Source organism: Azolla caroliniana, unplaced genomic scaffold (assembly GCF_043228905.1).
Source record: "Azolla caroliniana isolate FFs.n. ecotype wild unplaced genomic scaffold, voAzoCaro1.0.p SCAF_5, whole genome shotgun sequence".
Lineage (NCBI taxonomy): Eukaryota > Viridiplantae > Streptophyta > Polypodiopsida > Salviniales > Salviniaceae > Azolla > Azolla caroliniana.
In genome coordinates this window covers 3,692,136-3,825,694 of record NW_028230440.1, presented here as the reverse complement: position 1 = coordinate 3,825,694, position 133,559 = coordinate 3,692,136, and the positions used below count along the sequence as shown (strand labels likewise).

At 37.0% G+C, this 133,559-nt stretch overlaps 16 protein-coding genes and 1 long non-coding RNA gene across 22 annotated transcripts; 8 read left to right on the top strand and 9 right to left on the bottom strand.

The window, feature by feature from the left end:
* The first annotated feature begins 4,733 nt into the window (after positions 1 to 4,733).
* On the top strand, positions 4,734 to 6,866 carry LOC147863722 (putative inorganic phosphate transporter 1-4). The gene has a single exon (XM_087319575.1). It carries the CDS (start codon positions 5,322 to 5,324, stop codon positions 6,627 to 6,629), a length of 1,308 nt encoding a protein of 435 aa, XP_087175701.1. The 5' UTR covers positions 4,734 to 5,321; the 3' UTR covers positions 6,630 to 6,866.
* A 6,765-nt stretch (positions 6,867 to 13,631) lies between these two features.
* LYK3 (protein kinase family protein / peptidoglycan-binding LysM domain-containing protein) lies at positions 13,632 to 20,922 on the bottom strand. Its single transcript, XM_087319861.1, has 11 exons — positions 20,162 to 20,922; positions 19,092 to 19,154; positions 18,389 to 18,676; positions 18,140 to 18,285; positions 15,677 to 15,766; positions 15,465 to 15,570; positions 15,235 to 15,386; positions 14,963 to 15,060; positions 14,636 to 14,783; positions 14,381 to 14,488; positions 13,632 to 13,965 (listed from the first exon to the last, which is right to left on the bottom strand). Exons 1-11 carry the CDS (start codon positions 20,811 to 20,813, stop codon positions 13,801 to 13,803), a joined length of 2,016 nt encoding a protein of 671 aa, XP_087175987.1. The 5' UTR covers positions 20,814 to 20,922; the 3' UTR covers positions 13,632 to 13,800.
* A 5,369-nt stretch (positions 20,923 to 26,291) lies between these two features.
* LOC147863720 (putative dolichyl pyrophosphate Man9GlcNAc2 alpha-1,3-glucosyltransferase) lies at positions 26,292 to 30,967 on the bottom strand. Its single transcript, XM_087320234.1, has 7 exons — positions 30,812 to 30,967; positions 29,977 to 30,217; positions 28,191 to 28,365; positions 28,003 to 28,110; positions 27,759 to 27,920; positions 26,964 to 27,216; positions 26,292 to 26,869 (listed from the first exon to the last, which is right to left on the bottom strand). Exons 1-7 carry the CDS (start codon positions 30,915 to 30,917, stop codon positions 26,415 to 26,417), a joined length of 1,500 nt encoding a protein of 499 aa, XP_087176360.1. The 5' UTR covers positions 30,918 to 30,967; the 3' UTR covers positions 26,292 to 26,414.
* A 5,496-nt stretch (positions 30,968 to 36,463) lies between these two features.
* On the top strand, positions 36,464 to 44,886 carry EMB1345 (Transducin/WD40 repeat-like superfamily protein). The gene is made up of 10 exons (XM_087319620.1): positions 36,464 to 36,705; positions 37,765 to 37,911; positions 38,351 to 38,569; positions 42,011 to 42,075; positions 42,951 to 43,016; positions 43,140 to 43,205; positions 43,623 to 43,685; positions 43,767 to 43,836; positions 44,274 to 44,357; positions 44,671 to 44,886. Exons 1-10 carry the CDS (start codon positions 36,505 to 36,507, stop codon positions 44,746 to 44,748), a joined length of 1,059 nt encoding a protein of 352 aa, XP_087175746.1. The 5' UTR covers positions 36,464 to 36,504; the 3' UTR covers positions 44,749 to 44,886.
* On the bottom strand, positions 38,777 to 39,095 carry LOC147863719 (uncharacterized). Its single transcript, XR_015529793.1, has 2 exons — positions 38,996 to 39,095; positions 38,777 to 38,961 (listed from the first exon to the last, which is right to left on the bottom strand). It is a non-coding gene; the product is annotated as an uncharacterized LOC147863719 (long non-coding RNA).
* Positions 44,887 to 55,553: 10,667 nt separating the features above from the next.
* Positions 55,554 to 62,245, top strand: LOC147863717 (serine/threonine-protein kinase BSK1-like). Its single transcript, XM_087319434.1, has 10 exons — positions 55,554 to 55,892; positions 56,536 to 56,753; positions 57,173 to 57,308; positions 57,587 to 57,720; positions 57,822 to 57,927; positions 58,356 to 58,441; positions 58,528 to 58,716; positions 59,649 to 59,816; positions 61,054 to 61,167; positions 61,285 to 62,245. The coding sequence occupies exons 1-10, from the start codon at positions 55,796 to 55,798 to the stop codon at positions 61,528 to 61,530; spliced, it is 1,494 nt and encodes a 497-aa protein (XP_087175560.1). The 5' UTR covers positions 55,554 to 55,795; the 3' UTR covers positions 61,531 to 62,245.
* A 4,532-nt stretch (positions 62,246 to 66,777) lies between these two features.
* Positions 66,778 to 69,564, top strand: LOC147863716 (uncharacterized). Of its 2 annotated transcripts, none has more exons than XM_087319146.1 (6): positions 66,778 to 66,918; positions 67,117 to 67,277; positions 68,021 to 68,107; positions 68,583 to 68,678; positions 68,765 to 68,850; positions 69,262 to 69,564. In XM_087319146.1, the coding sequence occupies exons 1-6, from the start codon at positions 66,843 to 66,845 to the stop codon at positions 69,356 to 69,358; spliced, it is 603 nt and encodes a 200-aa protein (XP_087175272.1). In that variant the 5' UTR covers positions 66,778 to 66,842; the 3' UTR covers positions 69,359 to 69,564. The 2 variants fall into 2 exon arrangements, with proteins under 2 accessions (XP_087175272.1, XP_087175271.1); XM_087319145.1 differs by having other exon boundaries at positions 68,583 to 68,696.
* A 2,571-nt stretch (positions 69,565 to 72,135) lies between these two features.
* On the top strand, positions 72,136 to 76,808 carry LOC147863715 (uncharacterized). Of its 2 annotated transcripts, XR_015529829.1 has the most exons (8): positions 72,136 to 74,292; positions 74,362 to 74,503; positions 75,106 to 75,168; positions 75,257 to 75,301; positions 75,390 to 75,485; positions 75,880 to 76,137; positions 76,276 to 76,402; positions 76,495 to 76,535. XR_015529829.1 is itself a non-coding variant. In XM_087319954.1 (7 exons), exons 1-6 carry the CDS (start codon positions 72,680 to 72,682, stop codon positions 76,111 to 76,113), a joined length of 2,193 nt encoding a protein of 730 aa, XP_087176080.1. In that variant the 5' UTR covers positions 72,136 to 72,679; the 3' UTR covers positions 76,114 to 76,137; positions 76,276 to 76,808. The 2 variants fall into 2 exon arrangements, 1 of the variants encoding a protein (XP_087176080.1); XM_087319954.1 differs by having other exon boundaries at positions 76,276 to 76,808.
* A 1,131-nt stretch (positions 76,809 to 77,939) lies between these two features.
* LOC147863714 (OVARIAN TUMOR DOMAIN-containing deubiquitinating enzyme 3-like) lies at positions 77,940 to 80,831 on the bottom strand. The gene is made up of 8 exons (XM_087319431.1): positions 80,726 to 80,831; positions 80,231 to 80,375; positions 79,630 to 79,717; positions 79,478 to 79,541; positions 78,985 to 79,090; positions 78,751 to 78,805; positions 78,537 to 78,590; positions 77,940 to 78,450 (listed from the first exon to the last, which is right to left on the bottom strand). Exons 1-8 carry the CDS (start codon positions 80,769 to 80,771, stop codon positions 78,301 to 78,303), a joined length of 708 nt encoding a protein of 235 aa, XP_087175557.1. The 5' UTR covers positions 80,772 to 80,831; the 3' UTR covers positions 77,940 to 78,300.
* A 1,090-nt stretch (positions 80,832 to 81,921) lies between these two features.
* LOC147863713 (large ribosomal subunit protein eL34-like) lies at positions 81,922 to 83,502 on the top strand. Its single transcript, XM_087319433.1, has 4 exons — positions 81,922 to 82,089; positions 82,828 to 82,907; positions 82,986 to 83,095; positions 83,184 to 83,502. Exons 1-4 carry the CDS (start codon positions 82,011 to 82,013, stop codon positions 83,281 to 83,283), a joined length of 369 nt encoding a protein of 122 aa, XP_087175559.1. The 5' UTR covers positions 81,922 to 82,010; the 3' UTR covers positions 83,284 to 83,502.
* Positions 83,503 to 84,153: 651 nt separating this feature from the next.
* On the bottom strand, positions 84,154 to 89,756 carry ALF4 (aberrant root formation protein). Its single transcript, XM_087319428.1, has 13 exons — positions 89,559 to 89,756; positions 88,993 to 89,145; positions 88,449 to 88,518; positions 88,209 to 88,375; positions 87,657 to 87,716; positions 87,431 to 87,575; positions 87,284 to 87,340; positions 86,921 to 87,195; positions 86,228 to 86,299; positions 85,236 to 85,316; positions 84,725 to 84,916; positions 84,582 to 84,633; positions 84,154 to 84,504 (listed from the first exon to the last, which is right to left on the bottom strand). Exons 1-13 carry the CDS (start codon positions 89,700 to 89,702, stop codon positions 84,281 to 84,283), a joined length of 1,692 nt encoding a protein of 563 aa, XP_087175554.1. The 5' UTR covers positions 89,703 to 89,756; the 3' UTR covers positions 84,154 to 84,280.
* A 1,604-nt stretch (positions 89,757 to 91,360) lies between these two features.
* On the bottom strand, positions 91,361 to 98,398 carry ABCB26 (transporter associated with antigen processing protein 1). Of its 2 annotated transcripts, none has more exons than XM_087319566.1 (18): positions 97,582 to 98,398; positions 96,652 to 96,779; positions 96,496 to 96,538; positions 96,350 to 96,394; positions 96,156 to 96,278; positions 95,982 to 96,085; positions 95,859 to 95,913; positions 95,682 to 95,752; positions 95,253 to 95,355; positions 94,874 to 95,084; positions 93,183 to 93,256; positions 92,998 to 93,042; positions 92,807 to 92,881; positions 92,649 to 92,723; positions 91,961 to 92,242; positions 91,815 to 91,879; positions 91,670 to 91,730; positions 91,361 to 91,564 (listed from the first exon to the last, which is right to left on the bottom strand). In XM_087319566.1, exons 1-18 carry the CDS (start codon positions 98,293 to 98,295, stop codon positions 91,487 to 91,489), a joined length of 2,352 nt encoding a protein of 783 aa, XP_087175692.1. In that variant the 5' UTR covers positions 98,296 to 98,398; the 3' UTR covers positions 91,361 to 91,486. The 2 variants fall into 2 exon arrangements, with proteins under 2 accessions (XP_087175692.1, XP_087175691.1); XM_087319565.1 differs by having other exon boundaries at positions 92,986 to 93,042; positions 97,582 to 98,395.
* A 2,685-nt stretch (positions 98,399 to 101,083) lies between these two features.
* Positions 101,084 to 103,584, top strand: LOC147863710 (uncharacterized). The gene is made up of 5 exons (XM_087319432.1): positions 101,084 to 101,204; positions 101,508 to 101,702; positions 101,852 to 101,899; positions 102,005 to 102,144; positions 103,311 to 103,584. Exons 2-5 carry the CDS (start codon positions 101,513 to 101,515, stop codon positions 103,536 to 103,538), a joined length of 606 nt encoding a protein of 201 aa, XP_087175558.1. The 5' UTR covers positions 101,084 to 101,204; positions 101,508 to 101,512; the 3' UTR covers positions 103,539 to 103,584.
* Positions 103,585 to 104,333: 749 nt separating this feature from the next.
* On the bottom strand, positions 104,334 to 107,463 carry LOC147863709 (Holliday junction resolvase MOC1, chloroplastic-like). Of its 2 annotated transcripts, none has more exons than XM_087319430.1 (7): positions 107,293 to 107,463; positions 106,865 to 107,154; positions 106,185 to 106,290; positions 105,224 to 105,276; positions 105,018 to 105,140; positions 104,857 to 104,929; positions 104,334 to 104,753 (listed from the first exon to the last, which is right to left on the bottom strand). In XM_087319430.1, exons 1-7 carry the CDS (start codon positions 107,444 to 107,446, stop codon positions 104,638 to 104,640), a joined length of 915 nt encoding a protein of 304 aa, XP_087175556.1. In that variant the 5' UTR covers positions 107,447 to 107,463; the 3' UTR covers positions 104,334 to 104,637. The 2 variants fall into 2 exon arrangements, 1 of the variants encoding a protein (XP_087175556.1); XR_015529783.1 differs by having other exon boundaries at positions 104,685 to 104,753; positions 104,857 to 104,936.
* Positions 107,464 to 110,456: 2,993 nt separating this feature from the next.
* LOC147863708 (protein ROOT HAIR SPECIFIC 17-like) lies at positions 110,457 to 115,558 on the top strand. The gene is made up of 10 exons (XM_087319535.1): positions 110,457 to 110,847; positions 110,968 to 111,021; positions 111,987 to 112,074; positions 112,213 to 112,289; positions 112,462 to 112,550; positions 112,649 to 112,826; positions 113,923 to 114,104; positions 114,189 to 114,291; positions 114,386 to 114,717; positions 114,851 to 115,558. The coding sequence occupies exons 1-10, from the start codon at positions 110,620 to 110,622 to the stop codon at positions 115,314 to 115,316; spliced, it is 1,797 nt and encodes a 598-aa protein (XP_087175661.1). The 5' UTR covers positions 110,457 to 110,619; the 3' UTR covers positions 115,317 to 115,558.
* Positions 115,559 to 115,949: 391 nt separating this feature from the next.
* Positions 115,950 to 119,777, bottom strand: LOC147863707 (amino acid transporter AVT1I-like). Of its 2 annotated transcripts, none has more exons than XM_087319196.1 (12): positions 119,494 to 119,777; positions 118,539 to 118,921; positions 118,070 to 118,323; positions 117,943 to 117,966; positions 117,690 to 117,861; positions 117,389 to 117,608; positions 117,149 to 117,284; positions 117,051 to 117,070; positions 116,728 to 116,882; positions 116,595 to 116,638; positions 116,447 to 116,509; positions 115,950 to 116,368 (listed from the first exon to the last, which is right to left on the bottom strand). In XM_087319196.1, the coding sequence occupies exons 1-12, from the start codon at positions 119,673 to 119,675 to the stop codon at positions 116,276 to 116,278; spliced, it is 1,746 nt and encodes a 581-aa protein (XP_087175322.1). In that variant the 5' UTR covers positions 119,676 to 119,777; the 3' UTR covers positions 115,950 to 116,275. The 2 variants fall into 2 exon arrangements, with proteins under 2 accessions (XP_087175322.1, XP_087175323.1); XM_087319197.1 differs by having other exon boundaries at positions 116,250 to 116,348; positions 116,443 to 116,509.
* A 1,895-nt stretch (positions 119,778 to 121,672) lies between these two features.
* Positions 121,673 to 131,121, bottom strand: EMB1579 (ATP/GTP-binding protein family). Its single transcript, XM_087319427.1, is given in 23 exon segments — positions 121,673 to 121,968; positions 122,042 to 122,104; positions 122,181 to 122,222; positions 122,303 to 122,362; positions 122,429 to 122,491; positions 122,896 to 123,174; positions 123,314 to 123,388; positions 123,462 to 123,536; positions 123,697 to 124,139; positions 124,228 to 124,255; positions 124,396 to 124,566; positions 124,845 to 124,908; positions 125,014 to 125,225; positions 125,970 to 126,081; positions 126,329 to 126,384; positions 126,868 to 126,960; positions 127,047 to 127,092; positions 127,754 to 128,446; positions 128,521 to 128,600; positions 128,798 to 128,886; positions 128,889 to 129,054; positions 129,167 to 129,274; positions 130,998 to 131,121. Coding segments are annotated over 23 exon segments (3,144 nt in total). The 5' UTR covers positions 131,037 to 131,121; the 3' UTR covers positions 121,673 to 121,881.
* Positions 131,122 to 133,559: the final 2,438 nt, after the last annotated feature.

Below are 133,559 nucleotides of genomic sequence, written 5' to 3'. Positions count from 1 at the left end.
CTAAATGTGCATGGGCAGAATTAGATCGTGGGCCAGCACAGTCTATAGGTGCATGGATAACTTTTTTGTCTAAATCTATAGATCAACAAATGCTATTAATTAGTAATATAAGGGGTGGCAAGATAATGTATTCTGCGATCCAGAATGCCCTTGTTAATGTTCAAATGCAAATTGGATATACTACACACAAGTGGATGGGTTTATTTACTCCATTGGATGTTTTAATTGGAGTGAAAGCCTATATTGGGGAACAAGAATGCATGACTTTTGATGTACAGGATGATGGTAGGTTAATCTGTACATCTATGGAACATGATTTGTTTAGTTTTTGTTTACATAAAGAAGTGAGGGTGATTGCAAATGATGGATCAAATTGGGTATTAGACCCGGATCCTCAAAAGGTGAATTGTTTGTGGAGGATTTGGATTTTGGAAAGGAGATCAATATCTACACTAACTTGGGATCCTGGAGAACTGTATTGGAAGGTGAGGATGCAAGATAACATCAAATATGTGCCGTTTTTTCAGTATTCTGTGAGGATTGGTAGGAAAGTATTAGCTGCTAGATCATGGAAAGAACCAACTGCAAATATTGTTTGGAGACGAAATGAACTTTCTCCACAACATCTTAAACAATTTTGGAAATGGTTATGGGGTATAAAGATGAGTAGGAAAATTGTTGGTTTTCGATGGTTGTTGGTTCATAATGCTATACCAGTTAATGGGTGGCGAAAAGGAAATGTAGACAAGATGTGTCCTTTTTGTACAGATGTAATAGAGACTGCTAAACATTGTTTGTGGAGTTGTGGTTTTGCTATGGATATATGGAAACAAATTATAAAATTTTTAATTCCAATATATCCTAGAGCAGTGTACACATGGGGTGCAGTATTATGGGCAGCGGTACATGATAAACCGATGGAATATGAACATGAGGAGGTTGCGGATGCTATTATGGTGAGGCCTGGTATGATGGAAAAAATTTTGCTCCCTCCGAATCCACAAATACAAACTGATAAACCTCAAATATGGCAATTGGTAAGCAGTATTACAATTTGGTATATTTGGAAGGCTCGATGTTTGAAGGTATTTCAAAATATGACTGAAAGACCTGCTCAAATAATCTCCGGAATTTGGATAGAGATTGTACATAATCTTAGAGGGATTTTGGATGGTATAAAAGGTAATACGCATCAAGCGGAGCTTAGGCGGGTGGAGTTTCATGCCATTTGGGACATAGGTATATTTTATAGACGGTATTTTGGTAAGGTGGAGTGGTTCTACTCAACACCAAAGTGTTTATTCAAGCCAACGGTTAGACTTTAGAAAAATATAGGGGATCGGTATAGCTTGTATGTTTAGCCTTATGGCGGTTTTATAATACTAATGTAGTATCTTTTTTTGGGAAAAAGCAACTTTGTTTACCCATTCATCATAAATGGAAAGCATACGTTTAACTTAAAAAGTTTGGTAACATTTAGAAAGTGTGACATTGTTATGGTTAAATGAGAGGTCAAATAAGTCAATTTCATACAAATCTCTTTTATTCTTCAGAAGGGATGCTACGTTTATTTCTTAGAAGGAATGTGTCGTAGGGAGGGAGGTTTAAATTGTCAATCAATCTTGTGTGCACTTGATTGTAGTTGTTGAGATAGGTATTCTCACCCCACAAATTCATTAACAAGCCATGCTAGACCATGTCAACAATGACCACAATCTAGATCTTTGTATTTCCATTAGAGAGTCAATAATCATAATGTGCACCCATCCTAAAATCTAACTCAGACCACACCTTAACACAAATAATAAATCAATGACAATTCCAATCTAAGATATAACATAAGTTAAATAAATTGAAACTAGGACTTTACATGAATAATGACAGATAATGAATAAAGATGGACCATTTTACAGTGGCTACGAGTAATGAGGGTAGAAAGAGTGAGATTTTCAATGCCCATGGGCAACTAAAACACAATCTACGGGATGGGGTTGAGCCCATAGTTATAACTAAACTTTGATTCTTCTAATGATATTTCTAATGCCACAACATAAACCATGAAGTCAACACAGAGCGTGAGAAGTATTTTCAGGGCCTAAATTTGATCACTCTTTTAGTCAATATTCTATTGTTGCTTGGTTGCAAGGTATGTATGTCTATGATATTGACCATCCAGAAAGTTTCTAATCATATACAATTGTAGTATAAGTGGGTCATGTAAATATTGATATGAGTTGTGGATGTATGACATGCATTTAGCGCTCACACATAATACATGTGCACTCATAGACACTTGGCATGTTCTATCTCTCTATTTATACGCATACCTAGGTGAGGCTCCATGTTCCTGGCCCTTTGGAGGATGATAAAATATCATGCCCATCATATGTTTGTTGTCTCTATTTCCTCATTTTACGATGTAATAAGTCGTTTCAATAATAATAATAAGTAATTAATGAGGATACACTTCATCCACTCGACCTCTCATACATACTTGCTCACTCGGTTGATTTTTTTACTTCAACTCTTCAACTATGTGTGTCGAAGCAAGGGAGAAAGAGAGTGACTGAAAGAGAGCCGATGTGTTAGAGACAAATATGAATAAGACAAACAAAGAGAAACAACAATACAAAGACAAGATTTGATAGAACATGTGCAATTATTTATGATGTAATATTTACAGTCAATGGTTAAATCAGAAAGGGGAAGTGAATGAGTTAAAGAGACATTAGGACCGTTTGTTTGTGTGAATTTGCTTGTGCGTAAACTCTTAATTTGAAAGGAAATAAGAGAGAGGAAATGAGCCCTAGAATGACTATGAGTGTGTGCACATGCATTATATTCATATGGTGTATGTTTAAATAATCACTATACACCAACTTTTTTGTAGTATTGCATTTGATATGCATCAAGTACAGAAACTTTAAGTGTATTTGGTAGGAAGACTTGTGTGTGCTAAAAATGAACCATGTTATGAAAATATGCATGGAAAGGAAAATCAACCCAACTTAACATAAAAATGTCTACTAACTTTTGTTGCTATAGATGTTGGTGGGGTATAGGTTACATTACATGCTTAGTTGCAGTTTGGGAGGAAGACCATAAAAATCTTGGAGATATGGTGTACACAAATCAAATCGGCTATGATGTGAGCACAATGGAGTCGGTTGGTATACATACTCCTTTATCCAACACAACTTTTGTATTTCTTATGATTTTATAATACCAAGGCGTATCTCTTTAGAGGGAGAAAAAAAACCCAACTTAACATAATGAGGTGAGAATGGTTTACATCTTTAGTCAAAATTTGATGAGCCCCAATAACCTAGTTGCTTGTATAGAAGCATCTTCACTTTACATATAGATATATGTTGATGTAAACAACAAATATATCAAGATTCTAATTCTTTTAAAAAAGAGTTATGAAACTTTTAACTTTTGTCGACATGTATTATGTTGATCCTAAACGCTACCCCAACCATGTTCCACCATACTTTCATAGCTTTAATATTCCGAAACCTAGTAACACATTGATTTTTATTCTCGCAATTGACTTTTGAACCTCCTAAAACTTGGATTTTCCTAAACTATCAAAATTTCCAACTCAAATTTCCCTTCTCTTGAGCTGAAAATTAAAGCTCTTTTTTTTAAATGTAATATTCTATTTTATATCCTAATATTCTGGGATGCAAACATTGAAACTAAAATGCACACTATCATCTAAAATTTGTCATTGAATAGTAAAACACATTGAATAGTATTATTAAGACTTAGTAGAACATGAATGTAAATTGTCCCAAACATGAAGTATAAGGAATCCCTTGTTGGATATTATGCCAATCTTACTTGTCGTGTTGCTGTGAGGCAACAACCGCCCACTTTTAGTCATTTCTAAGAGTATATATTGCAACCAGATGCTTCATGGTAATTCAAGTATGCCTAATCGTGATGAGACCTATCATGCACACTGAAAATTATAGTATGAATGCTTGGAAGACATTTATGTTCAAAATAAAATATGAGGAAATCTATGATGTTGAATATACACTTAGGAAAATACATCATCTCATGTCAAAGACCATAACGACTAAGTCGCGAGTGCAAATATTTGCTACTTTGCTCAATGCAAAATATTATCCGAACTTGGGAGGGAATATTCCCTCATTGCCAACCCAAATGATAAAGGTGAACAATCCGAATACATGTTTCGTAGGCAAATGATTGATGACCATTTGTTCCATGTGAAGCAATAGGATTATTCGGCATTATTTTGTGTGACGTTGATTATTATAACTTATACCCAATCCTGGATACGAGTGACAATAAAAGTTTAATAGAAATGGTCAAAGAAATATGTTCTTTTGTTTTTCAAAGTTTTTGAAGTGTGAAATATGTATTGGCTTTAGGGTCACATAAGTCAAGTCTAGAGAAAGGGTGAAGAAAAAGGAAACAAAAAGTGATAAGGATGTCGGAGGGACAAAAGTCAAGCAAAGATATTGAATGAAGGGAGGGGAGGGGTTGAGGGAGGAAAGGCCCATCTGGCACTCAGTTGATAAAGATGCATACGGGTGAAGAAAAGTCCAGGACAGTCGGGAAACGGGCCAGAATATTTTAAGGCTACAAGTGTAGGTAAACATATACACATGCACACTTCTACATATATATATATATATATATATATATTCATACACATACACCTACTTACTTATATATACATCTCCTTATGAAAGTATCTTAGATCATCTTTCTATCTTGCATTCCTTGCTCACTCTCATCATACTAAAGTGGGGATAGCTTTATTTGTTCAACCTAAAGAACTTAAGAGACTCAACATCTTGTGTATGTATTTTCCTTATCCACCTCTACATGAGTTCTTAAGTTATCTCTACCATCTATTGCCATTTTCACACCATATAACATATATAGACACACTCTTGGAGCTCATTATTCTATAGAATTTTGTTGGTGAGCTCTTCTTAACTAGGGAGTGAACTCATCAACCAATGGCTAGAGAGGAGCTAGCGGTTCTAGCAGCCTTAGACAAGGCCAAGACACAATGGTACCATTTCACGGCGATCGTGATCGCGGGGATGGGCTTCTTTACTGACGCATATGACCTCTTCTGCATCTCGACCGTCACAAAGTTACTCGGCCGGATTTACTACTACAACCCGGGGGTTCCCAATAAACCGGGTGTTCTCCCCCCCGCGGTCTACTCGTCCGTGGTAGGGGTCGCACTATGCGGGACGTTGCTCGGGTAGCTCTTCTTCGGATGGCTAGGGGACAAGCTCGGTCGGAAGAAGGTGTACGGGATAACGCTCATGATCATGATCGTGAGCTCGATCGCATGCGGGCTCTCGTTCGGGAACACGGCCAAGTCGGTGATGACAACATTGTGCTTCTTCCGGTTTTGGCTCGGGTTCGGGATCGGGGGGGACTACCCGCTATCGGCCACAATAATGTCGGAGTACGCGAACAAGAAGACACGCGGGGCATTCATCGCCGCGGTGTTCGCGATGCAAGGGTTCGGGATCCTCGGGGGGGCTGCTGTGTCCATCATTGTGTCCGCTGCATTCAACAATGCGAATAGCACCCCGCCATTTAGCGAGGACCCCGTGGGATCCACCCCGCCCGAGGCCGACTTCGTGTGGAGGATCATATTTATGCTAGGGGCGGTTCCCGCAGCCCTCACCTACTATTGGCGCATGAAGATGCCGGAGACCGCGCGGTACACGGCCCTAGTGGAAGGCAATGCGAAACAAGCCGCGGCCGACATGACCAAAGTCATGGCTGTCCCGTTCCCGACCGACGAGCAAGACAAGGTCGACAAGATCGTGTCGTCCGAGTCCTACCCTCTCTTGTCCATGCTCTTCTTGAGAAGACATGGGCTACACTTGCTAGGGACAACCACCACATGGTTCCTTCTGGACGTCGCCTTCTATAGCCAAAACTTGTTCCAGAAAGACATCTTCACCGCGGTAGGCTGGTTGCCTAGCGGTACAAAGATGAGCGCGTTGGAAGAAGTGTACAAAATCTCGCGGGCCCAAGCACTTATCGCCCTCTGCTCGACCGTGCCCGGTTATTGGTTCACCGTGGCCACGATCGATTACCTCGGCCGTTTCTTCATCCAACTCATGGGCTTTATAATGATGACCGCCTTCATGTTCGGTCTCTCGATTCCATACTATGATCTCCGCGGAACGCCTTGTGACTCGGGCTACTGCAACGGACACCACATGACCTTCATTGTGTTATATGCTTTTACGTTCTTTTTCGCGAACTTCGGGCCAAATAGTACGACCTTCATCGTGCCCGCGGAGATCTTCCCCGCAAGGCTCCGGTCGACGTGTCACGGTATTTCGGCAGCCGCGGGAAAGCTTGGTGCAATCATTGGTACCTTTGGGTTTTTGTATGCTTCACAAAGTTCGGAAGAAGGGAAACAAGATGAAGGGTACCCCACTGGTATAGGTGTGCGAGGTAGTCTTATCATCTTGGCTTGTGCAAATGCATTAGGTGTAGTCTTCACTTTCCTTGTGCCAGAAACTAAGGGTATATCCCTTGAAGATTTGTCCGGTGAGAATGATGATCTAAGCAATAAACCAGTGAGCAGAATAGACCCCGAGCTTTAGTGACCATCAAAATATTATACTAGAGCATAAATTTATAACTTGGTGTAATACATTCATTATATGTCACATGGACCACACTAGGAGAGATCTGAGTCATTTCTAGACCCCAAATTTCAAAGGTATTTATTTATGTTTGTAGCATGTAAATAAATAAGAACCGTCAAACTTGTTTTTTACAACAAGTTAATGAATGTAACATGTACTCTTTTCTACTACAATTTGGTTGTATGTACACTAGACTAGTGACTATAATATCTTATGCTACAAAACTTTGGAAATTGGGTCACTCTTTCATCATTTGTATATGTATATCAAATATGAATCCTAATTGCATGCTAGAAATCCTCATAGAAATGCAAAAAACGTTAAACATACTCATTAGTGCCTCATATGAATGTCTCTAGGGGTTACCAAGTACACTTATTTTCATTAATAGAGCTTTTTTTTTTTCCCAAAAAAGATACTACATTAGTATTAGAAAACACCATAAGGCTAAACATACAAGATGTACCATCGATCCCCTATGTTTTTCTAAATTCTAACCGTCGGCTTAAATAAATACTTTGGTGTTGAGTAGAACCACTCCACCTTATCAAAAAGCCATCTATAGAATATGCTTATATCCCAAATGGCATGAAACTCCAAGCGCTTAAGCTCCGCTTGATGCGTATTACATTTTATACTATCCAAAAACCCTTTGAGATTATGCACAATCTCTATCCAATTTCCCGAAATTCTTTGGGCAAGTCTTTCAGTCACACTTTGAAATATCTTCAAACATCGACCCTTCCAAATATACCAAATTGCAATACTACTTACCAATTGCCATATTTGAGGTTTATCCGTTTGTATTTGTGGATTTAGAGTCATCAATTTTTTTCCCATCAAACCATGTTTCATCACAATAGCATCTCCAACCCATGTATACACTATTGTAGGATATACTGGAGTTAATAATTTTATGATTCGTTTCCATATGTCCAGAGCAAAACCACAACTTCACAAACAATGTTTAGCAGTCTCTATTACATCTATACAGAAAAGGCCACATCTTGTCTACATTTCCTTTTCGCCACCCATTAACTGGTATTAATTTATAGGGCAAATTGAGGCATATATGCAAGAACTTGACTTCTATTTGTAAGCTCACTCACAAAATATGAATGGTTGTATGGCCATAATGTGTGTGTGCCCACACTCTTGTTTGTATGTGTGATATATGTTTCATTATAAATATGACAAACACATTATATATGTATTGCTTACTGCAAGATGAGTCATTATGTGCAAGGGATAAGAATTTACCAACCTATGGCTTCTAATGACCATGTAAAGTTGTATAAAGGGTCACCATAGGTGCACTAATATATGTTTGTGAAATAATAGAAGCATTCCATAGGAAGTGCAGAAAAACTAAAATTTACGTGAACCACCTTAACAAAGAGCCTTTGAGTATAATTGTCAACAAGCTTCTCCATATCAAATTTATTTTTAGATTGTCAAGTACATACATCTACATGAAACAATTTTTTTAACAAGCAAAACAATCCTCAAACTTGCATTATGTAGTCAATTTCAAAGGATTGCAATCAATAGTACAATTACTCCTTTCCCTAAGGACCACACATTGTTTTCAATCCTAAACTAGTTGCTTGAAAACATTTCAATATTAAAAAAATCAATTTCAAAATGAACACTAAACACACAACATCTGCATTATTCATTTCTTCAATTAGGTCATCAATCTAACCTAGGCTCTATTATCTACATAATAAAATAAAAATCGTGCAATGGAACTAATTGTTAAAAAAATCAATTTCGAAGCGAACGCTAAACCCACAACATTTGCACTATTCATTTCATCAATTAGGTTATCAATCTAATCTAGGCTTTATTATCTACATAGTAAAATAAAAATCGTGCAATGGAGCTAATTGATATGGATTACCCTTTTGGTAAGCTCACAAAGAGTATTATCCTTACATTGAATATAACATATCATTTGTTTTTTCTTTTATTGGACTATCTCTAAAACCCACCCAAGTCCTGAAAATTTTTACTGGTGGCCAACTTTTAGTCAACCATAAAACCCCTTTTCTGGATTAACGTACTACTAGAAGCTAAAACATAATCTAGTTTTGTTGCTCCTTTCAGGAACATGGAGCCTTTAGGATATATCATTGTAAATAATTTACATATTGATCATAGAAGATATATTCATATGTGTCCCACTATTGGATATTGATGTGCATGAATACTACACTCAAGGAAACCTTTACTTCAATTGTCATTACTTCAATCTTGAGCTCAAGGGCAAAAACATCTTAAACCGTAAATCTACTTTTGTCAGTCCTTTTATGAACATGGAGCCTTGAGGGGATACCATTGTAAATAATTTGCAAATTGACCATAGAAGGTATATTCATATTTGTCTCACTATGGAATATTGAGGTGGAAGAGGACTACCTTTACTTTGGTTGTCATCACTTATATCTTGAACTCAAGGGCAAAAGCATCTTAAACCATAAAGACCCTTTTTTTGGATTAACATACTAATAGAAGTTAAAACATAATCTACTTCTGTTGGTTTTTATGAACATAGAGCCTTGAGGGGATTCCACTTTAAATCATTTACAAATTAACCATAGAAGATATATTTATGTGTCCCACTATGGAATATTGATGTTCAAGAATACTACACTCCAGAAAACCTTCAATTCAGTTGTCAATACTTCAATACTGCAATACTTCAAGAATTGGTTGAGAAGTAACTTGATTTTCAACATCTCAACCAATTCTTTTATTGCAAAGGTATTAGGTTTCCATAAATGTCAATGTCATATACCTTTAGATGCAATGTGATGACCTAACGAATAAGTACAAAGTTCGAATAATAAAGAATTTTGTTACAATTCTTAATGTACAAAGTTCACCACAGTTTAAAAACACTCGAACTCATTACTAATAAATAAAGCTACTGCTACCATGCAAATGAAGTGGTGTGGTTGCCAAGTAATCAAATCTGATTTGTTATTTGTTTAAATTAATTTATCTAATGGGACAAGAGCTTATACTATTTAATTTGTTATTGTCCTTTTGGCCTAAGCCCATTTTTTAAGTTCAAATTGGAGAGCAAGATAGTCGTTGTGATTGTCAAAATCAAGTGGATAAGAACCGACAACAAAAACATAGGGGGTACAACCACACTTCCTAGCTACACTCACTACTTTTTTAGGGGTGAACATGTGGTACGAGGAATAATTTGTGACCACCATCTATAACTATAATTGGTAAGTTGCATAGAAGGATGCCACATTTTGGTAGATGAATTAGGACGATACGAGAGTCCAAGGAGAATGGTTACGAAAACAAGAATGAGCACAAAGAGTGATGATGACATAGAACATAAATGCCTATCAAATGGTGATCATCATCATAAAAACAAGTAAGAATCAGACACGTACTTTTGGAGATATCATTATGAAATGTATAGCTAAGGCCCAAGGGCCTTGTTTTAAACCCAATGGCTAAAACAATTTCACTTACAATGTAAGGATTCTAGATAAAAGGGTTACCCCCATATTGGGCAAAAATGTTTAGATATATTGTAAAAATGAAGAGAAAAGGGGGTTTCCAACATGGCCATAAATGCTTATGAGAATTGTCCACAAGCAATTGTCTTAATGATGTGGACCATTTTAATCTATTAATGAATAGTGTGTATGAATTAATCTATGAATGAACAATATACAACACAATAGCAATCCCGACACTTCATGAAAGGGGCCACAATGCCAAGGAATCAATTTTTTTCATAGGATTGTAAGAGTATATCAATATTTTTTTTATTTTTTTTTTCCAAAAAAAACACTACTTCCCATTAGTTAGCAAAAGAATTACATCGAAGAACAGCCATAATCAAAACAGCATAATCCTCACCTAACTATTTACAACAAGAGTAACCCACTGCCTCTTTTCACATAGTGACCACCATGGTGACCACATATTCACAACGAAGCCAATGGCGGAAACAGCCATCTTGGTGCTTGGTAATTCCATTTAGGACCAGACGCTGAAAATGTAAGAGTATATCAATATTAGAGAAAATGTGTATAAATTGATAATCTAAGTACTTTTCTTATATGATATTATATCATGATTACATCATGTGCTAGATGATTTTTTTATAACCTTCATGTCATTTAAATCTAGACTCTAGAATTCTATAAGAAAGCAATGTAATTATTACTTGAGACATGGAGTCCAAAAGAATGCATCCACCAAAAAGGAAATACAAGAATTTCTCAATAAATATTGAGTGTCGAATGTGTGACATTTGGCATGTGCATTTCACTCCATTACTTGAGAGCATAGTACGTAAAATTCGTCTAGAATAACATTCATTTTCCTACGTTGGAAAACGAATGCGAATGTTATTCAAACATTCTTATGTTTTTTTCCCATTTTTTAAATGTTTTTTTATTGTTTTTTTCCATTTGTTAGGCTTATTTACCTCATAATAAATAGTTAATCCAGAAGTATGGTATTTATCATTCTTTGAGGGTGTTTTTCTTACACGAATGGTTCAATCATTTGCGGATGCGGATGCACGTATGGTACGTATGGTTCATACTATGCTTGAGAGAATAGTTTAGAAACATGTTTGTTGATATATGCTTCACATTTGTAGGTGAAGTAGTCCTCATTCTCTTGCTCTTGATTGGGGGAATAATGTGTCAATGCAGTATGCTTTGGCCAGGGTTGCTTTTTCCATGAATTGTACCTACATTCCATATCTAAAGTGTCATTCACCTAACTACAAGAAAAAGTAACACTAATACTGACAAACAACCAATGTTGAGATGGCAAGTTGCTATGTTATTTTAAAATACCTATTTGTCCACAAGCTCTCTTCCCATTCATTGCAATCCTAAGATATAAATCCACAATAAGAGAACTAACCATTATTCCCCTATATGCATAATTTATGGCTACCCCCAATATGTTAAGGTTTGATCCAATTTGTAGTACTATTGTCGAGATGTGACATATTGCAATGCAAAAATTAAGTATACCACACATCCAAGCACATGTTTCTTTCATCATCAATACTAAATAAAGGAAGCCATATATGAAACCGAACCATAACTTGTGATATTGCTTGGAAACCGACTACGATTACAATGGGCTGAGTTGGATAATGGTATAGCTACCACAGTAGCCTCTTGGGGAAATTATGTTTGTCATCTTAATAATTCTCATCTTGTCATCTTAATGCTACCAGGTGTAGGGGTTTTAGAGCTATGTTTGATGCAATTCAGTTATCTTTAGGGAATTTTCTCTCTAATTGGTCACCTTCTTTTGTGCATGTTTGGTTTGGATATTTTACTTTGGTTGGTGTTATGATAGGAGTAAAAGGAACAATGTCTCAAGGAGATTCTTACTATTTTGATGTATCTGAGGAAGGAAGATTATGCCAAACTGATGTGGAATCATCAATTTGGCAAACGACATTGCAACATCTGGTGAGAGTGATTGGTAAATTTGGTAAAAGGTGGATTTTAGATCCTTCTCCTTTGAATACTATGTTATTTTGCCAACTATGGGTATTTAAAAAAAAGTTGTTGTTGGACTTGCATTGGGATCCATCATATTGTCTTTGGAAACATACAAATCCTTTGTCTCATACTATATTTATTCAGTTTTTTCAATATTATGTAAAGTTGGAACGAAAGTTGCTCTTAAGTAGGAAATTACATCCGCCATCTGCTATGAAAGTGTGGTTGGCGAATGGGACCTCTTTAATGGATGCATCTAAATATTGGAAGTGGTTATGGAGTATGCAAATTCCTAGGAAGATTGTACTTTTTCGATGGTTATTGATCCATTCTGCACTGTTGGTTCGTGCTTGGTTACGACAACTGCATAGTAAGTCGTGTGGATGTATGATGGAATCAATTAAGCTTGTATTCTAGTCTTGTCCTAAAATTATGCAAGTATGGAAGAGAGTATTAAGGTTGTTGATTGATACATGCTAATTGTGTGATCACTTGGGGTGCAGTTAGGTGGAGCATTCTAGAGGGATAACTGTTGTTATATGAAAAGGAGGATATAGTGGAAGCCTTTCACATAGTTTCTCTTCATATACAAATGGTTCAACCTTTTCTAATTGATAGTTTGCAATTTAGGGATGATATTATTTGGAAGACAATTTCATCTACTCTTGTGTTGGTAATTTGGAAGGCGCGATGATGTACATCAGTTTTTGACAACATCACTCAACGGTTCAGTTTGAACCGAACCGAACCGCAAAATTGTGGCTTAATGATTGAAACTATTCGGTTCAAGTTTAGGTTTTTGTAAATGGTTCGGTTTTTGGGTTTACCGGTTCGATTAGGTTCAATTCGAGCCTTTATCAATTTAAACAGTTCAAACGGTTTTTAAATTAAAATCTAAAATTTTGAATTTTGACCTAACTTGAAAACCAAAACTAAACCGCAAAACCGTGGTTTTAACGATTTAACAATTTAAAGGTTTGAAAGTCTCTAAAACTATTTGGTTTGAGCTTGAATTTTTTGTACCTAGTTAAAACGATTTTGTGGTTCGGTTTTGTTTGGTTTAAGTTTCAAAAAATTTAAACATATCATTTTTAAACGGTTCGACTTTGACACTCTCGAACCAAACCAAACCGTTGCCGATTTTTAGTTATACGTATACACCAAAGTTGTTCTTCCAAGATAAATTAGCATTTACTCAAATATTGGTGACACAAGTAGGATTGATTAGCAATGACTCCTATGTCTAAGAGCATTGGTATTAATCATTAAAGGGAATGCTACCTTAACCACTCTCAATTCGAATCTAAACAAGAAATGTAATAAAAATTGATAATTAGTCAATAGACTTCTATAAAAGAGTGTCAACGGCACAAAACACACACTAATTGGGCCTTAATAGGACACACTTGATACAAGTACTTAAAGAGTGAAAGCTAATGATTAATTGAACGAATTTGAAATTCCATTAATGATGCCTATTATGTAAGTACTTTTAGAATACAAAGAAAGTGGTGTGCTTTTTCAGGTACTCTTCTTGGTGGTAAGTAGTGTACAACAAGTGACAAACAACAATTGAGGTTTTGTTTGTTTTGAAATTCATGTATGGTTTGTATTCATCTTCCTTGTACAAGTCCACTGAAGATTTGGCTACTCCCTCCCAGTGTAGCTTCCCATTGAATCGATGACAGAAGGATCTGAGACAGCGTAAACACCACATATCTCATGTCAGGCCTTAGGATGGGGTCTTCCTCCACACATGCTTGCCCTAGTTTCGCCATCTGCCATTTGTCATTACAATTTTTTAAATAACCAAACAAATAAAACAAAATTCCATAGCAACAAGGTTGCCACAGAAACTAAACAAATAAAAGTCGTAATCAAATTTGTACGAAATCGACGGCATAAAGAAAAACGTTTTTATCAAACTCATGCGGGACGTATCCCAAATCCAAAAGAAATAAGAAAATCAGTCTTTGACATCAAAATCATATGGGAAAAAGTTAAAACTATCAAAAACCTACAATTTACATCAGCAGTATGGGAAACTAGGAAAATCCATCAAAACAAAACAAGTTTTGCATCAAAATCATGTGGGAAGTTATCAAAACCATATGAAAAAACTTTAATAACCATGTCCGACATTAGCAGTATCACATGCAAAACACAAGTGAATACATACTACTCAATCCCCACCTTGTAGAGACAATCAGGTGGGAAAAGGTCGTTCAGGATTGGATCAATGACTTCCCGGAGCCGGCCCATCTCTATAGAGTTAGGACAATCCCTAAGAGCTCTTGACACCTGCATATATTCAATTCACACAAAGGCATAAAATTTAAAGAAAATTCCTTGCAAATTCGAACGGCCCAACAGTGCCACTCAAACAAATTTCAGGAAAAGAAAATTTAACTAACTCCTCTCATTTCTCCACATTCACAAGTCTCTTACTATTGAGATGAGTGAACGTCTCTCTGGTGTCGAAGGGATAGAGACTCGGCTCTTTGATATGGCTTCCTTGCCAGTGATTAGCTCAAACAAGACCACACCAAATGCATATACATCACTCTTCGATGTGGCTATGCCATCACGGCTATACCTGGAACCCGACAAGAAATTTGAGGTTCATGAATGTGTGAGTCAAACATAGTTTTCAATCAAAGATGTACTTAACATACTTCGGAGGGAAAAAAAACACGTATATAATTTAGCTATATATGTTGGAGGGTTCTCTATATCACTAGCAATATGAAGCATGAAAGTGTTTATTTGCATTACTCTGGGGCAAGATAACCAAAAGTGCCGACTATTCTTGTTACCGACGCATCGCCACCATCAGTCTTTTCTACTAATTTAGCAAGACCGAAGTCTGCAACCTTAGCCACACAAAGAAGATAGAAAGAAAGACATATTAACATCTATCTCTTAAATACTAGTGTGGCCTATTAGAACAAAATTATACATACATGACATGTCTGGAGTGAACTCCATAGCCATTTTTCTTAATCATATGAGCATAAAAAACTAGGGCTATCATTGATAAGAAATACCTTGGCACGGAAATCAGTATCTAGAAGGATGTTGCTTGTTTTGACATCACGGTGAACATAATGCTCTTTTGTATGCTCATGAATGTATTCCAAACCCTTTGCAGTGTCCAATGCTATTTGAACTCTCATACTCCACGTCAGCGGGGTCAATCCTGTGGAGGAGAAATAGCAAGAGATTTGAACCCTAAACCTTTAATAGTTTCTTTGCACTAGACGCTAAATAGCCATACCTTTTGACATTGGTTCATGCAATCGATCTGCCAACGCTCGATGTTCCGCATACTCATAGACTACAAACAAGTCATCCCCATAGGAAGAATAACCATATAGCTCATTCTGCATCACAATATAAAGTAAAAAATTTGAATCATAATCTAATTTCTGTTTTTTTAAAAGAATCGAGTTGGGTCTATTATTACAAATGGGATCCAGATGCAATTACCAGATTCGTGTGATGGAACTTGCATAGCACCTTTATTTCTGCAAGAAACTCCTTCGTGATTATTGCTTTCATCCGCTTGATAGCAACTTCCTGAATGTATAAAACATCTTTCTTTTCTTTTCTTTTCTTCCTGTTGGAGCTGTACGCAATTTTTTCCATACATGCACCCAGATTCAAACCTCCCTTATTCCACTAATTTACAAGATGACACTGGAAAGTAGGGGTTGAATGCATGACCTTCTGTTCTGCACAGGATAACCTAGCTACATCTGTCTGGCCAATTCTCTCTCTCTCTTTTAGTTTCCACATGGAAGCTACCACAAGCATAATTTTTATTAACTCGTGCATAAGTGTGGAACAGATGACACAACTTTACCAGATGACACTGACCCGAAATGTGGAACAGCCCAAACTTAGATCTAAGTTTGTGTATGATTGCAGCTGCATTACTATTCTACCGGGAAAATTACTGATGCCAGATGTTTAATGCCGAAGCTTTCATCTGGTCACCCATGCCAAAGCGAGCAGATTCGTCATAACACTAATGCCTACATGCTGACATACATTGTTCATAGAAACTGGGGCCAGATGTTTGATGCCCGAGTTTGCATCTGGTTACCCATGCCAACGCGAGCAAGATGAACACAATAATGCCCGCATAATCACAGAAACTGTAAACAGAAACTGTGGGCTAGCTGACTATTGAGCAGAAAAAGGAAATATGTGACTTTTTGCATCAAGTACCAGAAACGGAAGAACATGTAACTTTGGAATGCCCCACATATTAGAAAATCAGGCATGATTTTCAAGAGTTTCTATAAGTTTTTACTAGTTATCAAGAGCTGTTAGCAACGAAGGAATCATCACTGACGAAACTAGGACTGCTCTCAGCTCATCTACTTCACCACAACCAAATTCATGGAAGATATACAAACAGTGAATTTAGGAAACAAGCTTGTTTAGTTTTTCATATGAACCTTCACTTTTTTTCCATTTCAACCACTTTAAAATACCCCACCTACATGGCTGGGGAGAGTGCTGAAGAGAGTGCTTTATGACGATTGTTGGTCCCAAACATCATGTTGGTCCACATGGACATTATTATATCAGTTCTCTCTTCTCTATTTCCACTGAGAAGGGTGAGCATAAATGTCTGTGCATTATTTTCACACATCAAGATTTTTTACTACAGAGTAGTAACCCTCCGTCTTAGGAAGGAATCACATACAACATGATATGTTGATTTGGTCCCATAGGTCAAAATTGGCCGCGTCATGGACAGTAAAATTTATTTTCTATTCTCCTACGGAAGTTAATCATCCATCTATCTATCTCTTTAATGAAAATCTGAATATTAATATAGACTTTCATATAAAGTACATAGGCATGCACAAGTGGGCAGTGACCATTGTGTTGTTCCAACCGGAAGACCAGCATGCAAGGGAGATCTTCATGTCCCATATGTATGGCCAATATTCATGAAAAAAACACATTCTGGCAAATCTTCAATATATCATAGTCACGCTCAGGCTAAAATTTGTTCTTGCAGAAGGTGTCTCCCAATCAAGGAGTGTATTTACGGAAAGGCGGGGCTAATATTAAGGGTCCCCAGATAGCCACCAACATTCACCGTGATCCCTCAATATTCTAGCAATGGGTTTGAGCAAACACAGAAGGTAGAGGGGGAGGAGTAAGAAAAGCATCTACGAGAAGGTGATCAATGTCCCCCATAGCAAGATGAATAGTATAAAAGAGTCACGTACAAGAAAGCCTTCAAGATTTCTTGAGCCAAAAATGGTCCTATAATCACCAATTTAGCCAACAAGGATGATAATGCCCAAGCCTTCTTTATGATATGGCAAATTAGTGTATGCCAGGGCCCACACTAGCACGAGGTTCAACACCCCCCCCCCCCCTCCCAATAGATATTAACATGTCATTGGCATCATCTCTCCCCTTCACAAATATTCATCGTGCAAGGCTCTCCCTCTCTCAAATATATATCATTCAATGCCAAGGAAGACGGTTTCCTTATCCCAACAATATGACCTTTTCTTACGGAAAGATACTTCGACCACTCAAGAGCATACAAATAACCCTTAATAGGTAATAGTGCAGGGATTGACCCATGCATTTGCAGATGGCCTCGCGTCCAGACACAACCTAAATAGCTATGTACGAACATAAAACATAAGGTTTCCTGGTTAGATAAAGGGGTAGTTGCCCTTATAAGAGACTACATATCATTGATAATAAAGAGAAATATGCCATTATAAAGTAGTCCACCAAGGAGGATAAGGTCAAAGTTCTCAATGAAAATTAAGTTCGTAAAGCTCTATAAAGTACAAAAACTTGTGTGACCCCAAAACCTAGTTGAGTATTTCAAATTATGTGATGTGCATCGTATAGAAAATCTTAGTTTGACATCCAAGTTCCACTTTTGATCAAAAAAATGAATCTTACCTGATCTCTCAGCACCCCATAGTAGACCGTGCCGAATGCTCCTTGTCCAAGTATGTTTGACTCCTTAAAATTTTCTGTCGCATTTTGTACCTCCTCATAAGCATACACAACTGGCTTCTCGGCACTCATGTTAACATTCATTATTTCTGTTCAAGAAAAGCATATGATCAGCGCATTATTTCTATTCTTTACGTGTCATGAATGCCCTAAAACTTCCAAGACAAGAGCATTAATTTCAGATAAACTTGCCTCGAGAAACTGTTGTTGGCCCTTTCAAACTTTTGTTTACCGTTGAACTCCCATTGAGACATAATTCCAGCACATTTAAGTTATTTGATCCACATAAAGACCACTGTTGTGCATCATTTCTACTTGGAATGCTTTTGATATCACGTGCAAGCTTGGCATGCCGCCTAACAACATACTTACGAGCCAACAAAATTACTCCAAAAGCGATCAGAAGCAATACACATGTTCCTCCAACTATACCAAGAACCATTTTGAGTGGAAAACCATTGCTACTGCTAGAAGAGGAATCTGCAAGGAAAAGCTTTCACTCTCTTTTTGGGATTTTTGTTTTCATAATGCGCATTTTATTCATAAGAAAAGCATGAGGTCATGTGACCATAAGTATACAGAAAATGCCAAAAAGAAGATAAACATATTATGCACATGCATTGCTTCCAACATTCATAAATAAATACTTACATGTTTTGGTAATACTATACATACATAAGTTCATGTATGCATATATGTCTGCCTGCATATATACATCCAGACATCCGTATACAAACATACAGAAGCTCATGTCTGCAGATATGCATTCATTCAAAGAGCATACATGCATAGAAACGCACAAAACATATATATAAAGATGAGAAAGAACAATAAGATCATAACATATTGATCAACACACCATGAAAGTGAGAGAATCAGAATAAGAACGAAGTACCTATTGTGAGGGATGCAGTAGGTGGTAAGCTCACAGGAACACTTGCAGGTTCAGTGAGTTGAGCTGCAAATGAAGTAACTTCGATAAGAACAACAAAAAAGGGGGGAACATAACAAATTTCTTTTGATTCAATTTTGCAAACAAGTGATAGGCTCAAAAAAAAATCTCTAAGCAGACACACAAGCTTAGTTGGAATTTAAATTAAATATTGAGGATAGAGATATCTAGGCCCATTACTATATGGATGGCATTGTTCAGGTAGATTCTGGATAAGTTATGGTTATAACCTGAACATGTTAAAGGTTTTGCATACTCCTATTCTATTCAAACTTCGTCTCTATTGAAGCTTATATCATTCTCCTCCAAGTTACGAGAGATGCACCAAAGACCCTAGTAGGTCTTTCCCCAGCCTTATTATCGACCCTTAATCAAGGTTATACATGTGTCTATAACCATGCCAATCAGCCTATCTCGGGCAGACCTCCATATCAATAATTACATATGAAAAAAACACCCAAATACACTCACGCATTATGGTGAATAAGAACACATTAGATATGGGAAAAACTCACATTATGTTGAATTAGAACATATTAGATATGGGAAAAACTCTCACATGTTCATGGGCACATATTAAACACAGCTTTTGTGAAGGAAATTTCTAGTTATTAATGTTGTCCATAGACTGAACATTTTTACTCCCGATTAAGGTTATATGCATGCAGATGACAATACCAAAAAAAACTCACATATGTTGATGGGTACATGGCAGACACTACTTTCATAAAGCACATTCTCGTGATTAAACTTGTTTGAGATCCACTCCTATTTAAGGTTACATGTGTGCAAATAGCACCCAAAACAATTCATGCATGTACATAGTAGGCATGGAGTAAAACTCTAGCAATGTTGATGATCTACAAATAAAAACACAGTTTTTATAAAGCACAAATTGAAGTTTTTGAATAATTACTCCTAAGTGACGTTATGTGTGTGCAAGCAAAACAAAAGCTGAAAACAAAAATCACATATATTGAATTGGAAGAAATAGGACAAGGGAAAAAACTCACATATGTTGATGGGTAAGTAGTAAACACGATTTTCGTTGAGCACATTCTCGTTACTAATGTTGTTGAGTGTAACAATTGAAGAGATGGAGGAACCAAACCTTGTCACTAGCCCCGAGAGCGTGTCATTCGGTTTTACAACATAACTAAGCAAAAACCCAAAATCCCGGGTATTATCAAGACATCCACAAAGGAGACTAATAGGCACATTAGCTCCTTTCAGCACAATGCCATTCGTCGAATTCATTGATGTATTATTATAATCTTGGGCCCAAGCTAGATTCTCGTAAGGACCTGACACAATGTCCGAGGAGGACATTTCCTGGGCAGCGAGATACGAGGAATTGGCAAAGTATGAAAAGGATGGGATTAAACAAGAGCAATTCACCCTAATGAAGAGTCCTTGGGAGGAATCTTGGGTGTTGGTCTTTCGTGCAGGGTCAGGGGTGATGTCCGAGAGATCGACGGTGAAGAGAGATGCCACATCAGCTCGAGATTGGTTGAAGCTGAGGTTGTAGTAGAGGTAGGCAGAGCATACTCTGTTTGAGTCATGGCAACCTAATGGTTGGGCAGATGTTGTCAGGAATTGAGCCTTGAAGGAGAAGAAGAAGAAGAAGAAAAGATGGAGGAGGAGAATCGATCTTGGATGATTCATCTTCAGAAGGATCTTCTAGCTTGAGCTCAATTGCTACATTACTTGACTATGTAGGTGAGAGAGTGAGAGAAGAACAGAGCAGTTTGACAATAAAGCTAGGACCATAGTCTAATGCTTATAAGTTATAATTGTGTGTGTGTGAGAGAGAGAGAGAGAGACCCAGAGTGAGGGTTGTGACATATATGTACATATGCGGGTGTGCGTGTGCCCTTATCGGCTTGTCTCTCGTTTACATATTCACAAGTTTGCGGGTCATCCATCTATGTGTATGTCGTGATTTACATCGACAAATAGAACCTTTCCCATCTGCACTTCCCAGAATTGTCGCAATTAAGTCATCACCTCGCTCCATTTCCCAGCTTTTCTCGTCTATCTTTCTCATGACCACCAGCATGAGGTCGGACTCGCACGCTATCTCTCTTGGCAATGCAGCAATATACATTGTTTGATTGTGTGGAGTGGGCTTCCCCGATAATACTCTTGCCCCGTTGTGTGGCTTCTCCATCATCGTTGTTTGTAGATCCGTACCTAAACTGCTTTCGATCTTTGATTATTTGCCACCACATGGGCACCCTTTTCCAACATTCGACAAGTATGAATCTAGAGTCATAGCACTCTTTCTTATTTCTTGCTAGCCTAACCATTCTAAGCACTTCTTTTTCTTTCTCTCTTCTTCGAAGAGGTGTACACATTAAAACTAAATGATGATACAATAACCCTTCATGTTTTTACCATTAGTTAGGAGCTCATGTTAGTAGCATCTCCCTCTTCACGAAATGATGGAACACATGAGACCCAACCACACATCTTCTCATCCCCCTTGATATTTAACACAAGAAGGAAAATCGCCCTCCTCCACATCCATAGTCACAATCTTGAATTTGAGAATGGAGGTTGGAAATACTATCTGGAACAAGTTTACTTCATCTACAAAGTTATTCTAATCAAGTGCATTTCACACTACAATGTGAATAATCCACAACCACCATCAATTACCACATGCAACAATGTTATGCAATTTTTCCTAGTCCAAACACTCAACCCTCGCCTCTTAGGCAAATCTTTCTATGCACTCTACCAACATATATGTGTGACCTTAAGGAAGGTACATGAGCCACATGTGACTACACCCTTTGCAACAACTAAAGTAGACTTTCTTTTAATGCTCATTTTGGATCCCTAGAATTTTTAACTATCATCGTCTCCTCTATTATTTCTTTTTACCTTGGTGGTAAGTTGTAACATATCAGGCTATTAGAACAAGATCATGTGTTCCTTACTTTCACACATCTTTGCTACACTGCATATCACTTCCTAAACTACATGTCATATCGGTATATCGAATTTATGACCTCAACTCTCCAAATAGTTGACTCGACTATCTCATTGACTAATATGTGATTGCCATGTCTACCATCACGATTAAAGAGATGAGATGTCGGTGTTTGTCATACATGCTAGGAGATCCCCTTGCAATTGTTTTAGTGTATTACTCGTAATAACAAAAGTATCGTTAGTAGTCTAGTGTTGAATGAACATTGTGAAAAGAATCATTTCTATAACTATTTGTATGGTGTGTTATCTTAGCTTAATAATATATGTGATGTAATCAAGTAAAGATTAAATTTAACTTTATAAAATGACGCTTTAAAAAATACAAAGGTAACTCTTTTGCACCTAACAGTGCTCATTGATTAACAATGCAAATGTGAAAGTTCAACGGTGGTGTATAATATTTAATCTAACTTTTAGGTTGGGATTATCCAATTGATCAGTACTCTAAGAAGCGAATATGCATTCTTCCATTCTTATCTTATAACTTGGGATTTGAATCACATCAATTCATTTTTTGAACAACACATTAGAACTAAAAGGTGTTTGAATTTCTTGCCATTATCCCAAAACATGCTATATGAATGTGTGCACATTACCATTGACCAAACAACTTCAAAGTACAGAAAACCATCCCGATCCAATTGAACTTAGACCTTACTTACACATATAGCAAAATATGCAAGCAATGTTGACTTTATTAGATGGTCTTTCTGCATAAAATCCAATAAAAAGTAATGCTTCATAGTGAAACTCGATCAGCTGAAAGATACAATCAATACATCTCTAAATAAGGTGAACTACAAGGTTCCATTTAGCCTTACCTAGAACAGAGCGTTAAATCAAACCAAATCCATGTAGCTTTAGTTAGAGGTTATGATAACATATATTAATATCCCATGCGACAATGCGCATGGAGATTTTAGAAGAATAGTGAAAAAACTTTTCCATTCGATTGTAAAAGGGTCCCACGCACCATGCACCCATTACTAGAGAATGTGCTGCCCATTACAATGGTCTAAGGGAAGGAAGGGATAAAATTTCATCTACAATTAACCTTATTTAAAACATAAAGTTCCGTACATGTCCTCTTTTAAAAGTGATATAAGTCCCAAGATACCAAAATATTTTATTTCAACACTAAATATGTGTACGCCCTTTAGGTGTTAGAGTCAAACCTAATGGGTTTTATGTTTATCAATCATTTCCATGAGTTAAAATGAAGTTTTATTACCTTTTGGTCGAATAAACTATTTCTAGCACAAGATACAACGCTACATGTTCCCCTAATTAGATATTGTTTCATAAAAAACAATGCATAGAAGAGAGTTGTTGAAAATAAGTTGAGTATCGAACATTTTAGGACAAAAGAATATCCATTGTGTCGAAATTAACATTGTTTGAACATATTGTTACAAGTTAGCCTTGAAATTCAATGTTTGCGAAGGAGATTCCATTGTTTAAATTACAAATGAGTGCAAATTTACAAACATGGTAATAATTGGACCACCATAAGATTATCGTTGTCCTTGAATTGCATACAAAGATGATGAGATTTGTATGGAATCTAAAAGTAGCATTGGGCCCTAGAGTATTGTTGATGTTTTGCATAAGAACGCTTGACTTTGAAGATCAAGATGTTGATTCAATGTTCATTTAATTCATCTCATTTAAGATCTCCCTAGAACATACTTCAATTTTTATTCTCTAATATGAAGCCAAACTTTCGAGATGCAAACTTAAAACTTTTGTATCAAACAGGGATTTGTACATAATCATCTCATTTGTAAAATTTTATAACTAATGGAAGGAGTTTTTTTTTGGAAAAACAAAACTTTTGTATCAAATTAGATATCTCATTTCACAAAATAGGTACCGTCAAGGTTGAAGGTTTAAACGTCAAAGCTAAAATAGTTTCTGGTTTTATAATGCTATTTTGTTTCTTGCATTTTTCTAGCTTCTACTTGGCATGAGTTTGATGTTTAAACTCATCTTTTCTCATACAATTTGTTCACAAATGTAAGCTTTAATATTGAAAATAATGTACTTTCTCAACAACTTAGCCTTTTCAAAGAATTTAATACTCTAGGCGGAAGGCAGTAAAACTATGTCCTTGAGCCCAAACCAATCAATCACATGCATTGAAACATGTCACTATGGTTCTATTAGTTAACTACGTTCATCACAACATGGTGGTATGCCTTAGACATTTAATTACATGCACAAAAAAATGTCATTATGACTAGATCAACTAATTATGTACATCAACACAATCGTTATGCCTTAGCCATCTAATTACATGCACAAAAAAATGTCATTATGACTAGATCAATGAATTATGTACATCAACGCAATCGTTATGCCTTAGCCATCTAATTATGTGCACCAAAATATGTCATATATGCCTTCATGTGCATAAAAACATGTTGCTATGCCTCGATAAATTAACGATGTGAACCAAAACATATCATTGGGCTTCAACCAGTTTACTTGAAATATGCATGCCTCTCTTTAATGCTCAAGCTAATAAATGTATTTGGGAGTAAGTCCAAACTAATTGGCAATGGACCTTCGAGCTCCATCCTTTTGTCTCACTTTCATTGACACTAATTGTATAATTTAAATAGATCCCAAAACGTATTGTCAATATTTTTATAGTATTTTGTATGCCATGATTTCAATAATTTCTATTATGTTTTTAATAAGAATAAAGTTTTTCATTATACCATGATTTCAATTATTTGGAATTTATTAGTAATATTAGTATCCCATGATCTTAGTTATGTGGAAAATTAGTTCTATAACAAAAACCATATTTTTCAAATCCTAAAATGTTGTATTTTCAATCCTAATTGCAATTATAATGACTAGTTCAAACCTTGTTTATTAGGACACATGTTATATTACCTTTATCCATATCTATGCCATCCATTAATCTCACCTTTGCTCATTGGCCGAACTTCATCGTCACCAACATTCTCTTGTTTATGCTTGCCCTCCATCATCAATGATCTCTCAACCCAACTATCACCAATGCATGGTTATCAACCTACATGTCTATTTGAATAATCTATTATATGAGAGACACCAAGTATAAATCAATGTTTCCTAGTTCCAAGTTGAAATAATAATGGTGTGAAAAAATTGATGCAATAGAACAAATACCACAACCTTTAAAGTATATGGCTGTTGAACAAAAACAATTGGGGTTGGCATCAATAACAAGGAATATGTTTATGACATTCTTTGTTGTGGAATGCATGGCTTTCTTGATGGCCATAGATGATTCAGTTCATAAATAATATTGCAATCAATGCACTTAAATGCAATCATCATATTCATTGAGCATTTTTCAACAATGTTGTTCCATTACCACAAACAATAGAAGTTATATATTTCACCATTGTCTTGATAGACCATACACTACTCAAGTTAGTATTACCATATATGTGAGATATTTTTTAGGGCCAACTTTTTTTCACATCACTATGATTGTTGAAACCCTTATTATTACAGGAGCCAGATAACACTGTGACTCCAGAGAGGTTTTAACTATTTTCATTTGACTTCCAGTTATACTTTGACCAATCGTACATAAGTCAATTTAAAAAATAGCGAGCATACTTGAATTTTCACATAAACATATTTTAGTAATTTTCCCTTTTAGCAAAGCATTGCAATTTCTTTGCCGCTTATGCCAAATACAAGACTTTAAGTGTTAAAACGCTGCACAGGTATGTTCTTTTATCCAAATATAAGGCATGACTCAGCTATCAAGCTTTTCTCATAAATGTTTTCTGTCCAGGTATGCTTTTCTTTTATCAATAAGCATGTAATGTGGCTCAAGTATCACGCTCTTCCCATAAATGTTATTTTTCAGAAGAAACTTGCACATCTGAATGGTAGCATCTTTCATTGGCTGAAGTACTAAGCTCTTCCCAGAAATGTTTTTCCATTGTGGAAGAGAAACCAACACACACCTGAATGTCATCTATTCTCATCACCTCCATGTCACTGTCTTTTCACAGATATTCCACTAGAATTTTCTTTTTAACAAATCAGCATACTAAAACCAGTGAAGTGGCCTTTTAGAGCTATTTTTATTAGACAAGAATAAATAAATCCAAACACCTACAGAATGGAGCATTTCACTTCAAGATACAACTCTTAATTTTTGACTTGAAAAAGGTTATCATAATCCCAGGATTGGCGCATGAGTTTACATTTACAAAATTGTTGGGAAGATTTTCATTCGTTGTAAAGCACAACTTAATGCAATTTTTTCTTGCCAACGAGATCTCGATTACTAAAAGATGATGACCATTGCTTTAAATTTGAATAAATAGCAAGAATAATGAGGAAAATAAACACTAGGGCAGATATTAAAGCCTCAAATAGGAAAGGATACCTTGCTGGAGGATGCAAAATTAGATAACCCAAGACCAACACTGAACCAATGATAAGAAGCCCCTTATTCAGAAGGCTGAGTGGGAACTTCAAATTCATCTCTTTCGTAGTTGATACAGTTTTGGCTGGAGAAGTGACCTCAAACATCAAGAGATAAAGAACAAATAATGCAAAATATGGTATCACTAATCCATCTCTACGAAGTAGGGGGAACATAGAGAACATTGCACACAAAAATACCCCTTTGTAAAGCAAATGATCCTCCAATAGAAGAAGGCTTGCAGGAAGCATAGGCAGCAAAATTGATTTCTCATGAACTGCAGCATCAGCAAGTTTGTATTTGTCATCAAGATCCAGACATGACATACTTCTCAATTACCAAATAACTTGATTTCTATTTCCAAGACATACCTTGATATGAGAAGAGATAAAATGCAAGAGAAGAATTAAACATGGCAAGGAGAAAGCCATGGTAGCTAGGAGCTTTTATCTGTTGGATTACTGAAGGTATGAATGCAGTTAATGTTGCCACAACTGCAAGACGAGCTAACAATGTTGCAGAGAATATAAGCTTCCATTTGATAAACAATGACGTTGCACACCAAAAGTTAGCCACGTAGTCCTCAAAGATCCCTCGCTGCAATGGTGCCAACCGAGATAATACCTGTATCCACAATGATATTAGGAGGGGGAACTCTGAAATAGCTGTAGGTTTTCACTTATTTTCCCAAATGCTCAATGACTTTTCATTATTTCCCCAAATACTCTTGATATATGCTATTTCACCAATGATATTGTCAATTTCTATTTGTATTTCTCTTTCTCAGGGATCAAGGAAAGGCATTTGAGGAATAAGAGAGCTCATGGACATTTGAGAAAAGAAAATAATATTCAGGAAATTGTGGAGTTTTCCCCTTGGAACAACCTATAATCGGCACTCAAAATAGCATAAGCCATCTTTTATAGCATCTGAATGCCCTTTTTTCTCCATTATATATGATGTTTCACCAACGATGTTGTCGATTCATCTTCTATTTCTCTTTTTCTTTTTTGGGGGGGTCAATGAAAGGCATTTGAGGAATAAGAGAACTCATGGTCATTTGAGAAAATAAAAGAAAATTAGGGAATTGTGGAGTCTTCACATTGGAACAACCTATAATTGGGACTCAAAATAGCATACGCCATCTTCAAATATCAAACACTCACCTCAAATGCCGCTTCCCTTGTGTAAAGAAATGGCCACCAACAACATACAAATGTGAAAATAACCACCGCCCCAAGCTTGAAGATTTTAAGGAACGGGTAAGGCTCGCGTAGGGATTTTCCCAGTAAGTAAGCGAAGAATGCAGGAGCATAATAAGCACTCATCTACGACCGTAAGGGAGCATCATTATCAGAAAAATATAGAAACTTATGCAAAAACTCTGTCAGTGTAATACTCATGTCATACCTGCTTATGGTTGAGAGCAAGGCAGAAAAGTGTAGATGCCAAATAATCTCTTTGCAAACAAATGGCAGCCACTGCTCCCACTGTAAAACCTAAACTTATGCAATTAAACTGGTGTACAAAAGAGGACATCATCAGTTTCTAGAAACAAATAGCAAGAATCTCTTTGACTGGAAATGGATATGCATCACCTGAAAATGTCCATGGTCTATCAAAATAAGCCCTGGCTGAAGCATAATCATCATTAGACCCCACGCGAACTCATTGAATTCCCTTCCAACATAATAAATGGCAGCAAACGCAAAAACGGCAGGGAAAAATATCAATGCATCTGATGATAGAACGGTCCAACGCATCAAAATCTTGCTACAATTATCATAAGGATCACAATACATTACTAAAACTTGAATGCAAATGTCTCTAAAAATTTTGGGGTTTGGCAAACAGGTTTTATCAAGATCAGATACTTTGAGATGGCAAGCTCTCAAGTAAACATAGGTTTCCATCAGAATGGTTCCAAGTGACAATCATGCTATTATGATTGAATGCCCTATAAATGACCAAGTCCATTATCATAAAGTCACAATTCATCACTTACATTTGAATGCAAATATCTATAAGAATTTTGGGGTTCGGTGAACAGCTTTTAACAGGATCAATACTTCAGATGCCAAGCTCTGAAGTAGACAGAGATTTCCACCAGATATGTTTCAAATCAAAAACATTGCATTAGGATTGAACACTCTATACATGACAAAGTTGGATACTGGCTTCTAACTTTTACATGAAGGGATGCATTTCTCGTACATCCAATACCAAGTCTTTCACATAAAAATAGATGACCATGTCAGTATGTGTGTAAATCACCTGAATCTGGGAAATTAAAATTGAATTGAAAGTGTAGTAGTACTTTTAGAAGTCTAGAGAGGAGAAAGCAAAAGAAACAACACAGGTTATCCTGATTCCCAAAGTATGCTAAAGATGTAACAAATTTCACTGATGTGGAAAAATTAGTACACTAACAAAAAGTGGCCTTCTCATAGTAAAGATTTGTATATTCAGCAGTCATCTAGTTTAGCACACTTAAAGTCGACTTGATGCACGTTGCATTTCTTCTCAGGTTTCAAAACATATCCAGCCATCTAGGCATGATTTAAGGGAAAAAACACAAATACCTTCTGATACTTAATTTTTCCAGTGCCATTCCATGGATACACAACATTTTATGCACTAAACTTCTATTTTCTCAATGGCACGGATGAAAAATCCCCACATTCAGTATCTGTATTGATCTAGTTGATGCTGCATTTTGATTGACTATACTGAATATAAGCTCATCATTTCCAATAGTTTGTTTGACAGAAATCATTGTATCAATACTTTTTATCAAGCCCAATTTGTGCATCCATTGATCATCCCCACATGTCCATATGAATATATCTATCACTGAAGTGTGATCGGTAATATATAGACATTATGCACAAAACTTCTATTTTCTTAATGGCACAGATGAAAAATCCCCACATTCAGTATCTGTATTGATCTAGCTGATGCTGCATTTTGATCAACTGTATTGAATATAAGCTCATCATTTCATCAATACTTCTTATCGAGCCCAATGTGTGCATCCATTGATCATCGCCACATCTCCATATGAATATATCTATTACTGAAGATCGATCAGCAATTTATAGACATTATGAGCACCTTCCTGTAATGTTACTACAATGTCCTGCAATGTTGTTAAACCTGTTATGTTTAGTGAGTTATGCAAAAGGCAATGGGTAGAGATCTATTAAGAAGACTTTAACACGCGGGAAACTGCAGTTCAAATGTAGGACTATGTTGGCAAAATGATCCCATCAAGTTTCTGAGCACACTGCTGAACAAAGAAAGGTACAAAAGCATACTAACTTAAGTGCAACTCACTATATATAATAATGACCATTTGACTGCAAGCATAAGAATTACACATACCTGGATGGAGTTTCATAACCACGAGATGTATGCAAAGCCACGGACTGAGGATCCATGGCGTTCAAGGCAATCCCATGTAGTAAACTTTGATAAGCAGTGAGTGGAGGGTAGTCCAGACCCCAATACCGCAAATCATTGTCGCTTGTATTCACATACCATTCTCTCACAGGAGTGTGAAGCGTGATCTCCATCCAATGCCTCTGGGCTTCATAGTCTCCAAAACGTGGAGGTGTGCCAGCACCTTCAAAGACAAATGGTAAACGTTTCTGTATTTTTCTAGCTTATGGAAAAAAACACAGCTTTACCAAGAAGACAAATGCTAAACATTTCTGTATGCTCCTATTGCATTGGAAAAAAAACATCAGTTTTCAAAGGCAGGATTAGAAGTTTCTGTAGGTTGCTCATGTCAATAGACTCAGTCTTCACAAGTAAAATAAAGGTAGTGTATCTGTATGTTGCTGATGGAGAAACCATAGTTATCAGAAGAAAACAATGTAAAGCATTTGCTGATAGAAATCTTAGTTTCTGCAAGACTGTCGATGTTGAACATTTCTGTGTGTTTCTGTGTAATTTCCATCATTTTCCTGAACACGTATCACAGAAACACACACGAACGTGTTAACACGTTCCGACTTATGAAATCTGAGGTTTCCGTATGCTCGACCAACAATTGCCATAAGCGTCTTTCTTTGCGAAGTCTGAAGTTTCGATTAGCAACGTACATACCATCGACAGAAAACAGAAAAAACAAAAAATCGTCTTTTTCCTTGTGACATCTAAGCTTCCAATCTAGAGAAAGAGGTAGAGGGAGAGAGAGAGAGAGAGAATGAATTGCCTGAGTAAGGGTGAAGAGAGACCAAGAGGCGGATGAAGAACGCAAAGAACATGATCGAGGCGAGGATCGCGTACTGTAATCGAGGAGAGGGAAGGGGAGACGCCATGGCTGGATCTCTGTCTGTGTCTGTGTCTGTGTCTGTGTCTGTGCGAGCAGAGACAGCTTGGGGGGGGGTTCCAAATGGGCGGTGAAAGAAGATCTCCTTTTTCTCTTTGTTTTTGTTCTTCCATTCGCTCCATCATATATATACATTATTATTACATACATACATACCTCCCATCCAATGTTTATTATGTTGGTAATCCCATCATTCTAATTGGGCTCTCCTCCATTCCAATTGTCCGCGCACATTTCGATATGCATATGTATATATGTGTTATTACATAGTCCATCGATTCAATAGGCCTAAATGCATGCCTTTTTTCTTTCTTCGCTGCTGAATTGTATGGAAATCCGAATTTTGTCGGTATCTCGATGCATGTGCTTGCTTGCTTGCCATTCCCAATGTCATGTTTTGTTGTTCGATACCCTTTGCTTAGTACATGGCAAAGTATTACAGCTCAATGTTGCAACAAATGTGTTCCAATGCTCGTGGACCCAATGTTTAGGTTGGAAGTCCCCCATTTATGCACTAGCCATAGATTGACATATTCGCATTCCTGGGGCCTCCCCCACAAATGCAAATAATTACGAATACGAATGCATCTACAAGTATTCGTTTGCTTTTTTTTTATTTTTTAAATAAAGCAAATATTTTTTAACTTACCTACAACTAAGAGGGGAACAACCATTGTGCATGATTACACCCTCACCTCCCCCTGCATCCTATTCTCGGCCTACAAATTAGGGTTTTGGCTGAAAAGCCTAATTTCAACCATATTTCTTCTTCTCGACATGTATCCTCGCATCCCTTTGCATTCTCTGCGTAACACCTACATTTTATTCAATGCCAGTTTTTCTAATAAAACCCTACTTTTAGCCGAAACCCTAATTAATTAATTATTAGTGAGTTATTTAATGCTTTAGCTATTTAATTAATGATTATTGAATTAATTAATGCTTATTTGATTAATTAGTTAATAATGAAGTAATTATATTTTTAGTGAATCAAATCTTTTTTTTTGTGTAAATTTAAGATGAATGGTTTTATAATATTCTTGGGGCCATTTTGTATTCTTGAATATTACGAATATTACGCATGGCGAACATCATGAATATCATGTATGTGTCAATCTATGACACCGGTATATAGGGAAAAGAAATGGAGATGAAAAATGTATCAATTTTAGTTCGCATGAAACTATAGGACTATTGGAGAATCACCGCACTTTCAAAAAAACTAAATGCACATATTGTTCATAGAGAGCAAGTCTTTGGATGTGGATTGATCAATTACACGTACCTCATATAACGTGTATCATCAAATCAAGTAGATCAAAGTAGGGTGTTGGGGTGGGTGTTGTGACAAAACATTAGTCATTCAAAATATCTCGTGAATATAGAGAGGGATAACATGTATACGTCTCAATATGCGTGATTTGGTAGATGCTCATTGGTTGTGGAATTGGGGGCAAGGTGAAAAACATTATTACATGCAAACATGCTCTAAAAATGTATGAATAATTCATGCACATACACACCAACGGCATACCTTGATTTTCTATGATAATCACTTGGTCGAGTAGTTTTGAGTGTGAGCTAAACTATAAGACTCGTCACTGTCATACATTGTATACATTTTCTCGTTGTTATGACTATAGCCTTTAATGTTATTGACATCTTAAAACCATACTTTTTTCTAAGTATATCCCCACTTCCAAATGCTTTCTGAGTCTTCCTTTGTTTTCCCCAACATGCATAGATTTTCATTGTTTCTATATTTTCCCTTGATCAACTCCCCATGGAGCAATCGTGCATTCCATTTGGGCAATCATATAGTCAAATCATCACATATTCTTAATTACATGTGTTATTTCAACAACTACATGCTCAATTTAATCACATCTCTCTCCTCTCTCTTGTATGTGTTGTTCGGGCAATTATGTGGTTAACTCATCCATTTTCATCAGTTACATACAATATATGAGCAAGTGTATGGAAAAGAAGGTTGTTTAATCTCCAACCAACCATAGCATCGAGAGAACTAAATGGTAAGAAAGAAGATATCAAAGATGAAATCACAAAGGAAGAGCAGAATTTGTACAAAACCTACATGTGCACGAATGAGTGGCTTCTATGGTTGAGAACATCGAAACACCTTGTAGTACATGCATTGATATTGAAGATGTCAATAATGAAACAAAAAAATGGCTAATGGGAAAGCAAGTGATGTAACTGTCATTACAATTCAGCTATGGAAATGGACAATGCTAAGTACTCATCATTGGATCATGACTATCATATATAAAGATATTAAACAAAACTTGCCAAGTGATTGATGCATGAATTGGATTAAGCTGATTTTTTAAGCACGAGATAGGAATCAAGTATCAAATTATCACACAATCATGGTGAGGTCAACTATTGTTGAATTTTATAGCACCATCAAGGAGCAAAAAGTAAGCGAATGGGCCAAAAGTAAAAATGAAAAAACATTTGGGCAAGTAGGTTTTAGACCAAAACAATCCACACAGGGGATCATCTGGTTACGTTAAGAGTAATTATGGAAGAAAGTTGACTACAAGGAATGACACTTTATTGTCCCACGAACTAAGCTTTGGTATAGAATGGTGGAGATTAGCATGCCATTAGAGTATCGAGTTGTTATTGCACGATTATACGAGCAAGTTAGATGGCAACTAAAATTTGAGAATGATTTCTCATAATACTTTTTTAAGTAACATGGGGGTTAAGCAAGGATGCTCACTATCACCTACACTCTTTGGTTTATGAATTGATAAATTGGAAGAAGTTGTGAACAGGGTTGTAAGAGAAGAAGGATTAGATGCCCCAAAACTTATGCAACAAGTTTGCTTATTGCTTTTAAAGCGGATGACGTGGTTATCTTTTCATATGATAGTGATGGTATGCAATGTTTACTTCGAGCATTAAAACATTTTGCCAAAGTCGTGGACTAACTATAAATGTAGATAAAACAAAAATGATGGTAATGCAAACCATCCAACTGCACATATACCCTAGGCAATATGGCAACTCTAAGAGAGGACATGTGTTAGATTCCAACTAATTAGTGAGCGAAATAGGAATGAGGGATTTGAAACTCTTGACCCACCCAACCACCCATAAGAGACGGTGCAAAATGGACCCAAATCTCTTCAATGTCTCATACCGTCGAGTGTTGATGCGGGTTGTACCTTGGGTTTTGCAAGGATGACACGTGTGTAACTATCAAGAGTCACAACCAAAAATTGTGGTGCGAGGACTCCAACCAGGGAATTACTGCTGGAAAATGTTATTGCAGTTACGCTTCACTTACTTTAGGACACGAAAAGGGAGCAATTGGGCCCCCCAAACTGGATGGATTCTAAACATGGATCTCAAACCTAGTTTCTCCCGCCAACTGGAGGATAGATTTAGTGCATCCATGTGGAAGGCGTGGTGTGACATTAGATGAGGACTCAAGTGCGATCAACCCAATTCTGAACCTGCCTGGCTCAGTCAACGTATCCTTTGGAACCCATGTATTAGGGATGAATCTAATCAACTAATTGGATCAAGTAAGGGGTTGTCATGGGGATACATGTCGGACGGTCTAGGGAAAAGTATAGAATGTTGGAGACGGTTTATGTCATTGCCAATGCAAGACCATGCCAACATCCTCCATGGAATTAGGGGCGGATGGGCTATGAGATCTGAAATCATTAACGCTCTACTGATTAGGGAAGCTGCTCATCAAAGGACGACAACGGAGAAATGGATAGGCTACAAGGAGGAAGGCTCTTTGCTCCCAAGAGGTAGGGACACATCGGACAGGATCGAAGGCTCTAAGTTGCAGGACAATGAGGCATCAACACAACGCATAAGGCAATTCGAGTACTAGCATATACTGGGCATAAATGGATTGTAGATCCTGATCTGATCAAAGTACAACCAGATTGACACATATGTACTCATGAAAACACATGGCTACGTAAGGTTAGTTAGGACCCTTTACAATGAACATGGATCCTGATATGATCAAAGTACAACCAGATTGACACATATGTACTCATGAAAACACATGGCTACGTAAGGTTAGTTGGGACCCTTTACAATGAACATGGTGTGATCCTTATGTGGGGCAAGGAAGCAAACCTATCCCTTTCTTTCAATTCACAACTACATTGGGTCGCCATATTATAGCCGCTCAATATTCAGTTGCTGCAAAGGTTTGGAAAACATATCATGTTCTTAACACAATTATCACCAAGTTTTGGCAGAAACTCTGGAAACAACAACACGCGAGGCGAATCACCACTTTCCAATCGCTGTTAATACATAATTCACTACTGGTTGGTGCATGGCAGTGTGGGAACCTCAACTCTCCTAATTGTGTAGCGTATCCAACTATAATAGAATCAATACAACAGACTCTATGGGATTGCCCATAGTCCCATTGAATATGGCGGGGGGTTGGCCGCTTATTGCAATTATGCCAGGTGCAAGGCTCAATCAAGCGGGGGAATGTATGTTGGCTATCACGACAGGCCCCAGTTGACAGATATGAGAATTAGGAAGAGGGGATGACTTTGGTTATAAAAGCACAAAAGGTTTTTTTCTCCACCATCGACAATGTCCACTCAACTCCTATCAATGCCAAATCTCAAGTTGTGTTGGAATTGGTCAGCCCAATAACTCTTTGGATTCTATGGAAACAACGGTGTAGACGGGTCTTCTCCAACCAAATCGTGTAGCCAATAGTGTTAATGCAAGAGATATGGAGTGAAGTGGTAGCCACTCTAAAGAGCCACTATGATGGCCTCAAGGGTGACTCCGATGGAGTTAAAAGACAATGACTAGACTAGCCTTCATCCAACAATGGTCGTCCTCCCCCTTTATTGAGTTGGTGGGCATCCACATAAGATGGACCTATCGTGTCCCTACAGGGATTTGTATATACTAATCTCATATGTACAATTTTATAACTAATGGAAGGAGTTTTTTTTTGGAAAAAAGAAAAGAAAAGAAGTCCCAATATAGGTCAAGCTTCTCGTTGACGAGAAGGTAGCTAGTCTTCTTATATAGGCAAAAACCCTAGGCCCTGACATGTTCACACATGATTGCTTCATACGAAGTGGTCAAATGATAACGCAATCAACAATTTATTTAGCACCGTAGAATTGTAATATTCATCTGATACCCTTGCTCCGTTCGTAATGAAGGCCGTACATACTCATCATAAGATCAATCAAAAACTAAAGAATAGCTATCTCATGATCAATTATGGTTATGCACGTAACAAGGGGTGTTTCCGAGCGTTTCCCATTGGGCGAGGTGATATATGTATACATTCACATCGTGTGAAGAAGAAGAAGAAGAAGCCGTCCATCATTTTGTTCCATTGGAACTCGTCTCGGAACATAGCTAAGTGGAGCTAAAGGTAGAATATGATGGTAAGACAATTCTTAGAGGAAGAAGAAGAAGATGATGTATCCAATAATTACATACTATTGGCTTGCTTCCTTGACTTTTGTTTTGAACTTAAATTCATAGCGATCAAAAACAACAGCCAAAGAAAGAGAAGTAGGAAGGAAATGGAAGACGAGATTCATAGTATGAGTTTGATTCAAGATCTACATGGCCACACCGACCGTGTCTGGAGCGTTGCTTGGAACCCTAACAGTGGCCTGGCAGGGAAACCCGCTATGCTTGCTTCATGTGGTGGAGACAAAACCATCAGAGTGTGGCAGCATGGACCTTCCACTCATCCTACCTCACCATCATGGTCTTGCGTGGTACGCTCTACTACATTTAATTCATAACTATTATTATTTGTTTAGCTATTACTATTTGCTATTATTTGGTGGGCTATTGTCCAGGTTTTTTTCTACTTGTGTTCGTACCTAGACATTTTCTTGTTCGTTTGTATGGGCTTGGGTGGTGTGGTCTACTGAAGTTTTTATTTTTATTTTTATAATTGTGCCTATATAGAACTTCCTTTGATGGGTTTTGTGTTCAGACTTTTTTTGTTTCTTTATTGAGAAATTCTTTTGATGGCCTGTGCTCTTACCTAGTTTTTTTTTGTTATTTCTTTGTAAGGTCTTGTGTGGTATGCTCTACCAAACGCTAAAATTCATTCTTTTGTTTAAATTCTTGCTTCCTTGATTTTTTGCTTTTTTATGGGTTTTTGATTTTATGTGAATATTGTTTTTCCTTGTATTTTTTATTGATTATTTTCTTATTGAGATTTTTTCTCACGTGTTCTATTTGATTGATGCTTTCTTGTTCTTTTCTATGGTCTCCTGAGGTGTGCTCTGCTAAAAAAATCTGATTTTCTCTTTTGTTTAGAAATTTGTGTTTAGTTTTTTATTATGATTTTTTTAAATAGGGATTTTCTTTTATTTTCTTTTTGATTGGGCCATTTCTTGTTTTTTTATGTAGTGTGTGCTATTCTACTAACGCTCGGCACTTTCTTTTTGTTTTCTCCAGAGGCATTTTTATTTCTTGGTTTGATGTTTTTTTTGTTCTTATCTTATAGAAAATTCTCTTGTTTCTTTCTTGATGGTATTGTGTTCTTATGTATTTATTGATGCATTTTGTTACTATCGGCAGGGTTTTCTTTGTCTATTTTAGTTATATCTCATTTGTAGTTTGTTCTTGTATTTTTTATGGGTTATATACTATTATATAGAGATTATTTTCTTGTTTCTTTGAGGGGCTCTGTTCCTATATACAGATTTATTTATTCTGATAGGTATAATCTTACATAGAGTTACTTCTTGTTGTTTTTCCTATGTCCAAAAAAACTACTTTATTGAATGGTCTATTTTGGTTATGATTGCTTTTGTTCTTAGGCTGTTCTAGAGGAGATGCATAAACGGACAGTTAGGTCTTGTGCATGGTCACCTGATGGCAGATTGCTTGCCTGTGCTAGTTTTGATGGCACTACCACAGTTTGGGAAAATATTGGAGGAGAATTTGAATGTGTTGCCTCACTCGAGGTAAATATTAGACCTTGTAAGAATTACCTCCTTTTAAGCACCATAGCACTAATTTTCTTATAGATAAGTAAAAATGATACAACTTATCATTCATATTAAGAGTAACTAATTAATATGCTAATCAAGATTAAGTAGGCAACTAGATAATAGTAAGAATGCATTGCATTCTATAGTGCGTATTTACGCAAGTAATATAATCTTTCTGTAGGCCTATCCCATGAGAACTTGTTATCTATCTACAAATCTATCTACAGTAAGGGATTCAATCCCTCTAATCTGAGGCTACTGCAGAATATGTGGGATATTATGCAAAGAGGTTGGAGATGAAAGTAATTTTACATCTATTTCTTGCTATCATTTTTGAGTTGATCAATGTAGGATAGTTTAACTAACAAAAAAGTTTTTTTGGGTGGTTTATCTCATCTTTCTTACCTGAAAGGGTCATGAAAACGAAGTCAAAAGTGTTGCCTGGAACTCCTCTGGAACTTTATTAGCCACATGTGGACGAGATAAATCTGTATGGATATGGGAGCTACAACCTGGGAATGAGTTTGAGTGTGCATCTGTACTACATGGTCATTCCCAGGACGTGAAGATGGTTTTATGGCATCCCTTTGAAGATATTTTGGTCTCTGCAAGCTATGATAATTCTATAAAGGTTTCATTTTTTAACCCTACCTCATCCTGTAATGTGTTCGTGTTTAATGAAAACTTTTGTGTGAAACAAAACATCAAATTCGTTAGGTTCTTATCTGTTTAGTATTGGCAAAATTGTTTTTGGTGCTAATGAGCTCCCAAAATAATCAGCAAACTTCAGAAATGGAACATGTGAAAATCATGTTTCTTTTGTATCATTGCCTGAACAATAACGTCTGCCAAACCACTGCGGGTGATGGTTCAACACTAAGGATTGACTACTTAAGGTGACAGGGTTGATGTTACCTTGACTGTTGCAAGATGGATGCAAATGTAAATAAATGTTTTAAAGTCATGTTTCACAAATGATAGAAAGCTTGGGATCGAGGGTGATTTGTCAAAAAGTATCAAATGCTTTTCTAGCTTGGAAAATGCCACTGTATAGTACATTTCTAGCAACCTTTTCTATCATTTTGGATGTAATCCCACTTTTTCTATCACTGTAATCCCTCCTAGAATGTATGCCATTTTATTTTTAAGCCAACTGTATAGCTGGAATTTCAATTATATAGATATAATGTTCGTGAAACTGACTGCAACCTTTTATACTTGGAAAGGTGAAGTGGAAGGCATTTGTAATCCATTCTTAAGAGATCGAGATAAACTGTGAATAAGTATCTTAGAATGCACTCAACAAACTCAGTACCTGGTTTTTTGTCTAACTGGGTACCTCAGTGATGAGGTTACTGAAGAAGGGTATGCCATTGCATTCCTTTGTTCTTTTAATCTCTCTTTTTGTCTGAGAAAAGTGGCTTTGAAAATCTCCATGCCATTTTCCTTGAACATTGTGTAACTTGAAAGGTATGCCTGTTGGAGGTAATCATACTGTAGGGACATGTTGATTTCTGATTCTTCATAAGCACTGTGATATGATGTTGATTTCTGACTCAGCATTAGTGCATACTAACAATGATTTACCTCCCTGTTCTGCCAGCAGTTTTGATAATATATGGGTACATCTTGAGTACTTGTGATTTGGGAGCTCCCAAATTCAGCTGGATACAAGTCACTGACCGGAAAAGTGCCTCGTTCAATATGCATTGCTTTACTCCTTATCATGCATGTAACACCAAAACTAAAGGCCCTTGCAAATCTTTCCAGTTCTGTACCCTACGAAGGCTTGGTCTCAAAGTTCCCACCCTACAGAAGAATTGGTATTACAGGTGTATCAAATGATACTAATTGTGTCCATGGTTCCTGGCAGTGTCTTTCAAAGGCCCCAAGTGACAAGGAAATCAAGGGCATGTAGCCTCCAGTAAGGAGAGCCAATGCTTGGTGCATGTTATCCCTAGGTACGTATAGGATTGTGTGTGCCACCTTTTCCGCTCCCAATAAGTCCATCATTTTCGTTGGAGCATGTATTAGCAATAAATCTTTATCTAGAAAAATGACTTTAAAGTATCTAGATGTATTTGTGGTTCGTACATAGGAATGATTTCAATTACATTGCATAAATGAAAATGCATGACCCCTTTTTCAGTATAGATTGGATTTTCCTTGCTTGAACATGATTGTGAATCAGCCCACAATGCCACTTTATTGGAAGATGGCCTACCATTGCTACAAGGAGGATTTTAAACTAAGCACTCTTATTGCACGGTTTTTTAATCATGCTCTGTAGTGTGATAGGATCTCAGTACCTCTTTACATTAGTCAGAGGTTAAGATGTGCAAATATGCATTCTCAAAATTATAGAGAAGCAGGTCTATCAACTGTACCTTTGGGATTTGTTATCCAATGAATACAGTTTGTGCACTCTGCAAGGAATGGAATACAAAGAGCAACTATGCTCAGAACTTCTTGTGACAAATCAAGAAATAGAGAGAAGTTGATGGATAAATCCTGACCATCATAGCGTTCTTTAGTACTATCACCTGTCTCTCCTATGCTGTAAGTCAATCAATGGCTACACAAGTAGGTCCTTGACCACAAGATTCGAAAGGGGTCACAATAGATCAGGCAATAGCAATTCGTTGTGCATGTGGACCACATTTATTTGGGCCTCTCAATAATCAATCTAGAGAAACCTTTGTATCTGATGTGAAAGTTTAGAGGCAATCGAAGTGATTATTAGCCAGAAGGAGATTGAACCTCTGTGTCACATCCATACAACTTAAAGTGAGAAAAAAGGAGTGTCAGAATCTGAAGTAATGTCATTGAGAAACAAAGGGAATTGATAGAAGAGGTAAAGCATTAGCAAATGAACTGTTTATCTACTAGTTCCCATTTAAAAAGTAAAAATTTGTTTTCTCACACCTTACGCAGAATATACTAGGATAAATATTGATTATTGTTCTAAAGTACTTTATATTCAAAATCTAATTGGTTTTGTCCCATAGATCAGCTTCCAATCCATTTATGGCATCCTCCATACCATTGGAGTCCCTGGATGGAGGTATGGCCACTTCTTAATATATTCTTCATGCGAGTTATTTTTCCTAATTTGCATTTTGCGTTTGCTTTTTTATTTTAATGTTTTCTTTCAAGCACTTATTCTGTACATCTGATTGGTCTCATAGGCTGAACTCAGCTCTTAAAAGGTTCTAACATGACACACACACACACTCTCTCTCTCTCTCTCTCTCCCCCTGTCAGCACCTTCCCTCACTCTTTCATCCCTGCCCAACCTTTTTCTGCAATTGCAACGATGCATGGTGTCCTATTTTTTTAATCATAAATCCAAATGGTTTCTGTTTTCCCCTTAAACTTCATTTGATAATAATTGCAAAACTTGTGCTCGTAGTTTTGATGTTAATTAATTGAAAGGACATGGTTTGGAGATTAAACAAAATAACGAGATAAATTCTTTGTAAAATGTGCTCAGCATGAGTTTTTAATGCAGGACTCACTGTCTTGAAGTGCAAATAATACTCTTTCTTACATATCTTGAAATGGAGCATTGTAGATGAAGAGTAAAAGAGATGTGGTCAAGTGTAATACTTTGATTAAGAGATGGTATTATGTACATGAGATTCATCAGCTACATAGAAACGACCAATTCTGGATGCAATGATCTTCAGATGTAGTAGAGGTAAACTGAACACCAGAAGTCCCCAACAAAAAAAATCCCGGGAACAAGAAATTCAAACCAAACTTTCAATAAAAGTGTCTCCCACCATGCTGATACTAGGTAGTTGTCAGCCAAAGCCAAATACCCTCATTAGACCTTCTATATAATTGTATTTTTTCAGTTTAATACATTGTTGACTAAGTAATTACATTCTTCTACTCCTTAATGTAATGACCTTCATAGCTCTTTTTCAAACCTCCTTTGAGGTCTTGCTGCATGATGTGATATCTGTAGCATTAGATGTTTTGCCTATCGTTGAATTTTACGAAAATAAGGTGCCTTTTGCAATCTTAAGGTAAAAATTTACAGAGAAGTGTGGGCAATGAGTTTCAGGTCTGGGCAGAGGACAAAGACACTGAAGATTGGGTTTGTGTTCAGACACTTGGTGATCCTGGGAGGTATAAAAATAAAATTATATATATATATATATGTACGTATGTATGTATGTATCATTCTTTAGGTTATTTACAGCATTGTTGTACTAATGTTGACAATCTTTGATATTATTGTGCATTTTTAGAATTTATCATACTAGTCATTGGTTACATGCGTTAGCAATGGATGATATATCAATAACTTGCAAATCAATCAACACAATGGAGTGGCATTTGTAGAATCTTATTAATCTTCTTCACATGTTCCTTTAATTTCTTCATAACATAAAAAGATCATTTGTGGTGCTAAACATCCCTACTATGTCTAGGTACAAATTTCAATTGAACAATATCATCTGCATATAGAAGAATCATTATAATGGTACCTCCTGAGACCAAAAAACATATGTGAAAGCAATCCTTTTTTCATTACTCCATGAGGATTCCGAATGCCACTCTTTGTAGATGGAGAATATGCCTTGTTTACATAGGCATAATGGTACATTTGATTGTATAGAGTAGGAAAACACTTCTAGATAACATGTTTGAACTGTTTGCCAATGTACACCATGAAGAATGGATTCACACTAAAGTGGCTGGAAAAACGTCCACCTTCTCATCAGTAGGAGATGGAAGAAATACCACCACGACAACACATTTCATAGTAGGCAACATGAAAGTCCAAGAATGAATCGTGCCTCGGTCATATCATGCAAGTACATGCTCTAAACCATGTCTTAGAATACGCTGGCTGTGAAGAAAGTACCCATTATGGACTTTTCAGTCAACTTTTCAGATCATTTACTGTCTTTGTAACAGCAATTATTCATACTTAACTTTGTTATGTTGCAACTGATGAAATTATTGATTTCTTTCTATTTTGGAATGTGTTCTGTCAGGGGACATACATCGACTGTATGGGCAGTATCATTCAATTCCTTGGGTAATCGACTAGTTTCATGCAGGTCATCTATTGTTGAATATGAAGTTACTTTAAGGGTAGTTCTACTCCATTATCATGTAGAGACATAATTTGCAGTATTTTGCTGCATTAATCAACACATTGTATGTGTGGTTTGCTTTTGCAGTGATGATTGTTCTCTGATAATTTGGGATACTAGTAATGAACAATCTGAACAAGGCGAGCTTTCATGGTATGGAGTTTTTCTTGGTACTTCAACCAAAATGTCATTAGATATGTGTGCGCCTACTATTATGTACATTTGTACGTTCCATTCCCTCTCTCTATTAATGCATACTTGCATGCCAACTTTCAATTGAATGACTCATTCTTTAGAGATCCAAACTTTGGATTCTTGCTTTCAAAAGACTAGAGTGCTTATTTTCTTTGATAATAGCAGGATTTTGTTTGCTATTTAACTTCCCTTCCCATGTCTCATTGTGCTAGTTTGATTTGATAACAATGTATGCTTGCTTTTATATATTTGTAATGTGATGGGATGGAAACAAATATTTGCTACCATTTACATAAAAACTGTGACCAATTTGGCGAGATTGATAATTTCTGACGAAGTCATGTTTGGAATCTTGTTGTTAACATGGTTTTGCAGGAAACATATCTGCTCAATCTCTGGATACCATGATCGAACTATTTTCTCAGTTAATTGGTCTCCGTGCGTGCATATCCTTTTTTACTTCATAATCTTTTTATTTTTTCTTGAACTTCATAATTTTGTATCAATAATGTTATATAGGGTCTCAGGGATAATTGCTACAGCATGTGGTGATGATTGCATAAGGCTTTTTTCAGAGAATTTGTCCAATGTAAGAAGTCTGGTAACCATTATGATGCCTCTAATTCTTAGCACAGAAAAAAACACAAATACCCCTAATCTTTTCAGTAATCACCAGGATACGCCTATGCTTTTGGAAAATACCCATGGGTTTTCTAGGATTACCAACATACCCTTCAAATTTTCACTAGGCTTAATTGACAATTAATTAATTTGTGTTAATTTTATTAAACAAATGTAACTAAATTAATTTTGAGAGACGGGGATGAAGTCAAGATCTTTCAGTTTAATTGATGATTAAGACTGACTAAATTTTAGGGGTAGTTTCGGTAACTTTGTAAAACCCAGAGTAGTTTTCAAAAACAGAGGGGTATGTTTCTGTTATTCCCATCATAGTCTATTGGAAAGAGGATTACCAGAGTTGAATTCATCAGAAGTTCAATTTTTAATGTGTTATTTTGGTTACAGGGTGAGGCTCCATCATATAAAATGATACTGAAAAAAGACAAGGCACATGATACTGATGTCAATTGTGTCAGGTGGCATCCAAAGGTATAATGAACAATGCTCAAAATTTTAACACGTTTTATAAAAACATTTTTGCTTGCTTTGTTTTATCAAAAACTGAATATTTAAGAATATAAGGGCAGGGTATATTTTAGATATAAATTTTGATAAAGGCTTATATATGGATTTAAGTAATGTAGATAAATTTATCTGAATTTTAGTTAATAATGACAATTTGAACTGAAGGGTTTGTGCTAATGTAGGTGAAGGTTTACACTAATGTAAATAAATTTCAACAATTTTAGATGAATGTATTTTTAGAACCCTTGGTCATCTGACATGAATGATAATGTCATAGGAGCCCTTACTTTTGGCATCTGCTGGCGACGATGGAGTTGTGAAAATTTGGAAGATATTACATGAACAACCGTCATGAATTGCGTTTATTCTATTTTCTTGTATCTTGGAGGTTATTTCTTTTATATCTTCTGTACACCCCTCCCTTCCCTCCTATCCTTTGGTAGGTTCAATTTTTGTACCTTGAAATTCATTTAATGAATGGACTTTCCAGTGAGCTTGTCACTTTTAAAATCGTAAATAATGTATGCATGATCTCTCTACCCTATGTTAGCCTCGAAATTACATTCTATGAACAAACTTTCTAGCTAGCTTTTTTTTGCTTTTGTTAGCATCATTGAAATAGAGATGGAAAGGTGGGGGGCGATAGCATCTTGGCACTTGTAGTAAACCTAGATGTATGTTTTATATTCAATGGGTTTAGAGTAAGAGATTGTTCAACCATAGGACCAATACCATAAGAAAATCATCACTGAGCGGCAATTGAGTTTGGTGGATGCAACTGTACATTGCCTTTTCTGACTAGTATGAACATATGAATTGCTCGAAATGGAGATGGAGACGGGAGAAGGTTTGATAACTTGGTTTGTAAGTTATTGGGGTAAATGATATACATGTAGCTTCTTGATCATGGGTGAAGCTGTTACATCCAATTGTGGTTCACAACATCATAGAATCAAGAAGTAGCCTTCTTTTGTCATCACCTTGTTATGAAGGTATCATTGTGGGGCATGGCCTTGTTATCAAAAGGCAAACTTCTCATTTTCTATTTCTTTATGTTTATTTGTTCATGCAAGTTATATGAATTTTCTAGCAAAATCTAAGTAAATGCATTTTTGCACACGTAAGCATACTTCCTAACAATGATTCATTTCTGTGATGAGTTATTTGCATACTAATTATCAATTCTAAGGTTCCAATTCCATGGGTGCATTGTTGATTAGGTGCTGTCCCATAGGCTTCAGTTGAGCGTCAATGTATTGAGTTGAACTTGGAAAAGCATTCATTTTGTGCTTTTTTGTTTAGATTGAAGGATTTTGCTAATGAGCATGCCATGAATTGTAAACTTAAAACATAGACATATTGTCTATTATGGATTTTGCTTTGAAAGATTTAACTTGAATTTAGGGGTAAATGAATTGCTATACTTCTTGGCAATTTAGCTAGACATGCTCTTCCATTAAGCCATGTTAATCACATAATAACAATTCGGATTTTTATGTGCTCAATGTAGCTGGACAACCATTACATAGAATTGTGATTAAAAGCTCCCAGTTCTAGTTTCAACGGAAGGTTTGCCAAACTCTACATTACATCTCACTAGATATATTTCTTCTTTTGTGCTCTCAGTTTGCAATTTAATGTAGTCTTCGAATTTACATCTAGTACAATAGCAATGAAGTTATGTAAATTCTTTTTAAAACGTAATAAGTACAATCAACATAAATCATAAAAGGTAGTTTTAAATGATATACTCCTACATAGTTTGCTACTCCTACGTAAATGCTTATGACAGTTGTATTCTAGGATTTAAGTTCATTGCATGGATTCTTGTTGTATTTATCATACAAGGGTTTCACCTTGTGAGTGGCTATGAGTTATAAGAGTTCCAAAGCTGAGGTTTCAACATGATCAGTACCTCCGATGCTAGAATTACAAACAATGTTTTATTCAATACAAAGAAAATATGATGGAATTTCCCTTGTAAAGTCTCTCTTCTTAGGACGGAAACACAAATTGTTATAACTTTTATACTTAGGTCACATTGGTCAATATTGACCTCCTTGGGAAGATTTACATGCAATTTAAGGTATTTGTGTGTGCACATACATTTGAGATGAGAAATATGCTTAGTTTTATTATCCATGCATAAGTTTACGATGGAAAGATGAGTTAGATAGCTACAAAAGTCTTGACACATCATATTTAGAATATCAAACATTAACAATACTAACACTAGCAATAGGGATGTGTCATTTACAATTTACCATGTTTGTATCATGTCATTTGTTTATGTTTGAACTTATAGAAATTTGTTCAAATTCATTCAATACTTAACATACAAACTTTTTACAGTACCACTTGACTAAACTTTTATGTGATAAACATGTAATTAATTCATTCATAAAGCTTACTTTAATACAAGCGCATACTTGAAAACCTTTTAAGTACAAGGGATACGTTCACATTGTTTTTCTTTTACGGTCTCGAGCACAAATATATCATTTATGACACTAGAACTAATACAACAAAATCTTGAGGATTATTGATTATTTAAATTTTATAAGATGTTGAATCATTGTTTCTTAAATGAGTTTCTTACTTATGTCTATATTAGGGTGCATTTATATGCAAAAAACTATAATTAGGTTTAGTGAATCATTTCATGCCAATAGGATACAAAAACATTTATCAATAAATCCAATGCTTAAATGTTGATAAGGGATTGGGTCCACTCTAGAATTTGGCCATGAAAACAACTTAAAATGTTCATAATGGGGATGAGTCAGCTCTTTAAGTTAGTGATTTTAATATGACCCAATACTTGAAATCCATCAGGTGCAACCTTGATGTGTACATTGTTTTTCTTATCGGAGGAGTCTTTAGAACAATTGTGGCATTTATAATGCCACAACTAATAGTCAAAATTGATAGAGTAAAATCATGTTAAATTGAATATCTTCATGCATTGACATTGTGTTTCTTAAATGAGTTATTTTAATACTTCCATATGGTAAGAAATGAACTACAATTATGTGTGACTCATCCTTTCAAAGCACGGAGATACAAGAAGTTCCCTATAAATCTGTTCGCAAAGGAGTGGCCCCTATCTCAAAGTTAGCCATGAAACCACTTGCCTAAATACTCCATGTGAACATGATGGATTACGACAATTGTAATGAATGGTGTACGTTGTTGCGTTAATTACCCTTCTACTTGAACAATATGCTAGAACAAGGAGCATGTTCAGTGTTGATCAATTTTCCTTTTGGCACATTAATTCCTTTTGGAGAAAAAAGTGGCATAAGGTCCATAATGGCATCAATGCGCACATCCATTTCAACACTACTAACAAGTTACAACCTTATTGTTTGTTAAATATTTAATGTGAGGTCATAGGACTTACTTAGAATCTAATGAACATTCTATAAGTGAATTCCACATTTTAAAGTTATAAAGGTTGCGCTCGTTAAGAATTTCATAACTAGTTGCCGTTTTGTATTGAATGCAAAAGTTGATATGATGGGAATAACTAGCAACAACCATTTTATCTTAAGCCAATTTCAAAATGTAAGGGCAAGGAAAAACAACATAGTTATCAAAGTTTTGCATTAAATGGGAGGCATATGTTAACTAGCGCATAAAAAACTCATAATAATTGTGCTCATTCGTGTTCCAAACAAAGCTTTTTCTATTATGTACAAGTTCACATGCTTCCCCAAATATTTCACCGCACACATATTCCAAATGTGTACTTGTTGAATAAACCGAAAAGATCAAAGGAAATGGTGCTTTGTAATTGTTATCTCAAGATGTACATCTATATGAGGGGACTAATATTTCCCCTTCTTATACATATAGTTTGAAAATTCAACAAGTTATAAATGTACTTAATGATGTAATTGGTCGATGATGCACCTCATTCAAGTACCTAAGCATTAATGGGGAAATGTTCGTCATCGATGTACAAGTATATTTACACTTCATTTTCTTTATATGCATTTGTTGATTGGCAACACATTGTGCTTTAGGAGGGGGAAGAAGTTGTATTTGATTACATAGACGTGCTTGTGTACACAAAGTTATATAAGAAAGTCAAGGACAAGTTTTTACGTGTCGTACACTTATAGGCTATAGCTAGTGGTCTTGGATGACTACAATTGAAGAAGTGTTTCCATGAAGTCGATGCTACAAATGATATAGTTTTAAAATAAAAGTGTGTAAGGTGGGGTGAAAGGAAAAGTGTCCAACAATTTCACATTGAGTGGTACCAAAATAAAACATGAAAAGTTGTTCATTGAGATGATTGTGCCATATGTAAAAGGAGGCACTCATGTAGCTTTTAAAATATAGATAGCTTCAAATTATTTCCTTGCTCTTAGCTTGCATCATAATCATTGTTCACATTGCAACATTGCGTTAAGTTTGTTATAAATCAAGCAATGTCCCACATTGTCACCGCCACCAAGGCATTGCACATAAATTTGACATTTTGTTCTCAATTCTAATATGTATTATTCAATCATAATATGTAATATTTAATTGTGTTTACCTCGAACATTCAAACATTGGAGGCTCCTATCCTTCTAGTTGCCACTTATTACATCATTTTTTTGATGCCATGCCAGAATAATCAAATATAAATATAAATATTCTGTAAAAGGTGTTGAATATTGGCGATTTAGATTCTTCTAGGTCATGTTTCGTATGATCTATGCGAGTTTGAAGTGAAACTGTTGAGAATAATTTCGCATGTTTATATAGATATAGTATCTACTTTAGGGCCTTGGTTGGTTTATTCATGTCATCCTTTTTATAAAGCAATATTGTATATGACATCAAACAAACACAAGAATGTTGTTATGATGAACATAACATTAGATCCATCACTTTACACATTAACATGCGTTCTATTTTCTATCTACCATTATGATATAGGTAGACAATAAAGACATCAAGCCCAAGCCTTACTGGTGCATCATCATGTTTTAAACATTAGCCTATCTACGATTACTCATGAAAGTAAACCTTAGAGATAAAATTAGTAAATTAAACATTGGTGTCGAATAAGGTACATAACAAATGATTGCTGAACAAACAATAAAAGGCATACAATCATATATAGTCCAATGTAGATTAAGAAAATTATATTCCATTAATATTGAAGGAAATGTTATTGCTCAAGGCTCGAATATGACCACATTTCACTGATTGCACTACATTATTAGATGTTATTGTGGGATCTTCAAAACACATTATCTTCAATCTTCAATGGACAACCTTATCCTCCCATATAAGAGGTGAGCCCCAATCGTAAGGCATGCTTTAACTAACCCATTCATCGAGTTTCAAAACTTGTTTCAATAGTATGGCAACATGGAACATGAATATTAAATGCAATGATTTCTTGGTCACCATTAGACAACTTACCAAAGAAGTTTCCTTGACTTGGGCTCCTTGTATATTTTTTGCCAATATATTGTGTTGCAACTTGCAATATACCATCAGGATGCAACTAACAAGATGTCAAATGATTCACACAAGGATGCAAATTTAGCATTAGGATATTGGGGGGTTAAATGTAGTGTATTATTGGATAACAAACTCACACTTTCCCAAAGTATGCAAATATAAGATTTGGCAGAACAACGTGTCTTTCAATAGGCAAATATGACAAACAAGACAATAATTTATGATAAAAAAACTATTCAATTATCTTTCTATTTGGGTAAAAATCACAAATGAACTATTCAACAAGCTTTAAAAGGCTACCTAAATGATTTATTTGAATTAAAACTACATACGCCCTCCAACTACATGTTTTGCCTGAGCAAGGAGAAACAATGACTCAATAATTGTCTACATCCTTCTTTAGTTTTTGGAGCATATTCATGAATTGACCGAGATAGCTCAATTTTGTAGAGCAAATGATTTTTTTGCCATAAAAAGAATGCAATATGCTCAAATTCCCACAATAACAATGAATGTCAAAGAGAAAATGTCGGAGATAGATTCACTCTAGTTATCATGACCCATGTAGCATAAATAAATGTCTAAAGAATTAACTCATTGGACAATTGAGAAATTAATTTAAAACCATATCGTCAAATTTTGTTATATAAAACGATGTACCTGGATAAATGTTATGCTTTTACAGTGTAGTTTCATGGGTACACTACCACGCTATTATCACTCTATATAAAAGGACACATGTGTTAAAAAAGTAAGTTCTTATAAGCGTCAAATATATTAGGCTTGAGATTTTGTCCAATCTTAGATGGAATGGAAGTGATTTTCATTACTCAAAAGTGGGTAAGAATAAGGAGAATAAACACATCTTTGACATTTTGGTGACACCAATGTTTCTCAATTTGACCTTTGAGGACAATAATATAATCTATCTATTAGGGTTGAAGTATGGTTGGCAATATATCGAAGTGCACTTGGAAAGAGTTTGAAAATGCTCAAAAGCATTTCCCTAACATCTTTCTTCCATCCAATATACAAATACCATGCACATCCATACTTCTTCAAACTAGAACACTTCCAATAACATCATGGATACATAAAAGGTCTACAAGGGTTAAAGAATGGTTGGTAACATATCTAACACCATTTGGAGAGAGTTTGAAAATGCCCAAAAGCATTTTCCTAAGAAGTTTTTTCCATCCAACATACAAATACCATGCACATCCATACTTCTTCAGTCTAGATCACTTCCCATGACATCATGGATATGGAAAAGGTTGTTGATCACATTCTTAAGGCTTGAAAAAACTTTTCAAGTTAACATCCTAGAATTTCATTTGAAGCTTCTATAAATTTTCAAAAGATAAAACAAATGTTGAGCATATGCATTCAAAAAATAATGAGATGGTTTCGAATGGGATGATGCATTGTACTTGCTTCACAATGTCCCAATGGATGTGGTGGCTATTTGTAACTTTTTGTAATGTTAGTCAATAAGACCTGGGAGGGATGTGGTGGCTCATGTTTCAAACATAACATGATATAAGTTGCACCAAATTGCAAAACCATCTCCTCCTATGATCTTGCAAATTATATTCACGTATGCATGTTAGAGCCCATCCCTTTGATCGATGGAGCATTGTAGTAGAACGTGTTCCCAAGCTCATGGTAAGAAGAAAACTATTATTGATGATAACTAATCTTGGTTACAAATGATATAAATCGAGCCTTGGAATTATCTTGTAATATGATGTGCACTGTCAATCCCTATATGATAAATGTGAGAGAAAGAAGACTCCATATCAAGCAACTAGATTATAGAAAAGTCAAGGCCTTATCCCACACGTAGCTTTCCCTAGCTTTCGAGGCCTTGTTTCAACACTCTACACTTCCATATGTAAGCATCCATGTGTGTGACTCATATAGAAAATATGTGGACCTAGTCGATTAACTTGCTCTAGTACTACAATAAGAATATCAAAAAGTTGGGGATCTTATACCATATGAAGATCTATCTAATTCTCATGCATAACTTCCAATTTGAGAGTTTTAGCACCAATTATTCGTATAAAACCATCGATGTATTCTTGTCCCCGCAAAAGGGACAAGTTTAGTGGTCATTCAAGGAATTCACAATGAGATTTGCAAGCGAATTGTTCAAAAGGAATATTCTTATACTTTAAAGCAATTGTAAGCTTGTGATGCTACCATTAAGTGGGAGTGTGGTTACTATAATATGATAAATGACACTCTTGTTATATTACCAAAAACATTGTTTGATCACTTGCAATGGTGATGAAACTTATTGATAAATAATGAATGTTTAGGAATGCATGTGACTTTGTCCTCTTATAATGATAGTAGTTGAAGTACAATATTCCTCTTTGGGTTTTCCATGTGATGACTCTCATATTTAGTACACATGTTGTTGGTTGGGAACCATTTTGCTCTTTCGTGTTTGCAAGATATGCTAGTAAGAAATGGGCAATGAGGGTAAATCAAACCTCTCAAAATGTCTAATGTCTAAAGTGTTTGGATAACTTCGTTCAACTTGTTCTTGATCACTTTATTCATCTGTACTCGAGTAATTTCTACTCAGGGCCACATCTTATTACAATATACTTGTGTTCTCTCACCCTCTCTCTCTAACACATACATGTCAAAGAGAAAGTCTCTTGCTTGGACTTGATATAAAAGATTTGAACTTCCTCAAATGCTCCCTAATGTTGTCAAGATGTGTGTGTGCATGAGAGGGGTAGTTCCCTTGGTGCAATTGAGGACAATATCTATTGAGAGGAACAAAAGAGTTGAGAGATTGTAGAAATCCCATTCTATAACAACCATTTACAACTATTTTTCCAAAATTGTAAACCTCTCAATAGAAGAATGATTCCCTTATAAACAAAGTGAGAGTTTATGCATGACTATCAAATGATTCCTATGTTATACAATTTTTTAGTTTATTTTGACAAGGAGTAGGGGTGGCCAATAGAAGAAGATGTGAGAATCCAGAATGCAATGAATGATTTCACGATATCTCACAATACACCAAGATTAGACAAATAGAACTCATGATATTAATAGTGGATGCATGGCGGAAAATAAAAGTGATTTGGTGATTGCCCATGTAAAAAATTGGAAAGCAAAGTGATTACTCAAACATATTAACATCCAAGAATTTAGTTGCAAATGTGTTGGTCTATTGGGTTTAAGTCGTACTTAGTTCCCCCCCCCCCCCCCCCCAAAAAAAAAACTCATTTCATTAGCTATAAAAATTTATAGATGAGAATGTTATATACAAATCCCGGTAGGGATTGATAGTTCCATCTTATGTGAAGGCCTACTAACTCAAGAAAGGGACATGATGACCATTGTTGAATGAAGCCTAATCGTTGTCTTTCAAGTCCATCGGATCCGCCTATGAAGCCATCGTATTGGCTCTTTAGAGTGGCTACAACTTCACACCATATCTCTTGGCACCTGCAATAACAGTGCTTGATGCATGGTTTCATTGTAAAAGACCCATCTACACAATTGTTTCCAGATAATCTAAAGAGTTATTGGGCTGACCAATTCTAACACAACTTTAGCTTTGGCATATATGAGTATGTTGAGTGGATATTGTCGATGGTGGAAAACAAGATCTCTTGTGCCTTTATCACCAACGTCATCCCCTCCTCTTCATGTTCGTACTTGTCAACTCGGACTTGGCATGATAACCAACATACTTTCTCCCACTTGATTGTGCCTTGCACATGGCATAATTGCAATAGGCAGCAAAAACCGCGCCTATTGTGTGTTTGTTTCTTGTATGTGTGATAATACACGTTCACACACACACACACACACACACACACACACACACACACTTGTCTAGTCTCAACAAATTGGGTAAACATCCATCTAGTTCACATTTTCCACATCCAACAATTGTGCCAAATATATGGATTTGTATCAAGACGTTTATTTTGAACCAAACTTCAATTTCATTATCGTTTGTTGCAAGACTCGATCACAAAGTCACTTCCTAACAAGCTCAACACACCCATGTATGAAACCCATTTTCTATGTTTAACGATATGTTTTTCGCAACATAGATTTCTTTTGAGGTAGTGAATTTGAATTTGAACATATTTATGCAATCACTTCGTTGAAATCTCGAATAAACATTTGTTCGTTGGTGTCCATGGGCTCTATGCTTCACATGCATTAACTTCTAGGCAAATACTAAATATGAAACAATCCCCTTTAAAGCTCAACCAAACAACCATTCGTCTTACATTTTTAGCTTCCACTAAATGTGTCCCAGGTCAACCTGGTCTAATTACTCAATCATTCACTCAATGAGCTTGGGAATACAAGTATCCAACCTTGATTTTTATGTGACATATTGTTTGGTTCCAACACCATTCTTCTAAAATTCTATGATGGTGCTTAGCTAGTTAGAAGCAACCTTGAATGAAGTACACACCCATTAGAACTCGGAGCATTCGATCATAAGCAAAACCATTTATTAAATAACCACCAAAACTCAAGTACTCAATTCATCATTTACATAATAATCATTAGGTTGAAATTATTCACTTGGGTTGGAAACAAGCCTTCTGAACACAACCAAGGAGGACTCGAGTTCTCAATCTGGACGTTACACAACCATTTTGGACATTGGGGAAATCGCGATCGAATTGAAGAACACCTTAAAATTTGACCATCAGAAGTTGGGGAAGGAGTACTCTGACGGAGGTGTTACGGGAACCGTTTGGAGGAGGCAATGCACACGCAAAAATGACATGATGGGGTTCGAAGGGACGTGGATCGAATGGAGGAACGGTGGGGAGACAACGGCAATGATATTCGATGCGCAACAGCAACAGACATGACGGAGTGGATGCGTGGCAAGCACGAAGGAGTCGACGTGTAATGGACACGAAGGAGTGGATGCCCGAAGGACACAAAGGAGTCGACGTGTAATGGACACGAAGGAGTGGATGCCCGAAGGACACGGAGGTGTGGAGCTGGGAGTGAAGGGAGGAAGGAGGAGAAAGCAGATTATGGAAAGGAGAGAGAAAGAAGAGAGAAGAGCATAGCCTATAGGAACAAGGGCTAGAAAGGAGGAGAAGGAAAGAGAATGGGGTCACGTGGGGGTATGTATGTACATATTATGTATATACACATACATACGTATGGATATGATATGAAGGTCAAAAAAGTTTGGAAGAAGAAGAAGAAGAAGAAGAAGAAGAGTAAAAGGGGGAGCAGGGGGGGGGGGGGGGGTTACACGTGCGAGCCCCCCCAACACCAACAGTCAAAATCAGACAGAGAAGCAGAGAGAGAAGAGAGAGAGAGAAGAGAGAGAGAGAAGAGAGAAGAGAGAGAAAGATCCACTCAGACTAAGTGCACAGAAGAAGGAGACGAAGAAGAAGAAGAAGAAGAAGAAGCAGCAGCGGATAGTAGAACCCTCATACTCTGTTTATCCCGAGAGAGAGAGAGCCGGTTTATGTATACCCTGCCCTGTTTCTGAGACAGAGAGAGAAAGAGAGAGATAGAGATAGAGATAGACCCAGTTAGGCATATATGCCCTGTTTCTGAGAAAGAGAGAGATTCGGAGAGAGTAAGCCTTACACGCTGCTTCTCCATCAAAGGAGGGGGGGGGGGGGAGGGGGAGGGAGAGAAAGAAAGAAAGAAAGAAAGACAGATATATTAACGTCTTCTTACCCTGCATCATCCCCCCTCATTGCATTTTAAATGCAGTCATGGAAACCTTGATGAGGGAGCAGAATCCCTAACCCCAAATCTCTCTCTTTCTCTGCATTTGTCTACCAACGCTTAACTTCGCCATACCGACCACCAAAAGGATAAACGCAGCGATCTCTCCTTTTAGGCATCGATCTTACCACAATCCTCACGCCTAATTCTTCTTTCTTTTTTCAAGAGAGATGGGCTGCTGTTCTTCTCGACTCGGTCTGGACTGCTGTCCTTCTCGTTTGAGCGCATCACAACCCTCTGCAGCAGATGTGGCTCGATCCGAAACAGGTAATTTTGCTTTTTCATATACTTTGACTTTTTCTTTATCATTTCTTTCGTGGTGTTATAGCTGTGTAGTTTGCTCTATATTTCTTGCATTCTATCTGTGATTTCTCCTCTGGAAATTAAACAGAAACTATGGTTTTTTTTGCTACTTTCGGTTCAATCTATCCATTTCTTTGAGTATTAAAGCTGAAATATTTGGCATTTGGTATGTGGTATTTTAGTCGATCTACTTGTCTCCTCCACTAATGAAACACGAGTTATGGTTATTGTTGAGTTTTATTTGATATATACGCTTCTGTAAGATATCAATATAAAGCTATTGTTTTTGTCAATCAGGCAAAATCTTTCTTTTCTTGAGATTGTAGTCAATCTATACGTTTCTGTGAATAATCAACATAAGCTATTGGTTTTGGTCAATTCTAGTTTATGTAAGAAGAAGCTAGTGTTTGGTTCCTTTAGCCCATCTATCTGTTTTAATGTAATCAATGTGAAGCAATGATTTTGCTCAATTAGCTCCAGTCAATCTGTCTGTTTTGGTGAGTAATCAAGCTATGGTTTTTGTTGAATGCTGGTTAATCTATCTTCAGAAGCTATATGGTTTTGGCCGGATCCTAGCATAATGTATATGGGGATCTTGTTTATGCAGAGAATCCTAATGCCATTGAGGCTGATGCCGTTCCACAATTCCGAGAGTTTTCTGTTGCTCAGCTTCGAGCAGCTACAAATGATTTCAGTAACGAGAATATTGTCTCAGAAGGAGGAGATAGAGCTCCCAACATGGTTTTTAAAGGTCGTTTGGACAATCGATGGATTGCTGTGAAACGTTTCCCTAAAACAGCGTGGCCGGACCCTAGGCAATTTGCAGTAAGTCTTCATCTCTCTTCTTCTTCTCCTTTGGTAATAGTCATGCCTTATTAATTCCTATTTCAAAGAGTGGTTAACATGAGCGTAACAAGGAATGTTTGAATAATTGCTATTAACACAAGGCTTCACTTAAGGAACAATTTGATAGTGCCTTTCTACCAATAACACTCACACACATGCTGGGTAGGAGTTGTTTTTCCAATTTGATCACATTGTAGGTTGCCGTCATCATTGTTAGGAGACAAGTGGAAGTTGGCTTTCAGAGGAACACAAATTTGGGTTCTTTAAGAACATGAAATCAACTGGAACCTAGGGCTGTGATGATTGTAGACATATGAGGAAAAATATATGGATAAGATGGATATAAAGGAGCTGTATTCGTCACCATCTAATATTTAGAATGTGCCAAAACTTTGCAGGAAGAAGCTTGGGGTGTTGGCCAGGTTCGCTATAATAAAGTTGTCAATCTTATTGGTTGCTGCTGTGAAGGAGATGAGCGTTATCTAGTTGCTGAATACATGCCAAATGAGACCCTTACCAGACATCTCTTCCACTGTATGAATTTCTTGAACTTGTATGGAGCTGGGCAAAAAATAAAAGCTTTGCTTTACTAAATTATTTTCACATTTCCTTCTTTTTCTTTTGCAAGTGCTCTGTTTTGGAAATGGCTAATTTTGATCTTGACAACGAATAGAGTCTTTGTCTGAATTTAATTTTTGTAAAACTATTTTTCTTCTAAAATTTTATCTTTTCATGTTATCTACTCAGCTTTTGGTGTTTGAGAACTTGGAAACAGAAGATATTGCAGCCTAATTTTTCTTGAGAACCTGCAGGGGATCAACACCCAATGGAATGGGCCATGCGGATTAGGGTAGCTTATTTTATTGCCCAAGCATTGCAGCACTGCAGCAATAATGGTCGTCCACTCTATCATGATCTTAATGCATATCGCATCTTGTTCGATCAGGTAACTTCTATAATTGCTGTTTGATTTATATAAATAGTTATACCTTTTCTATTTTGTTTCTGATTTCACGTGGGTAATATGCTTATATGTGTGGATTTTAGGATGGAAATCCAAGACTTTCATGCTTTGGCCTTATGAAGAATAGTCGAGATGGCAAAAGTTACAGTACAAATTTAGCATATACACCTCCTGAATTTCTGAGAACTGGTAAAATAAACAACCTATTATCTAGGAAAATTGAATTTATACTTGTTTTGTTGTACTTTTCTTGTTTTCTTTCAGTTGTGTGTGCATTGTGTGCTAATATATTTCCATGTTCTCGAATGACATTGTGTGCAACAAGTAATGTGATGTATGCACATGATTTATAAATCACGCACACTTCACCATGCATTCATTTTTTTATCTGTTTGTGGAGTAACATACGTTTAGAATTAATTGTCCCCGTGTTATTGGATCATAATTCCTTAATTAACATTTAGATATACTGCAGCCTTGTTGAATTTTTAGTTGAATTGACGACATAGGCGATCTGATGAACTTAAAAATTTCTTGTGTTTTTTTCGTAAGATTGTCATGATTATCTATTGATATTTTCATATTTGTTTCATTAATAATGTGTCTCTTCTTTCCAGGAAGGGTTACACCAGAAAGTGTCATTTTCAGTTTTGGCACTGTTCTATTGGACTTGTTGAGTGGAAAACACATCCCTCCTAGTCATGTATGTGGCAAATCATTGATGCTTCTTGTAGATAATTGTTACAGTGTTCATTTTAAAAAGTGTGACTGAAAATAAATTTCTTTTAGGCTTTGGACCTGATAAAAGGGAAAAATATGTTGTCGTTGATGGACTCACATTTGGAAGGTCAATTTACAACTGAAGATGGGACAGAGCTTGTACGATTGGCATCACGTTGTTTGCAGTATGAGCCACGAGAGAGGCCTAGCGTAAGAACACTTGTTGCAGCTTTGGTACCACTTCAAAGGAAAACTGAAGTATGTGCTAATCCTGTGTCTTTGTGCCATTAACAATCTTGTTTACTTGCACAGTAAAACTAATTGATTGACCTCATCCTTTCTTGTCTATGGCAAGAAAACACGAATTTGCTTAATGCTGTGTAACAAAAGAATTATTTTATGAGCTTCCAAAATTTGGTGATTAAACTTTAACCTTCTGATTCTTTAACTGACTTTGCTATGGATCAGATACTTCTGGCCAGTATGCACACATTCACTTGTTTTGCAAAAAAGGGTAAACTTGTATACCAAATGAGGGGCCTAACAGAATGAAATGCTAAAAAGAATAAATGCTTTATATAATTAATTTCTTCAGGGAAAATTACAATTGACTTATTTCATAGTGGCCCTTCCATAGTACTAGGTAACTTATGGACATCATTCTGTGGAGAGAGATTAGAAACCAGACATACATGTTACATATCGAAAACCAAAAAGATGTCTAATAAACATTGAATTTGCCAATTAGGGGATCAATGATTGTGAATCATTGCCCATTTGTTTGCAATTGTGACCTTCTCCAATCTAAGGGACAATTCTAGCCAGCATATTTGTTGGCAGCTTAAGATTTGAGTTACAGGGCACAGGAACACACACTCAACCCCCATTTCTTTATAATGGGGTAAATGATTATATGTAGCTCTTCTAAAGTAGCTAGAACAAGGGGTATTCTATTGACAATATTATCCAAAATTTGCATCCAGTAAATAATTGGAATTTGAGAATAAATTGGCTGTCCTATATCCCTAATTGGACCTATTATAAGAGCGTAATATTTTAACAGTGTTAACCACCCAGTTTTTAAACTCGGGACTCAATCCAGTTGTTGTGTTGATGCAATATTTGTAGGGGCAAGCTTATAATCGAACATTTTATATTGAAATAATGCTGATGACAATCTGTATTAGCAGGTACCTTCATATGTGATGCTAGGTGTGCAGAGAGAGCAACCACCTGAAACAACACCGGTTCTTCCTCGTCCTTCAGCACTGAAAGATGCATGCTCGAGATTAGATCTTACGGCAATTCATGAGTTCTTGGTGAAACTTCACTATAAAGATGACACTAGTGAAAGTGAGGTATGTCAAAAACTATTTCTATGAAGAGTTTATCAGTATTCCTTTACTAGTTCTCTGATTAATTTGATCTCATAAAATAAATGTTAACATGGCAAAATAAACACCTATGCAAACATTATAATATAGTTGTCTCTCAGTCCAAAGTATGTGATGATAATGCAACAAAGAAAGTATCATCATCTGATATTCCATCTTATAGTTGAGGATCTTTCACTTCCATCTCTGGCCTATTCTAACCTGATGGATTCTAGCTGTCTTAGTTTCTATTATCATTTCTCTCGTTTTACCCATATTGAAGAGTAGGTAGTAAGTTGTAACTTATCTTGCCCATGAAAGTTTAGCAGCGTCTTGCTTAGACTAATCATTCCTTGGATTACATGCTCTTCGAATTCCTAGCTCTTGCAAAAATGATCTGGAAACTAAATATTTGGGTGTGGTGTACACCTTGTGATCATGGCAGGCAATGAACTAATATACTGGTGGCAACCTTCTTGCTAGATCTCGTTCATTTCCAAATTGTTGTAGCATGGATATATATTCCCCAGCCTTACTTACGATTGTTGTAACATGGTTTACATAATTACAAACCCATTGGATAGCCAAGCCTGTGAAAATTCTTGCAATGTTCATATGGATAGAGATAGTTAGATTAGACATGTTGGCGGTTTTGTCCATGCAGAGTTTGAATCACCCAGGTCTGGACATTAGACTGAGGGCTTATGAAAGGTCTAGGTACCCTCTCGTGTGGTCTGCCGGATTCCTTGATTCTATTAATCTTTCTTCCATTCTTGTGACGGCGGTTTGCTCAAGCTACATTTCTATAGATGCCTCTTGGTGTGAAGGTGATGTGCCTAAGCATCTAGGCAGCCAATCAGAGATTGGATTGGGTGGAGGTTACTTGCTTATCCTTCTATTTTATGACTTTTATCATGGTTATGTCAATTAATTATATTTTATAGATCACCAGTCTCACATAACGGCGACAACATGAATTGGCATCAATTGTCTCGGTGCACCCATGATAATCATGAATGGTGATAGTGCTGTGGGATTTTTATGAATATCTCTAATGAATCAGCTGAATCATGTCATTGTACATTAATCTCTAATGGCTGTACATGAATCAGTTTTATCCTTTGATGGACATGATTGGGCTGTATGAGTTTATTATGTACTACTGTACACACACTGCTTTTTTACACAATAAGAATGACATCTAATTTTTCCTAAATTTCAGCTATCTTTCCAAATGTGGACCAAGCAAATGCAAGACATGCTGAATGCAAGGAAAAAGGGAGACCTTGCATTCCGTGAAAAAGATTTTACGGCAGCAATTGAGCGATACTCCGAGGTAATGTTTGGCAGATCATGTAAATAATCATTCAAAATTGTTTGTCTTTTTTATTTTATGATTGGGAGGGCCATCTAGTTTCCAATTTATAACTTTGTAATTGATAAATAAATGCAGTTCATAAATGGTGGAGCTATAGTGTCGCCCACTGTTTTTGCAAGACGTAGCTTAGCCCATCTTTTAACTGATCAGCCGAATCCAGCTCTCAGAGATGCTATGCAAGCTCAGTATGTGAACCCAGAGTGGCCTATTGCATTCTTTCTCCAATCCGTTGCTTTGGCAAAGCTCAACATGGAAAAAGAAGCAGCTGATATGCTTGAGGAAGGCGCAATTCTAGAAGCCAAAAGACACGCTAGAAGTTGAGAAAGTTCTTGTGGGGCGTTTTGTTCACACTCTGGAATTACTTGTAGCTAAATGTATGGTTGGGTGGGGATTGAGATAGAGTGTATATGGGTGCAACTTAAATTGTGTGAAACGAGTTTGTCATGCTTGGCTATGAAGATAATGGGCTATTTATTTATTTGTTGAGGGCTTCAATTTCATTATCAACACTTACGTGATTATCTCTCACAATAGCTGCGGCAACTGTGTCCTTAGCAAACAGATATATCATTCTATAATGTATCCTATAGAAGTGGGGCTGCGAATTGATGGTCTATCAGAGATTGATGATGAATGTACTTGGAAAGCCCAATATTCAGTTCAGTTGTGAGATTGCATTTGGGAAGTTCAGGTTTTTACCGATGCAAATAGTTAAAAAACATGTCAAACTTTCAAGGTATGCTCGATATGATATTCGATTATTTGACGTATTCAAGAGAATAGCTAATAATAATCATTGATGAACAAATGGAAAAAATGGAATATTTTGCGACTTTTCATCAAAATATTTGCCTCTGGGGGTTGTCTGTAGATTAAGACAGGAACCTATTTTTACCACTGCTGTGGTCTCCAAATGATGACACCACATTTTGTATTTTTGAATCTATACTCTACCAATGTAATTGCTTGTTTTTGTGATCATGCATATCATGCATGATAATCTTGCATAATTTTAAAGGATTTCATTTAAACCTTACATCCATTTCATGTCATGAGAACAGAACAATTATAAACCCCATTCATGTTAAGTTTAGATGTTGATGTAATCTGATCTTTGTTTTGAGAAATGCAATAGGTTTTTGTACATTTCAAGTTTTGGTGCAGTTCTCAGTTTAAATTGTGGGATAATCTCTTTTCAGTTTCAATAGGCTTTCATGAAAGATTATATATGTGATGTCAAATTTAGTACGTCTTCTCTTCTGAATGCATGTTGATTATCGTAATCGTTTAAAACTATTGTTATCTGCAGTAGTTTGCAAATATTTGTTTTGTTTGTCTCCGTCAACTTTGCGAAACACCATTCCTGGTTCCAATGCAATGTTGTTGGAACATACCATCCAGGAGGAGGCCACGTCAAGGGCAGGAAGTGAGCTCCAGTACATACTGGCAAAAAACCACCCATATGATACACATCAATTACTTGTTTTGTTTCAACAATCATCAATCTTACATTGTGGTCGTAATTAGTTGTATTTAGTTTACCCTTTTCAAGTTTTAAGTTGTGGAGAGGTAGAACAAAATTCACAATAAAAATAGGGTATCCACACAAATAGATGAAATTTGGAATGACATTTATTAATCATTTGAAAGGATTCAACTTTTCATCCAATGGTTAGGGATCAAATTGAGCTGATATATAGAATAGCCATGTAATCCGATACATACTTGAGTTAGCGAGGATGATTAACCTAGATATCCTTTGAAGTATGTAGCAATGCATGACCTCTAGGTTCTTACAAAAACATTGCACGAAGGCAATCGCGTATGAAAGAGAGATTTCTAGATCAAACAGGAGATTATGAGGGTGGTAATGGTGATTTATATAAGGGTACGAAGGCACTACATATACTAGTATGAAATGCTCTGCAAAATGGTGGTGGTGGTGGTGGGGGGGGGAACTGGTAATAATGATGGACAAATATATATATATATTCCCATAGAGCAGCAGGCATTCTACTCTATAGCTGTGAACCAAAACAACTGTTGATACCTGAGGATAGTTAACCCCCCGAATTTTAGTAATGTGGAGGTCTAAAGACTGATCAACACGGATGAGATGAAACAAGTGTTGAGAGAGGAGGGCTAGCAACAACAGTCAAGAAGCGTGTGAGAGTGTGACCCTGGAGGGGAGGAGGATTGATTCAGGCTGTGCAAGGGGCCCAGGGATTGGGTTTGTGGTGGTGGCCTGGTGAAGAATTTCATAGTGATTCGCGTCGCATGCCTTGGCCATAGAGCGCACGATTCATGTTATGCCGGCGTTTCTTAAGGATAATGAGGACGATGCAAACGATGGCGACGCCCAGGAGGACTCCGATGGCTATGCCGGCTTTCTGGGAGCCCGAGAGAGCGCCCGATTTAGAAGAAGAAGGCGATGGGGTGGACGGGTTCGGCAAGCCAGGAGGAGGAGGAGGTGGAGGAGGAGGAGATCGAGGTGGAGGTGGAGGTGGAGGTGTAGGTGGAGGAGGTGGTGATGGCGATGGCGATGGCGCAGGTGGAGTGGTTTCCGGCCCAGAGGCTGGGGCTGGAGGTACTGCAGGGGTGCTGTCAGATGGTGGTGCTAGCGGAGAGGCGGCAGGCGGAGAGGTAGCGCTCTGTGGCGATGGAGTGGGCGGCGCCATGGCAGGGGCGGGGGTCAAAACATCAGCGGGCGGAGATGGAGACGAAGATGCAGATGGAGATGGAGATGGAGGTAGAGGTAGAGGTGGAGGTGGAGATGGAGATGGAGATAGAGATGGAGATGGAGATGGAGGAGGGGAGGGTGCAGGCTGAGCTGGGACTTGGATCAGGAAGTGGGCTTGCAAGCAGGCCATGGCCAAGAAGAGCATGATGATGGGCGGGGGAGCTACTACTCTGATATGCAGTCCCATGGCGATGGGATGGACGCCTCTTCTTCCGTCTTCTTCTTCTTCTTCTTCCTCTCGCCTTTTGCCTTCTTACTGTTTTATATAACTCTTTACAAAACAACTACATATGTATACATACATATAGTCAGTCAGAAATATGTACACCACACATATATGTATGTATATATACATACATGATTGCATTTATGTATACAGTATATGTATATGTATATGTATATGTATATACGTATGCCTACCTCCTCTCACCACCCTTTACCAATCTTGTCCCGGTGAGCCAAAAACATATGTATATGTAATAATGTATCATATACATACATATTTAGGCCCAATAGGAAATATGCACACACCCACACACACACCCACACCCACACCCACACCCCAAAAAAAAACCCCTTCCAATGTCCGCTACCTCCCAAACCCCCGCCCCGACTACCCATTGATGCGCCCGCCCGCCCACTTTGCAACTGAATACCCCGGAACTCGGTCGTTCTCGTACCTCCGTAATAATAGCATGCAATGATTTTAAAGCGCGTAATACCTCCGCGATGGCAATAATATTAGCCGCACGTTTTCTTGCTGCTGCTTCTTCTTCTTCTTTTCCCCCTTTTTTGTTTTTGTTGGGAAGAATAATTGTAGTGCCTCCATCATGTCGTGGCATGCACGTAATGCCTTGCTGGTTAACATGCTTCAGGAGGCATCATGATTCATTCGTTCCCTTCTCGGGTTCGGCTTTGTATTCCATGCTCCCGCCCCAACTCTAACTCCACTTGAGCCCCCAAGAAACGAGGTATATACTCAAAAGTCTAAATAAATAATACGACACGATGATCATGTAAACGTGTATTACATCGTGAAGGCATTTCAACAATTTGTTGTTGATGCCTACTTTTTTACTTTATTCTCCTAAAGTGCCATTTTAAAAAACTTTAAGTTGCCCTTAAATTCAATGTTGACATTGTAACTGTGACTCAATCACTTACTTAAAGATTTTATTCTGATCATCGCACCTTCTAGTATGCATGATACCTTAGATTGTTTTAAGAAACACCACAAATTCTTGAGGTCTTGTCATTTTCTTAATATTCATGTGTAAATACACACGTATTAAGAGGTATTCTTCTTCTTTTTTAATATTGATTGAAAATACACATGTTCTGACTCAGTTTTATAGCCAAGGTTTGATTGCAACATAATCATGTGCATGAAAGAGGGATTGAATTTGTGCTATTTGTTTTTAATATTTCAATAATGAGTGGTTAAGATGAATGTGTCATTATTGCCCCCAAACTTGGGTATATGGTAACACCTTTTGATGAGTGTGTTTAGGCTTTGCAAAACCCACAGAAATTGTTGAACTTCATTGGCCATATATTGACAAACGCATGGAGCGAACGCAACGTTGTCCACCCAAAGTTGTTTGTTGTTGGAGGATCAAGTGTATTCTTAGGTTGACACTTTCCCCTATCATGTAGAGTTGGGATGAATGCGAAGTCGTTCACCTACATTTGTTTGTTGTTGGAGGACCATACATATTCTTAGATGGACCCTTCTCCCTATTATAATGACTTGTCTAGAGATAATGTACTTTTTTTAACCATTTTTGGAACCCAAATGACATGGTTTTCTTGTTAGACATTGACCTTCAAAATTAAACCTAGTATTATGCCCAATTCCCATTATGCATATTCATGAAACTAAATATATTTGCACCTTATCTAGACAATATCTACTATTTAATCATGTCCTAGTTACCAACTATCCATACGCTCATTCAAATGATACAACGGTAAGATGTAAGCCTCCCAAGTTATCATCAATTACTAATATTGACAAGAAAGCATATCTTCAATGGTGAGGAGTAAAATGAACCGTGATGGGTCATACAAGGGTTAGATTGTAATTTGTGGGTATTACCCTTTATCAAGAGGTAATGACAAACGCCTAATGGGCTTGTAATGTGGAAGGGGCCCTTTAGGTTTTTGGACTTGGCAAGAGCTATCACATAAAAAGGGCCTTTGGGCACCCCAAATTTGAGGCCACCTTTTTTTGTCCTTATATCCCTCTCCTTTGCATACACTTAGAGATATTTTCCAGTATGTACCTATTTCCAAAGTGATAAATTGAGTTGAACATGTTTTTTTTTTTACTTAACAATGATCAGTTTAGTTGAGACGACTCACATGTTTGTATTCATGCAATCATATATTAGATTAAGAAAGCCAAATTTCTTAATTGAGTATAGCGATTTGGTGTTGTGGGGTTTTCAGGGGTTGTTCGAACTAAAGAGAAGGCTTTTCAATGAAGTGAATCACATATGAGAAATTGGCTGGTATGGTCGTGTTGTCGGATTCCAAAGAATCCCAACTCAGAGTCCCTGAGAGAGAGAGAGAGAGAGAGAGAGAGAGAGAGAGAGAGAGAGAAGAAATATGTAGAAACTTGTCTTTTAAGAGGCCCAAAATGGGCTATAAGACCAAAGCGGGGGAGATTTACATCTGAAAACGGGAGAAGGTGATGTGATGAAGTTCTCTACCAAAGAAAGTGAATAATCAAAAAAGCAAAAATAGATAAGCCAAAATTTTGAAGTTGAAAATATTGAAAAAAACAATTTACCCCACCCGTCTCTCTCTCTCTCTCTCTCTCACACACACACACACACACACACACACAAGCAGAGACTCCCGCTCACAGGGAAATAAATAAAGAAAAGCTATGGCGGAACTGTTAACAGAAGATCTCATCTCAGAGCTTAAAGATGCATTCTCCGTGGTCGACACAGAAGGGAAAGGTTAGTCCTCTTCTACATCTCTCTTATGAAGTTCTTCCCAAATTACTCTGGATTTCTCTTTCAAGTTCATGAATATTTGTTAGGTCTTTGCCCCGCTAACAATCGTGTTTTTATGCTAGAGTAAGTCCGGGTAACGCTGTTCGATCCTTCTAAAACGTAGCTCTTTTATTGACCTATTCCTTTGAATGTATACTGCAGGAAGCATCCGAATAGAAGATGTTTCGGCAGTTTTAAGAAGCTTCTTGAAAAATCACGAAGAAATATCTGAATTTCACGAAGTAATGAGTGAAGCAGAGGCAGATGGAAAGGGAGAAATTGATTTTGCAGAGCTGTTGGCTATTATCAGCAGAAAGATGAAGGTATGCCTGCCATGTGTTAGAAACTAGTTCAAAAATGACGTGAATATCATAATCAAGGTGTAAATATCAAAACAAAAGAGAAAGGGAATGAAATCCTGCAATGAAAGCTGTAAATTATTATTTTTATCTCCCTTAGGATGTGATGTATCACTTACTGGGTGTTTATACAGAGAAAATAGTAAAAATTGTCTAAGTGATGAGTAAGTGATAAAAGATATCGGTCTTGTATTTTTCTTTTCAAAGTATTTGAAATATATGGATGTATGGAGTTGTGACTCAGAAGACTATTTAACATAATTCTCTTTGGTTCTGCACATGCTAACATTTCATCCTTGCAAAGCAGTTGCAAGTTTGCATTGACAAAGATGACATCATTTGTTCTTTCTACACAAAGTATTCTTTGAACCAACATGGCTAGAAGAACGCTAGAGTTTTACTTAAGCATGTGAGTAGCTTCTGGTGTATGACTTATTTTATTTATAGAAAGTAATACTTGGGAGCCCTTTCTGTATGTGCATTGTGATTATTTTCACAAGCTAATTATTTCAATTGAGAGTACTAAGTGAGCTTTCATTGTCACTGAATCCTGTTTGGGTATGTCACATACATGGTGCATCTGTTTTTCAAACCATATAATGTAAACAACGATTTGATATCTCCTCTCTGCTTGAATTTGTTTATCTAAATAATGCAATCTTATGATATTGTCAACTGATGTAGTTTATTATTTTTTCTTATTCAAGGTAAAAGTTGACGCAGATTCTGATTTTACTTCTCTCTATGCCCTATGTCGACAATGGTTAAAGAATGACATTCCGAGAAAAAAGCAGGTGAATTGCATGATAGAATATCCTTATATTCTTGAATCTTTTGCACTTAATTGAAAATGCTATTGTCATCACATAGACCCAAGCAATAATCAAGTTATGACGCATCTGAAACCAATGATCTCTTCAAGACAACTTTCTTTGGATTTTGGTAAATTTTAGGAGCTTGGGTAGTGAATTTCCTAGTGAAACCAGCAATTTCTGTGGAACTTTTTTCGGGTTCTTGGTAAATTTTGGGACCTTGGAAAGTTGGTTTTCTAATGTAGTTCACCAAGTAGCATATAACCCAAGTAAACTATATATTTTTTGAGGTGTATGCATGTAGTGGCATCTAAGGATACCTAATGTCACAACAAATAGTTTCCCAAAAACAAAAGTGCCCTGAGCTTAGGGTTTAGGGGGTCTATGATTAGTTAACTGAACCTTTTTAATGTTTCATTATAACTTTTAAATGTCAGTTTATTACTCGTTTTGGCAGCCAACCATACAGCATTTGGCTAAATCTCTTCCTAAACCATTACCATTGACTTCATCAAATGGACCCGAGACAAATGAAGATGAAGCTATTCTCGAGGTTCAGTCTATTTTTGAGTTTTGTTTTTTTTAGATGCATCCTCATAGTTATTTTTTCTCCAATTCTTATTCTGATCATTCTTATAGAACCATAGAAGAGATGACATTGGCAGTCTAAGTGAACAAGATCTGTTAGAGAACCATATCCAGCATTTCAAAGTTGTGCGAAAAAGGTAAGCGTGGATTATGCTATGTTTCTGTGAAGATCATGATTGAGCTCCTTATTCTATGCATGAGAAAATATAATAAATTTACAGCACTTTAGAAGGATATATATCTATTTCTATCAGATTCTCTTCCTTCTATAGAAATTGCGACCCGCATTGTAGGGAGTGAGGGAACTTTCACATGAACAGTGTTTAAGACTCCTCAATATGACTATTAGTTGTGTCTGTAGTAGCATGTTTGGGTTTTGGGTAGATGCAGCATTGTTACAAGCTTTTATGTATTCCATTCAGTTTCCTCTGGAGTTTAGCATGGTGTACTTTTGGGTAGATGTGGCTTTAAAAGAGTTTTTTACATCTTCATTGCGATAGCAATACCATTTCTTGTGCTCATTGTCAGCATGGTTTGCCGTTTTGAAGGTTGCGGGATCAACAAAAGGAGAGGATAGAGCGATACAAGATCCGTTTGGCTCTGTTATTGCATCCAGGTTCATACCAAGACAAGGTAGATACCTAAATGTGTATCTTTGTTGTCGATGCTTAAAAGTGTCCCTGCAATTGCTACAGCCTCTTGTACAATATGAATAATTATACCTTAAAATAAGGTAAGGGTTGAAGGGTCGAATCAGCATTAATGGTCTACCCACGCTTGATATCTATTCATTGTTCGTAAGTGTATATCTAACCATCGGAGTGTAACATGTTTTTTTGAAGCGTCGAGAACCTGGTTCAACTTGAATATTTTATAGGAATATGAAACTTACATGAAAATGTGCTGCCATATTGGTTTCTAGACATTCCCTACTTTCTATCTTATGAATTTGAAATTGTCAATGTGCATTAATGATGCTCTTGAACTTGGTAGTGGATTGAATTTTCACAAGGGCAGTTGGAATAGTTGAATCTATAAGCCTCTCATGACATGCATTATACAATTGCTTCTACCTTTCATAGTGTGGAATGCAACTTCTATCCATAACTCTGAATTCAAATGCACCAATTGTGGAAAAGGAGATACGGAGCAGATTCATAAGGTCCGGGATCATTTTTGTTTTAGGGAAACTTTGGTGGAAGTTATTGCTTTGTTTATTATAATATCCTTGTAAAGGGCAATGGTATCATTTTAATCCTTACCTTGCAATGGAAGTTGTACAAAAATGTTTGTATAATTGAACGTTATAATTTTTAAAGAATAAACCTTGAAAAAGCACAAAGTTTTGTGAATATCTTGACTCTTATATGAGTCATACATGCAGCAGTGTTCACATCATGCTTTGTTCATATTAATGTCATGTAACTATAGTAACCCATTGTGGATAGTGGAAGAAACTTCCTTATTTTGATTTGTTGGTTATCTTTTAAACATTGGTTTCTATGGTGAACTAGCTATGAATTCACAACAATAGACATATGCACGCGCGCACACACACACACACACATGCATGCAAAGTCTAAATTTATGATGTAGTTGTATGCATGACATATATATGCATGTCTATTTATGTTCATTTGAATTTCTAACGCCTGTTTATCATAGTTGCAATTAAATGTGTACTTCAATGTAGAAGTTGTCTAAATAGCACATAAGAGAGTAGTTTTTATTGTGTGAAAGTTTTGAAGATACTCATAGTGAATCAATGTGCTTGTAGTCTCTCAATAGTTCTTATTGTATGTGAGGTGTTTGCAACCTTTTGGAGAGAGAGAGAGAGAGAGAGAGAGAGAGAGAGAGAGAGAGAGAGATGTATCAACAACATCAACGATGGGTATTTATGAGCACGAAATGCAACAAATAGGTATGTAGGTTGAAAGGAAATATGGTCTTGCCAAGTTTCATGACTAAGCTTTGTGGCGACCATTGTTAATTTAGTACTACACCACCACCTTAGAGGGGTTTAGCTTGCCATACGATCCATTGTATATGCCAAGGTAAACCTGAACATTTGGGGGCTAGGGGACAATAGAACCCACACAGATTTTGATATGTTACGTTTATCGCTCCCATTGTTTCCCGAGAGAGAGAGAGAGAGAGACCTCATGGCAAGAAGCACTCTTTATTATGTGTATGGAAACCATTATCTAGTAGATAATATTGTAATTCTTTGCAAAAAGAGTTGCTTGTGTCTTCTCGGTTATTATGTTGGCCAAGAAAGGAGAGATTACTCTCTCAATTTAATCGTTTGTTTCGTTTGGGGGTCAAAGAGGTGGGAAATATAGTTGAGGCTTCATCTCAAAGAATTTTGGAGTTTGTTGAAATGCGACAATTATTACACATTCCGCCTAATTATGGGTTTATTTGGCAACAACTACAAAATATATCCATTGATGCAAGGCCCCTTACCTCTACAAACAGGAGAATAACCGTGGATTGATTGGTCTTTAAAGGGTCAAACGTCATTATTACAAGTGACTACTAATCTTTTGTATCATTGCTTTGTTGAGTCTCTTGGATGGCTCTCATCTAAGGCTAAAGAAGAATGGAGAATACACAAATCTGATCATGGGTGGTGGCCGATCTTATAACGTAGTTGGCATCATAAATTGCCACTTGTAACAAAGGTCTTCATTTGGAGAGTTTTGATTGGAGGATTGCCTTTGGAATTAGCTCTAAAGCGTCATGGATTAGCAACGGGTAATTGCTTTTTTTTGCATTGTTCAAATTGAAAATAGTACTCATCGATTTATACAATGTCCGATTGCTTGGTAGATTTGGAGTTACATTTTTAAAATTTGGCAAATCGTTTCACGGTCTTCATTTGGAGAGTTTTGATTGGAGGATTGCCTTTGGAATTAGCTCTAAAGCGTTGTGGATTAGCAACGGGTAATTGCTTTTTTTTTTTGCATTGTTCAAATGGAAAATAGTACTCATCGATTTATACAATGTCCGATTGCTTGTTAGATTTGGAGTTACATTTCTAAAATATGGCAAGACTTATCACGATGTTATTTGACACCTAGATAGTGGGTGGTTGCACAATTTACACAAAGTTGACCCAAAATTAGAGATGGAGATCGTTTTTCTATTTCTGAGATATGGGGCGAGTAGTGCAGACATTGTCTGCCTGAGCATAGAATTGCTCACACAAGAAGTACGGAACTAAAGAACAGATCATGTTCAAGTATAGTCGCGCGAGAGAGAGAGAGAGAGTAAGTAAGAGAAGAAGCATGAAAACATTTGAATAGAGAGAGAGATGTAATGATCGTGATAAATTATAATACATACATACATATATCATATATGTATGTATAAGAGAGTAGTATGAAAAGTGGCCGGATTAAACGCCCGACATCCCCTTCTTCCTCCCCAATCTCCGAGAGAAGCTGGGAATCAATCCCTACTTCTGTCTGTGTCTGCAGGATTTGAAGACGACGACGAATCAGAAGAAGACTCGGAGCGGGGAGTAGCTAGACATGAAAGCTCGCGGTAGTAAAGGTCGAAACGAACGGTAAGCCCTCGTATAGATAAATAAATACGTAGCAGGGCACAGGTAAAAGAAGAAGAAGAAGAAGAAGAAGAAGAAGAAGAAGAAGACGTATTAACCGGGAATCTTGACAAGTATGAGAAGTAGTAGAAGGAAAACGAAGAGGAATAACAGCGGGGAAAGGGTTAGAACGATCAACTAAGTAGCAAGAAGGAAGAAAAAGACTGATGCAGGAAAGCTTGAGAAGGACCAATAAATAATAAGAGAAGAAGAAGAAGAAGAAGAAGTTAATGGATACCTCGACAAGGATATTGAAGTAGCAGGAAAGGAAGAAGAAGTAGAGGTTTAAGCAGGCAGGCTCAAGGAAAGGACCTAAGCTCATTGACAAGTTTTAGGATTTACCTTGTCTGGTTTTCAAAATGGAATCCAGACGTCATGAAAGAACACAAATTCCTGTGTCTCACTTCTTTGAAGGGAAGAAAGAGAAGCTTAACATGAAAGCTAGTGATCAGACGAATTCACAAGATCCTCATAGAGTTCATCACGTGAGATCTCAGCTATGCCGGCCTCTGTCCACTTCGGGAGATAATATGATATCTCATCTCTACCGATCTCTCTCTCCCAAGGGCGAACATTGTGAGAGTTCTCAGCTGCCCCGGTCTCGATCTTCTGGGAGAGGTCATTTTGAAAAGTCTCAGTTCTCCCCATCCCACTCCCCCCAGAGAGACATCGAGAGGGATCATAATGACAAGTCACAGTTCTATCGGTCTCACCCTCCTGAGAGGGACCAATATGAGAGATCTCAGCTCTCTCGATCTGGCTCTCCCACTCTGAGAGAGTGTTACAGAAACCCTAAACCTCGCTTTGTACCAAACCTTCCTTCCAGACCTCGCCAGAGGGGTGCTTTGGCATCTTTCTTACCTGTTGATACAAGAACAGTACCAGTGCTTCCAAGAAACATTTCTTGCAGTGGTGACACAGGTAAAAAGCTGCCTCAGGGAGAAGAAAATGATTCATCAGTGAGAGAGTCTGTGATTGCAGCCAATCAAAGAAATACGTCTTGTACAATATACGGTAATAAGAAGTTATGCAGGGAGGAAGATATTCTATCATCGGAAGATAGAGATACATTCACTCCTCCTCAAGGTACATTTGCAGAATCTATAGAGAGAAATAATATGTCTGATTTAACTGTAAAGAAATATCCTGAGACTTGGAAGGAGGGTTTGTTGATTCCTCCAAAGAACACACAGTTAACATCAGAGAAAGCTTTTCCCATAAATTCTGCGGAGTCTCTAACATCACTTCAACAACATCAAGTATCTTCTTTGAGTGCAAAGCCAGGGAACAACCTTCCAATGAATACTATGAAAGAACAGATAATAAAAACATTGCAGAAGGAAGTTGAACAGAAAAATAAGAAGATATCATCCAACCAGGAACACTTTCAGATTCCTCTTCAGAGTGATAGAATGTCTACATTGAGTGTCAAAGCAATTGAAGATCAATTGCTGAAGCCAGTCCTTCAGAGTGATAGCATTGACACATCCGCCATGAGTGTTGAAGGGCAGACAGTGCAGAAACAGGTATCATATGAGGATCCATTGCCTCAATCCTCGGAGTTTTCATCTAAGGAGAGGCAGGAGAGGAGAGATGGTCATTTACAGTCTATCTCACAGAAAGACAACATGTCTGCATTGAATGCGAGAAGTCATTCTGAGATGGAAAAAATGTCACATTTACTGGTGAAGCAATTTCCAAAGACTTGGAATAGGAATGGAGGTACAGACAAATTCTGTAGAAACACGACTCTCCCTAGCATTCAAGAACAATTCTACAGACCAAGACAGAGGAGGAATATTCGTGGACAATTGAGAGAGTTACAAGAGTCCCAGGAAACAGAGGTTCCATACCATCTCAGGTTTCCTTATGGATCTGAAGAGCTTCAGGTGTTGAGTGCTCTTCATTACTCGAAAAGAGCATTCTTGGGCATATGTACTGAACTAGAAAGCGTTGCGCGAGCTGATGAAAGGTAATGAAGGGATGAGAATTTTGTACTGCATTTTGTATGTTTTTGTCTTAGTCTTTCTGGAAAATTTAGGATATACAATCAAATGGAAAAAGAGTTGGAAGCTTCTTTTTCTGAGGTGAAATTGGCCAAAGAAGCATTGCTCAAAGACAAAGATGATATGGAATCAGTTAAGAGGAGAGCATTGGAGGACCCTCTAGCAATGAGTAGACAGGTGAAGAAGGATTCATAGCTTATCTTTTAGATGAATAAACTTTTTGTTACAATTGTTGAACAGATTTCGTAAATGCAGAAAATACATTATTAGAAAATCTATTGTTGACAGTATGCACATAGATGTCTGCATATTTTGATTATTTGCCTTAATTCTTGATCTTGTTGTACTTAAACATGGCTGAAGCATTTCAGTTAAAAAGATCCTTCATAATTATTATCTAAGGTTATTGAAATATGCTTGTGCATTTTAGTGATTGAGAGCTCTGTAACTTAACAATTCTTACAGTTTATATTCGTTTCCATTAGAATTCTTTCATGGATTGTTAATACAAAGTAGTTTCTGGAAAGTAAATATTGGGGCATTCCAATATCTCTATCAGTTGTTCCATGTAAAAAGCGCTGCTAGGATAGATTTGCGATGATGTTTGACATATGTATTGTGCTATTTATCTTCATAGGAAAACATGAGTTCATTTATTTTCCTTCTAGTAAGTGCATAGTTGTTGGTGAAGCTTGATAACAATAATGAAATAGGATGCAAGTTCTCTTCGAAAGGAATTCCTATATTAATTCTTACTTGAAAGATGTCGATGTTGTCAGATCACGAAAATGAAAGAGGTGCGGGTAGGCCTAGAGGACATTAATACTGATTTGTCTGTTCAGGTACTTTGTGTCTTGAAATTTTAATTGTTTGAATATTGCCACTAATACACTGCACCAAATCTAAAATTTACACTGTCTCGGGAAGCAGCTAGCTGAGCTTAATCAGTTACGAGAACAGCTAGAAGAGCAGCAGGTATGTTGATGGAGATAAATCTTGCTCCTTTTAAAGTTGTGTAGATAGTTTCAACATTGTAAAAATGATGGTCCTTCATTACCTGTAGAGAATACTGGAAGTGTTGAGAAAGCTCAAACCTGATCAGGATTCTTGCAATAATGATGAGGATGAATTCCTTCTTAATAAACAGGAAGAATGCAAGGTAAATTTAATCTCCAAACTGCCCATTTTTCGTGTATAAAAAACATTGTTTATGGTAAGAGCTCAGAGGGTGAAGAAATTAAATTAAATATCCACTTCAAAGATTTTATTTTCATACTGTGGCTAATCCATCTTCTCTTCCATTTTACTCTCATTTATGCTTTTGTTTTTTTAATCTTTAACTTTATTTTGAGATTTTTCTCATCAAATATACTATTAAAACTTGCAAATGTTTACAAGGTAACTTCTTTTTAAATCTGTTTTTGTGAGGGATTGATTTGTAACATGGAACCAAAATGATTTCTTTTGCTGATAGCCTTGAATATATATTCACTTGAATGTGTGCTTACATCTATGGAGCAACCTTAACTTTCTGTTCTTTGGTGAATTTGTAGGCAAAGTTATTGAGAATTGAATCGGAACTCAATGAGAGCCAGAAGATGACGAATAAGCTAGAAGAAATTTCTTCAAAAAGAATGGAAGATTTGAATGAATTAAATGTCCATACATGTGAAGGAAAGCGTTACGTAGAGGAGAGAGTCTGGGAAACAAGACCCTTAAAGAGGCAGACATATTCAGAAGAACAAATCATGCCTAAGAATCAACCTAAACTGGAATATGAGGGCTAAGATATGGTCTTAAAATCTTCAATTGTATGCTCCTTTTTTAGAAATTTAGGATATATATATATATATATATATCCTTATACATATTGTTTTACTTATTCTTCTACTTTTGCCCAAATTCTATCACATCATTTAATGACACTATATATTCTGTTTATTATACAGGTTTCACCAATAATAGATTGGAGCTTTGAAATGATTATATCTTGGTGAACAGAATTGCCAGTGAAGGACAGAAGATGCATGCTCGATAGGATTCTCTTCACAGCAAGAGTGACTCTGAAAATCATAGGCATGGATAAGAATTTTATTTCTTTGTTCCTATGGACTTCAATGTACTTTGTGATACAAAGTGACATCTAAGAAGCATGGTCGCATGTGCAGGGGCATCCAAACTTAAGAGGATAAGGAGGATTATATTTAAGGTAAGAAACCTAACAGTCTTTTGGTCGAGATTCCCAAGGTTTACTCTAACCAAGTAACCCGAGGAAGTGGTCATGGGCATGTTTGTTCCACTTAATGAAAGTTTTCATGAAATTTCCACTGATGTGAATTGTCCTTTTCCTAAGGGGCGCAGAGCTGGAAGTTAGAAGCCCATAGCACCTGCCTAACTCCCACTGAAGGACCATGCGAATGGCTGAACACGCTGAATGATTTGGCGGAAGGGACTGCATGATCCTCACAGCAGATCTTACTCCACGCCTGGCCAGCCACATTTCCAGGTCTCCGGGCACCTTCTGTAAAGCGCTCGCAAACAGGGTAACAGCTCTCTTCCGGAGAGTCGCCACGAGCCGCTATCATGGATCTCAGGCATATAGTGAGCTGTGTTAAATCTCTAAAATAATTTCTGAGAGCGTATCATGCTCGCCTTGTTTTATGGTGCTTGAGTTGTAATGATATCTGCACTCCCAAAGTATGATCTTAAGAGGTTCAGAGATCACCTAGCACGAGACATGTAAAACACAAAAGCAAGAATGAAGAACGTGCATAATCTTTCTCTGCCTCTACCAGAAGTGAAAGAATTGTAGAGTTGTGACTTTTGCTTAATTCCAATAGGAGCTTAAAGGACACATTGATCATTTAGTGTATTTAGTGTGCTCTCTTTGTATCATAATTCCATTAACAAGCTGTTCTCACCTAACTCTTTTGGTTTCCGAATTCTTTATTTAACATTAAGGAGGATTTTGCTCTTATTACTGGGTCGCTTTTTGTACAGAACTTTGCTTTTACTGTTCATCTGAGAAATCTCCACTTGATATATATTAGTTTAGCTGTTTACAGAACTTCAAAACTTCATTGGTATTGTACCTATACTCTTTAATATCATTGAGAATGTTCATCAATCATCCCTATACTGAAGTGAGACCAGTACAAATAATAGTGTAGTTAATAAATAATCATTATCAAGTTTGCTAGTGCCTTTATAAGATGACCCTACTTTATTTTTGCTTTATTTGCTGACACAAACTTTATCATTTGTACAACGTGAAGCTGTAGATGAATTTTCAAAGTTTGACACACAACAGACCAATATTCTTTAGTCTTTGCTATTTGGATTAAGTAGTTTATAGAATATGAACCTCTAATTAGATTTGCTATATATTTAGGTTATCATATATAGAAGTTAATGAGATCAGAAATTTAAGACACTCATAATCATGTTTTCTTACATTAAACCTCAGTTTCCAGATGGTAACCAATATGATACTTTGAATGGCGTTACAGATAGAAATTATTCACAACCCTTACCACATGTACCCAAGCCAGATTTCAGTACACAATTGCAATTCCTAGGAAAATAACAACTTTTTGATTGAGAAGTATTTGAATCACCCAAAAAATCCTCAAAAGCTGTCTTATGACTAGAATATCAGTGATGCTTTCAAGATTCTTTTGGCTATTTTTATAACCAGATTTTGAAAGATTCGCCCAATTTTACAATAAGATAAGAAATTACAAGTTATTTTCACTGCTAAATATTGTGAAATTTTGAAGACTGCCCAACTTGCTTTTTCTATTAGGGTTTCATAACCTATTGAAGTACCCAACCATTTTTATCTGGGAAGTCCATGATGTTCTGCGTTTTTTCTCTGACTGAATTGCACAGTTTTCATAGAAATATTGATGACATATGAGCTACACACATGCTTGTACCACACACCCATCACAGTGAACTAAGAGTATGTGTATTTACACAAGAAGATCGTAGTGATTGCCATCGCTGTAAAGCAACCTGACTGGCTTGCAAGCCTCTTGCTCTTTTCTGGATTTCAAATATTCTGAACCATACTCAGCTATTGGAACATAACCTGTATTCCATGGACTGCTTGAACTCTTTGCCTGCATAAAATGTGCAATTTTAAAGAAATACCAAAGCTTTGCATGCATCAACTGCTCAATGCCCATTTGAACACAATTATGATTACCTCACGTTCAGGAATGTACACAATAATTGGTTGCTCATACATCCGGGACAAGATCTACAGCATATGTCCGGGTTAATGAATTAGAAAATATGTGACACAATGTTATGAGCTACAATATGAAGATATATGCTAACTAAAATGTGGGAAATCCTACAGGGAAAATGTGTAAAACTTCTTGTGAAAATACTTGAAAGTTTTTAATAAAAAGTGTTACCAGAAGTTCTGGTTCCCCACCCCAAAAATCTGGATGCTTGATTCTTCCACAATACCTGATTCAGCCAGTATCGGAAAACAAAGTAACAAGTCTAAATTTTGATGGATTCTCAAGTTAATACCAAAACTCTCAAAGATTTACGGTTCTTCAATCTTTATGGCAATCAAAGTGTCTTCAATCTTTTGTTAATGCCAAAATTTCTACAAGCTGCCCAATTAATGCCAAAATGCACACCGATTTACAGGTTCTTCAATTTGTATAGCAATCAAGGCCTCTTCGTACTTTCGTTGCTCCTTTTTGTCAAAGCAAATAGCTTCCTCAACAGAAATGCGGAGCTCATCTGGAAGTGAAAAATAATAATAAGAAACATTCCTGCAGGAGGCACAAGTAGAAAAGGGAAACCTAAAGACAAATGTAGGCCTGTAAAGCCTTACAATGTTCTGTAACCAAACTTTTACGTTGATACGGCTTGTGATGAATAATACTTGTGAAAAGGGAGCTAAACCTCATAAGCGCATACGTAAATAGCCAGTATAAATTGCAAAAGGGGCCAGGGCTAATGTTTGTCAAATGCAATCATCAATGATATTCCTCTCTCTCCCACCAAACCGATTGTTTTGAAATAAAAATCAACCAAAGTCACAATCACTTGAACTGATTTCCAAAAGAGACAGTTTTGCTGATATTTTGTCAAAATACGTAAAAATTTAAGCTGTAAACAACCAACCTGCTTGGATTGTTTCTTCACAGGGATTCAAATCAATGCCATCGTTAACAGCCATGCCTAGTGCCTGACATTTGAAGAAACATCAATATAAAAGATAGCGTGGCACACTAGCCACTTGTAGAAACATCAACAAACTAAAGATTTACACTTACCAGTGCACGGAACATGCATCGACCATCGCCCCTCACCTTATGAACTCTATAATCCTGTTGTTTTCTTGTTGATGAAGGAATTGTTTGCCTATCCGAGTGCAAAGTGAAACTGTGAGACTTCAAAGTTTTAGGATCTGCACATACTTTGTCAGTCGTTAATTCTGTTCTATAATGATTGGGAGATAATAGTTAATTTTTTTCGAGGATTTTGGAAGCTTTTAGCTATTTTTATAGCTAAGTTTTTTTAAAGAATCAGACAATTTTAAGATAAAATAAGAATTTACACAGAGAAATAAGCGAAGTATTGTCCAATTTGGAAACATTGACCTGTTTTTGAGTAATGTTTTTGGGCTTCATAACCTTACCCTTTGTGTTTTAGAAATCTGTGCTATTACCCTGACACCTCATCATTCATCTTGTTGCATATCAAATGATGGAAATGTATAACACTAAATGGTAGTTAAAGTATGTTGGAAATGTGTGGATTTAAATACAAATATAATATCTTCTCATGATCCAATTCAACATTTGCAATGATTTCTTATGCTATAAAACATTCCCACCACAAACACAGTAGAGATGTGATCCATGGCTCACTTACTGAATAGAAGAAATCCGTGCAAAACAGAAATTAGGTCTTTGCCTTCTTCCTAGTGATATAGAAGCAAAATGACTACGCTGGATACTTTCTTCACTCCTAAGTTCAAACCTTGCAGTGTCATTAGCAAGTTCCTCCATAAGTTCCTCTGAAACATAACAACATGATTTAACAGATGTGTCAGCATTCAAATGCCCATATATGAAACCGACTCCAATAACGTAGGAAATCAACTTGTCATGTGTGAATGAGTCCGTATATATGTATGCATATAGATTTATTTTTCTGTATTTACGTATGGAAATTGCGGGCCTCTCATTCTCATAAACGGGGAAACACTCCACCGAAATGTTTCATCATATTGGCATGGAGTTTTACGGGTCGTTCTACACCCATTTCTCTGCATTAGGAAGGTGGAAACGGAAAACAACGGAGATCATCCCCTTCTCTACATGTCTGTATCTGTGCGCGCGAATGAGAGCAGTCTCTGGGTCGTACCTGGAGAACGTGAAGACGAAGACGGTAGTGGCATGTCCATCTTCATAGTGTTGATACTGATAAGCTTTTTCCCCTCTCGTGCTGTGTCCTTTCAATTTGAAGGCCCTTAAAAAAAAAGGAAGGAAAATGGGAGGGGCATCCCCTACAGTTTCATGAAAACCTAAATTTTATTGATTTTTCATTGATGGATTTTGAACTAAAAAGAAGAATCTATATCTAGGAGCAAGCACTTGGTGTTTCTTTATGTTTTTTATCGAATACAAATCCACTTCCTTACGTTCCGAAGTTCCTGCCCATTTCTGGTTCTAAAATTCGGATGCAATGGCATTAAAGTGGGATTCGCTTCCAGATCTACTATCTTGAATTCCTCTGCGATCTCAAGATTTTGTTCCTGGGATCTCCTTTGATAGACAATTCAAGACAATAATACTTATACAGTCGAAAATGATCAAGTTCTTCATGAAACACAATACATCGAAATCAAGAATTTCCTTGTCATTGCCCTATGAACCACACGTAAAAAGTGAAAACCCACTTTCCGATTTTTCGTTGTCACGACTAACAATTGTGTGTTCCCTTTTTATTTCAGCTAACACCCCTATGTTTTTGTTAGCATTTGCCATTGGATAATATGAACATCTATTGTATATTGACAATGTGGATCTAGAAATGAGTCAATCTTCTCTCTCTCTCTCTCTTCAAAGGGATGTGTTTGAAAACTCGGGTCATTGGAACTATTGACATCCCCTCTAAATCGAAAGTCCATACCCGTCTTTTGTGAGGATTATGTATGTTTAAAACCCTAAACCCCTACAGAAAAAGAAAGTGTATTGATTCATACGAACAACTCTAATGACTTTGTTGTGTGTTATATTGAGGAAATGGTCAAGTAAAGTGACAAATCATGGGACGAGTGCGTTGAGGTTGGTTGGGCCTTTGATGTTCTTCTTTCGAGGGGGTCCACGAAAATTGAAAATAATAATATTGAAGAATGATATCCATTGGTAAATATTTGTTTGATCATCACCACTTACTACTACTACATACATGATACATACATAGTCTTACTGCAGATAGAGGTAAACATTGGATTGCCTGGAAGCCGTCCGATGAGCTTGAGGCAGAAACCGGGAGCCGTTGGATCTAGGGGGGGGCCTATGAACCGGGAGTCTTTCTTCTTCTCCTCCTCCTCAAGAGCTGCTGCCTCTGCCCCCTCCCTCTTCCTGCACAAAAAGAAGAAGAAGAAGAAGAAGAAGAAGAAGCACGACCACGAAGGAGGGGAGCCATGGTGCAGCGCTTGACCTATCGTCGTCGTCACAGCTACGCCACCAAATCCAACCAGACTCGCGTCGTGAAAACCCCTGGTATGCCTTCCTTCGTCCATTCTTCATGTCCTCGTTCAGCATTTCACATGATTTCTTCAAATGAAGCGTCCATGTGAAGAAAATGTGTCAGACGCTATGTAGAACTGTATGCCCTCTTTACTACATCACAGAGGTATCACTGGTGTAACGTGTTATTTATCTGTATTGAGCGCGTCGATATCAGAAAACAGCATTCAGCCAGACTGGAGAGATTCTATTAATTTACCTGCAAGACTACGTATTTATGATGTCTGATATAAACAGTTTTCCAGTGATAAATCCATTGAAACGAAGCAGTTGCTAATTTTGAACGATGCATTCTTGAATGTAAGATGACCTGACCCTCTCTATGTTGTTGTTAGAGGACACTTCTTGAACATGGAGCTTATCTGTCCGAAGTTTGGCTCATTATGCTATGTTTCTTAAACATGAAACTTAACAACAATTGTCATAACGAAGAGATTGACACTTCCTAACAAGATGAAACCTTGTTAAGCTGACGCTATGTTACATGAAAGATGTTTCATGAAAGAGATGCCTTCAGCTAATACTGTGTCTTGTTATCAAGCTGGAGATTCCTGTGATCTTATACCACGTGTCATAGACTTGATATGAAGCTTCTTTCAGAATAATGCAATGTCTCAAAACTAGGACTAGAAGCTTCTGCAGTTGTATTTGTTTTTTCAAAACCATGATATGAAGCACATAATCTCTTTGTCCATTTTGTATGTGTACCAGGTGGACGGCTCGTTTTCCAGATTGCCAAGAAACGTGCTCAGGGCCCCAAATGTCCAGTCACTGGGAAGCGAATCCAAGGGGTCAGTTTCATTTTTATATTTTACGAATCCATAGAAAGGTAGTTTAGTATTTATTCTGAGTTTTGAGGATTTAATCAGGTTCCACATCTTCGACCTGCTGAATATAGGAACACTAGACTAAGCAAGACGAATAAGACAGTGAATCGTGCTTATGGTGGTGCCCTTTCTGGGGAGGCTGTCCGAGAGAGGTTTTTGCATCTCTTTACCCATCTGCTTTTTGGTTTATTTTCTTCTTGGGTGTCGTGGTTGTAAGAGAAGATGTTATATTATCTGCAGAATCATTCGAGCTTTTCTTGTGGAAGAACAGAAGATTGTGAAGAAAGTGTTGAAGATCCAGAAATCAAAAGAAAAGCAAGCTACTAAAGCTCAGGCTTAAGTCTTGCTTTAACTTTTGTAGGTGGTTTATTGGGTGTCATATGGGCTTATTATTAACTCATCATCCTGAAAGTGTGAAGATGTTGACAGTCAAATCCTTTTCAAGGATTCAATTTTGTGTGAGACCATCGGTTAGTTGTGTTCATGTATGCTTACATGGTTTGTATATTTGACATGCGCTTCTCTATGGAAGTTGCATTTTAAAGATATCCCTTGTTTATGTGGCATTCTGTGTTGATGCCTTAAAAGTGGACAGAGTATGATGGATAATGTTTTGTATCTGTGCCACAATTAATGTTTTTGACAAATTAATGTGTTTATTAAAGACAGACTTTCTTTACACCAAATTCTTTTATGAGAATAAGATTTTCTTTACACCAAATTCTTTTATGAGAATAAGATAAGGCCAAGTTACTGGTTATATTATACCTAATGCCACTTCAAAATATCTAGAATTGTGTCTGGTGGCACTGTTATGGTAATTGTTAGAACCCATATGAAAGGGTAAATGTTTCTATTATTAGGGAACAGTTAGAAAATGATGTAACAGGTTTGGTTGGAAACTGGCAAAAAACATTGAAGGATTGGTCACCAAATAGAAGCTTTTAAATCCATTAAACCATGAGATGGAGGGTTCCAGGTATATCCACTTCTTGTCCGTGCAGGTTGGCCATATTGGTGCCTTTATAATTAGTAGAGATTTCCAGGTATCCATTGCTTATTGCTCTCATGTCACCAACACCACTTTAGTTTTTGAAAAGCTTTCTTATGATCTCTATAACTTTTGCATGTAGAAACAATCTGAGATTTGCATAAATGACTAGTACTAAGGCAATCTTTTGCATCCAAAACAATCTGAAAATAAGCAGATGTAGTAAGGCAGAGTAATAAAGGTGAAGTAGTGTCATGTCATCTAGAGAACTTGTGGAGAAGGTTTAATGCTTTCATAAATTCACATATAACTTCAGAACCAAGAGATATCTATCATTCACTCCAAATTATGAAGATTTGCACTTCAATGCTTCTTCAACAAGTTCGAGACAACGATAGAGAACACCCTCCACATTTGCCACAGAAAACTGTGCACACAAATCCGATTCAGAATCACCACTCCGTAAATTTAATTGATATCCTTGGAGGAAAACACGAAATGGCTCCAGCCACTTAACACGAGCTTGTTCCAGATTTTCTTTTCGTAAAATTCCCGTATAGTTTGTTTTTCCTGTTCAAATCCAATTATCCTTTGAGCTAGAACTTCATTCTATCAAGAATACAATTTGGAGGATAATATCAACATACCGGATGTCTCTTTAATTAAAATAAACCTGTATAAATTTAGCACAGATAGCACCTGTGAAAAGAGAAAGCAGAAACTCGATAAAACAGAGCATCAGAAAAACCCTTCAAATATTTCAAACATCAAGGCAAAGGGTTGTAAATACCGCATCAATTTGATTTGGCAGATCAGGAGGACCCCCTGAGGGAGGTCGGAGAATAAACTCAACAAGTTCTAGCACTTTGCTGCTTGCAAAAGGTGATTCTAGCTTTACACTTTCAGCAACTTCTGGACGATCTTTTTTAGATGATATTGCCTTCTCAACTTCTTCTTTCACAATATAAATGAGAAGAGAGACCTGAAACGAAATGATGCAACATATTAGTTGTGGCCTTAAATGCTAGGAATTCGTTTATATATAATAATTATCATGGAAATAGTTCATGCAAGTTTTCATGTTTCTTGATACAGCATTATCATTAATACCGTAGCTTTAGCACACAGTATTGATTTCTATGTCATATGTTTTCTTTCAATTTGTAACTAGCTCATGTTAAACTCTATTTCAGATTCGATGTATGGTCCACATCTCTGTACTTCAAAGAGTGAAATTCAGAAAACGGAAATGTGGATGTGATATACAGTACAAAATCTAATACACAAAATATGTATCTTACCATTGAAGATTGGTTAGATTCCATGATAAGGAGCTTTAACGTTTCATATCTTGCCACTGGTGGAGGAACTTGTCTAATTGTCTGGATGCATAGAAAATAAAAGTCATTTTGCTTAAGAAATTCAAGGGCATGAACATTGATGGACAACAAATCGTTATTTTTGAAGAATATAGCTCAACCACAAAACCGAGACTTCAAACAAGCTCACGTTCTTGAGAATAGAATAAATTCAATAGAAATGCTGTCTGTTATGAGCACCAAATGCACATAATCCCTGAAGAGAGCTTAATAGTTCACATTGAGCCAAAGAGACTTGGTGCATGCAAAAGCCATTTTAATTCCATCGGTAAAGTATACTATATATGTTTTTGTAATGACAAATGTATTATCATTTCAGAAAGCAGAATTTATATATTATATGGTAGCTTTGTGCCAGTGTATCACAAGTCGTGATTCTATGTCTAATGTATCCTCCTACATGCATCTTGAAAGCATAATATGCCTTAGCCCACTATTAGCATCCACAAAGGGTTTGCATGTCCCAGAAACCACAACCAGAAATGACTGTCCACGATAATCCATGGTTATGAATAAAATCGTATGGGCTGCCTATTATCTGGGAACTCATCCGCTCGGGATTCAAGACATGAAAATATGGCAATAAAGGTAGGCCAATGGAAATGACATCAACTTCAAGAGCTACTTTCTTCGTCATGAAATATGCTCTCAAGTTATCTAATTGTGTCCTCTAAGTTTGTTATGGTTATTATAGTGAATATACATTTATTGGCAGACAAGTTGAATAGCAATAATAATTTGGATCTTCAGAAAATCTGTGGTAGGTGATCATGTTGAAACCAAGACTTATAAAACCATCATTATAATTGCAGGAGATTAATAACTTTATTGAACATTATTTTGCATTGTCTGCAAACTTAAAATTAGATTCATTCACTATTAAACCATTCAAAAAAGAAGAGATCTAAACTTGCCTGTACAAGGACATTGTATGCATGTTGTCTTGTCTTCGAATGTGGAGAAAAGATCATTACCCTTTGAATTGCCTGACATAAAAGAAAAGAAAAAACTAAATAGATTAATCAAGTCCAAAAGATTCTAAAACCTAAATACATCCAAAATATTCTAAATTCTAAGCCAAATAAGTGGCCATTGAAACTTTGGCTTGTTTAATTACAGAACAAAATCTTTTTTTAAATGAGGCAGTTAACAATTACGATGGCAGTTACCCGATGAGAATCCAATACTTTTGAGAAGCCAATGAAAAAGCAGCCATCTCAAAGCTACAACGGATGGCAACAACAGGTAACCAGGGGTTACATTAAACTTTGCCTTCATTTATGCTCTACTAAATGTAGAAAAGGAATAGATATGCAAGATTGCTTCTAGCATGAGAATAAAGAAGAGATGAACAATTCTGCAAAACATCCTATGGAACACTGGGAATTCTGATTGGGAAGGTAACTCAAATCACAAGGGGTCTAATAATGCCCATCTACACAACAGCAGAGGCAAAGATAGAATATTCTCTAGGAAACATCTGACTGATTGCGCACGCCCCTGGTTTATCTCTCGTTTTGCACTATCTAGAATTCAGTCAATGGCTTTCAATAAGATCTCCTCTATAAAGTCTATGCAGAATTATAGCAAGTTTACACAGGATATACCTGGAGAAAATCTTTTAGCCTGAAAAAGTCATTCTGTTCAAAGAGCCAGTGTTCAGAATCAAACAGATCTTTTGTTGTTGAAGATTCCAAAATGGTGGCTAAAAAATCAATGCACAATTCTACTGTTTTTGGTGATGTTGATATCGACGTAAGAAGAAGGGACACATTCGATAGTGACTTCATGAATGCATTGGTTGAACTACATAAGTTTTCAAGAAGCAACTCTCCTTGTACTTGATCGTTTGTTGCTTCTTTGCCACAGAAACTCCAGCATACTGCTTTAATACAAAGAGATTGAACATCTAAGTAATGACTCTTTGGAAATCAGAATCAAAGTATAAGATGAAGAAAGCAGAAATTGACCTGCCAAAACAGCACCTCGTTTTGTATCCCAAAGTTGTGATTTGCTATTACAAGCTTCTGCAAAACTAAGAAAAATCATAGCGTCTTCATAATATTCCATTATGCCATAGTATAACATTCCCAACAGAGGCATTTAAGGCCCGATACCTTCGTCAATGCAATCCATCACATTCTCTGAATAATTTCCAGTGATCATATCCAAGTACGAAAATCCACACTCCGGAAGCAAGTTGATAAGTTCCAGAACTGTAGGTTGTAAAGCATCAACAATAACAATATCGCATCCCCTAGCCTGGCAGGTACCAGATTATTATAATATTTTCATAAAAAGAATTAAGATTATACTATTTCCTTGAAAGGTAAGACATCAGACCAGAAGTAAAAGAATGAAAATTCCAAGTGTTTGTTGTAGCCTCTGCCTTTTCTCTGCAACCTGCCTCAAGCAAATTTCGAAAACTTCCTCAAGCATCAGTCTATCAAAATTCCCTTAACACATGATTGAAATTATTTCTGCTACCTGATTCAAAGAAAGCTTTGTAACTATCATCTAAAGCTTTTCAAGAAATACACATCTAAAGCTTCTTCATACATCTTCCAGACTAATTTGAAAAATGCAGTTAATGCAATGTAAATGTTACCTAGCCAAAATATCTAGCACAACATGTAATAAAGGGCACATAAATGGATAAGGTATCATAGGTCTACATATAAATAAAAAAGCCTAATGTCTTACCTATAATTTGGATACAGAAGAAACAAGATGGTAACTAAAAAGTGGGAGAAAATGGTAAAGGTTTCTTATCTACATGTAACGAATTTTGTAGAACAAACAGAAGATAACATATATCACCAATCGACATATGAAACGTGAAATAGACACAAAGCCCACTCATGTATTTTTGAAAAAAAAATCTCATCCATATACCTCCTCACATTGGCTTATGCCATGAACAGCCATGATAATATGTGCCAATTTAACAAATATCTCTTGACCTCGAGCCCCAGTGTCCACAGCAAGGCTATATATTCTCAAAAGACTTGATAAAGATTCTTGAAAAAACTCTAACCTCCTTCTTCTCATCCGGGTAAAAACTGCACCACACAACAAAGGAATCAAGTGACTTCGTCCAAAACAAATGGTAACCAGAAAAAGTTCAAGACATACTCTGGGGTAAGTCATCCAGAAGAATTATACATAATGCTAGAGTTTCTGGCTCGGTGTACAAGTTCAACGCCTGATGCAGTTAGAAAGAAAGTTATTGCAACAATAAAAAAAAAGCAACTGAATATCAATGCAGCAATTTGAGGGGAGATATAGCAAATAAACAATTTGATCTAAGATTTAACATTAGTTAGAGCACACACAAATCAGCAATAAAGGCGGATGGAATGAGGGAAAACATCATCAGAGTTAAACATTTTGTGCCCAGTGGATATGATAGGAAATAAACTTATGTCCACGTAAGCTGCAATCAAAACAAATATCATGGAGTGAGGGTATACAGTATAGCACTTCATACAATTTCTCCAATAACAAAAATTAGCTAGATCGGAAATACCTGACAAAATCTTAAAGAGCCGTACAGATTAAACAATTGGATATACAAGAAATGTTGGCGACAGCAGGAAATTACAGTAATAAAGGGATCCAAAGATAAAACTATTAAACAAATGAGCTGAGAAGACACAGTAACGGAAGGCTTACATACCTCCATGTAAGCTGCAAACATGTCACGAGGATCACAGAACGTTGCCAAAGATTTCAAAATGGAGAGTGCCTTCTCTCTGCAAGGTCTATGTGAGCTCACTGCAAACTTGGCAAGGATCCGAGGCAAGTCCATCCCAAGGCTATCAAGTCGAGCCTTGCCACAAAGGAAATCAAACAAAAGGACTTTTCAAAACTTTCTTTGATGCTTTACAAAAATGTTAAAGCGAAGAGAGTTTTCAAATTTTGGATCTTTCCTTGATGTTCAATATAACTGTTAAAATAGAATGAACTTTCTATCTTTCGTTCAGAAATGGTTGTTCTAGTTACATCAGGCACAGTAAAACGCTATCTATGTAGGGAGAAAAATCTCAGAAATGCACTTTCTACTAAATTTTTTGGGATTCTTGGATCTTTTTTTTTCCTTCTCTCTCTTCCATGTCCTTCAGAAGATCCATTTAGAATAGTCGTCTGAATACAGAAACGAAAAACTACAAACTATAATTATTACTGCTAGATTCTTTCTGTGTGCGTGCGTGTGTTATGTTTTTTAATTTACCGCAGGCTTACCTCGCCTGAGGGAGTGGAAGGGTCAAGCAACGTCTGTGCGAGTCCAAGAAGATCCTCATGCTTACGTCTTTCATCTTCGGTGCCATTAATCTCGTCTGCAGCGGATGATAGTCTGTCCAGCAGGAAAGCTCCGTCAGGATCCATGTAGTTCAGTTGCCCAGAGAGCAAGCGAGAGACAGACAGACAGACAGGCAAGCCAGTCTTAACAAAGCCAAACGTAAGTATTAATTCAATTTTCCATCTAAACCATATAACACAATATACACACATTTATACATGTACAAAATTTATGTATACGTATGTATTTGTATACACGTACCCACAACCAAATTCATCAATATACTCCAACATTTTTATCTGATGCTTATCGTCGATGCGAATAGCCCACTGTCTTCACAAAGATCATCCATTTGCTTCACATTCTTGATATTGGTCTAGTGGCGTTGATGAGTTTGGTTCCCCCCGATAAACAAGGATTGGAAAAATAGGTTCTAACATTTGTTTGCTCATCACGGTGCAAACCATGGTGAGGCTCCGATCATGTGGATGGACCGTTGAGTCATGGTGGTAGCTTTTGAGGCTCACACATAGGGTTGAACTTGCAATGGTCTTTGAGAGTGTTGCTAGTATTGTTCTTAGTATTTTTATATGGATGATTGCGACTATCTTCTCCTCAATAATCTTCCCAATATTCTCAATGAGGTTGGCATTTGTTTCTTTGCTTTTCAAAATCAAAATCAAGGTAGTCCTATTTATTGTCTTGAGCCACGAACAACTTTCGAGATCATCTAGTTGTATTACATGTCCAAAATGTGATCGACTACTACTTTTTGTATGCAAAATCAATCTAGTCTTGGGTGAGGCGGAGAAGTCGACCCAACAAATTACTTGCTTACCACTATAAAGAACTTCACCTCGACTACTAAAAGATGTCGTAAAGCTCATAAATTACATCACTATGTATTATTTGGATAATGAGATTGTATTTAGTGTTACTTTTATCAATACAAGGTAGGTATTTATTTGAAAACTGTATTTGATGGACATGAAGTAATGAGTATATGCACACTAAATTTGTCACTTGATTGCTATTACCACAACATAGTGCAACATGTCAAGGAATTGTTATAAATGTATTGCTTTTCAAAGTATTATTTAAAAAGTAACAAATTAACAAGTTTTCATTCCAAATGACACAACATTGGCACAAGTTGGACTATCTATTACTACGCATTCCCTTCTAGTCTCTAGAGAGGTGGGACGGGAAGGAAATTGATGATGTTGCATATTGATGATCTCAGTTGACCTATCAATAACACCATATACTGATTTAATGAAACAAGCCCTCAAGAAACCAATTTGGGTAATAGAATGTATCATATAATATGCACGTCCATATATCTTTTGGGTTTAGGGTTTAGGGTAAGCCAGAGATCTCACAAGTTTCACTGCTGTACACCACATAAATGATTACCAATGTTCCACTAGAATAAGAATATATACCCTTTAGAGTATGCACCTTGGATTTGCTGAGAAATTACTTCTAAATTCTTTGGAGATTATTATTCGCCATGATGTCTAATCCTGTCAATAAGGGTATCTCTAACTTGATCCTAAAAAGCAATTTGGATAATAAAACGTTGCATAAGAATTAGATCCTATATATTTTGCGGGGCCCATAGCCCATATTGTTCTGTTCGGCATAATTATTTTATGGATCATTTACCAACTGTATATTTCTATAATTTTCATGTTACTACATTGGATCTATTTGAAGTATCCAAAGCGTGTGCAAATGAATATAGCTTAACCCAATGGAATATTTTTGTCCAATTAGACAAAATGTTAACCCAGAATAAAAAATCAGAGGCAAAATTACAAATGGGCATTTTGATACATGTAACTGTTACTAAATATTAGAATTACATTTATATTGTGCTCATCTGCCTCCGGGTCAACATTGCATATTCTCCATCCAATCGCAACAATTCATCATGTGTCCCGATCTGTTCATAACAAGAAATATGCCATTTCATTGCATCATTACGTACAAAAAAAAGAAATGTGCACACCTATATATGATATGTGCATAAGAAAAGCCACATGCATACCTCAGATATACAACCACTTTGCATTACAACAATTCGATCTGCCGAGCGAATTGTGGATAACCTGAAGTCATCATAGTGATACCCACTTTAATGCCAAACTGTCGCACCTCATAAAAGAAGAATCTATATAAAGCCAAATCACTACCTGTGTGCAATAACAAGAACTGTCCTCTTCTTTCGCCCATCATGCATGGCTTTATGGAGAGCTTTCTGTGAAAATCATGACCAAAATGTCATCAATGCAGATTTTTTTCAACCCACCATATAACATTGAAATAAATGTTTTCTTACCTGCACAAAATGCTCACTCTCAGCATCAAGGGCACTGGTTGCCTCATCAAGTATTAGTATAGAGGGATCTCTTACCAGAGCCCGGGCTATGGCTATACGTTGCTTTTGACCCCCACTGAGACGTGCATTATCTACCATCGTCCTATAACCCTCTGGCAGGTCCATAATGAAATCATGTGCATTTGCCTGCTTTGCAGCTTTCTCTATTTCAATAGAAGTTACGGTACCCCCACAACCATATGCTATATTGGAGGCTATATCTGTACTGAATAATTTAGGTTCCTGAATGGGTACAACAATTTCAGTTAAAAAGCTGTGTCAATAATACCGCATACATTGACTGTTCTCCAAAGCATCATCACTTTACCACCATCAAAGATTCATTTCAGGAGACATCAGACAGCCAATGAATCATATAAAGGGGGAATGTGAGGTCCAGCCGGGTCCTAGTACAAGGTTCCAATCAAATGCCTACTATGTGTCCTAAGATAAATTGTTTCACAACCACAATCCATCCATACAATGGATTCATGTCCCTCTGAACATCAACCATCAAAGCAAAGGTTTAGGGAAAAGCTAAGAAAACCTAGAAACCTTAAGGGAAAAGGTAAGCCAACTTGTTTCTGATAGTGGATGACTACATTAGAAATCTATCTGAATTTCTCGTGTATATTAGAAGAATACTTACTTGACTCACAACACCAAGCTGTCGCCTCAACCACTTTATATCCAATTTATTGAGCGGAACCCCATCTATCAGAATCTGTAGGTGATAAATATTTGAGAAATCAAAGTGGATATTTGAAGTAAAATAATATTGAGGCATAGAATCTGAACTTTCTTCACCTCCCCAATAGAAGGATCATAATGGCGAAGAAGCAATCCAGCTAACGTGCTCTTGCCACTCCCACTCAGCCCAACCTTTTGTAAGAAACAAAAAGTTCAATCATGATATAGCCAATATATGGAATTAAAAACTCTTGCACAAAGGACAAAGAACAGATATCAGCTGAGAGGAAACGTACAACAGCAACAACCTCACCAGGTTGGATACATAAGTTCACCCTCCTCAGCACTGGTATCTGCAAAATTGACTTCATTAATTAAAGTTTTTCCTTGTGGTAGATGTCCACCTCGGATTGGCAATCATTATATCCAGTTTTAGAAAAACGATACTATCTTCCCACAAGACACAAACCCACTTCAAGCACTCAAATCCTACCGAGGGTCTGGTTGGATATTGAAATGACACATTCTTGAATTGTATCTTCCCTTCTAGTGTCGGCAGCTGTATTCCTGGGAAGAAAAATAGTTTTCATCAAAAGAGGTATCTATGTATGCATGTTTATGTTTATGCAATCATAAACTACTGATACAATATCAACAGTAAAGATACTGTTTTGTGCTCTTTTTTTGAGCTCAACAACTAACATAGTTCTTATCATAAGCCCTGAATTTAACTCTAATGCCAGTGGGCATGCCTAAACTGATGTTTGAAGATTGTGGCAAGCCTCTCTATCCACCTCCCCATATGAGAGGCTGGTTTGGGCTTTAATATTTGAGAGCTGCCAACCATTACAGGTAAAAAGCCAATTCGTCTCAGAAGCATCTTCCTGCATGTTTGTCCTCTACCTGCAACCTGCGCTTTATAGCATCAACGCATGTACCTGAAGGCTTCCTTTGGCAAACAATGGAAGATGGATGGACTATCACTCAGTGGGAACAATGTAGTCATGTGAGAAAGAAAGATTGATATCTTAGAATTTATGTGAGGTCAAAAGTGGCCTATGAGACAAATCATGACTACAAATATGGGTGAATTCAAGTTATCCATACTGAAACAAATATTAAAGCTTTAGGTTTCCTAAAGATCCATGCTAATGATCTTAATGCATAAAGTGGCTTTACAATTGGTAATGATTCTTGAGATGGTTTTACAAGCATGAAATGCAGAACTACTACATACGGAAAGAGTGATGGTGAACGAACAGGGTACAACGAAGTTCCCCAACAGCTCTCATTGAGAAGATTGAACATCACAAGCAATGATCTCCATGATCTTGTCCTGGTATGGCCCTTGAGCATCTTAGCATGGTACTGGCAGTCTTGGTTGTCCTTGGCATTGCTCTGCTTGCTCAATGCTAACTCCTTGGCATGGTCTCAATGAGGTATGGGCCTATAGAAGAATTCAGTGATGTGCGATTATTTCTGCATCACATATTCTAATATAAGGATTGATACCTATGGTTTTGGAACTGGAGCAAGCCTTGGCAACAGTGAAATGGGTCAGCCTTCTCCATTGAAGGATTGTGTACTCCACCGAGAGTATGGTATACTTATCTCTGAAGTGCATATAATCTGGACACTTGAACAAGGGATGTTCCTCTCTCTAAATTTCTCCTTCACATAACTTGGAAAGACTGTCAGCTCTAGGTATGAGAAGTGCTCATCCTGCTTCAATCTCACTCTAGGGAGGGTAAGGTGTTAACGGAGGCATCCCACTCTGGGGAACTTCATCTTTTCTAGAGAGAAGCCGAGATATTTTGTAAACCTCATGGAAACAGACTGCTAAGCCTGAGCTGCAAATTGAAAGAAGGCTTTGATTGGCTATTGCCTCTGACACCAACCTGTTTTTGCCAGTTCTGCCAACTCAGATCACTTCAACTTCACTGATTTATTCAGATGCAGAAATGATACAATATTCTATTTGTACAAAAATGAAATGCAATGAAAGTAGGTTTTTGCAAGAACCGTATGGCATTTTAATCCTCGGCAGTAACAATGAGGGGTTCTTTTAACGTTGGGATGTGTGAATCATATGTATCATATAAACCTCAAATTTTCTCAATCAAATAACTCTTATCTACAACTTATTCAGCAATGAAGTACAATGTACACAACAAATTTGTATACCTTGATTGGTTAGTTGACTGCTAAGTGGCAGATCCATTAACTCAAAGACTTTCTCACTAGCCCCAATTGACTGCATCAGTAAAGCCCAATGGTCTCCAACCCACCAAGTTGAATGAACAACCCATTCGGAGTACAAGACAAACTTAGTAAGCTGTTCTGCAGAGATTTTACCCATAAATACATAGCTGCCCCCAATCAGCAATGCCACTACCTACAAAACCAGCCCCTGGACATAAGAAGAACACCTATAAATTCCTCACAAAAGAACAGTTATACACTTATACTAGCTCCTGTAAGGAAAATATTTATGCAGATCACATTCAATATTCATAATAAATTCATACGTCAAGGTATTATGCAATTAAGAGATTATGCTTACTTGGGTGGCATTATATAGAGTATTCGCACTCCAAGTCCAAAACCCATAGGCCACATTTTGACGGAGATTGATTTCAACCAAATGTTTCGTCCACCTACTATACCTGCACATATAAGTAGCTATTACTGAGTGGCAAATACATAGATAGTGCAATTATTCTGATATCCAATTAAACTAGCTTAAAACACATCCTTAAACACAAATTTTCTAACAGATAGATAATACAATTATTCTAATATTTAATTGAACCCATTCACTAGTTTAAAATACATCCTTAAAACCAAATGTATTATCCACCTACTATACCTGCATACAAGCGGCTATTACCAAGTCACAAATAGATAGATAATACAATTATTCTAAAATCTAATTGAACCCAGTCGCTAGCTTAAAACACATCCTTAAACGCAAAAAATGACCAACCTTCACCTTGAAATCTCTTGCTTCTCAGTTCCAAATGTACGTATCACCCTTGCTAATGAAAGATTTTCCTCAGCAACCTGATCATTAATAAGATACAAGACGAGTAATGTTGTTGTTAAGAGAGACTTAAATACTCTATGTATTAACTCCATTAATCAATAAATAACTTGCTTTCCATACAACCTTGTTAGCTGCAGCGATTGAATCTTGGGCAGATCTTGCAACGCGTCTTTGAAATCTGGAATAAAATATGAGCTTGTTGGAATTTTTCTTTGTAAATAGGATAGAAATAATATAGTGACATACCGTCCATATCCAGTCATAATACACCACATAATTGAACAAATAATCAGGGTGGATAATGCTAATGGCTTTGAAATTGTTGTCAAATAAAAAAACGATCCTAAACCCTGAATAATAAGTAAGTTAGATAATCATCAAATATTAAATATCATGTACTTTAGAAAATACAAAGATTACCTGCAGAGCATTCCTCAACATGATATTTAGGTCATGACCGAGGATTCGTGAGACTTGTTGACAATCTGATCCGAGTCTGCTAGTGAGAATGCCTACAGCTTCTTCATCAAAGAAAGCAATGTCCTGCAAAATAGCTAATGCAAAGTAAGAGCCAGAAAACATTTTGCTATAGAAGTAAAATGGAGCAAACTTGCCTGGCTTAACATGGTAGAAAATAGTCTCTCCCTCATTCGTTGCACCTGGGACACACAATCAATGATACCATCTAGATATGTATGATGTAGATGTAAGCACGAGTTAAAAGAAAAAATTAACTGTTTAAATCCAACCCAATACTTACTAAAATCTGATTTGCAATACCAAAGCTTCCACCACGAATGCCACTGCCATAGTGAATGACACATCAAGTCCAATTGGTCAGATTTCTTGAACCAGGTGGTTCAATAACACATATACTGAAAACAATATTAATAACCCACTACACTTTTCACTGCACCTGAATAAACCAAAGGTACACGTTACAACAGCAAGAAATTGTGCATTTCTAAGGAACTCTTGTTTCAAACCACTTTGTGCAGAGAAAATGGTAGCTGCAACATAGTGAGGTATGGCAATCTCAGAAAACTGCAAGACATTCTAAAGAAGTTAGGAGTTTGCTATCTTGAATAAAACAATGACAAAGATCTATAAATATCTAAATATAAAATATAATTATAAATAAAGGAAAACAATGTACTATGAAAAACTTTATTATCCACAGTTACCATTGTCAATTCCCTTTCTGGATTTTCTGATCTTAAACTATCCATACAAGCTACTTCTAACATTTTTTGAGCTCATCTTGGAGTGCTAATGCGTCGACATTTGTAAAAACCCGGTGCTATACTATGGTGACTTATAGGTATGCCTCATTTGTCACCTTGGCATTTATCTACTCCATGAAAGATGGCATGTGCCTTGTAACGTATCATGCGCTCCTTCTCAATAGTTTATCGTAAGCTAGCCCCTAGTTTAGCTCCTTTTTCACTTTGTGCCTTCTATCAGACTTGCAGCAAAGTGGAATGTAAGTCTTAGATGCATTGGTTTGATAGTCTGGGTCGAACTGGCATTCAGGGTAATTTTAAGGGTTTACAAAATCAACTATGTTCTAAATTTTGGTCAATGCTTAAACATTCTAATTATTTATTTGATTAATATCCTGCCATTTCTAATCCAAGACATGAGCTCTGGAGTTTATGGTGATTAAAGGTAGGATTAGATGTGATCCCCTCTGGGATTGTGTGTTCAAAGTTAATGTTTAAGTTTAATCATTTGATTGGTGATAAGGCAAATATGTGATTGTGTGTGTGTTCAAATGCAAATGTATGTATTAACGCAAAGCAAAAGACAATACTTTTATTCAAGAAAAGAGAAAGAGGAGATTTACCGCAGCAATAACAAGTGCAAAGAATGCTATGCCAACAATTAATCCATCAGGGGCGATCAAAATCCAAAGATGATGCATCGCCGACATAACCGATATCTTTTCTTCATCTCCTTGATTCAATCCACGAATTTCCCACCATGTCCCTCCAGGTAGAAAAGATCGAATGGTTCTGAGGAACTTTATGAGCTTAGCATAGAAAGACAATGTTCTTCTCTTTCTAAATTTCTCTTTCTCTCCATATGGCAGGTTATGTCTGTCAAATGTTCCATTAATTCGGTCAGAAGCTCTGACATTATTGCCATCTTCCAGAGGGAAAGAACAAAAGACCAATGTTTTCCTCTGTGTAAATCTAGTGGCTTTATTTCGATATGGCAAGCTATGTCCATCAAGGTTTCCATTAGTTCCAATAGAAGGAGTCGCAATGCCGTTTTTGGCAGGTAAAGAACGGAAAAAACTAAAGCTTCGACAATTTGCCATACTTCCATGACCAGATCCTTTTAAACCAAGAACAAATAGCTTCTTCTGCTTCTTTGAATAGGCATTGCCGAAGTCCTGGTCAAGAATTCTGCGTTTCTGTGAAGAACAGACGCAAAGACAAAGCGAGACATGAGTAGAAACTTTAGTATTGGTGGTATTCCTGCTTCTGCTGCTGGTGTTGTTGCTAACAGAGCGAGGCTTATGGTTAATATTCCATGAGATCAGGCGAGTACCCATGGACTGCTATGAGGGACAGCATTCACGCATTTAGCAGAGATGGTGATCACGATGATTTGAATATCTGCGACATTTATCTGTGTGGATCCATGGATGGATCGAATGTTGTTGGATAAGAGAGAGACAGGGGTGGGGGGGGGGGGGGGGGGAGAAGAAGATATTGGAAAAAATAATATAGAGCGAGGGAGGGACAATGGGGATGATGGCTCCTGGGCCGCCCGTTGGACTGATCATGACTCGTTTCTCCGATGATATGTTGTTTCGAGAGAAGAAGAAGAAGAAGCTAGTTATGTACTTCTTATTGCTTGTCCGAAAAGATAATACTTTAACATACCGTGAATAAAGATAAAAAGGCTAGACGGCGATAGTCATCACATATGTTCGCCTATCCCAACTCATCGTGTCAATTGCTTTGCGTTATATGTGCTTTGGGAATCATGACTCCGTTTAGGCTTCTGGAATTGTGGGCATGTAGCGTGACGAGGACGGAATTTAAGGTGTCAATGGTGTAGCAAATATGTGTGAAAGAATGGAAATTTGAACCCTCGGCAATAAGAGAGAGAGAGAGAGAGAGACAAACAAACAAACAAACAGAGACAGAGAGAGTATGTGATTGCTCCTACATTACACCAATAGAGATGGACATGTCAACTGTGTGGAAATAATTAGTTTGATACACCCATGTCGATATATAGTTTAAGAAAAGGGATGGTGTAGCAAAATTGTGTTAGAATATGAAGATTCAAACCCAACTTGACAAACAGTGCATCACTACTATGTGTTGTGTGAATGATTGTGAGGGAACATGGTATCAATGTTGGTTTGTGTGGTAGAGGAATGTTATGATAAAGAACACAGATATCGCATTTGGGTTTCCTCGAGTAGATTGAACATGGTGGCAATTGGTTATGATAAAGTACGTGCGATGATCTCCATGACAACTGGTTGCCTCGAAGGTCTGAGGTATAATTCTTTGGCATAACATAACTCAATCTTGACTGATGAGATTCCCTTTCAAAATAATGTGTCTATCATCACAAGGGATAGAATTTGTTCAACTAATATTGTCATTGGAGATAATGTTGCATAGCTTTAACTACAGTCGATCTTTGGTGATCTCGGTCATAGAAAAGTGCCTTTAAGCGTGACTCGTGCATTGACATAGGAATCCATAACTTAGACTCAACCTCTCTTGTTGAGATGCATTAGATTGTAGACGTGCATCCCATTCAATATCTTGATTGGAACATTTGTGCAATAAAATGCGTGGACAAGTGTTTGACTATGTTAATTCCTTAATCACATCCATATGTGATGAATTGTACTACCTTTGTCGATGTAGTGTCTTACGAGGGCGGTGGAGAGTTCGCATCTTTTGTTTCATACCAATGGTGCTTATGATTACCTATAATAGGCCCTCTTGCCCCCAAATGGGTTCCTAAGTCATCTCAATACTTGATTATTTAATATATACAAGTCACCTCATGTAGGGAGCATCTCCCTACAAAAGGCCTTATAGAAATCTACAAAGAAAAACCATCCATCTAACCTTTTCATTTGTGCCTTTACACCCTCCACTAAGCAAAGTGATGCAATGATACAATCAACGATAAAGATGAAGGCATGGTTCGCCTAAATCTTGAATGGTATGTGGGGCTTGGATCTCTTCCACCTCATCCCAAGTGGTGGGGCTTGTCTTGCGTAAAGCACAAATCCATTAAAGCTTGGCGAGTTTGTGATCAATCATGGTAGCTTGATAATAATAGTTCATACCTTCCAAGTCATGGAAAGGCACAATCATATTATGCATGGTGCATAGGTCCCCTCGTTGCAAAGGGGGGGGGGGGGGGGGGTCTCTTGATTAACATGGAAGAACAATAGTGTGCAAAGGTGTGTGCATTGGGAATGTGGTTCCGTAAAGATATATAACATACAAAGTTGTTACAATGATAATGTTTCTATGTCAGTTTTATCAAGCAGTAATTCGAAAAAAACAGCCATTGATAAGGTTATGCACAAGAAGGCCGAGTTTATGAAGATTTAAAAGCTTCAAAAAGATGCAAAACGAGGGCACCTCTCCTTATTGCTTGTTCACCCCTTATTGTTGGCTATGCTCAACAAATCGGCTATGATGAGGATACAAGGGAATCAATTGGTATATTTGTTTATCCAACACAACTTTTGTATTTCTTATGATTTAATAAATACCAAGGCGTATCTTTTTAGGAAAAAAAAAAAGAAAAAAAGAAAAGATATATAACATACACATTCCTCGTATCATATAAACATTCTCAAGAGGATTCCACACTACATACAATATATGTTTATATCTATAGTGTTTGTGTGAGTGTGTGTGCGCGAGTGATATGTGTGTATGTATGTATGTATGGATGCATGCATGCATACATACACACATTACAATTTACAGATTTGGCCTATTTGTGTTAGAAGGATTTCGTATAACATACGATTTCCTCGTTTCGTATAAACATTCTCAAGAGGATTTCACACTACATCATTATATACATACATACATATATATATATATAAATGTATATCCATATGAATATGTATATATACGTATACTACAGAATGGGCCTATTAGGCCAATTAACTAACCCCTCTCTATCGTCGACAATTTTCCACACGAGGCTGCAAATGAAACGACGCGCGTTCATTTTGGGCTGTTGAAACGGAATAAGGAATACAGAAGGAAAAGATGAGAGGATACAGTCTACTCTGTGTGTGTGTGAGAGAGAGAGAAGCCATCTTTCCTTCCCGCTGGGAATCCCAGTTCAAAATTAGTCGTCCAACGATTCTGCTCATAAATAAATAGATATTGATATATATATATCTATATATACCTATCTGGTTCTGCGCAGAAGGATCTCCCCCAGATGCGCGGCTGGGTTCGATTCCATTCCATTTACAATTTGTATAAATTTACTTCATTAGGAAACCCACGCATCATCTTCATCGTTGCCATGAAATGAATACAACAACACACGCACGCAGGCACACATTATGCTTCTTGGTTTTGGTAAATTCACCCCGATACCCCCCAAACTTTACACAAATCCCCAACTTTTTGCCAATCCTTGCTCGCTCACCCTCTCAATCATTGTCATTATGTTGCATTGCCATTGTCTTAACTCTTGGACATTATTCTCATCTCATATGGCTTCTAAATGGTGTGCGTGTGTGTGATTTAGTTTGAATGAGTATGACTATTGCAAACTCGAGCACCGATGGAGCCACCAAGACTGCACCCAAATCAAAGACGAGTGGTGACATGATCTCTTCGAAAATTGACCCCGTCTCCCGTAATGCCATATGGAAGGAGCATTGTCGAAAAGAAGGATCCATACTCAAGCTCTCCACTCATTTCTCGATCAACCCTGCCACATGTATGTTGATTATCTTATCCTAGTCGTTATGTTAAAATGTGATCAAAATCGTGGTCACAAGCATGCATCATAGTGTTTATAATATTGGAAAGCAAGTTGGGCATTCATTTTAGCCTACAATTAACCAAGGTATATTATGTTTGTTATAGTGGTGTATTTAGCAGAGAAGCCTACCAAATACAAACCGTCAATTACTTGTAAGTTAAAGACATTCTTTGCATTGATATTTATAATTTTTCGATGTCAATAGGCTAAAGAACCTGAAGTAATATCTAACCGTATATGTAATATACACCATATAGTGATGCATGAGGAAGTAGAAGAGGCGCAAAATCTTTTAAACAATGTGTGCATCTCTAATGCAATGGATTTGGTTCCCACCCAAAAATATGAAGTACCACAAACCTCGTCTCAAGAGTATGGTTGGTGTAGTCGTCCGTTGGTATGTTTCCTTTGTTTGGTAGATTATCTAGGGCATTTGTTTAAGTCGTACATTGTTCTTACAGTGCGTGGTATAAATCCAAACAACATGGTTCTTTATTAGTGTGTTTGTTTGTTTGTTGTGTTACATGGATCATACATCAATCAATTGTTTGCATGGAAGGTTTTTTTTATAATAATTGTAATAATAAAACATAACTTAATTTATTGGCGTAACATCAATAATGTGGACTTTGACCATTGATATTTTCATAAATGATAGAAAACATATAAATATGTGATTGTACTTAGATGGTCATTTCCCTAGACCTTTGTTATGACCCATATGTGATAAAATATTAAAATAATGCTTCATTGCAATTGACTTGATAAGAGATATGTATATGTGTATAACGTGGATATGGAACATAGGACTTTCATGGCAAATCATGAACCACAGTCACACAATAGAGTTGGAATTTTATGCATGTAAATTCCAATACCACCCTAAACAAAGCTTGAATGCAACATCTATCAAGTTTGAAGATAGCGGGGTTCACAAAATAGTGTTGCAAGAGAGCTTGAATGCACTAATTACTTGTAGTTTGGTTCAAAATTTAAGCTTTGGAGATATGATTTTGGGTTTAATGAGAGTCTATATATGTTTTAAATATAAAACATTTTGAGGATCTTTATTCTTTATGGGGCCAAAATTGTTTTATACATATATCTATGGGATACTCTTATGCATGCAAACAATACTCTTGCAAAGGATGTTCTATCATCAAGCATTCATAAATGGTTCCAAAGGTGGATTGGACGTGCTAGACAAATGGTCCAGATACTTGATTAAGGACAATAGTTTCTCATGTCTAGATGCTCATGACCTCTTTTACTAAATTGAGTAAACCCCTCCTTGTCACCTTGCCACCACTTCTTGGTGGTCCAAAGAGCACCACAACAATGATGACTTTTAAACCATTCCGAGGCACATTCCACTATCTAATCATGTCTTCAACACAATAATCTAAGTTTGCACATTTGCGGGTTCTTCCAAATACTCTAGAGGTAAATTTAAGTAGAAAAGGTTAAAAAGAATCAAATGTTAGAGAATAAATTTGTTAGGAGATTTTTTTGTAATGGTGCTCACGAAGCCATCTCTAATAACCAATGTGTTATATTATGTAGGTTGAAGTCGACCCTATCTTCAATTATCCACATAGGAAATCTGCTATAACAACATTTGCAGCCAAGTATGTGGAGAGCATGCATAGGTCTCCATTTGCAAAGAGGAATCCTGTTGATCAACATGTAGCAAAATATGGTCCAGTAGACTATGCTCACGCCGGAGTGAATACAAGTAGACTCGGGAGTCCTAGTGCAGCAAGCTCCAATCCAAAGTCACCCAAAAAATGATTACAATGCCAAAGTCGATAACTGAAAGTGACATTTAATGCCTATCCAAAAATAAAGCGGCACATTGATAATTCCCATCTCACATCTCACAAATACTTCATGGTGATTCATTAAAGGCTATCATGTATCTTTAAAGATAATGAAAGTTGGTTCTCCCACAAAGTACCAAATTTGTAGTTGACCTTCTCAATATCATTTGTGTGTGACAATTACAAGACTATTTCCAACACAATCCCTGAGAAACACCCACTGAACACTCATGGCACCACCAAACCATCTATCTAGCAATGGGTACCGACAAAACATAACCCGTTGATGTCTTGGTCGGCAATGATGTCGTCAATCAGCAAAGGTCCAAAGATCAAACACAGGGTAGATTAAATCCCTGCAGATAGAGCGTCGATTCATATAACAATAGAGGTCGCCCATCAATGGTTGTCAACAACAGGTAGTCAGAACAAACTGCAGCTTTAACATGTACGTTGGACTTTGTCAAGTGCAGATCACTTCATTACTTAATAGATTTTATTTAAGAACACTTAATACACAAAATTAAGGGGCACAATATTAGGCAGACTCAACACTGTTAGCCATCTGATGGGTTTGTTATGGTAAAATTAATGTACATGTATGACCGGAGAAGTACTGCCCCAAGAAATGCTTTGTGCTTTGTTTCGCGAAGGAAGTGTGCACCCAGGAAATCCTATTCCTCCAATAAGTGCTTCCCCTCATCAAGAATAAAACCATTGCTGATTGACTCAGAATAGATTCGATAAAATGAGATGTATGCTTGGCTTAAGGCATTGATTTGTGAGTTAAATAGGGCCATCTATTACTATAAACAGGCCAAGGATCAGATTGCAAATAGAGGATTGCAAAATTGGAACTGCATAACGAGGGAAATACAACTTCAAAACTGTTAACACAGATTTATGTTTTCTCTCACAATAAACAGCTATTCAAAATGAGAACTAAACATGTATAGCTCTAAGAAATCAAAAGCGCATTACAATGATAATTTAACACAACGATGTCATGAGATGAAATTACATTATAAAGCCAAGATTTCTGTTTAGTAAATTGTATGGAGATCAATATGCTAGAACAACCTATTGAGGGTTACCAGCTCGCTCTCAGGTATGATCGTTTTAATGTCCTTAGCTGGCGGAGAAATCCCTTTCCCATAAGCCGCTATAAGGAGTGCTTCCGCACGTCCTCCATGCAGAAAAAACGTTGTAAAACCACATCATGACTTTCCATACATAAATAGAGAAGCACATCCTGAAGGAAAAAGGAACCTCCAAAATTAAATCCTTACCATGGTCCTTCTTGCGTTTAAGTTGTGACGATAGTGATGGGAATAACAATGAAGCAGATTCCCTTGAGTTATCCTGTTTCCTTTTCAGCAATCCAAAAAGCACAACTAAACATGAATAAATAAATGAATAGAGATCTACTACCATCTATAAAGTATTCAACCTTGTCACCCGAAACTTCCATAGCACGCTTCCAAACTGCTGGAGCCACTGGTACAACAGTAAACCCAGAGGCTACAAGAGAACCAATCCAGATTCCAAACCCAAAACCTGATCCCCACCATCCCTGAAAGACTTTATTTTTATAGATAAGATTGACAGTATATATAAGTCAGGAATCGGAATATCCAAGGAATATTGTTCGTTTACCTGTTTTCCATCTTTTGGCAGAGGCATGCTTTGCTCCAGATAAGCAATACTACCTGAAAATAAATAACTAAAACTTCCATATGAAATGTAGTGAAAAAGTCCATACATAGTGCTTTTGAACATTCTGCTTGCCAAAATGGGTTTCGTGTTTACAAATGATCAAGGTTTCGGCATGTCTTTTGTCTCTTATTGGGATCTACAGTCTAAACTATTGTTCATTATCATTTATTCAGAGAGTGTGGAGATTTGGATTTAGGTATAGTTAAATTTATTCTTGATAATAGTAGCTATAAGTCAGGGGTCTGACAAGACTAGCTAACTCTAGATCATTATTTACAACATATAACTATGTATTTAGAGCAACTTGGAATCCAGAATATAGATTTGAAGTGCTTATATAGACATGCAGATTGAATATTTGACTGAGGATATATGTTTCAGAAATTTGTTATATTCTGTATGAGATATGCATTTTCAATAGAGTCATCACATGGGAGTCGTAGACACTGGGGTATGAAGAATAACTGTCATACAAGAAATGTATAATCAAACTATAAATGACCTAGCAATGACAGGTTATGGATGAGGTACAAATCAAAGAAACATATAATAGAACGTAAGGGTGAATCGATCAAGATATTGAAATGGGTCGTCAATGATCGAACTATACAAAACCTAGCAACAAGAGGTTATGACGAAGAATGTACAAGATCAAAGAAACGTATAATTAGAGTATAAGGGTGGATCCTTAGAAGATTCAGTCAGTCAAAACTTGGGATATAACAGGAAACATCTGCTATAAGATGAAGCCACCTTATATGAGACTCATATAACTCATCACTATAGAAATTCAAGAAGATAAAAGAATATTAGAAATGGCCAGCATGTTATCTATTGAACTACGACAATCCAGAAGTGACATAGCATTCTATTGTGTAAGATTTTTGGATGTCATGCTTGCCTGGAGGAGCATTGAGTTTCTTCAATAGTTCTGTAATGGATCTAGCATCATGCCTTCTTCTGTTTTGTGACCCAACAACCACATGCACACTTGGCACATCAAACACCTGCATTATCAGACAACAAATAATGTTCAAGACAATTTTATTATGCAATCAAATATTTGACATACGTCATAAAGTATTGGCACACATACAAAAGATGCTATACAACTTCCTATTTGACATTTATTGACAAAAGACTCAGTAAGACTTCCTAGATGACATGCACTTATTCTTCTACTGACAAAAGATGCTCTAAAACTTCTTATTTGACATTTACTGACAAGTTCTGTAACTACATATAATTGTACTACATGATAAAATATAGACACTACTAAATCGTTTCATATGCATCTAGATCTTATTGTGTCCATCTAAAATTACAAATGTTCCTCGACTCTACTCATAGTTAGAGATGAGGCCCTATCTCTTCTATGATGTTTCGCACATTTTCACATACATGGGGCCCAATTTCAACGAAATAGTTCACATGTACATCCAACTGTATAGCTCGCGACCAATTATCAATTTTCCTACTTCTAAGGCTAACAACTTCCTGTCATTGTTCTGAAAGAAGGTTGTAAATTGTTCAGAACATACTACATTTTGACTGATGAGGTGCACAATAAAGAAGTCTTACCTCGACAGTACTTAAATCATCACAACGGATCACTGCCAAGGCACCAGATACATCAGGATCGATGCCGAGAACACAGCCACAACGATGGGAATTCGGTCTTTCCTTAAGAGCTGAAAATGGTATCATCTGATCGTCACTTTCAATGGATAGACCTGCTTCGCCTTCTTCTTTTCCTTTTTCTTGTTCAGAGGGAGACAGTGCATTCAGCCAACGCTTCTTGGAGATCTCTAATGAGGCTTTCTGAGTTAAGGCTGGAGCTTGGGGCTTCTTCTGTACCTTAACAGCGGTCCCTTTGGAATACACGGCGAGAAAAAGAAAGGAATTTTTTTTCAGAAGAAGGAGGAGGAGGAGGAGGAGGAGAAGAAGAAGAAGAAGGAGAACATTTTGTTTTGTTAAAACGATGCACTATGTGCAGAATTACTACATACCTTGACAAACTAAGGAAGAAGAAGAAGAACGAATATGGCATGGATAAGTAGCAGCAGGAGCATTGCGGAGGAAAGGAAGCCATGTTGCCCGTCTGCAGGAGCAGAGCATTCTACTGCTACTGCTACTGCTACTGCTGCTGCTCAGTCCTTCCATAGAACAGAGGAGGTCGCAGGAGGCCAAAAGCAAAAGGAAAAAACAACACACATGAAAGGAGGTTTTTGAATAATTACTTGAAATACCCTTCCTACAGTTTCTACAATTACCCAAAATAGCCTCCATTCCTTCACCCCCACCCCATGCCTACTACCATCATCCAACATGAATGAAAGTAGAATAGAATGACCTACGCGACACTTCCCAGATAGAAGCTTCCAAATTATATGAGCTAGCTATCTATATACATCATTTCATGAACCTATATAGCTATGTGTACCGCCTTCCGATGGCATAGTGCAAAAGAAGCATGTTCGTGACCCCCCCCTTCCTTGTCTGCTTAAGGTTGAACCTGATAAGAGCCCAACAATTGCGACTATCTGTACGACAACTTTTGCACAAAAATGGCGAATGGGAATGTCAACAATATTTGCCACCACATTTACAATTGACGAGCTTACGTTCCTCACCTTTTCCTAGTTTGGTTGATAGCCAAGACAATGATGAGGCAATATAATTGTGGTGACTTGTAACAAGCATGAACCATCTTCTCAACAAATTATTGAGCTAAGTGAGATCGCAAGTTCCTTTTCCCATGCCAATGCAACAATAGAAAAGAAACAAGCAATTCAATTTGTAGTGAATTACAAAGCTCTCAGTTACTCAATGGTGCCAACTCAAAAAAAACATAGGGCAACTTCCAAGATCTAACCAATAGCTTGGCACATGTAGAATGTTGAACCTTAAGAGGAATGCATCCATTGAGCAATGGCCACTACAATATTTGAATCCTAGTTTTTTTGTGTACCAATCCTTCATGCTCAATAAATATATTGCATTGTAGATATACATGGTTGATGTTGTTGACACATCTCTCTCTATTTCCCCCTCCCCCCTCTCTCTAACTTCTTCCACTTCCCAACTAATAACAATCACGACTAAACGGCAATTCATTGCTAAAATATGCGTGTTTTGGTTCTTGAGTTCCTCTTTGAGCTTGTAAGTGTTTTTTGGATGTGAAATTATTTAATCAACATGTTCACACGAGAACCCGAGAAGGATTGAGAAATAAGCCTTGATCATAATATCCCTCAAAATATATACATGCACAATAAAGCTATGTAGAAAAGTCATAGCAATATTTGTATGATTAGAGACGTAGAGAAGACAACGCCTTCCATGGCCTCATACATTAGGGATTACAACTCATGATAATCAATGGGAATAGATCATTTGCACCAATAATCTTGAGCAAGAACTTGTGTATATAAATATTTAAAGAAACATCTTGATTTTTATGTAGAAATATCTATGATTTTTTTAGTTTAGATGAGGGCAATGCCGTTTGAATTGATATACGTATCTTATTTGTGTTATGATTAATCCATACCACACACACATAGATGTTAACATTTAGCCCACTTAATTTGTGTTGATCTCAATCCTTCCATCATTCTGCATATGTGCAATTCAAATAGTTGACAAAGTAATTTCCATGAAATTGTTTGTCCCCATTTGTAATAGTCTACTATGATTAAGTCCAATAAAAGGATTCATCCCATGATGTTCACATAAAAAAAAGTAAAGATGAACCCCAAGGAAACTTTGATGAGGGATATATTTGACAATATTAGTGTATTTGAGGAGGCTTCAGAAGTAAACTAGTTGATCTTGATTAGAACGCAAAATAAAGATTTAATATAATCTCTCTCTCTCTCTCTCTCTCTCTCTCTCTCTCTCTCTCTCTCTTGACGTTAGCAATTAACTTTTGTATATGTTATCAATAATTTATATTAATCTTCATGTTTCTCTCGTTTTCTTTATGTGTGTGAGTGTGTTGGGGGGGGGGGGGGGTGCAAGTGGGTGACAAATACTAGACTCCAATGACCCACCAATGTAAGGAGTAGACAAGTGCATGATTAGGGGCCCCGACATGCGACCTTGTCCCCATGCCGAAGATCCCTTGAGAGGGACAATGCCAATGTAATGAGAGAGAGAGACACTGAATAAGAATGAAAAATACACAAATCTGATCATGGGTGGTGGCATATCTCAAAACATATTTGGCATTCTAAATTGCCACTTGTAGCAAAGGTCTTGATTTGGAGAGTTTTGATTGGGGGATTGCCTTTGGGATTAGCTCTAAAGTGTCGTGGACTAGTAATGGGCAATTACTTCTTTTGCATTGTTCAATGGAAGATAACATTCATCGTTTTATACAATGTCTGATTGCTTGTTAGATTTGGTTTGGAGTTACATCTCTCAAATTTGGCAAGTTTTATCAAGGTGTTATTTGATGCATAGACAATGGGTGTTTGCACAATTTATACACGTCGACCAAAATAAGAGATGGCGATCGTTTTCCTATTTCTTGGATATTGAGGACTGCATCATCGTTGGGACATGCGCAATGCTTTTGTATTTGATGGTAGGCAAGGAGTGAAAGCATATCTACGAAAGTTGACAGGAGTACTAATGTGGCAATTCTCTTTATCGGAACGAGTGGAAATTCTTTCCTCGGTGGAATGTTCGTCTTGCCTATTGACAATTCAACATGTTCTACTACCCATGTAGTTAAGTGGGGTGACCATACTCTATTGTGGCTACCCATCGTGCAAGCAGTGTTGTTCACACACATTTATTACTATAATTTCGTGTTTTCACTAAGAGAGAGAGAAGTGGCACTAAATCAACAAGCTTCTTTCTTTCGTTCTTTCTTCTTCTTCATTGGTGACACTAAAAATAATAAGCAAGAAAGGAGTGAGGTTGAGGCTATTAGTACATATGTACATACATACATACATACATACATACATACATACATACATACATACATACATACATAATAATTATGATTAGTACATACAGCATATTAGTATTAGTACATACATATTTATACTTTTTAACATATAATGTACATATAATGTACATAGAAAAACAGAGTCAGTATTGTCAGAAGAAACCCTCCCATTTAATATACATATGTATAAAATTTCTGTACACCCTACCCTACCTTCTCTTCCCATGCCATGGAATCTCCCAACCCTCACACCAAACGCTCCCCAGGAAACAGACACCACAGAAACAGCTGCTCCACCACAGGCAACCCGACGCAGTCAGAGAGATGATCCGTCGGAAACTGGAGCTGTCGATACCGAAACCCTAAAGGAACCATGGCAGATGGAACAGGAAGAGAAACCTTAGCCTCTAGCGCCTCCATGCCTAGACGAGGGAGAGTTTCTGCTCACAAGAAGGGGAAGAACTTCTTGGCCTTCCTCCCTTCTTTGCCTCGCATGCCTCTTGTATGTGGATCTATCCTCGCCATGCTCGCCCTCGCTACTCTCATCACTGTTCCTTTGCTGGATCTTGATAGACATCCTTCCCTGCTCGTTGTTTCTAAGGTTATACCCTCTCTCTCTATATATATATATATGCATGTATGTATCGTTCTTTCTTTCTTTCTTTCTTCCTTTTTTGTTTCTCTTTCTTGCTAAGATGATTATCTTTTCTTTCGAATGCAGAAGTCTGTTCCTGTGGATTCTTCCAAGAACCTTCTTCATCCAACGGGCATATTGGTATGCCATTTCAATTTTCGTATTCATGAAAGATAATAATATAGATAGCAGAGTTGAAAGAAATGCCAATCATACACACCACCAGAACTTCCTTTTTATACTCAAAAAGGAAGTTTGAATAGGAGAGGTGAAAGAAATGCCAATCTTAAGGATGGCACAAGACTATTCTGCATATTCATTTACATTTCTTCCCACATCCTTCAAAACATTGCATTGGTTTGATTTTAAATCAAGTTGAAGCTCAATGCACAACAATTTCATATTTAGTGCATCAGAGACATATTAAACGATGCCTATTTAGAAATATGAGGAGAGGCACGAATTTCACCCTATAAAGTTTTGGTCACTTTCTAAATATGAAAAGAAGTGCAGCATAACTCCTTATGCTTGCTTGAAACCATCTACTCCGTACATGGATGGTGAAATCTATAGAACACATACCATGACATGCATTAGCAAGGTCATGATTGTGCTTCCTGTGTAAGGAAAGGTCATACTTATTCTATGGTTTGGAACTCTCATGGAAAAATCAGTATGCCTTTGTTCCAGCATTGAACTTTTCATGAAAGTGCTGCACTTTTGCTATTGGTTATGTACGATTTGTCTTTACAAATAGGTTACCAGTTCTGAATTCTTTGCCATAATTTATTCAAGGATGAAAAGTCAAATTAAATAATTCCTTTACATCAGAATGCTTCCTTAAATAAGACAGCATGAAAGCTCCCAAATGTTCTGGTATCTTTAGTCTACAGTTGCTTTAAGTTCTATTTTATGTGTTGACATCACCTTTGTCATATAATCTCCTAAGAGTTATAATTAGCTAATCAGAATTAATGTCTGAATCATTTTTTAGTGAAGCTGATAGTAAGCCTCTAATCAGCTATGCCTGTAAAATAATAACATTAATATGTACTTGTGAATTGTGTGAGTTATATATTGCCTTGATATATTTGTTACAATGTCAGATTGCAGCAAGAACATCCGACACAATGTGGGCCTCAAAATTTGCGCCTTATTTCCACGGTTGCAGCTCTCCTCGAACTCCCTTTTTGAGTAAGTGAGCTGTAACACTTCCATCTCTTTTTCGTTATCAATAATTATGTGGAAGAAATGATAGAAAAGAATGACCTTATCAATGTTAAGTATCAATATTCGTTGTTTGTAAGCCAAAAATTGAAACGGACAATACAGGAGAGGCAAATGGGTTCCAGTCTAATGGCTATTTATTGATTCAGACAAGCGGAGGCTTGAATCAACAAAGAACAGGGGTAATCATCTGCTTGATTATATGAACAGCAATTGTAACCTTAAACTCATATTCAGGTTCCATGCATGAGTACACTTTTTTGAATCATCATGCCATTGTTTGAGTTGCTGGAAAATGTTAATGTTTACCAACCCTCTCTTGACTTTTATCCTTGCTCATACTATGATGAACAGATTATTGATGCTGTGGTTGTTGCCCGTATCTTGAATGCTACTTTGGTAGTTCCACAGTTAGATCATAAGTCTTTTTGGAAGGATAGCAGGTACATAATGTTCTAGATTTGAGGATGATTGTATGAATATCTTTTATGCTTCGGAATATTTCTGGTTTTTTACTCTCTAGAATCTGGACCCGTTGCAGTAATTTTAGTGACATTTTTGACATCGATTGGTTCATCAATTCACTAGCAAATGATGTGGTGATAGTGAAAGAACTGCCAGCTAAATTTCATGGCAAGTTCTATCGAACCCGTGTACCAAGAAGATGTAAGCCCGAGTACTTCCGGACCAAAATATTACCTATTTTACGAAAAAAAAAGGTATTGATAAGAGAAGGCTTCATGGGTCAAGATTATTAAAGCATTTTGTTCCCTTCTTATACTCTCTCTCTCTCTCTCTCTCTCTCTCTCTCTTAAAAGCATTATGCATATTAAAACAGGACAATGCAAAAAAACCTTGCTGTCCCTATGACAATAAAGAGGATTTTATGACGGGGTAAACCCTCTGGTGCTGTAAGGTTAGCTGATGTAAATGCAGCTCCTCTCAGGACAAGGTGCCTGCAGAGCACAATCATGAAAACTGCAACATCAATTTTGGTTTAAGCATATTTATCTGTTGTGTTACTCCAAGAGACAATCAAACGAGAACCCATTTCTCATATTCCAATTCTACCATAAACTCCAATGTCTAAGGTAGTCAAACACAATCTTATATGATAGGGATGGTAAACCTCTGGATCCCTTAATGAAAACCCACACAAAGATGACCAGTTTCCAAGTTAATGATGTCCAAATTTGGGGCATAACACAACTCAAATGATTATAGCAACTGGGCATGTAAGGCATCCTCGTCAACTACTTCACAGCGAAAAATGTCCTTTTTGAAATGTGTCAGCATTTTAAAGCCCATTAGTGACAGCCAAAGAAACTTTTGCATAGAATAGAAAATGCGAGTGCCAATCTGCGTCAATACTCAATGCATACAATTGTATGCATCAGGTAACGTGCCATGAAAGCGATACCCTCACAATTAACCAAGCTTGACCTTCAATCAACGTATGGCAGACGTCATTGGCGTGCATTGCAACTATGAAATTTTTTCTAACTCTCTCTCTCAAGAGTCATTGCAGTGCATATATTAAGATAAAAAACATGGATTTTAGGAAAGATATAGCTTTTATTTTGTTGCATAGGCACGTAGACGTTATCCTTCTATCTGTCTCTAATGACATTCAATTGCATTGATCATTTGTCAAATTCTGGAACCTTGAGATTACTACTCAACACTATGTAGAAATGCCTTACTTTAGCCATAGGTCATATTTTCCACTCTTGAGGATATTTGAATATCTCCCTATGATCTAGAATATATTTTGATGAAGTTCTTAATCAACAATTTGTGGGTAAATTCATGTAGGCTCTTCGCTTGGGGAAGTTTGATTACAGGCTTTCTAATAGGCTTGAAAGTGAACTACAAAAGCTTCGCTGCCGAGTGAATTACCATGCTCTTAGGTTCACTAAAGATGTGGAAACAATGGGTCAGGTATTAGTTGAAAGGTTGAGGCAAAAAAGTAATCAATATATTGCACTTCATTTGAGGTACAGCACTCTTTTATTTTCCAGATCATGGCAAGATTGAAAATTTGCATTTCAACATCTGATGATGTGTTTGGGTGACCATAGGTTTGAATCTGACATGCTTGCATTCTCTGGTTGCTATTATGGAGGTGGGGATAAGGAAAGAAGAGAGTTAGGGCTGCTGCGGAAACGGTGGAAGACCCTTCATGTAATCAAGGATACTATTTTATGGGTCCTATGTATTTCGTGTACCAGAAGTTTGCACTTAATTTCTCCATGTTATTTGACTATTCTTTTGTCAGCATTGGAACCCTGAAAAAGAGAGGAGAAATGGAAAATGCCCCCTGACCCCAGAAGAAGTGGGGATCATGCTCAGAGCATTAGGTTTTGGAAGTGATTGCCACCTATATGTTGCTTCAGGGGAGGTATATGGTGGGGAAGACACACTGGCGCCTCTTAAACAAATGTTTCCAAACTATCACACAAAGGATACATTAGCATTTGAAGGAGAGCTGGAGCATTTTGCTCCATTTTCCTCACGTATGGCAGCAATTGATTTTATTGTGAGCGATGAAAGCAATGTATTTATAGCCAATAATAATGGAAATATGGCACGTATCCTCGCAGGGCGTAGGTAGTATTCTTTGTTATTGCATTCACTTAACTATACCACCTGAGTTTATTTATGTTTTCATCTATGCTAAGATTGTAATGGTTTGAATAGATTTTGGTTCCTTGTTTGCTTATGTGTCAACTTGGTTCTACAGGCGCTATTTTGACCATAAACGCACCATAAGGCCCAATGCAAAAAAACTGGGGAGTCTTTTCCTTGCAAAGCCTAATATGACTTGGGAAGTATTTGCTTTGAAGTTGCAAAGAGTCCAAAGAGGCTTCATGGGTGAACCTAATGAAATGAAGCCTGGCAGGGGGCAATTTTTCGAAAATCCCTCTGCCTGCATTTGTGAGAATGCTGAAACAAAAGTGAAACTAAAATTTCTTCAACAGCAGGAAGAAGAACTATTGCATATTCAGGAATTGCAAGAAGATGAGATGTTAAAGAGCCAAGAACAGCTGATAGGTGTAAGTGTACTTGAAGACAATGATGACCAAGATGCAGATCCTGATTTGGAAGATATAACATTAATGCAACAAGAAGACATGCAAGAGGAAGATAACTTACTTGAAAAATCTGAGGGTATAGAGGCAGACAACCTTTCACTGCTGTCTGACTAATCCATGGCAACAACTTAATAGCTTAATGATCCTGATTTGGAGGAAATGGAAGTAGACATGTGATGGATACTAAAGGATCTTATTGTTTAACTGATGGATACTAAAGGATCTTATTGTTTTTGACTAACAGGAATTCTTGACCAGTTCATATATATCTTTAACCTCGCACAGGATCAGCACTTTGCTGCTCCTTTGGCATCTGTAAAGAGTGAAAAGAGAAACAAGTTCCTAGATTCAACTTCTTAAGCTCTGGAATTTTGTTGTATAAAGATTCTGCTTCAGGGCTTGTTTTGTATATATAATGGTCAAACAACCAATTTATCAAACAATCTATATACCAATATATACCAAACTTTGATTCTCAGTGTAGTTAGTGCAAGTGAATTTTACTTAAGTGCATGTGATGTACCATCAATTTTTAAATATATATATATATATATTTTGTGTGCGCTCAAAAAGATCCAATTGCTAAGAGACCAGTTTATTAATGCCACCTGAAACCAGTTCAGATGTCTAACATGGCATCTGGCACTGTGCAACTCATGAAGTGGTGGGCATTGCCAGAAGAGAGATAACGATCTCTATGTAATGTTATCATTGAGATTGAAGATTGAAAAGAGCAATGATATGTGATTGCAGTAAAAAGTAGTATTTTTACTAATGATGAATTTTAATTTAGATTGTCAACGTAGATACAAAATACTCTATATAATATAATCAATGAATTTGAAAAGAATAAAAATAACAAATTGGCTTTGGCAGTAGAAAGATGCTCCTTATATAACAGATGTATTTTTGTATCACAAGTCGCATAACTCACTTCTTTTTGAATGGGTATGAGAAAATTCTAAAACAAGATTGAGCTACAGGGTAATGATCTCCACACAGATGAATGCCATCTCAAGATTTGATTAATACCCCATCTTTTTTTAATGATCTCGTCCATAGAATGAGTCTTATTAAAATTCACCCGATAGCTTTAGTACTGAAGAATACATCCCAATGGAGCCTGCAACTGTAGCAATAATTATGCTAATTGTACAAAAAGCAACCTGGCACATTAAATACATAAAATTAAAATATAATCAATTTGAAAGTTTAATCATATAGTAAAGAGATATATGACAGACCTCAAATTTGGTGGTTCTCTGCCTGTAGATGCTTAAGAAGCAAGTGCATGGCACAATGACAGTCTGAGAAAATGAAAGATCGATGTCAATAAATATGGGAAGCTAAAAACTAAATAAGATGGAACTTTATGCATTTGTGAGAAATTACCACAAGCATGCTTAGTACAGATCCAACTAGAGACATCATATAACCTGTAAAAAGATCAAATAAATGAGCACAATAAGAAGGGGGGATGGTATTCATAGCCTTGCATATAGTAATGAGCTCTGTGCAAACTTACCGAAGAATGGAACCATAGTTGCCACCAGCAACGTTGACAGGAGGAGAAGAGTGCGCACAGTTATCGTTACGAGCCTTCTTCCATGCTTTTCAAGTTTTTCGGTTGGGATCAGCTCCTCCAAGCCATTGGCAATGGGAGATAACATTAGAGCAAATGTATACAGAGGATTTAAGGGTGACAATGTTATTAGAGAGCAAAACATAGAGAGCATCAGAGATCATGAATGAATTTGTGATTAACCACACATGAGAGGAAAATGTTACAGTGATGCACTTAAATTACTGTTCTGGTGTATTAAGAATTGGCACACGATAAAAGGATATTTGGTAAATGGGTTCAGAATCTGCAGATGGAAAATAAGATAATTAGATGATGGATACAAAAGGCAGAAGAGGATAAAGCAGCCATTCAGTCAGCTTACCGTGGTGAACATTGCTATGTAGGATGCTTTATACCCATTTGGAAGGTTAAGAGTAATTTGGGAGAGAGTCTCATCGCCAAACATGGAGAATCCAATGATTGCCATGGCTGCATACATGATGGTACATACGCCAAAACTATGGAATATAGCATGAACCAGCAAAGGGGATGCCTTTAGAGAGAGAAAGAGAAAAAGTATGTGAGGATGGATTCAATAAACGAGAGATTCATGTTCATTCACCTTGCTAGGAGCACAATAAGGTATTTGTCTTTGTTTCTCATGGATGCATAGATGTTGGGGAAGACTGCATGACCTGAATAGCAAAACCCATAGACCCCGATGGCTAAGGGGAGTTCATTCCACTTAACAAGGGGTCCACTGTGCATAAAACCAATGCCATCCATAGCTCCCATCCATATCACCATCAGCAATACCACAGACGTACTAATGACGCCCATGACTGCACAAACCAGTGTTATAAGTTTGTAACAATATGCGTCATAAGAAACTTGTGGATTGCTTGCTTCTTGTTACTACTTACATGACATGGCACATAACCAAGTTAGATTTTGGAGCCATACTGTGGGCAAGACTATTGCTGTAGCAAGGATGGTGAAGGACGCCTTGGGACTAATGGCCGAAGAGATTTGGAAAGCAGGGAAAATCTTTGATAGATTGTCTCCTTCAAGAATGAGATATTCTACACAATATGCCTTCAGTGAAAACAAAACAAAATTACGAGGGAATACAATCTTAAAGGGGCGTACACTGAGACAAGGATATCAACAACTTACATAAAGTTCTGCATACAGCATAATCTGCCAATCATGAAACAATAAATTCAAAGGTGAGAAACATTGATTTCAGCTAGATTTTCACTAACTGAATCCAAAACCCATTTTATTAACTTCCTAACTATACCGAGATGATGGTGCGTCCGATCTTCCCAAAAGCCAATTGTGCAATGTCTGGGTATGACCTGAGGTATGCTGGATGAATTGTAGTATCAGGAGTATACATGGTGTCAGTATAGAAGTTCATACACTTGCATAGCAGATGACATGTGTAGCAACACAAGACACAAAAAATAGCCAACACTAGTAACCCTATCCAACCCCCTTCCTTCACTGCATATGGACAAGAGAGTAGACCAACTCCTGCCATCACATTAGCACCTGCAGATCATCCAAGGCAACAAAGATTAAGAGTTCACTTCCACAAACTGGCAGACTTGCTGTCATGAAAACCAATTCAAGTGAATACTGTTCTCAGATAGTCCTAAGTTTTATCTAAAATAGTAGCATGATTCGTGCACAATTTGATGAAACCCGAATCAATTGATTCACACTTTTCTCAGATAGCTCAGAAATTTGCTTCAGCGTTCATGTACCATTGAATATTGCTTGCATTACACTACTTGAGCCATCCTCCTTCCAGGATAGGATTCGTGGTGCTGGCTGCTGCCAATCTGTAATTACATCAATCGCACCATTCATATTGCTCAATCTGGAGTTAAACCTAACATAGTCATGATCCAAGTCAGAATTATTGTTTTGAAGGCCGTCATCATCACTGGACTGAAGTAACTTGGCACTGCTCAATGATTTCTTTTCGTTCACATCATATTGATCAAAATCCAGAATTGAAGATCGCCTTCTACTGCCCATCATTGCATGACTGATGCTGCTATTAAATGACGAGGACATGTTCAAGATCTCGGCTATCAAGGGACCCTTCGGTGATATGGCAAGGCTATATGCATCTACGGAATCACTACACCAGAATAATCAACAAGAAGAAATCATCAATATATGATATAATCAGTACAAATTAGTACGAGCCAGAGCACATCAATAATAATAATAATAATAATATGTTCTAGAAAAAGTATGATACATACCATGTGCGACAAATTAGCCAACCAAGTAGGATTTAATGAAAATCAAGATGGACTTCAGAGCTTTTTATGCATGCACAATAGTGTCTATCAATACAAAATTTCAGGATGATAGAAACTATAAGATCAGATGGCATAAATGAAACATTAATGAAAGGGATGTTTTATGCATGAAACAATACCAAGCATAGACCCAATACTGAACATGAAGCTCTTATAAACCCAGAACCTAGAAAAAGAAATCTTAAAACCAAACGCTGAAATTGTAGAACCATGAGATACAATCAATAGCGCTACATACGAATGAGAGCTACCAAACACCTTTTGTGTGTGACACAAATTTCCTAAAAAAAATCCAAAACAATACAAGAAAAAAATGTGCGCAGACAAGTAATTTACTCATGACAGGCGTTACATTAACTGCGACTAGTAGTAAATTTTTTAGCACCTATAACTTCGTGGCCAGAGAGATGAGGAAGGAAGCCCGTAATATGAAGATGAGCCATGAGCAGCAGCGCCTTCTCTGTCCGAGAGATCATGACCAGCACCACCACCTTCGTCGTCGTCATCATTATCGGATGAGGTAGCAGAGAAAAAGGAACGGTTAAGAGTCCTTCCTCTATCTGCCATAGCTTCTTCTCCAAATGCCCTTCTTTAATCAAACGAAAGGTTTGTGCTTATGCGTAACAAGGTACGTATAGTTAGTTCAGTGAAGAAGAAGAAGAAGAAGAAGAAGAATCCCTCCTGTTTCTCTTGAATGCAGTGTTTCCATGCAAAGGCTATGGAAGCATCTAATTCCTCCTCTGCTTCATGTGGTACTCTGCTACTGTTATTGACGAGGTTGTTGGGAGCAGGGGATACGATCCTACTAAAAGTAGCGTTTTCTCTTCTGTAACTCCATAATTTGGTTTTCTTTCTTTATATCGTTTCTTCAGTACATACGGTCACACACCAAAAAAAGCATACATAGAAAATACATATATCGTTTCTTTGATATATGTTTGCACATATACATACACACACATACATACATACATTATACATACATATGTGACTATGTCTATGCATGTATATGTCTTATATGTATGTACATATATGTTTACAATTACATACATATTGATATACATATGTGACATGTCTACAGTCTATGCATGTATCTATGCATGTACATATATGTCTTATATGTATGCATATGTATTGTGTGTGTGTGTGTGTGTGTGCGCGTGTGTGTCCATGTCTACATGGATGTGTATATATGTGTGCCTCTAAGGGTAAATTTGGAAAGTGCATCACACTCCCAAGGTATCCTGCAAACATGTTATGAATGATGAATGCTATTGTAATAGGCAAGCATATTTATCCATGCTATATGAGAAAAACCTCGTATTCTCCTTATGACTTGTCTTTAATAACTAAGCATTGTGACACTATTTTCAAGACTAAGACGCCTTTATTGGAATAAATAACTAAACTCGACTTACTACACAAAAGATGAGCTGAATGAGAGATGTGTACCTAAATTTAGAGGAGGGGACTTTGTAATAAAGCCCCATGTGGAATGAACAGCAAATGTGATCAAACCTACTTCAAAAAATGTATAGTTTTTCGTCATTTTTTGTCACCAACCTTCACGACACACGAATCATTAAAACATCAAAAAATCATAAACGGGTGCAATGTGAATATGTTTCATCATGGATTGGCGGAGACACCCAATGTGCATAGGTCTACCTTACATTTTAGCACTTTCTTTGCTTTCCCATAAACCCTGATCCTTATCCATACTCATCAGTTCGCAAAGAGGGTGTGAGGATTTGCTTTGATTAGGGCACATGCCTTTCCCTACTGAAGGAATGTACGATGGACTTGGTAGGATAAGAAGGCATGTCCCTATTTCTTCTCTAGTGGCTAATGGATTATGTTGAATGGTTGAATGGTTTTAAAACCAACCAGATATTTTTCAATCAGACCAATGAAGGTGACCTTCACCGTTAAAACACCCGTCTCACCAACTCTGCCTATAAATTTTCATGAAGTTCACCAGTTTTGTTTAAATTAAAAGCCAACATCAGCTCATTCATCTTTCCATACGTTGTTGGCATAGCACATGGTGAAGCAAGTCTATTATTATTACAAAGACTCAATCACTGTATGTACCTACCTAGCCTTTAGTCTATTAAAGCAATCATCTAACAGTCCACTGTACCACAAGCGAAAGGCCTACCAATGTTGAAGAAGCATATGATAGAATTAGTAGGGCAAGAAAACCTATCCTTATTTATGTTCTAATGTGAAATGAATCATGTTGTATTCAATTAAAAACAAAGGGTGCAATATTATATAGCACGCACAGAAATATGCACTCCACATGTCAAAAGACATCGACGACAACATCACTCTCTTTGGTTACGTCAATTTAAAGACCTCTGATCACTTTAAAATCAATTTCATTACAAGCAAGCTTTGAATCTTATAGCTATCAATATCCATAATGGTGTTTGAATACATTTGGGTTGAAGTCAAGGGGTATATAAAATTGCATAAGCACATTAAAAAAAGAAAAGACCTTAGAAAGTATCATGTAAACAAAATGTGAGTATACACAGGCAAAAGCAGTTTGTCCAAAAACCTCGTTCTTAGAAAAGTGCAAGGAAGAGCAGTTAATCTCAATTCCATCATCATCAATCGTTCAACAGGATGAAAGTTCTACAAAATACAAATCTATCTCTAAGTTACAAAATCAAGTCTTCAACACTATAATCCTCCATGTCATGGTATGTATAACTCATTGATGTTCCTAGGTTTGCATCTAGAGAGAGACATTTCTCCATCAAAGTCAAACCACCTCTTTCTCCACTAGCCTTCGGTAATAGATAAAATCATCTTTTGATTTACTCTCAATCATCGCAGAGGAAGTGACGTCCTGAAACAGTCACCAATTAGAATATGCAATTAAAAGTACCAGCCTGTTATTAAGAATAAAAGAGAATGATTACTTTTACTCGTCTCCTTGTTAAAAATTTCCCTAGTACATGAACCAAGCGCCGCACATCCTCCGCCTACAAGTAAAAAATAAGACTGTAAATTGTAACTCTCAACATGGATAACTAATGTTAAAATGAGAAAAATACTGACCCTGAGGTAGCCAGCTTTATTCCTATCGAAGTACCGAAAAGCCTGCAGGAATAGATACAGTTCATCGTATTAAACTGCTAGTGTTACCTAATCACAAACAAATTAAAATCCAAAATACAAACCTTGAACAGATTTTCATTAGTGATAAATTTGAGTCCTGTTTTCTTCTGTTCACTCCCATCCTGAAAAATAGCCAATTTAGAGTAGTCTAAAAATATATATGATTTCCAAATAGCATAATGAAATACCTGGACTGTTTTCTCATCTGCAACTGCATTGTTTACGAGATCCGGCATATCTTGCGTTTCCTCCTTTTAAAAGCCACATTTTTGTTAGAAAATGGAAAATGTGAATGTAGGATGTGCACATGGGAAAAATGCCAAAACCTCATGAAAGAAGATGAAGGAAGAAATTAAAATTATGTATTGCACTTTTGTAGTACTCCAAGAGCTTTTGGAAACAGATGCCCCATTCACTGAATTTTACTTGGAAAATATTTACTAAGAGAGAGAAAAAATCCAACATAAATATATCAATTTTCTATTATATTTATATTTAAAAGAGAAAATTTTAACTCGCTCTCTTGCTTGCCATTATTGTACTCTCCTCAATCACTCACTGTGGGGAAAATACAAAAGCTCCCTTCTCTACCATTGTCTTCAATAATTAGTAGGACATATAATACAAAAAAGCAACATTACGAATAGAACATTACCTCTAACTCATCCAGGTTTATTAGTGATGCCTCTTGCATAGCTGCATCGATGTCTTTAACAGCTTTCTGTTCATCGTCTTTGGCCTCTATACCTTTTTTCTCTGCCTCATCATCCAAAGACAGCTTTGCATTCTCTCCATCTTTATCTGGTTTTTCTGAACTCTCAGCTTTGTCAGAGAATTTCGACTTCTTTTTCGTTGCTAGCTTGGAGTCTTTATCATTTTCTCTGGCACGTTTCCTGTCTTCTTTTTTCCTCGCCTGTACAAGCGGATGTAACGCCTAACATAGCAACAAAAAATTTAGTACAGCAACGCCTCTATGAATAAGGTATTTAAATATGAAAGTTGCACAAATCTTGGCTTTAAAATTCTCCTCATTTATGTGAGTATGCACGAAGAGAAGAATAACTAATATATACCTCAAAAGATTCCCAAATTTGGCATCCAAATCTATATTGCAACATTTCTTGAAAAAATTCAGCAAATAACGATAACTGCAACAATAAAATAAAATATTAAGTTACGTTGCAATTAATTTTTTCCGATGATTAATGTAGAGATGTTCACCTCAAACGTAGATTCTTCTTTGTCCCTCTCATCATAATCAAGTAATCCATCTAATGAGATTGCCATGCCCCGTACCTATAATTGCAATCACATTGATTGTAAAATCATACAAACCATCTTTTCCATCAATTGGTTTAGCAATAAAATGTACACAGAAAAAACAGCCCTAACATAATAAGACCAGGTAAAAAAAAAAATTAATCTAGAAGAGAAGAAATTTATCAAACATTATTACCCTGTCGGACTTGGTGCGTTTAGTGGTGATGAAAACCCCTGGTGTTGCAGGCGGTTCATCTTCAGACCTTGATTTTGTCTTCTTATCTGCAGTTTTGTCTTTGGTGATTCTGCCATCCTTCTCTTCCTTCTTTTCCTCGTCTTTCTTTTCCTTATCTTTTCTATCAGTTTTTGCTTTTCTGTCTTTTTTAAGATCAAGTTTCTTATCGTCTTTCTTCGGATCCTTCTCTTTTTTGTCCTCCTTCAGATCTTTCTTCTCCTCTTTTTTTGTATCTTTCTGTTTCTTGTCCTCTTTTTTAGGGTCGTCTTTCTTTGATTCTTTCTTCCCATCCCTTTCAAATTTCTCATCCTTCTTTGCTTCCACTTTCACCACCTCAGCATTCTTCTCTTCAGTAGAGTCTTCCTTGTCTTCACTAGCTGCATCAATACCTCCATTTGCATTACCTGAAAGTCTTTACATTTTTACATTATCCATAATAATAGATTACCCTCAGTTATTTCCGTCATTTTCCTCATGTTAAGAATAGAATACCTTTGTGTGATTCTTCAGCTTTTGCATCCTAGACAAGAGAATGACAAGTCGATTGCTCAGTTTATTACTCATAATTCCAAGATAAGAAAACTCATTGGGCTTTTATATCCATAACATACAAAGAGAATTTAAGAATGAGAACTGCTAAAAATGGTTAGTCTGCGAAACCTTATCATGCTTCTGAGATGTTTCACGCCTATGTTTACTTTCATTCTTCCTCTGTTTCCATTCTAGTTTCCAAGTCTCCAGGGATGGAAGGATTCCAGATAGATCAGGTATTAAAAACACAGAGATTTCTTTGCAATTCATATCATTCTCTCCCGCTCTGTCATAATGTATCTGCATTGGAGAGTGTCATATATCAATAAGAAATATAGATATCAAGAAAACTGAATCCAAGACCATTACTTAAGTTATACTGTAGCGGCAAAAAATCTTTTCAAAAACTTTTGAGATTTAATAAAATGAGATCATCAGGACGTAATAGTCACAGGAAGTTGGATTTTATAAATAGCTCGTACATTAAGCTTCAATTGCCCTTTAAATTTATAGACAGATCATAATGAGGTCCATTAAACTTTTATTTCGTAGGTTCTTGTGATGGCTACATCACATACCTCCATAAATCTAGTCCAGGAATGAACCCCATGGAGATCCAAGTGAGTAGCATCCTTTGTGCATCTGCTCAGCAAAGCAGAATTTTATCAAACCATGTAAACTGCAAATTAGGTGCATTTAATTTAGCACCATTGTAAATCAATGTAACAAAAGGCTCCAATAAGAAACCTTATAGCTGTGCATATCAAAGCGTGTTCATCTACTGCTGGATCTCCTCCATCAAGTAGTTTGTCCCAAGTTCCACCTATAGCCATTAATGCACTTCGTTCTTTTCTTAGTACCGCAAACTTCAAAATGTTGTGGATATGCAGAGGTCTGTCTTCAGAATCAGAAAGTAACTCCTTCACATTGTCGTCACTCATGCCACTCATCAGCATTACCTGCTCCCCAGGACAAATACAAAAGTGCAGGAAATTAACTGAATCGTCCAAATCTGCACATGACCGTATATTTTGCAGATAAGAAAGATAGGAGAACTCTAGAAATACTTGAACAGCATATAACAGGGAATAAAGATTGAAGGACTCAAAGGCAAAGTAGCTTGTTTGGCCATAATTTATTCTCTGTATTGGAACAGTTTATATTGTTATCATAAAAATGCTAAGGCTCTATGAGCATCGACAAGGGGTGCCATGATCAACTACGTGCACATCAAACCATAATTTAGAGTGTGACAGAACCAAGGAAGCACAAACGAGCAAAAAGCTGGGCATCGCTGATCAATAAAAATAATGCTTTAGATCAGAGAGTATCCACAGAGATCCTTCTATACTACTATTTATTTCGCCAGGATGCAGCAAGCAAGGGCATTGCACAAGAACTCATTGTGCAGTATATAAGCAAGAAAATGAAAAAAGCCAGCTGTTGTTCCTTCCATTGAAGCTGGCCTTTGAAGAATTTCCAAGCTTTCCGAATTCCATGTGGTTGAGGTTGTTGGGGATTTCAATATTTTTCAATCCATGTAGTCAAAGTTGGGAATTCCGGAATTTTCATGCTTTTATGATTCCATGCAGGCGAAGGTGGGAGTTTGAATATTTTTAAGCTTTTCCAATTCCATGCAATTCGGCTAACTATAGTTGACTCATCTGACACTCGAAGCTCATCAGCATTTCTCCACAGGTTACCTTAACAGTCCAAGTAATGCTCCCCTTCAATGTGTCAGCTCCTTCTGGTGACTTCACAGCACCCTCCTTTGCTTCGCTCTCTTCCTCTGCTTCTACAGCATCAATCTCGAAGCTGTTGCATCGCAGGCCAGATCTTTCGTCATTGAGACAACGAACACTAAAATGCTGACTAGTGGTGTCAGCATAGATACTATATCAATAACAAAATGGGACCATATCTAGCTTCCTCAGCTCTTCTGAGCAATAGCCATTCATACAAGCCCATGCTGATGAATCGCATTCTTTTATTTATGTCTAAACAGCTAGGTACGGTTTGCTGTAGGTACATTTCATAATGTATGGTATTTGAGCCTACATACCTGACAGGGTGATTCAAAGAAATTTCAGAGCTTGTTTCTCTCCAGCATGTTACGGCCTGCAAGTGACAGAAGGATAATTAACTTCCATGCTAGACCTTCAAGCCACACCCCACTGCTTGTTAAAAGTAGATTCATCCTGAAGTTTAAAATCTCTTGAAACATTGCCTGACACATTTTCAAATCTCACTAAAATTTAGATTTTATTATCTCAAAAGAATAGGACTTTATGAGCACTATGAAGTTTAAGAGCATTAACCCATCAAATTTCTATTTATAGCGTAAAGTGAAAAGTTCTACCTTTATTCTATAGATTATATTCCTTAAGTATTTATTTGATAATTCCGATCCATAATAGTGGGATGCAACAGTTAAACAATCAAACTTTGAGCACTAACCAAACAAATTTCTCTTTTGAACATACAATAAGACGTTATATCTTAATTCTATTTTATAATTTGTCTTAATATTTTATTTGATAACTCTGTTTCATCATAGAGGGATGCGACTATTAAACAATCAAACTTTGAATAGAAGCGCACCTTTGAAAAATCAGCAGCCACAAACAACTTTGGGTAACGCCGAATCAAAGACAGCAAGTCCCTCTCTGCCTCTACTAGGCTAAAGGGTTCCACCTTCATGAATTGTAACTAAAAGGTAAATTCCATAGATCTTGTGAAAGGGAGCCAACTCTTTGAAATCATAGTTACTCACAACTCACCTTGCACAAATATTCTGGCTTCCTAGGTTTGATTGGTGATGAAAACCTACTAACACACATAAATCCATTACCAATTAACAATAAATAGCATATTGAAAGACAGTATAATTAAAAGCAACCTAAATTTTCTGAAAACATGCAAAGAATTTATCGCCAACATGTCATTTATCCAGAGGAATGATATCAAGATTAGCCAGACACGTGATTCTGGATAACTGAGCACATTCATTCTACTTTCTACGACATACAGTTACCACATAAAACAAATGGCATGATCATCATCTAGTCAAATCGCAATGCTGGACTCCTAGCGAACCTTGAATTGAATATTTACTTACAACAAATAAACCTGAAACTAAGTATAACCAATGACAAGCATAAAACTGTTTTGAACACAACCAAATGCATAAATGTTGACAATTCCTAAACATGATGCTTCCTTGTGATGATTGAAGATGCATCGTTTGTGTCAGAAAATCCATGAAGTCTCAAAAACTTCAATTTCAATATAAGCAAGCCTCTGAAGGAGATACTAGAACTGAGTCCTCGATAACTAATGCTAACAGACAAATTCATCATTTCGGGAACTCCAAGCTAACATCATATAAACAGTAATGGAATTACAAAACTCCTACAATATAGAAACAGAAATAGTTGCTAATAACATCCATGTACACATATACGAGTTGTCCCGACATCTCACATACCTTGGTGGTGGAGGAGAAGCTTTCCTAATAATCTTTTCATCTCGCCTAGGAGGAGGAGCAACTGGTCTCGGTGGTGTTCTTTCTCGCCTCCGCACCTCTCTCTCCCTATCTCGCTGCTCTTTCTCTCGAACTCGCTCTCTTTCTCGAACTCGCTCTCTTTCCCATGCCCGTTCTTTCTCTCTCAGCCGTTCACGTTCACGCTCACGCTCACGTTCTCTTTCACGTGATCTCTCCCTGTCACGATCTCTCTCCCGATCACGAAACCTATCACGCTCTCTTGACCGATCCCTCTCTCTTACTCTATCGTCCTCTCGCCTCTCGTAATCATAACGCAGAGCCATTCGATCCTCAAGAAGATCATCATAGCGTGAAGAGCCTATGCCTGCAAAATCTGACATGGCACTGATACCACTACGTGCTGATCCAATCTCCATAGAAGAATATCCTGACGCAGGAGGATACATAGGTCCCAAAATGCCCCTCGCCCCTGTAAGAGATCCCAATGGATCAGCTGCTTGAGAGGGAAATGGCAAAACACCTCGAGATGCTATACTTGACTGGCTTCCCAAAAGCGCAACCTCTGACTCTGGCCTATATGTACTGCCCAAGAGTTCCCTTCCTCCACCGTAGCCTCCACCAACAGCAGCTGGTAAGGCTGAATTTCTTCCAGCTGAGAGATAGTCCACTTGAGACCTGAGAAAGATTTTGAGGTAGGCTGAATTACCAACCATTGCAACGTTTATAAGAAGAGAGTCTGGTGTTAGTACCTCACTCCACTATCAAGTCCAGATGGTGCAGCTCCTTGTCGTAAAGCAGATTGCAATAACTGCTGCTGACGGATAGCTTGCTGCAATACAGTATATCAAACGAGAACAGAAATCATAAATTAAGCCACAAAGTTGATGAATAGAGCACTCTAGTTTCTCCAGTACCTGATCCAGCTTGTTCAAGCAGGGAGTGGCATGGCAAATAGATTGCAACAGTGATTAGTAGATATTGATACTATTCCAATCTGAACCAACTAACAAAAAATAACCTCCTTACCTGAGATTCAGAATAACGCTTCAAAGGATCACTCTGCACATCAACAGCGAGATAAGTGAACTGAGACTTTAAGAAAAATCCTAATAAAATGTGTTATTTTGACTTCCACCAAGTTTATCTACCTTCTGAGTAAAAGGCGTGGTAGATGCCGCTGCTGAACCGTAACCTGAACTTGAATACTTAGAATCCAAATTATATATTCCCATGGAGGAACCGATCCCAGAAGATCCTTGATAATCATCAGATTTTCCAAGAATCTAAGAAAACCATAACAGCTTAATGTTATCTGAAGGTGTCACACAAAGAAAACACATACAGGAGATAAAGCTCTGAATATCTGAAATATATAGAATGACTACATAGTCACACCTGCTGACCATAACCTTGGCCATAGTTAGGCTGGGAAAAACCATATTGAGAAGCACCAGAAGATGCAGCCCCTGCCTGAGGTCCGAATGAACCTGATTGATACCCACCCTGAGAACATTGCAGAAAATTAGGAAGCAAGAAATACTAAATTTACTGTCTACACAAAATCAAAAATGACGCAGTGGTGCAGGCCTGCTCCCATATATATATGCTTTCTCATGAAACACATTATTGCATGGGTCCAAAAAGTACACTATACGGCCCAAACACTCTAGTTACTATAACCGAAAACCTCTGGTCAAGACTAGACCATGGATCACAAGCTCTCACCGAGTTGCGCTATGACCTAGGAGCTCTCACCAGGTATACATTATGACTCAGGATCTCCCATGGGTACAATATACATGCCTCTCCGAGAAGAAATATGGCCCAAAAGCTATCGCCATGTATAAATTATGACCCAAGAGCTTGAGTGTACAGAGTGCGGTATGACCCAAGATCTCTCACCACATATACAGTTTCACCCAAGAGCTCCTCAGGGTGCATGCTGTCCCCAAGTTGGTAATATGGACACAAACTTTCTTGTCCGGTATATATTATAACCCAAGAGCGCTCTAAGTGTACAGTATTACCCAACAGCTCACACTGGGAGTCAGTGGATTCCCTCACCAGATATACAATATGGCCTGAAGTTTGAACCCTGTCAACAAGCATTCATTATTGTCCAATGTTTTGTACCGAGTAAACACCATATATTAAGCGCTCCCACTAAGTATATATAGGCACTAGGCTCCACAGTTAGATGCCCCTATGAACAAACACTATCAACCAATATCCACACCAAGAATATACACTATGACCCAAGAGCTCTCGAGAAGCACACACTATGGTCCTATGACACCCATGATGCATGCCCTCTGAGTTTACATAATGACCCAACAGCTCTCGCCAAGTATGTAACCCACCACATATAAACTATAGCCAAAGTGCTCTCACAAAATACACCAGAACTCACGATCTTCCATAAGTGTGTGTGCCTTCTTCTGTATCGCCAAACAGCTCTCACCGAGTGTATACAATGGCTCACGAGCTCCAACAGCTGTGTGTACTTTCTACGCATATACTACAACTCTAAGAGCTCTCACAAAGTATACATTATAACCAACCACATACACAATGCCCCAATAGCTCATCAGTTATGTGCCATTTCTAAGTATATCCAATCCAATGACTGCCATTGACTCATACCCTCTCCAGAAATATACTATGGCCTAAGAGTTCTCTCCAGTTATACACTTTGGCTAATATATCATCGCCAAATAGCTGTCTTAAAGAATAAAATATAACGCAACAGCTCTTGCCAAGTACACACTTAACGAGCTGCCACAAAGCATACACTATGACAAGATACGCACAAAACAAGTCAAGGGCCACCTCCAAGTATAAACCGTGGCCAAAGAGCTCCCTCCAAGTATACACTCCAACTGTTCGTAATAGGCCATGCGCTGTCACTAAACACGCACTATGACAATGGTTCTATGAGCACACACAAGGAGTCAAAAATTCTTTCCAAGCATGCACTCTGGCCCAGCAATTCCATGGAGCATACCCTAAACCTTAAAAACTAAAACCTAATCTCTAAACCCTACAATCCATGAGATCTCGTCGTACTTGTCAAAATACAGATTTTTATACGGGTGGTGAATATATTGCGGACGGTGTGTGAATTTGATAATCAGATTCGTAATAACAACATGGCATCATATGAGGCTTGGTGTTTCTTGATTTACGACATGCGCACGGAAAGGGGGGGGGGGAGAGAGAAGCATACCTGTTGCTGAGAAGCCCGACCATAGTTCCACTGGTCCATATCTTTCTGCAGACTAGAAAACTCTGGAGAAACTGTTCTGTAGAGCGTTGTTTGAGTGTGTGTGTGTGTGTGTGTGTGTGTTTGTGTGTGTAGGAGGGGTAGACGACAAGAAGGAAATCTTGGACCCGAAGCCTAGAATCTCTCTTTCTCCCTCCCCCTGTCTCTTAAAGAAACCCTTACCTCTGAAAGTGTTCCAAAGAAAACCTCTCTCTCTCTCTCTCTCTCTCTCTCTCTCTCTCTCTCTCTGGAGTTTATTTCATTTCAAGGGGTAGTAGCCTCTTATCAACAAACATCTTCATTCGACTCATCCCAACCCACATTTCGGAACCATGATTTACCCCTCTCTCTATCTATGTTAAGCCTCTGGATCAATGTTTTGTTTTTCAATACATGGAAAAAATCCCAAGGAAATCGTCTTGAATATATAAAGGAATTGATCACCCAACATTAACCATTTTCGTTACATGGTGTTCCATTCCTACATATCTTGAATCGGTATGTAATATAATCACCAAGGTGGTATGCCCTTCTCAAACCTTAGGGTGGATGAAAGGTGGGACAATCATGCGTCCCACGAGATTAAGAGAGTTGCTCGTTGTTTTCCAATTTGATCAGGACATTCGATCATGCTTCTTTTATCCCAAGTGTACCAAACTATCCAACAACTAATGCCATATATTATTCCTTATATTGTAATTCCACAACCGCGTTGAGCTAAACTTCATGGGCATTTGTATGTGGTTATCGTGCCATTGCTCACTAAATCACATTTGGTTCTATATGGATCCGCACAAGCATCCTAAAAGGAGATTGGCCCATCAATTTTTGGTATGATCATGGGCTTTCTGTCCAGTACGAGCAATATGCAAAATAGAATAAAATGTTGAACCTCTACATGATCATCAAGTACTCGTATGTTTATTGTGTAATCATTGTTTGAGTTATCTCTTGTTGATTTAATCATGCAACATAGGTCAATGGGCATTCCTTGATTGCACCTCAATGCAATGTGTGCGATCTTATTTGAATATTGTGACATGGAATAATCATAAAGTTCAATATATTTTGCATTATGATGGGATAAGACACCGTTTGCGAGATTTTAAGTATGTGCAAGTTGCAACCATATACTTATCTACGTGACAAAGATATTAAAAGATAGCACATTGAGAGCAAAACTTTTGGATCTAAGAAGGATTGGTGTGATGAATTCAAAGTTCTTGCCAACAATAATGATAAAACCATATCCATTCACAGCACATGATGTCACTCATGAAACCAATTACCACGTAGACAGCCAAAATGGATGGGTGTTGCAACGGGTATCTTGTCTTGTTACAATGTAGATATGTTTTGGGCTCCTGATTAGTCTTGTTACAATGTGATTAGCACATAAAGAAAACTTTATCATAGCAGTTAATATCACCATCAATTACAAATTCCTAGCATTACATTAATTTGTACATTTCTCCACTATTTAATTTTAGGTGATTTGTTCATTTAGTTAAATTTGATTTCTGTTTATATACTTTCTTTAAATTTAATTGTTTACTACTCACCCAACAAGTGGATATTGTTGTAATCACCTAGGATATTCAACCACATAATTAGTATTTAGAATAGAATCTTGATTAGAAGCTCGATTATGGGCAACTAAGAACATAGTAGGAATTTTCGGCATGTCCTCAACGAGAGTACGCATTTAGTGACACGCCTAAAGAGTCTTGAGATACATCTACCATTGTATGTACCTTTCTTGTAAAACATCAAGAAGAGAGAACAATTTGGAGCTCTAATTTGTTGTTATTGTTTGGTTAACATTATTCTCTCACCCATTGTGCTTGTTGAATTATCTCTCATAGGTACTTACACGATAATTATTCATTATGCACTCACCATCTCACACTACATGAAACCATATATCACAATCCACGATAACAATTATTTGTGATATATATTAGCAATATGATCAACTTCCAACAATCTAGCAACGTGATAGGCTTATCACACCTGTGAGTATATTGAAGCAACGATGGAGGTGGTCTCATTTTTCTATCCTATGAATTTTGGATCCATATTGTCCAAAATGTATCTATTTTCTTGGGTGAACACGAGATCCACGAGCATCTTCATCCTACATATATTGGGGTGTTGTTTTCGCTATTACATCAAGGATAGGGCAAATAGTAAAGAGTATTAGAAAAGAGAGTACGAGAGGTTGAATGGCCCCTACCTCCACCACAAAGTCATACCCCAACAAGGCTAAAGAACCTCGAGAATAAATTGTGGTTATAAAATGATTATGAAATCATGACAATGTTATGAGTAGATTATAATAATGGGGGATATATAGGAAAGATGCATGGAATTTGAGCTAGTTCATGTTAGGAAACTTCCTCGTATTTTATCATAATATTAGATTGCTAATTGTTCTTGATTATGTGGTGGATGTTATGTGTACTTTGAATGTACCAACAACAAGTCATGAAACTTACCATGATTCTCATAACTTTTGGTTCCCTT

Bases quoted from the DNA above. Each gene is read 5' to 3' on its own strand.
- LOC147863722 (XM_087319575.1), top strand. From the start codon at position 5,322: ATGATCATGATCGTGAGCTCGATCGCATGCGGGCTCTCGTTCGGGAAC.
- LYK3 (XM_087319861.1), bottom strand. From the start codon at position 20,813: ATGAATCATCCAAGATCGATTCTCCTCCTCCATCTTTTCTTCTTCTTC. The intron at 18,286-18,388 runs GCAAGTTTATCT...TTTCTTGAACAG, and splicing joins GCCAACAACAGTTTCTCGAG to AAATAATGAATGTTAACATG. The intron at 14,489-14,635 runs GTAAGAGACTTG...GAATATATGCAG, and splicing joins GACGTTCACTCATCTCAATA to GTGTCAAGAGCTCTTAGGGA.
- LOC147863720 (XM_087320234.1), bottom strand. From the start codon at position 30,917: ATGGCGTCTCCCCTTCCCTCTCCTCGATTACAGTACGCGATCCTCGCC. The intron at 28,366-29,976 runs GTATGTGTAATT...TGATAATTGTAG, and splicing joins GGTTATGAAACTCCATCCAG to CAAGATTTTGATGCGTTGGA. The intron at 27,921-28,002 runs GTATGACATGAG...TTACGGTCGTAG, and splicing joins TTGCTCTCAACCATAAGCAG to ATGAGTGCTTATTATGCTCC.
- EMB1345 (XM_087319620.1), top strand. From the start codon at position 36,505: ATGGAAGACGAGATTCATAGTATGAGTTTGATTCAAGATCTACATGGC. The intron at 42,076-42,950 runs GTATAAAAATAA...GTGTTCTGTCAG, and splicing joins ACACTTGGTGATCCTGGGAG to GGGACATACATCGACTGTAT. The intron at 43,837-44,273 runs GTAAGAAGTCTG...TTTTGGTTACAG, and splicing joins TTTCAGAGAATTTGTCCAAT to GGTGAGGCTCCATCATATAA.
- LOC147863717 (XM_087319434.1), top strand. From the start codon at position 55,796: ATGGGCTGCTGTTCTTCTCGACTCGGTCTGGACTGCTGTCCTTCTCGT. The intron at 57,309-57,586 runs GTATGAATTTCT...GAGAACCTGCAG, and splicing joins TACCAGACATCTCTTCCACT to GGGATCAACACCCAATGGAA. The intron at 59,817-61,053 runs GTATGTCAAAAA...CCTAAATTTCAG, and splicing joins ATGACACTAGTGAAAGTGAG to CTATCTTTCCAAATGTGGAC.
- LOC147863716 (XM_087319145.1), top strand. From the start codon at position 66,843: ATGGCGGAACTGTTAACAGAAGATCTCATCTCAGAGCTTAAAGATGCA. The intron at 68,108-68,582 runs GTGAATTGCATG...TCGTTTTGGCAG, and splicing joins ACATTCCGAGAAAAAAGCAG to CCAACCATACAGCATTTGGC. The intron at 68,851-69,261 runs GTAAGCGTGGAT...GCCGTTTTGAAG, and splicing joins TTCAAAGTTGTGCGAAAAAG to GTTGCGGGATCAACAAAAGG.
- LOC147863715 (XM_087319954.1), top strand. From the start codon at position 72,680: ATGGAATCCAGACGTCATGAAAGAACACAAATTCCTGTGTCTCACTTC. The intron at 74,504-75,105 runs GTGAAGAAGGAT...CGATGTTGTCAG, and splicing joins CTCTAGCAATGAGTAGACAG to ATCACGAAAATGAAAGAGGT. The intron at 75,169-75,256 runs GTACTTTGTGTC...CTCGGGAAGCAG, and splicing joins ATACTGATTTGTCTGTTCAG to CTAGCTGAGCTTAATCAGTT.
- LOC147863714 (XM_087319431.1), bottom strand. From the start codon at position 80,771: ATGAAGATGGACATGCCACTACCGTCTTCGTCTTCACGTTCTCCAG. The intron at 78,591-78,750 runs GTAACACTTTTT...CATATGCTGTAG, and splicing joins GTGGGGAACCAGAACTTCTG to ATCTTGTCCCGGATGTATGA. The intron at 78,451-78,536 runs GTAATCATAATT...CATTTTATGCAG, and splicing joins TGTACATTCCTGAACGTGAG to GCAAAGAGTTCAAGCAGTCC.
- LOC147863713 (XM_087319433.1), top strand. From the start codon at position 82,011: ATGGTGCAGCGCTTGACCTATCGTCGTCGTCACAGCTACGCCACCAAA. The intron at 82,090-82,827 runs GTATGCCTTCCT...TATGTGTACCAG, and splicing joins TCGCGTCGTGAAAACCCCTG to GTGGACGGCTCGTTTTCCAG. The intron at 83,096-83,183 runs GTTTTTGCATCT...TATTATCTGCAG, and splicing joins GGGGAGGCTGTCCGAGAGAG to AATCATTCGAGCTTTTCTTG.
- ALF4 (XM_087319428.1), bottom strand. From the start codon at position 89,702: ATGGATCCTGACGGAGCTTTCCTGCTGGACAGACTATCATCCGCTGCA. The intron at 87,341-87,430 runs GTATCGGGCCTT...TTAGTTTTGCAG, and splicing joins GATGGATTGCATTGACGAAG to AAGCTTGTAATAGCAAATCA. The intron at 84,634-84,724 runs GTATTTACAACC...CTCTTTTCACAG, and splicing joins TGCCAAATCAAATTGATGCG to GTGCTATCTGTGCTAAATTT.
- ABCB26 (XM_087319565.1), bottom strand. From the start codon at position 98,295: ATGGGTACTCGCCTGATCTCATGGAATATTAACCATAAGCCTCGCTCT. The intron at 95,085-95,252 runs GTAAGCATAATC...CTGGTTTTGTAG, and splicing joins CTCTATATAATGCCACCCAA to GTAGTGGCATTGCTGATTGG. The intron at 92,724-92,806 runs GTGAAGAAAGTT...TATCACCTACAG, and splicing joins ATGATCCTTCTATTGGGGAG to ATTCTGATAGATGGGGTTCC.
- LOC147863710 (XM_087319432.1), top strand. From the start codon at position 101,513: ATGAGTATGACTATTGCAAACTCGAGCACCGATGGAGCCACCAAGACT. The intron at 101,900-102,004 runs GTAAGTTAAAGA...TACACCATATAG, and splicing joins ATACAAACCGTCAATTACTT to TGATGCATGAGGAAGTAGAA. The intron at 102,145-103,310 runs GTATGTTTCCTT...TATATTATGTAG, and splicing joins GTTGGTGTAGTCGTCCGTTG to GTTGAAGTCGACCCTATCTT.
- LOC147863709 (XM_087319430.1), bottom strand. From the start codon at position 107,446: ATGGAAGGACTGAGCAGCAGCAGTAGCAGTAGCAGTAGCAGTAGAATG. The intron at 106,291-106,864 runs GTAAGACTTCTT...CTGATAATGCAG, and splicing joins ATGATTTAAGTACTGTCGAG to GTGTTTGATGTGCCAAGTGT. The intron at 105,277-106,184 runs GCAAGCATGACA...ATTTATTTTCAG, and splicing joins GAAACTCAATGCTCCTCCAG to GTAGTATTGCTTATCTGGAG.
- LOC147863708 (XM_087319535.1), top strand. From the start codon at position 110,620: ATGGCAGATGGAACAGGAAGAGAAACCTTAGCCTCTAGCGCCTCCATG. The intron at 112,290-112,461 runs GTAATCATCTGC...TATGATGAACAG, and splicing joins TGAATCAACAAAGAACAGGG to ATTATTGATGCTGTGGTTGT. The intron at 112,827-113,922 runs GTATTGATAAGA...AAATTCATGTAG, and splicing joins CTATTTTACGAAAAAAAAAG to GCTCTTCGCTTGGGGAAGTT.
- LOC147863707 (XM_087319196.1), bottom strand. From the start codon at position 119,675: ATGGCAGATAGAGGAAGGACTCTTAACCGTTCCTTTTTCTCTGCTACC. The intron at 118,922-119,493 runs GTGCTAAAAAAT...ATTCTGGTGTAG, and splicing joins CTCTGGCCACGAAGTTATAG to TGATTCCGTAGATGCATATA. The intron at 118,324-118,538 runs GTACATGAACGC...GATGATCTGCAG, and splicing joins AATGCAAGCAATATTCAATG to GTGCTAATGTGATGGCAGGA.